The following is a 144,179-nucleotide window of genomic DNA, read 5'->3' on the forward strand; positions in this document are numbered from 1 at the left end:
TCATAGTCCTCTCTAAAGGTAGTATTAGAAGTCTCAGCTTTGGACATGCACATTGACTTGTTTGAAGAGAAGGCAACTAAGTTCCTCAAAGTTATTAACGTATCGTGTGAGTGACGACTTCATTCTTGTGCCTCCATGGCATGACATCAACAATGTTGCTTTTACATCCTTGTTTGTGTTCATTTTTGTGCATTTAAAACAATTATTTCATTTATTTTCCAAGCCTTAGTATATGGTTTTCTAATATATGAGCAGCATCAAAGGTTGTACCATAATACTAATTGTTTGGGCAAGAGTCTCAGATTAATGAATGCACACTCATCGACTTTTCTGAGCGCCCTTACACACTCCCCCCACCTAATAAGTCTCAGAAAAATGGTAATTTGGGGGAGATATTCTTTGTCCAAATTTGTGGAAGGGGAGTCTCCCCCATCCATCTCCCCACCGCCGCTGTCTCCAGAAAGAGTGTGTAAAGGCCCCGTGAATAACCTCTTCCCACGGCCTAATTGATTGGGCCATGTAGCTTGCAATGGCATTAGATAGATCAACATAAAGTTTAGGCCAAGTTTGAGAAGCAAATTGTAACGTTTGGCACCGTTACAATCAGCCTGGCCAAGTTTCATGGCAGATTTCTAATGGGTTGTGGAAAGGTGTTGTAAGAGTCTTTTCTCACGATGCGATTACCTGTGCCATGAGAAATTCTAGGGTATTTAATGCTCGAAAAAGTTTACGTTCTCATGGTTGAGGTGATGAGGGTGGTTGTGAAGAGTATGGCCAAGTTTCCATAGCATTTGCAAATTGGCACAATTAATTTTCTAGTGTCTAGGGTTCCATAAATCTAGCTACCACTTTATTCTTGTTAGGGCGTGGAACGTTGTTTGGGTATTATATATATAGCGCGCACACCTTTTAAACTTTCAAGGGCGCCAAGATATCACTCTCTACGATATTCCTGAGGTAAGGGACATGGCCATCATGACAAAGGATGTGGCTGCATGCACCACCACCATTTGAAGGCTTCTGTTTCACTGCATTATTGGTGGTGATCATGAGGAACCTACATCTGTGCCTCCATTACACTAAGCTCGACGTGTACTTATTTGTAGATTCTCTACGTGCTGATGATGACATGGGTAGGTGTGCCATATGCATGATGGGAAACTCTTTTATTCTTTGTTACTGATGGAGCCTCTTTATTGCCAGATTGCAGATTCTTTTGCCTTCTGGTATTTTGGAAGAATTTGTCCCGAAAGGTGACACTATTGTTGAATGGAGGAGGAACAGCCGGTTGCTTCATTTGATCCTGTAAGAATGTTTGAGCTGTGGTACCTGTACTGTTTTCTGTTGTGTTTTGCCTTTTGCTTGTGTGTACATCATAAGTAAAGACTTATTTTTTTGCTTGCTACCATATCTCACTTGCCCTGACCCTTGAGCGCTTAGTTGGGGCTGGTTGAGGGCTGTTAACAGAGTCCATGCTGAATTCCACCCTCATATGATGTCCACACTTTGCTCCTTTTAATCTTAGCTCGACATTTTTTTTTCCTGACTGGCCTTAGGCCCAAGATCCTCCCATAGTTACTAATTTTTCACCACCCGTAGGCGCCCGCCTATAGGATCCGCCCGTAGGCGATGCCGCCGAGGAAACACCAACTTAGCTCGACATTTTCATAGTATAGTGAATCCCTTTCTGTCTAGATGCTGTAAATCCAATGCCCTTTCAATCCCCCATTGGTATTGTGTTCGTTTTACAGTGACTAGTCGTAACACCTTCAGGTGGTAGGACCAAGCCGAGTCTAGCCGGCAGGTACCCACTTGCAATAACAGAAGAATCTACTCAAAGGAAAAGAAACTCAATGACCTTGTTCTTATATCAAATATGGCTCACAATGGCTTGTGTCTACCCTATACAGTGCCTCTCAACCATCACACATGCATCTAAGACTGGCTCCAAGGACTTGAACAATGGACTTCGCCTTACTCCCGATCAGAAGGCTTAGGTCGGCAAGACAGGTGGTAAGCTCAGTCCCGAGGAGCATGAACAATATAAGGAGGGTGTTGTTTCTTTTGTCATACAAAAGGACATACTTCTAAGTACGACAATACAAAGGAAGTGGTCATGGAACAGGTTGCTCAGCGAACTAGTTTCGCGGTTGATCTCGGTAGATAAACAAGTGGAGGGATTTAGCACACACATGACAACGAGCATCAAGTTTAAAGCTCGCTGTGACTAAATTAGTCATCCGGGGTATGGAATTTGTACGAGATTTCATGGTTCTCTCTCTCATAGGTGTAGTCATTATCTTAGTGATCCAATGGTTTCACAAGTTTACCCCAGATGTTGATTGGGAGTAGCACACGTTCCGCATTACCCGAAATGTGTCCAAGGCTCCCGTGATCATTCAATGTGAGCAAGGGATATCTAGCTTTTCGGTCATTAGCCACATCCAGGCTAAATGAGAGATTCAAAAAGGTGTGCGGTGATCTATGTTTAGATCACCTAGATGGTTTCTAGTGCTTCTGCGAAGTACAAGGCTCTGCATGACCGGTTCTAGAAGATCTTTCTTTAGGACAACCTTCCTCTTAAGCTCCCTCCATCTAGATTGGAGGACCACAAAATTGAACTCCTGTTCGGTTCTGAACCGTCGCCTTAGCAACGCCATGGAGACAAAGTTGTACCATCAACTCGTAGTCTGGTTTCATACGCTCTAGTGTGTCTCCATTCGTAGTCTTGATCCATTTCGTCGAGGCTGAATGGAGCTGAGATGTTTTTGAATCTCAATAGTGGATACCATTAGGTATGAATTTTGGATCAAGACATCCCCAAAACCGCATTCTAAACTGAATAGGCCTGCTGTGAGTTCGTGGTCATGCTCTTCGATTTGATGAACGCCTTGGGTACATTTACCCGCATGATGATGCGAGTATTCAGGGAAGGCAAGTATGTCTTCATCTTCTTGGATGACATACTAAATTTTTTTAGCTACGGAAAAGCAGCACGACATTGATATAGAAAAATTGATGAAGTTGTTGCAAAGCAATGAGCTGTATGTCAATGAGAAAAAAATAGAGTTTTATCTATACGAGGTTCATTACCTTGGATATATAATCAATGTTGAAGGCATCCGATTGGATTGTGCAAAGATGGTGGAAATTCTAAATTAGGAGATCTCGAAAATAGCTTATGACATTTGATCGTTTGTGGGCATTTGCTCGGCATATTCCACCCACATCGACAAGTTTTCAAACGTCTTGGTAGCTCTCATTGATTTGTTAAAAGGTGTCAAGACTCGAAAGCAACATATTCACATGACGCCTCGTGGATTACAAGCTTTTCAAGGACCTTAAGGTGGCATTATTTGAGGCTCCTTGTTCAGCTTTAGCCTCTTGGGATCACCCATTCCAAATGATCACCGATGCGAGTAACATCGCTATTGGAGCGGACTTGTAACCGAATGGGCATCCAGTCGCTTACATGTCTCGTAAGGTGATTGCTTTGATTGCTATAGAAAAAAACTACTTGTTCTATGATCGGGAACTCCTTGCGGTGATATAGACCTTAAAGCATTGGAAGCATTTTCTTTATGGGTGCGACTTTGTCAGGTTTGCACAGATCACCGGGCCTTGCATTGGCTTCAGACGATGCCAAGTGCGAATTGGAGTAACCGTCAACGTCATTTGGAGCTAGATTTTCGAGAGTTTGGTGGAATGATTGACCACATTCCAAGCAAGGCTAACCTAGTGGGTTGACGCCTTGAGCAGGAAAGGAATTGTGTCCCACATCCAATCCACATAGATGAATCTTACTGGTATAAGACTAGACGAGATGAAGCATAGGTATGCGGATTCCATGGAATTTGATACTCAATGGTTGGCTTTTCTACAAAGGTCGCCTCTATGTATTGAAACAATTTCAAGCGACTCTTCTCCACGATGCCCATGATGCCGGTTCCTTTGTCACCTTACATGATGTTTTATATGTCCCATAGATTTCCAAAAATCTATTTTCAATGTACAAAGCTTCTCAAAAGGGACTAGGTGTGTACTTTGATGATGAGGTCATTGAAGTGATGGACAAAGAAGGCTCTCTGGGTTGTTGCCAATGGAGTCCATGATGGGGGTCTCTACAAGATCACCAACTTTTCTTCCTAGATTTCTCGTGTTGACTCACATATTCATCAGCTTTTCTCCCCCTTGATGGCTTTGGTTTCTGAGGCAGATACTTCTGTATGGCATTCTCGCTTCGGTCATGTACCCATTGTTGCCTTACAGAAGCTCCATTCTCAGCAGGTTGTCAGCGGACTATCTCAGCTTAGGTCTCTTTCACACATCTGCTTATCCTACATGATGGACAAGAATCATTGAGATGCATTTGCAGAGGAGGCCACACATTGAGCAGCCCCAAGATTGGAGCTTATATATGCAGATCTTGTTGGACCTAAGGAGCTTGAGTCTCTTGGAGAGGCTTGATATTTTCTTCTTCTTGTGGATGATTTCACTCGCAAAGTCTGGGTATGTTTTTTGGCTCGCGAGTGGGATGCTTTTGCCAGTTTCAGGACTTGGATCGCGATGGTGGAAAATTAGTCTAGGGATACAGTTTCATTTCTCCGGACTTATAATGGTGGTGAGTTTGTCCCGTTTGATTTCCTTGTGTTGACGGGCATTCATTGATAGACTATAGTTTCTTACACTCCTCAACAAAATGGAGTTGTGGAACAGAAGAACCGGACCGTAAAAGAGATGGCTCGTTCTTTGTTGCATCATGCAGGTCTTCCTCCTGCTTTTTGGGGTGAAGTTGTGGCTACCTCAGTTTATCTCATTAACCGCTCTCTCACAAAAGCAGTTGAGGGGATGACTCCGGAGGAGACTTTTATAGGACATAAGCCTTTTGTTTCTCATCTACGTGTTTTCAAGTGTGTTGCTTATGTGCATGTCCCAGATAAGAAGAGGATCACACTCGCACCGAAGTCAAAGAGGATGATCTTCACAGGCTACAATCCGAGATCCAAAGGGTACCGCTTTTGGGATCCTAAGGTTGATGACATCATCATTTTCCGTGATGCTCGGTTTAATGAGAGCTTGTTTGGCATTGACTCCTCTCCACCTCACGCATCTATAGATTTTTTGGATGATCCATTCTCGGCAGATGCTAGTGATCTTATACCTCTTCCATGTTTAGCTCCTCCTCCTTCTCCTCCTGCTGTAACTCTGGTGTCAGTTGCTACTTTACAGCCACCAGTTCTTGTTGCACCAACTTCTGCAGCTCCCAGTCCCTCTTCGAGTCCTGCTTTGACTCCGGGATTACTACCACTAGTGCTTACTTCATCACCTCTCCCAGCAACATCGGATGAGTCCTCTACTGTAGCTAGATCTTCTTCTTCTTCACACTTTGAGAGAAAGGCTGGCCTACCTCAGTGGGTTTAGCAGCTCTTTAGAGATTGTGGTCTCAATGATGCACAACTCCATAACCAGATCTCTACCACCACCCTTGGACCTCGCTGTTCATCCTGGGCTTCCACATCTCATCACATAGTGAATTATGCTCTCATGAGTTCTCTCTAGGAGATCGATGAGCCTGAGAGTCCAAAGGAGGCTCTTTCACGGCCGCAGTGGCAGCAAGCCACGGAAGCAGAGATGCCCTCTATCGAGAGGAATCACAATTGGTCTTTGGTGCCACGGCCTTTACATCATCGTGTGATTGGTGTGAAATGGATTTTTAAAGTCAAGTTTCATGCAGATGGTACTTTGGACAAGTACAAAGTCTGCCTTGTTGCTCGAGGATATGCTCAGAAGGTAGGTGAACACTTTGATGAGACATTTGCTCCTATAGCTAGTTATACCACCATCAAGATTGTTTTGGCTTTGACTGCACACTTCAGATGGCCCATGTTCTAGATGGATGTCAAATCTACTTTTCTGAATGGAGACTTAGAGGAGGAAGTTTATGTTGAGTAGGCTCTTGGTTTTGTGTTTTAGGGACATGACACCCATGTGTATCTTCTGAAGAAGGCTCTTTATGTCTCAAACAGGCACCCCGTGCTTGGTATCAGAAGATTAATACCTTCTTGTTATTTCTTGGCTTTGAGAGGGCATATGTTGACAACAATCTCTATGTGCTTCTTTCTAATGAGGATATTTGTGTCATTTTGTATGTTGATGACCTAATCCTTTCTGGCTCAGATACTGAGTTGGTCACACAATTTCAGTCCAAGATTTCAGAGATATTTGAGATGACTGATCTTGGCCTTCTTCATTATTTTCTTGGGCTGGAGTGGGTGTATAAGCATGCACATATATTCATCATTGGGCATCTCCAAAAGTGCCGAAGCCTTACAGAGTGTTTCTCTGGAGATTGGCTGGCCAAGGAGAGTCTACAGTAGTAGTATTGGGCTGAGTATCGTGATCAACATTTTCAGTCATACTTTGCATATTAGTTGTTAACATTTTATACAATATAGTAGTTTAATTTTGCCTTCACTGGCTCAACAGGGCACTACTGGTTTGCCTTCACTATTTTAACACGATGGGGCACTACTAGATTGCCGAGTCCTTGAGAGGAACAAACTCAACCACGAAAGCTCTTAAAGCCTCCCAAGTTCAATGCAGAGATGGACAGAGGAGTCACCAACTCGACCCGTGAGATGGCTGCCACGTTGGCAGCAAGAGGAGGTTTCAATGTTTTTCAGCTCCATTTGGTGTGCATGGCATTGACAAGTGTCGCCCTCTTGTGGTGGGAAGACCACCTTACGCACCACTGTCACTTGTTGGGATGACTGCCGTATGGTGGTCTTGAAGCAATTTGTTCCCATGGATTATCAACGTGATTTGAAGAAACAATGTTTTATGTAGAAACATGGCGAATCGATAACCAACTATTTCATCTATATCTAGAAGCTTCTCCTCATGCTCTTCCGGAGTAGGTTGAGCATTTTGTGGATGGTTTGAAACCATCCTTGCATGCAGATGTTCATGCACATCAGCCCATGATAATGCTAACACCATTTGCATCTATCTCCCCTCCTGCTCCCACTAATATGACACCTGCTCTTCGCTTAACCCAGTCTGGCAGGATCTCAGTGGGCTGGCATGTATGGTGATGCGCCGAGGGTTGATTCATGGAAACCTGGTGTCCATACTCTTTGATGAAGGAGCCTCAGAGGACTTCGTCCAAGACCGTCTGGTTGAGCAATTGAAGCTGCCTACAATGGTGGACAGCAGTGACATAGTTTTAGCCACTGCCATGAGAGGCAAGGGGAAGAAGTCAAACTAGTTTTGGGTTGTAAAGACATTGGAGGATGCTTCACTGGCTTTTGGTATTGCTTGTGTGTTTTATAGCCAATTTTTTTGAGATTTCACCGCAAGAAGGTCCACCGAGCATAAGCATGAGGAAGATCACACTGATGAATGCTGCATGTGCAAGTTCATGACAGTAGAAAGTTGTAAACATGCTTTCCATTATTTATGATCATCAATTGGCCTAGTCTCGTCCCCTTAGCTTTTTGCCACTATTGTTCATGTTATGGGAATGCTGAAAGGGTTGAATTGGTTTTCAGGACACAGTGATGGAAATTTTCAAGCTTGTGTGGCTTCGAACACCAAACGGTGTGTCATTATGAACTTGCACCAGGCCTACTTTTTTCTGTAATTATCTATCTCCTTTGTGCATTTTCTATGGATTTATTGCTACCAATTGATATTTTGAATTTTGCCAGAGCGGGAACAGAAGCAAGACAATGATACTGTGGAGGCAGAAGTATGTATTTTGGTAGTAAAATTGGTTGCCTTTATATTAGAGAGCTGTTATCAAGTGGCCAACTCATTATGATGTACTTGTCTTTCAGGTTGGGTTGCCTTTGACAAAGAAGAAGAGAGTGACTACCGGTAACGCAAGCATGGGTTCTTATGAAGATCACCTTCTTACTGTTGCTTAGTTGGTGGTTCTATGTATGTGAATTACTGGCTACAACCCACATGCATAGAACCAGTCCTTTATGCATGTCTGGTTAGAATCCACATGCATAGAACCTGTCCTCCTTTTTGGCTGGGGGTACGCATGTGTGTTGCAGGCTTTTGCGGTCATGATGCTTGTTTGTAAAGTGAAAGTGTCAACAACTGTGATGCAGCCAATGCAAACTCCTTGAAGTTAAGCTGCGAGCTTCTCAAGCTTTTTGTGACAGGTGTTTTGTCTTTAAATCAGAGTGTTATAGGCAGTGAACGAGTATCCTGTATTTTCTCCATACGACTTGGTGTTTCCTTATTAAAAAGAACCTTATCAATACATATACTTTAGCTCTCTAATGTTTTGATTCTTGCAGAAGCTATACAGCGGGCTGCCCTTATCGCTGAAGCCGAAGGGATGACCGTGATTGAAGCAACCCACTTGGAGAGGATACTCCCACAGCTTCTATTAGATTTTTGAAGAAGCCTTTAAACAAGTGGATGTAATCTATCAGAAGCCTCCTTTACTTTGCTGAGTTACGTTTCCACCAATGCATACTCCTCCACTGTCCAGATGATAAAACATACTCACAGTTGCTATGCCGTGTCCTGTCTTGTTTAAAATGATTAGAGCCTAGCTGAATGGCATTTTGCGTAAAGGAAAGCTTATAGTACATTGCTTTTTGAGGTGTAATGTTGTATTTAGACATTGCCAAAAAAAATTTGGTTGAAGAGATGTGGTGCAACCTTTGATTTCCTTGTAAGAATGCTCATTCTGAGGGTGTATGCCAGAGTGCATGATGAGCTTCTTGACTCAACGTGGAAAAGCAAATAGGCAAGTAGGGGGTTTGACTTGAAAGAAATTATTTCCCATTTTTTGGGCATAATGAGGCTATCATGAGATCGGATAGTCTAAATTGGATTCCGATTGTAAGACCAATGGAACGCACAGTGCATGCAGAACTTGAAATCCATGTGTTTGGGTTTTGGTATTTTAATCATTATCAATGGTGTGTTATGCCCTTTAGAATGAAAATTTCTCCTTTCAAATTCTAGAAAAATATTGACATAAGTTTGGGGAATACTTTTGAGAGGTGCAGATTGGCACAGAGTCCTTCAAAGAGAGCATGACATAAGATTGGCTTGGGTTGTGTCTCTTTTTAGTGAGAGTTCCTCTGACCTTGGGAGAGGGGCCACTCAAGGGCGTAGCTACTGGTTAGTTTACCAGCTAGTGACATCAATGCCAAGTATAAGGATTGAAGGTGCCTTTGGTTTTTAATGGGACATGCGTGCCTTCGGGATGTGGACTAGGCTTGGGTTGCATGGTCTCTAGCAGGGGTGGCTTATCGTTATATCATCTGATTTGTAGCTATATGGTTGGGTGGTGGCTGAGTGCTAGCCGAACCCACCTTTGCCCTAAGGGTATTGTTGATGTGTTTGTCGACTATGGATGACAAGTACTTGGATTGCTTCACGGATGTGCTTGTGTGTAGATCTTGGTTGGACATCAAGTACGTGTGGTTCTTGATTTGAGGTGTTTCATTTAGTATCAAAGCTTTACTTTCTTTTAAGAAATGTTAAGCGTGACTCTTAAGTATTCGATTGTCATGTGTATCCTTAAGGCAGGACACCATGCTTGTTATAACCCCTTGTCCAGAGACAAGTCGCTGGTGTACTGCTAAGGGTGATCAATTGTGTGGTGCAAATCCTGCTTGTTATAAGCCCTTGTCCTGAGATGAGTCGCTGGTGTACTGCTAAGGGTGGTCAATTGTGTGGTGCGTATCCTGCACAGTCTTATTGTAAAACAATGTGGAATTTGTCAAGGTCTGTCATTTGCAAATAGGATAATCAAGCTTGTGATTGGCAGTGTTAGGGAGCTGGAATCTGGATGGTGATACGCACGAGAAGGGGCAGAAGATAACTCCTTTCCTGAGCTCAGACTTCTCTCTCTTTGCTGCTGCCACATTGGAACAGGAGTCCCGCTGTTGGGTTACAAGCATTAGTATGTTATATATGCATCCTTCAATGCCTTGGACGTGTTGCAGCCTTCGTTGAGCCTTGCACTATGTGCTGATGGATGCCTCCCAAAAGACTGCCACTGCAACAAGATACTGGCCCAAGCATGTAGGTCATTGGCAGCATGACGATCTTGTATGTGCTGGTGTGGTACGTAGTAAGAATGTGGTTGAGAGGCACGGGAGGAGAAGATGCAGAGCGAGAAGTCAGCGTCTGATCATGCTGGCCATCTCAAGGAATAGGCTGCCATGTGTGAGTATAAGCACGAGCTGTTGGGTTGTAGTAGCGAGTGTGCCTTAGCTGAGGCACAGTCATAGCCGCTAGTGGTGCGAGGGGAGATCCATTAGCAGGCATGTTTCTTGCAGAATGTTAACGAGATCAAACGTGCAAACAATGTTAGTAATTAGTAATCTAGTTATATAGTTATGACTTATGACTCAATGCTGAAACCTTGAGTGTGTCGTGCATGCATGAGAAGACAGGCAACAGTCATGGCTGTCTCTGTATGTATTAGGAGTCTGTGTGTGTGTTTTCTCCATATGTGCAACGACATGTTGTCCTGTCTCTCTCTGTGGCCCATCTCTATGTGTGCACAAGAGAGCTGCAGGGTCCTCTTTCTCCCCCCCTGTGCTGTGCTCGCAACTCTCTTGCTTGCCAAGCACCAGCTTATGCAGGCAGGGTAGGGGCTCAATATTTTCTCAAAGGTTGGTGTTGTTGCTGCTCTGCTACTGCGGTTGCAGGTTGTAGCGCGTTGGCGAGGCTGGTGACCCAAAGCATTGCGGCGCGGAGAAATGCATTCTTTAGAACAAGAATGAATGATTCAATCCCGTGGTCGAGAGACGGAGCTGTAGGAGGGCTTCCTGTGAATGTCCTCCTGAATACATCAGTCCCCGGTACGACTTTGCAAATGCAGAACTGATTGACAGGAGAGGGGAGCAGCGTGGAGAGCGAGCGATGGGAGCAACGTGAAGAGAGAAAAGAGCACAGCAAAACTCTAAAATGTGCAGCTGGCAGCATGGAAAACCCTAAAACGACCTGCGGCTGTAGGCTTGCTCGTTGCAAATAAGGCAGACAACAGGGTGACGTGCAGAGAGGGAGAAAGCACAACCCTTGGCCTGGAATAGACAGCACATGGGTTTCAATATTCCAGATTGCAGCAGGCAAGGAATGCAAGAAGAGCTCAAACACGGCAGTTCAAGTTGGCCTTTTTTCTGATCAGCCTCTTTACCCACCCAACCACCCCCCCCACCGCACCCCCCCCCCCTGCGGGTGGCTGGGTGAACCATTACTTTCTCAGAAGCTGAGCTTGCGACCCTTTTTGCCGACATTGAAAAAGACACAAAGATGGCTCTCATTGCCAAAGTTTTGGGTCTCATCCCTCCTGTCTCCAGGCCCGTGACTGGGTCCTCACAGCATTGCGCTCCGACCTTACTCTGCACTTCAAGGATGTCAGATTACTTGGGAGAGTCTTCTTCCAAGTCGACTTTGATGATGAGGATTCAGCCTCTTTGGTAGTGGAGGGCAGCCTGTTCTCTCTGGTCCCGAGGAAGATGTTCTTCCAACCTTATTCCAGCTACTTCGATCCCGTGGCAGAAGACCAGAACAATGTCCCCATCACTCTCAGATTCCCAAGTCTTCCTTGTGCATATTGGCCTATGCTGGAGGCCATCGGGTCATCGTTTGGACAGGTCCTTCAGGTGCCGCCCTACCCTACCTTACCGACTTCATCAGTCCAGGTGGTCACTACGTCAGCCGATGCTGTCCCCAGGGTTATGGTGCTTGCTGGTTGTGATGAGCCTCTTGATGATTTTGTGTTGCTTCCAGTACCTAATGGTCTCCTAAAGCAACGTATGGAGGTTACTGGTAAGCCTGACCAGGGCCAGGTTTGTCACCAGCAGGGGCACTTTGCCTGGGATTTCCTTAGAGCTAGGGGCCGTAAGAGGCATCGCAAACACGCCTCCCCCTCGACACAGCCTATGGCTCCAGCCCTTCCAGTGGTCTGTCAGGTGTGGCGGGTCATGGCACGTGCCCATCCTCCATGTGGGGACACAACGACCCCTCCCTCAGGTCACGCACAGCAGGATGGTGATGCTTTGGATCATAGTGGTGAGACCGCTGGATCATCCATGCAGAAGGATGGTGATGCTTTGGATCATAGTGGTGAGACCGCTGGATCATCCATGCAGAAGGATGGTGCCTCAGGCCAGGATGACTTTTTTGAGTCCTTGCTTGGGCAGGGCAGTTTGCAAGATGTACAGGGCTTGAAAGATTATGCAGATAAACAATAGAATGCACAACAAGATGTATCAGGTCACGGTGCCTTGCATGGCAATCATGTATCTCGCACTTCTGCAGACACTGTGAGGAGTCCCGGACATGGGAATGACAGTGGACTTTGTCCCAAAGATTACCCCCTCCTTCAGCATTATGAGAGGAGGGCTCTGACCCCGGCCCAACGTTTGCTTCGGTCACAGGAGGTTTGCTTCAGTCACAGGTCAAAACTCCATCTTGTCCATGAGGATTGTCTCATGGAATGTGCAGGGTCTAGGGGGGCTTCCCACCAGTAGTAGGAAGCGCCTTGTGAAGGACCAGCTCCATCAAGCGGTTGCAGGTGGAAATATGGATGTACTTTTGATGCAGGAGCACAAATTGGATAGGCTCCAATGCTGCAAAACTGGCAAGTTTCTTTCGGGCTTTACTTTTTGGTCGGGGGCAGTTGGAACCAAAGGAGGTGTTTGCATTTCAGTTGTAGCTTCCCTCTTGCCTCATGTTGTTGGATCTGGTGTTATTATACCTGCTAGGGCTCAGTGGATTATGATCATGCATGAGGGTCAGAAGTTAGGCATCCTGAATATCTATGCACCTAACTTGAGAGGTGAATAGGTGACCTTTTGGGACACCATCACAGGGCTCCTCCCCCAAGTTGATGGATAGTCGGAGGAGATTTCAATATGGTTGAGCTGCCTTCGACAAAAGGGTTGGCCGTGAGGGCATAATTCGCTCCTTGGAGCGTGCCTCAAGGGAGAGATTTACACTTTTCTTATATGGCAGGGATTGTTGGACAGAGGATGACTTCCAGAGGAGGCCTAATTCTCTATCTTACTCTTGGCATAATCGCAGGAGGGGGAATGATTGCATTTTTGCACAGCCCGATAGATTCTGTGGATGATTGGGCCCTCGATAGGGGGGGGCACTATCGCTATTATGCCTGGCACCGCCAAATCAGATCACTGCCCAGTTGTTCTTTGTCTCAGGGAGCCTGGGACTCAGAATGCCTCCCCACGTGTTCGCATCCCTGATTCTCTTTATTTGGATGCAGAGACCTCACTTGTGATCAGAGAGATTTGGAGGTCATGTGATGATCCTGACCCTCGCCGCAAGGTTACCATGGCTCTGGAAAGGACCAGCCAGCACTATCAGTCTGTTGCGTTGGCCAAGAAACACGAGATCTTGGAAAAGGAGAGAGCTATCAAACAGAGGATTGCGGGGCTTCAGAGGGAACATGAGAAGCATCCTCATTCTCCTTGGATTTCAGATCTTTTATCTACAGTCAGAACTGAGCTGCAGGTGGACTTGGATAGGCGTTCTGAGTTCTTGTTTCACGTTACTGAGGCATTCTGGGTACAGATGGGTGGCAGATGCAACACAAAATTCTTCTCCTCACATAGACCTACCCATAGAAGCAGGGAATCTGTCAGGTGTTTGCAGGACTCGGTGGGAGTGATTCAGACTGAACCGGATACGGTGAGGAGTATTGCCTCAGATTTTTATCGGATTTTGTTGTCTGCAGACACCCTCTCCGCACAAAGATGTTGCACAACAGAAAGGATGATGTGTGTTCCTCTCTGGATGCTCCTCTTTCGAAGAATGAGTTAAGGCTGGCTTTGCTGGCTCTCCCAAAAGGAAAATGCCTTGAGGATGATGGTCTCTCCCCATCTTTCTTTATTCAATTTTGGGATCACATTGGGGATGAGATCACTCTTGCCTTGCAGGAGATGTGGTGTACAGGTATGATGCCACCCCATCTTACGGAGGGTCTTATCCACCTTATCCCAAAAGGTGGGGATAAGACCAACCTCAGACAATGGAGGCCGATTACATTATTAGGTTCTGCATATAAAATCCTAGCTAAGGTTGCGAGCATGAGGCTGCAACCGGTCCTCCAAATGATCATTCATGACACACATAATGGCTTTCTCCAAGGAAGGAGTATTTTTTATAACATTTTTTCATTTTGGGAACCTGTTGAGTGGGTTAAAGCTAGCCACCAACCCCTTGCCATCCTTTTGCTGGATTTTGAAAAAGTATACGACATAGTGGATTCGGGTTTTTTGGAAGGCACAATGGCACATATGGAATTCTCCCAGGATTGGATTAGAGGGGTCTCTAGGGAGGCCCATAGCACGGTTTTGGCCTATGGGGGATGGGGTGAGCGCTTTCAGATTTCTTGCTCGGTGCACTAGAGTTGTCCCCTTGCTCCCCTACTTTTTCTCATTGTGGTAGAGGCCATGAGCAGATTTCTTCAGGCCACCCCAAGTGTCACGGGTCTTAGATTGCCTTTATGCACAGAGGATGAGCTTGTGGATTCAGAGTTAGCAGATGACACCGTGATGTTTCCGGAGGCTTCACATGCTTTCTCCCCACAGATAGATTAGGGCTTAGATGTGGGAGTTTACTTGGATTGAGAGAGGATGTAGTACCATGTATCTTGGTTGTCAAGTTGGCATTGAAGCACAGCAGTTTGCACATGTATTCATGAGCATGAAGAGCAAACTTCAACATTGGAGCAGCATGAAGCTTGATTTGGCATCCAAAGTGTTGGTGGTTAACCAAGTGCTGCTGGCCACTGCCTAGTTCTTAAAAGTCTATACCTCAAGGAGGCCTATTTCATAAAAATAGGCCTAGGTAGGCCTATGTTATAAAAATGAAATACGTGAGCCTAGTTCATACATAAAAGACATGAACCTACATACGTGAGCCTATAGACATGAGACTTCACACGTAAACTTGCATACATGATCCTAGAGGTGTGAACCTAGACATGTGAGCCTACAGATGTGAACCTAGAGACATGACCCTAGCAAAAAAGACTTATTTTTCATAGCTTGAGCAGAATATACATGTTTGAAATTAGTTTCAAACCTGCTTCAAGAGCATTAAAGACTCGCAATGCAAACCTAGTGTAGACTAATTGTTAGAAACAACAATACTCATGTATAGTGCATCAAACCACTTTTTCAAACCCACCAAGATTTGGTCCCACAGCAAACAACCAGCACCATTTAACTGAGTGCTTTCCTATTAAGAAAGCTAGACTCCTTCAGCAAGCAAGGAGCTTTGGGAAGAAATGAGCCACCAACGAAAGCGTAAGCAAAGGGATAACAGAACACTGAGAAACCAGAGTCACCACGATCCTCCAAGTTTCAAATTCACTATTGGCTCTACAAATAGCATCATAAATCTCATGAAAAGGACATCAAACCATGTGCCATCATGCTTCAAACATTTGATGCCGTTCTCGAGCTAAGTTTATCTCAAGTTGACTATGACCAATAAACAACCCAATAACATTAGACAATAATCGAGACATGTCTCTTTTGTTGTACCATTAGGGACAGTGTTCCTCTCAAAACACACAATAGCAAGCGCACAGTGTGCAAGCAAGAGTCCTATCTTCCACATGAGATCATTTTATAGAAGTGTTTTCAACACCACGGACCCAGCTTCTAGTTCTTCTCCGTTTAGATGAGAAACATGGAACACGGGGAAGGGTAAAGAGCCAATGTCAAGAGCTACCTCAAACCAAAAGATTCATAATGGCATTCATATGACATGTCCTCATCCGCCACGCAAAGCAAGCTTGCGGCCTCAAAGCCAAGTCAGTAGACAAGTGCCATTGGAAACCGCACCCCAACCCCATGGGGCAAAGATCTCATATCGTGAAACTGGGGGTTTATATAATACGCAGAAGATATGCTTAGGATAGCATTTGAAATAGGAAGGGGAGTTGCAATAAAACATAACATCTAGAGTCTCATAGTTGGGCAAAACCAAGCCAATCCACATCTCAAGAGTGATGACCAAATTTGATCAAACTAGAGATCCCATTCAGTATCTAGAGAAGTTTGAGCAAATTTGTGAGGCCATGGGAAGGATTGATGATCTCACCAAGAGCTATTCATTTGGACTTTGATTAGAAGGCAAAGAAAGCCAGTGGTTTAAGTCACTACACCCACTTGAAAAGGCTAGCTACTATCAGGTCATGAGGCACACATTTACTGTGGGATTCTCGCCTAGTGGAGACAAATCGCACAAATCTATAACGTCAAGCAAGAAAATGGAGAAACAATGTGGAATCACATTGCTAGAACCAAGTATCTCTACATGAGATGTAACACCCATAGAAGTCCGAATGATTTATTACTCATTGATCGATTTATGATTGATCTCGAGAGAGAGGTTTCACAACCATCTTTATAGGTCTAAAAACTACATCTTCGATGAGTGTTGTTGTCTACGAGGTAATAGACCTAGTAGATAATCTTGTAAGACAAGGATGTGGAAGTCATCCACGTAAATCAAGACACAAGGGCTTATTTGTTTGAAGCCATGGTGCAACAAAGACTAAGAGACCTTAATAATTTGGTACGTATGCCATTGATACAATGCTTTCGATGCAAAGGCCCACATCGTATTGCAGAGTGCCCTCACAAAGACCTTACACTCGAGTGCTCCAAGCCCTTTGAATCTTGTGCCAAACCCTAATGTAATTCCTTAATTACAGTGGCACATGTTATAAATACGAATTTGACCATGCGTACAAGGATTATCCCAACATAGTGATAATCATCCTTATGGAAGCATCTATTTACCACTTTGACAAGCCTTAACCTGTTGAGCTTGCAAGGACTTATTCTTATAGCCCCCCTTAACACCATCACAAGGATCCAAGTGTAGCAAGCAGCAAAAGAGCTTGAGATGCAAGCCCCTGAAAAGGCTAATGAACGAGAACCAAAAATCCAAAAGAAAAACTCAAAGAGCCTATGTAAACACAATGCATGAATAGTTGTCAAGGAAAACAACGTCGTAAGTATTAAAAGTGGTTCGAATATAAGAGTTCCAAGGCTGCCTCCCTTGCGGAGGTAGCAAGCAATATCCCATAAAAAAGCTGCTCTTCAAGGAAAAGAAACCCATAGATTACAAAAACCTACCAAGGAAACTCAAGGAGTACCCCAACCTATGTTGGAAAAGAAGAGAATGAAACAAGCCTAAGAGCTTATGAGGAAGGTGCAAGTTGAACTAGAGAGTACTAGAGCAATTGGTCGAGTACCAACCACTGACCTTGCTTACTAAGCCTATTCCAAAGCCAATCAGAGACCTAGTGAGGGAGCCTCAAAGTTTTCCCAAGTCCTCAGATGAAGCCATAACCATTCTTAAGAGGTCATAAAAGGAACCAACTTTGGAGCCTTTTCCTTTGGAACCAATTTAACCATGCCTCACATTGCTAGATGTAATGGGGAGGACTCAGTGGGAGGTGAAAGCTTTCCTTCCATGTGGATCATCATAGTTAGCATAAATTTTTTCTCCGAGGTGATTGATAATTTCGTCCCCTTCAGAGGTACTACCTCCTAGGGAAGCATCAATCCACATCCCTTACATATTGGTAGCCCACCTCATAATGTGTATGAACGTAGTGAGGGTGTGTATATCGCCCAAAGGACAGCAAGCCTAATAGTCTTTTTGTCGTCGAAAGTTTAAGTTTCGATAAGTTCTCTTTTGCAAGGAAATTCCCAGTTGTGGAGAGACTTATCCAACTAAATACCTAAGAGCCCCTCTCTTAGCACTCACATACCATGCTCGTTTGCTTCTTCCATCTTGTTTAGGATCAAGATGTTTTCCTTTTCCCTTGAAAGTACCTCTGAAGGAAACACTCAGATAGATTAGTAGAATAAAGAGCTTCGACATGACAGAGAAGCTGGAGGGAAAAATGGAACTAGAGATCTGGTTGGAACTACTCCAAAAATAGGTGTCAACCAAAGGCACTGGGAGGAACCCCCATAGATAAGTTGCTTGTGGACCAGCAGAACCAAATTGAAGCACTCAAAAGCAACCAGAACACGAACAACATAGAGCCAAGCTAGCACTCGCCAAGGGAAAAGAACTGATACAGCCAATCGAAGAACACAACAAAAATCATCTTCGGCAATCGACATGCCATCGACGATCAGATGACACCGAGTTAGCTAAAAGAGCATAAAATCATTGTATAGAAGCAGATCTATGTGCAAAAGGATGAAAACACGGCCAAACAAACTGCCTTGGTTGATCTGGAAGAAGAGTTTAAGAATACAGCCAAGGCACTGGACTAGGCATATGCAAAGATGAACATGCAAAAAGCTAAACTCATTCAGCTTGAAAAGCAGGTGGTGAAGACAAAGGCATCTCCCAAAACAAGGTCCATAAAGAAGACTGACGTAGCGCAGTGTCCCAAGAGACCATCACACGGGCCAAAAAATTACAACAGCGACACAATCTGAAGGAAGAAAACTCCGAGCTGACTTCCCAGCTATACAAAAAACTCAACAGGAGTTGACAACTATCAAGGAAGGAGCCAGCAAACCACAAGAAAAACAAGAGGAGCTAACAGAGGCCATAAAGAAACAACTGGTGCAACTGGACAAAGAAATTCAAATCAAGGACACCAAGTTACAAAAACCTTCCCAAATGGTGCTGAAGCTGCAAAAGCTCCAAACACAACTCATGCAGGAACAAAGCAGACACAGAAAGCTACATGAAGAACTGTTGAGCCAAACAGTAATTGAGAATAGCAACTTTGCCCACAAACAATCAAGTACAGATCCTCCATCAAAATCTTGTTAATCTTCATGAAGCGCATCAGTGAGAGAAGGCACAGGCAGCAGAACAGCTTAAGGCCATAGTACAGAACTTGGAATACGCCACCAACTCGCTTGCAAAATTCAAACAGTAATACGAAGATGAAGACTGGGACTTACCTGTCAACCCCTACAAGCTGAATGAATTCCTCCGCAAGTATAAACCAGAGGAACAAACTGCATCCGAGGCCCAGGTCAAAAGATAAGGCCTTAGTTCCTATAAATACATTGTACATGGTGTGAGAATTATCATTCATAATATAATCATTGTGTTCATGTGCAATCTCTCTCTCTCTCTCTCTCTCTCTCTCTCTCTCTCTCTCTCTCTCTCTCTCTCTCTAGCCTTGGTCACCATCACCATGGCTTGAGATTCCATCTCCATCTCCTCTCTCACCCTGTGATCCTGGCACCATGCTTTTTAACATGGTATCAAAGCCAGGGTGCATGTGAGCTCTATGTCAGCTATGTGTTTTTCTCTTTGTTTGCCAACCTATGTTTTCAAACATGGGACACCTTTCTCCAAATATTTTTCATTCATCGCCTATGTCATGTTTACCTTCCAGCTTGCATTAAGCCCACAAACTAGATCTACATTTTTGTTGTGTTGCACATCATTGCATTAACATCATTGCATTAACATCTATATGCACTATGAGGTTGAAAAGCAACCCCAAAACGTATGTGTATATGTATAATTTGTTAGTGTTAGTGTTGTTAGGAGTGGCGATCGGCTTGCATCCAAGACATGAATTATTTGAATACTCAAGTCGACAGTGAAAGGCCGGCACACCAAAAGTCAGGCATAGACGGCAGCACACACGCGTGCCCATTGTAATCATATGTACTTTGTTGTAACAGTCTAGTCTATTAAACAAAATGAGTCTTGTAATAAAAGGTAACTGCTGGAAGGGTTAAGAAGAAGGACCTTTCAAGATAGTAAAGAAGAAAGTAGTTAGCAGTTAGAAGATAGATATATAGAGAGATAAAAGGGATCAGTAGTAGTAAGCAAAGAGTTAATCTAGAGCACATAACAGTGTACAAGTATGTTAGTAATACAAAGCCTTTGAGCATTATTTCATTGTGTACTATCTGAGTGAGAAGACAGTGAGAGAGTGAGCATTGTGGTTCTATGTGCGCTTTCTGTTTAAGCTTATATAGCTAGTGAGTTTCGAACCCATTGTGCTTAAGCATTGACAAAATTACATGTGACCAATGGTGTTGTCTTGCCCATCGGACTAACTACCGACACTCATCCATATCCAAAAGGGTAGCTATTTCCCAGCCTTATTTGGAATTGTCATGAATAGGATCCAATGGTGGCATTCCCTTTGCGCTTGGGCTTGCACCCCAAGGTTTTCCCTAACCCGCATTTGTGACTTTATTTTGAGGTATTGCACTCTCTCAAAAGTTCTTTATTCCGTTAGTGCCCTTTATGCATAAAGTTCTTGTTTCTTATGATTTAGGGCCTGTGTCTTTGTTATAGCTTCCCTTAGTTTCATGTCTACATCCAACTCCTCTGGAGTGGGAAAGAAGGTTTCCATGTTTCCTCTCTTAGAGGCATCTTCTTCAATGTCTCTCTTAAATCTAGGAGTGTACGTTATTTTCTCGTTTTACCTTGCAAAGGTTTCACTCTACACAAATGCTTGGAAGGGGGTATTGTTTATGTACCCACCCTTCTTGTTGAGGTCTTGTGACCACTCATTACTTGACGTATGTTAGTGGATTAAGTCTCTTGTTCTACACCTAGTGGGTATACGAATAGCCCTTTGGCAATGTTTAGAAAACCATCGGATATTGTGAAAGAAGCTGCAACTCTCTCCTTCCCGTGCTCATTAAATGGATTACAATATAGACGTGATTATCTCAAATTAGTCACACATGTGATTAACTCACCCTGGTCTTTCTTATGTAGAGAACTTAATCTTCAAGTGTAAATTCACTCCTAAGGCTTTCACTTTCTCATTAGCTATCCTCTAATCTCTTCATTGATCTTAATCTTAGTGTTATTTTGGACGTGATTATCTCAAGATAGTCATGCATGACTAATTATGAGTTTTTCATGTGCAAAGTCTTTGTAGATAAGGAGAGAGGAGTCATAAGATGAGCTTTTTTTTAACTTTGGCAAGTTAATTCCTATCATTATGGGGTGATTTTAGGGAGTTTTTCACGACGTGTGACTATATTAGCTGGGGTGGAAAATTAGTGTTTGGTGTGTGATTTGATTTTGGAAGGCAATGGTAATCACAACAAGATTCAAACTATAATGTTTATTTTTATTTTTATGGTTTTATGAGAAAACGTAAAAAAGCTAGCACCTTGGTTTTTCATGTGGAGAAACAATGATGCTAACTTCAAGAAAAATTGAAAGAAAAATGATTATATGCATAAAAGATATTTTTTTATATTAAAAGTGTGATTTTCATCATAAATGATTTTTATGCATAAATGGATGCATAAAAGAAATTCTTTTATATTAAAAGAGTGATTTTCATCATAAATGATTTTTATGATGATAAAAGTGTGACTTTCATCAGAATTAGATTTTATGCATAAATAGATGCATATAGAATTTTTATATTTAAATAAGGGTTCTCTTAATCCTCTATTTAATCTCTGCAAAATTTAGAAAAACGAATAAGTAGATAATCTGTGAGAAGAAATGCTACCGTTTCATATTCATTAAGATGATAATGAGAAAATTCAATTAAACTATCGAAATCGGAGATCGAGATAAAATATTATTTTATTCCTCATAGGAAATTCATGTTTTAGAAATCTGTAAGCAAATATTCGACGGACGAAATTTAGAAAAAAAAAAGAGAAATTGAAATATTACCTTTCGAGAAAGATAATTTAAGAAGAACCTTTCAAGACCTAAACTCTGATTCAGACTATTGACCAAGACCTAATTGCTTCGTCAAGAATGAGTGTATTTATAATAGTAAGTTAGCAATATACATACAATTATAATTGTACCTTGTACATTTATAATAGTACATCTATGCATGCATTTGTAGGAAAAACCAAAAATTTCTGAAGATTAAAAAAGTTATAATCATACGTCATACTTTTGTACTAGTATATCGAACAAGGTCATCTTGTATGCATGTTTTGTAGGAAAAACCAAAAACTTCTAAAGATCAACAAAGTTTTTTTTTCAAAGATTTAATGTACCTTCCAAGGCCTCTAAACCCTCAGTTTTCTGTGGAAGAGGCTCATTATTGAACTCAAATATTTAATACACTTGAATCAAGGATACCACTAGAATATGGTGTTTATCTAGATGAAAATATATCAAACAACCCATCGTAGCAACCAAGATTTAGTTTGTGATACATAGGGGAGTGCTGTTGTTACTCTCAAGAGACACCAAAAGCAATATGACACATCATTCAAGGAGGATTTTATGAAAGAGTGACAATAGTGTAGACTTGCACACTATGGGTATGCAATGATCGAAAGTATTGCTAATCCGATAATTTTATCCACCTCACTAACTAGAATATCAAAAAGATTTGCTAGGGAGATCCCTACGTTATTTTGGGATGAACCTGATTGCAAAGGATCCTTTCCGAGAGGGAAGATTAGATAACAAGTTAAGGGAAGAAGATGCAATTTCAAGGGACCTTGAAATTTCCCCAGAGCCAAACAATATCCTTTAACTTTGAAACAATGTAAAACAAAATACAGTTGCGACCTGATAAGGGAACAACTCAAGAATTTGTTGAAGAAGTCCTACTAAGTCTAAAAGGTTTCTAAAACAAGAAATTGAAGAGCATCAAAAGCTAATGATGTACAAACATCATAAGTAGAAAAAAAGTGAGATTATGTCACAGATGCAACCCATTGTAGTCAAACTGCAGTGTTAAGGAGTTCTTTTGGAAGGGCCTATAAAACAACACCCATGACTCGAGACCCAATTGATGGAGCTCTAAATTACAACCCTATAACGCTGTTAGCTATATACCTCTATGGTCGATTGGGGATGCTTGTGACACCATTATACAATCTGTAGTACGTTGGTGATTTCTAAATATTTCTCATAGGTAGTATATGCATGATTGGTACTAACTTGTTGTATTTCTGTGTCTCGTACATTATTGTTTATTGTGAGCAGGTGTATAAGTAGTGAGTATTCACATGGTTGTAGTGAGTATTCACATGATTGGTACTAACTTGTTGTATTTGCGTGTCTCGTACATTATTGTTTATTGTGAGCAGGTGTATAAGTAGTGAGTATTCACATGGTTGTAGTGCGTCTCCCATCGATGCTAGCGCGTGTTTATAGTGTGTCTCCCATGGATGATGATCTATGTGCAGTCAAGTTAGTCTCTCGACATTTGTTGTACTTGCGTGTGAAATGATGCTATAGGTGCAATTATCATTACCAAAGCACCATTGGGAATAATGGGGAAAACCTCCTTTGAAAGAACAAATGTGATAGTTAAAAAGATTGATTATACATAACCAAACCAATGGCAATACTACATGATCTCAAAATCAAGATTTTCTCCTTTACTTCATATGATATTATAGTAGGCTAATCATTTATGTGAGAATCCAGAGTAGTACATGATTGTTCTCTACAGATTATGTGTACTTAGAAAGGATGGCCAAATATTGAAGGTTTACCTAAACACATGGAAAACACATCCCACACAAAACTGCACTTAGGAAAGGATGGCTAGATATTGAAGGTGGACTTAAACACATAGAAAACACACCCCACACAAAACTACGGATCACATGTACGGCTAGATATTGAAGGTTGACTTAAACATATGGAAAACACATCCACACAAAATTGCAAAGTTTGTGAAAAGAGGAACGCTTCAGGCAATTTTTAAAAGGTAAGGTGTCTTTTATTTGGCGAAATTCGTAGTTTTGTTGGGACGTAACTAATGTAATTCACCAACTAAGTTTGGTTTACTATACCTAATTCCCATGTTTGACATTTTTAAAAAGTGTACTTTGTTAAACTTCACTCATCTTTTGCTTTGTTTTTGGGCATACTTTTTGAGATGGAAAGATTTTTATAAAAGCTTCACATGGACATGTTGATTCTTTGCTTCAATGTTCATAGTTAATGCAAACTCTACATTGTAATTTCAAAAATTAAACACAATTTCTACAAGCTCTAATGAAAGAAAATTTACACCCCCAAATGGTGAATGATCTTTTTATAAGTTCTTCTAGAGAGTACACTAGTTGTGTGGCACTTGACTAATTATTTTTTAAAAGCTTTTAATGATAGGGTTTGTGATACTCAATTCAAGAGATTAATAGCTCATTTTATTTACCATCAAGTAGGGAGTTCATTTTTCCATTTTAATAGCCAAAGGCTTATTGCCACCTCTTCAAGGAAAAATCCAAAAGAAGGAGACATGCAAAGGGTAGAAGCTTTGCAACATGATGTTAAAAAGGGTGTTGAAAATTTGCCACTCATCACTAGTGAACTATCACCTTTTTCTTATCAAAAGTCAAGCCTAGAAACATTTAAATAAGTGATTTTTATTTTGTAGGGGCTAAACATGTGAGATTAGCCCACATACCTTATTTTAGTCAAGAAATGAATAACATGTGGCATTTTCACCAGATGGTTAGCCTCTACCCACCTTTATCGAGCTGAGCCTTACTAGCATGTCAACTTAGTCCCACCTATATTCGCCCCCACATTCTTGTGTGTGTGTGTGTGTGTGTGTGTGTGTGTGTGTGTAGAGAGAGAGAGAGAGAGAGAGAGAGAGAGAGAGAGAGAGAGAGAGAGAGAGAGAGAGTTGGTAAGGTTTCCTAGTAATTCAAATTGATGGGCTCAATATACAAGGAATCCTTTGATCTCTCTTTGTGGACACGAGAGATTTAGTAAGGTTCCTAGTAATTCAAATTCATGGGCCCAATTTACAAGGAATCCTTTAATCTCTCTTTGTGGAATTTGATGAGGCTTCTTAGTATTTTAAATTTATATGTTTTAAATTGACAAGGAATCATTTTCTCTCGTTGGGGGACTCTCTCTCTCTCTCTCTCTCTCTCTCTCTCTCTCTCTCTCTCTCTCTCTCTCTCTCTCTCTCTCTCTCTCTCTCTCTCTCTCTCTCTCTCTCTCTCTCTCTCTCTCTCTCTCTAACACGAAAAGCAGCACCAAGCAACCTCTTGTTTCATGTAACAATTACCAATTGTGTTTTTTGTTTGTCTAACTTGCACACACAAAGAAACAAAACATAGGCATGAAGGGAGTATTTTCAACGAGCATACAATAGGGACACCATGAGGTATAATGGGGTGTGGGTTTTTATTTTTTAGTGGGGCAAGGAGGAGGGGCTATGGGGGGAAGGGGAAGGGTTGTGTGGTAAAGGTTGTTAACACACACTTAGGGCCTGTGTGTGTGTGTGTGTGTGTGTGTGTGTGTGTGTGTGTGCGTGTGTGTGTGTGTGTGTGTGTGTGTGTGTGAGAGAGAGAGAGAGAGAGAGAGAGAGAGAGAGAGAGAGAGAGAGAGAGAGAGAGAGAGAGAGAGAGAGAAGGGTGGCTATATGTAAGTTTAAGGACTAGGTTTGTGGGAGAGGTGGCTTGGCCACTCTCCACATTAATGAGAGGCAACATAGAAGCTTGTCTTGGTAGAGCTTCCACCATTTTGATTTGACTTAGCTAGTGTGAAGTGCCGACTTGCAATGTTAGCTTTTCATTAGAGGATATAAAGATATAAATATGCTCATTTTACACTTTGAAAGTTAAGTATGCAAAATTAAAGGTTATATGGATCATATAAAGAAAATATTTAAAAAATCTAAATGCACCTTAGAAAGATTTCTAATATATATCAAAAGTAGCTTTAAAAATTAGTGATATTTCAAATAGTTAATTTATTTCATGAGAAACCCTATCCAAATTATCTTGTTAATCACATGATTTGATGTGATGATTCAATAAACCAGTCTCATCAACTTGTCATTTAATATTGAGCTTTCTCACATTCCAAATTTGCTTTGTTAAAAATTGGAATCATCATCAAATTATCTTCTTCATCAAAAAGCTTAATCACATTTAATTGTTTTATCCTAGATTCATCATGCCATGCATTATTAGAATTTCCCAAAACTTAGAATATTTGAAAAAGGCCATGCCTTTTGAGAAACATTTAATGTGAATTATAAGATATCTATCTAATAGAAAAGTTTAAAAGCCAAATAAGGTATGGAATTTAGGAGCAATAATGTGGGGATGTTGAAAGATGACCTTTTTTATTGGAGAAGATACAAAAGGTTGTCTTATCCTAAAATTCCATTTACTACTGTGGTGAAGAGGTGGATGTATGTATAAAAATCAAAAGGAAAGGAAAAGCAACTTCCCAACTTTTTTAAAATTAAATGTATCTAACACATAATGATTAATGCATTAGTAGAATACTCATACTTAATGATTAATAAAATTCATCAGTTGCATACTCACACTCAATGATTAATAAAAAACTTCTATAAGACTCGTGCATTGAATGTCTCAACCAAGTAAGACAATCAATCAAGTAAGACGTCTAAAAATCATCTATAAGACTTGTGCATTCACGAGTCTATAAGCCAAGTAAGGAGATAATGGTTTGATGCTATACTAAAAACACTAACACATAAAGATGAATTTTTAAAAGAAGAAATAAAATGGAGGTGCATTTGTGAGTCTCTAATGTTTCATACAAACTCTAACACTAAAAGAAGAAATAAGGTGTTTATTAAAATAACTCCATTGAGGATACAAAAGGGTATTATAGCTAATAGCTAATAGCTAATAGATAATGTTTCATACAAACTCTAACACATGAAGGTGCATTTTTAAAAGAAGAAATAAGCTGTTTATTAAAATAACTCCATTGAAAAGGGTATTATAATTGGAAATAGCTAATTTGGACTTTGAAGGAGGGCATGATTGATGAACATTCATAGAAAGGTGTTTGATTGATGAATTCATTGATTGAGTGTAGGAGGACTCATAATAACAAAGTGAATTGAGAATACTCAAGGTAAGATGGAGAGGAAACACTATATTAAGATATTTTCTATCACTATGTTCATCGCAAGAACTTTTTATTTATGGGCTATTATTATTAATATTTATTTTATAAATTCATCTATTATTATTTATTTATGGGCTATTATTAATAATATTTATTTTACAAATTCATCATGGATGGCTTCTATGTGTGCTAGCACTCCAAATTCATGCATGGTGTAATCAAGTAATTTGGCTCCTCAAGGCTTCATTGTCTTTGGCATAAGGACATTGGCTATTATAGACATCAAAGATTGTGACTATGCTTTGATGCATTGTTATTTTACAAGTGTGAATGGTTTTTACTCCAACTAATCAAGCAATTCATTTGTGAGGCATGTCACATGACTTATAACACATCCTTGACTTTGAAATATTTTGAAGGAAGGTACCCCCTTCTAGTACTTAGGTGTGTGAAAGTGGCTTTCCTTAAAAAGATAAAAACATTTTGAAAGCATATATTTAGAGCTTTCCACCTAATGCTAATACCAACGTATTTGTATGTTTTAGAAGCGAATCTAAGCTTTTTAACCCTATTCTCTTTCCTCAACTACTTGTCATCATCACTTACTAAGTTACATCCTTATGTTTACTCAAAAAGAGGATTAAGACCACAAAGTCATGATAGTGTCCAATACAAGCACTCCCTATTAAATGAAACAATATAAAACTATGGAATACAAATATCTACTTATTGTGACAAAAAAAATGTAAAGGTTTTTTTTTCAATTGATGCAAAATCCAGCATAAGAGGGACAAAGATGTGATAACAATCTTTGGATGTTCATGTTTGAACTTTTTTTTAAAAAGAGTATGGGGCCTCTAAAAATATCTTGTATGTGAAAAGTGTGATTCTTGGTTGGAGAGTAAGAAGAAAATTAAGCCCAAAAGTTTAAAGAAAATCATAGGAAAATAATCTTGGATGTAGAAATGTGGTTTAGAAAAGGCAAGTTGTTTCTCCTTCATAACTTTTTAATTTTGAGTATAAAGGGTTTAAACATGGGGTTGGCTAATCTATTAGCAATCTTAACATGAAAAGTAACAAGGGTTTAAACACGAGGTTGGCTAATCTATTTTAGAGATCTTTTATCAGCAAAGGGTTTGACATTAAGGCCCTCTATTGATAAAGAAACTAGATTTTGACAAGTCAAGTCAAGTGGAGAAAAAATCATCAAGACCTTGAAACTAGACTTTCAGGGGACTTTCAAACTCCTAGCGCCATAATAATAATAGAGGTTGGATTGTAAATCATTACAACTCTCTGTTAATGAAGAAAAAGATAATTACCTATGGTTAATCAATAAAATTTTAATGATAAGTGAAACACAATTAATTTAAAGAGTTCAAGAAGTGAAGGAAAAGATAATAAATTAATTAATTTAATGATAAGTGAAACGCAATTAATTTAAAGAGTTCAAGAAGTGAAGGAAAAGATAATAAACTATGGTTAATCAATAAAATTCTAATGAAGAGTGAAACACTGAAGAGTTCAAAAATTTGGATCATTACGACTCTCTGTTGATGAAGGAAAAGATAATTACATATGGTTAATCAATAAAATTTTAATGAAAAGTGAAACATGATCGATTTGAAGAGTTCGAAAAGGAAAGAGACATATAACTAAGACAAGCTCTAGGGGGTTAAGAGATAAGGAGAGAGATTAAGAGATAAATATCCATATAAAAACTCTATGAGACAAGTAGCTTTTGGGGTTTTGGGGAATTGGTATTGGAGCACACTCTCTTTGTTTGTAACATCTAAAATGAGCCAAATTCATGGTTTGATACATATGTGTAAAGGTATTATGCTATGTACTTATATACTACACTACGAAGTGAGCATAGTAACATAACACAACACATACATATAGTATACTTTATGAATAATAATATGCATATACATATGTATATGTACATGTATGACCATGACAAGCAAGCTTACCTTGATAGGCACCCCAAGTGATCAGAATTGACAAGAGTCTCTAATTACCATGACAAGCAAGCTTACCTTGATAGGCACCCCAAGTGATCAGAATTGACAAGAGTCTCTAATTACCACGTTTTAGGCATTTTCAATGTATTTTTTTGAGAAGCATCGTAAAATCTCTGAAGAATTTTACGATCAAATTACCATAGTATTTTAACACTCAAGCTTCAAGATTTATTAATAAGAGTTTTTTTTAAAACACTTATGTATGTGACATAGATCACATGTAGATTAGATGTAAACAGACATATATGTATGCACATATTCATGTATATAATGCATATATTATCATGAGTAAAATATGAACATACCTAGGTACATAGGCCTATGATACATAGATATAGATGGATGGCATGATGGCTATATAATCATGCATTAATGATATATGTGACACAGATGGCATGAATATGAACATACATAGGTCTGTGATGCCACATATACATAGATATATGTGGCATAGATGACACGATGGCTATATAAATACATGCATAATACAGACATAGAATTAGGGCTACGTCCCATGTTGATTACGCAAATTTCAGTAATGTATCAATTAGCTAGGTATACTGGAGTCCCATGTTGATTACGCAAATTTCAGTAATGTATCAATTAGCTAGGTATACTGGAGTCCCATGCTCTCTTTTTAAAGCTCCTTGGAGAGTAATGGTGGAGACCCCAAAAAAAAAAACATGTTGTTCACATCCCAAAAAAAAAAGCATCTAAATCTCATTTTCAAAGAAAGAGAAAAAAGCATAATCGGTGGTGGTATTGCTCTTCTCCCTGCACATGGATAAGTAATGTGTGGAACATCCCAAACTCATGTTGACTCCCCAAGACTACTAAATCAACGTGGGACGCAACTCTTATATATGGGAAATAGATGGCATGAATATGTACATACATTGGTCCATAGGCCTTTTATATATATATATATATATATATATATATAAGTAGTTTGGCTGGAATTAGATAGAATAACACACACCCTACATGCCACAGCTTGGAGAGGGGGGGGCTTGAACCCATGAACTCGAGACTCTCAAGGACCACCATAACCAGTCCAGAGGCCTATTAAACATAGATATAGAAGACATAGATGGCAATGGGCATGATGGCTATAATTCAAGCATACATAGGCATAGATGGTATGTTGGCATGATGGCTATAATACAATCCATGGATGCATACATGCACATGAAAACTTACTATATATTATTGTATGGGTTGTGAGAATTGAAACCCTCTGCCCAGCAACAAGGGTGGGGAAAAGGGTGTTTTTTTTTAAATACCGAATTTCGAAGGCAGGTGCAGAGCAGAAATCAAGGCCAATTCCGGCCACTTTCCTGTGAGGTCGTGCATGGGCTCTGCACAAATCTAGGCAGGTGTCCGGGTAAGCTGGGTTTGTTTTTTTCTTTTTCTTTTTAAAATTCCACCCTCCTCCCCTTTGGAATCTTTTAGCATTTCCAGAAATCTGCAAATTTGACGGTGCTCTGGCCTGCGATTTTGCAAATCCCGAGAATATCTCCGACCGTCACACGGATCTCCCCCATTTAATTAAGAGGGCATTAACCAGTGATTTAAGAGCGATTAAGATGGGCATTGAACAGTGATTGTGATTGTAATTTACGAGCGCCTTCAAGCAGATTCAAAGTGCTCTAATCGCTGTTTACAGCGAATCATTACTCCTGCTTTGCTTAATTGGGGGATGTTTTAAAAGCAGTTCACAGAAATCATGAGGTTGGTCGCCAATGGGTAGGTGATTAGGGGGCGCCATCAATAATTGAAGAGTGATTATAAGAGAACGCTGGTGGGCTTGATGAAGCACTGTTCTAGGTTTCAACCGGGTAGGCTGAGATGTAATTTTTATATTTTTATTTTATTTTTTGCACTGTCCGATCTGTGCTTTTCTATCGGTTCGGTGGGAAATCACGCGGGACGTTTGGCCATGGCGATAAAGGGTTGTTACGATCAGTAAGAGATTTTCCGAAAGCAGAGTTTTGGCTATGGCGATGAAGGGTTGCCATGATAAATAAGAAATTATCAGCTCGAGCTTTTCACCAATGGAGATGGAGCTTCATCGCTGATAACAAGGGTAAAGCTTGCTAGTTCTATGAAGCTCTCTGCCTATGACGCTGCTGCACAGCTTGAGCTTTACGGCTATGGAGAAGGGTCATTTTGAGTGATGAAAATTTTGGCTATGGTGCCAGTGCAGCACAGATCAAGCTTTGTGGCTATGGAGATAAAGTTTTTTTTTTTTCCTTTCGTTATGGGGATAGCAGTGTGATCACTGAGTTAAGGGTGGGTTTATGAGGCTATGGCTATGGGGATAAGCGCTTTGATCGCTGAATGAAGGGAAAGCTTGTTTTTTTGGCTATGGAGATGCACAGTTTAATGAATAAATTCAAAGCTTGGGTTCCCTCAAGCCTTTTGGACCACTGAATGTGCACAAAAATGTGTGTTTTTCCAGCTATGGAGATGGACCTTTGAAGAAGATGCCTCGTGGCTGTGGCCATTCTTGGATGACTTGCTCCATTTTGTGATCTTATCCCATATAGCAATGGGGATCACTGTGAGCTGTGGGCACGATGCCGAGAGGGAGCTCTTCTCTACCATTCGGGAGGGTGACTTGCAGCATGCCATGGCTATCCTCAACAGCAAACCAAAGCTCATCAATGGTGCCCTCTCTCGCAACCGCCACCTCTCACCTTTGCATTATGCTGCCTCACATGGCCAATCTGAGGTAAGACCTTCCTTTTAATTAACCTATCATTCAATCATCTGTTACTGTATGGACTTTGCTAAGAAAGCTCATTATGCAGGTACTTTTGTTGCTGTTGGAGAAGGGTGCATCGTTGAATGCAATGAATCATCATAGACAGACGCCTCTGATGCTTGCCTGTAAAAATGGAAGGGTATCTTGCATTGAGCGGCTTGTGGACTGGGGAGCTGATGTAAGGGTTTTAACCTACTTTTTGTCATGCTTTTTCATGCTGTGCAAGCATCCTTTTAACTCAATATACTTGCTTTGATGCCATAGATCCTCGTGTTTGATGCTCCCAATGGGAGGACGTGCCTCCATTATGCAGCAAAGAGCGGCCACCTTGATTGTGTCCAACGAGTTTTGGATGCTGCCCAGATGCCCCCAGTGGCACAAACATGGTCAGTGATATCACAAACTTTGCCACTCATTTTGTTAAGCAGTCAGTGGCACAAGGCCATTGCCACCAGTTGTGGCTGGTCATTAATGTTGTTTTGGAGCCATAGCTGAGATTGATATGTGCCTCTTTGCACTTTTATCTGATCTGCAGGGGTTTTGCCCGGTTTGTAAATGTGCGTGATGGCAGTGGAGCTACACCTCTACACTTGGCAGCCCGGTCCAGCCATTCTACAGTAGTCCGCTTGCTTTTAAGCAAGGGGTCTCTCGTGTGTGCAACGACCACAAGATCTGGTGGAAGCGGGTGGGGTTTACTTTATTGTCCACCTGTGTTTTTGATCTTACTGCGCACTGGAAATTGAAATCCCTACTAATATAATGATTTGTGTTTTCAGCTGTGGTTTTGGCAGCACACCATTGCATTTTGCAGCACGTGGAGGATCATCAGAATGTGTTAAAGAGCTTTTGGCATGGGGTGCTGATCGGATGCAGAGAAATTCACAAGGGTAAGCAAATATTTCAATCATCTGAATGGCACAAGTGTATGTGTGCGCTCACGGGGGTGCACTTGTGCCTTTGAATCATCAAACAGCCCTGTGAGAGTTTTAGGAGGCTGGAAGAGTCTTGGGAGGTGTTAGGCTTTGGGGTGTGAATTATGATGTGAGTTCCACATTTCGTCATGCAGACTGTGTCACCATGTAGACTGTGTTTTATAGGCACTCTCCATTCTTCATAGCTATGAAGTACAACAACACAGCTTGTGCATCTCTTCTCAACCCTCTTTCTGCTGAGCCCTTGGTGTGGCCATCTCCATGGAATTTCATGAGCAACCTTGATCCTGGAGCTAAAGTTTTGCTGGAGGCAGCCTTGGCCCAAGCTAATGATGCATGGGAAAGGAGGATATTTTCTTCTCGTAGTGAGACTGCAGCAGCCGACTCATTGAAAGAAATGCAAGGATCAGTTAACGAGCTAGAGGTAAGCATTCTTAAATCCCTACCCTCCCCTTCCCTTTCCTTGTATGTTGGAGTGTGATTGTTGATAAATCCCTACTGTTCACAGATTGATGATGACGAGATTGAGTTGTGCTGCATTTGTTTCGAGCGTGCCTGCACAATTGAAGTGCAAGATTGTGGACATCAAATGTGTGCTGGTTGCACACTTGCCCTCTGCTGCCATAACAAACCCAACCCGGCCATGCCCAACTCCCCAGCTCCTGCTTGCCCCTTTTGCCGCCGTAACATTGGACAGCTCAAATGTGCTCCACCCAAAGAGTTGGAACAATCGTTTGAGGGGGAGAAAGATGAGGATAAGGATGTGGAGCTGGTCACCGCTGCAAACAAATCCAAAAAGTCTGCAGAAGGAAGCAGTAGCAATTTCATGGGTTTGGTCGGTAAGGGATCCTTCCGGCTCTTATCCTCGGCCAGGGGCTCTGGGCGTGTGGTAGATGTGGACTCACTAAAGGAATGCTCCTCTGAACAAGACATGCGTGCACTTTGAATGTCAAGAATGCTCAATCACGGGCAGAGTCTCTTGAGCTCGGAAATCTCTAGTTGAGCAGGTACATGATTTGGCCTAGTTTTCCATTGACCCATACAGAGAAGGATTTGTGTGGTCTATCACACGATGACAAAAAACATTGGTGAGAACCTGACTTGCAGTTTATCCACCTAGTACATGGCAATAGTAAAACAAGAATATTGCACATAGCAATGTACTTGCAATGTACACTAGGCTAGTCTGAAGATTTGTGGGCCCAAAGCTTTATGTGGAAGGGTAATAGAGTGGTATTATTGAGCGGTATTGAGCTATACTAAATGGTACTTAGCGGCCATAGATATCTCGCCCTCTAAAATTCTGGTGATGTGCAGTTGTCGCCTACTTTAGAACCATAAGGGAGAGAGATCAGAGTAGCAAGTTTTGTCAAGTTGTTGCTGTGTTCTGAATCTAGCAGTGAGTTGGAGCTAGGCAGTGGAAGCCCAGTGAGAGGCCTCGTATTTTTGTTCTTTGGGAGGCAAAGTCCATTGCTCTAAAATTCTTGTCAAACAAGGTGTGCTAGTAGGCACTTTATTGTCCACAAAACCCATGAGTTTAAGCTATGTGCCCCCACCCTAATGATGACATGCCTCACTTGCCATCTTGTACTTTACATGCTTTTCTTTGAACTTTGAGCAGTTAACATTGTAATTCCCTGAAGGAATTATTGTAAGGATTTTTTATGGTATGGTATCAGTACTTTTCATTTTTCACAGAGTTTTTTTCAAAACAAAAAATTTCAAGCATTTTGATTATGTGATGACCATAAAATTTTATAAGCAGGGGTGCATGATTGTACAATCTTGTTTTGCTGAGAGAGAGAGAGAGAGAGAGAGAGAGAGAGAGTCTTAATGTCTTACAAAATGCTACCAAGGAAATACATTAACAGTTATTTGTCATGCACATTGGCATGATAAACAATACAAACTAAATGATTCCTTTATGTTATTGATGAAGCTGCATTATGATTAGACTCTTAAAACCTTCGAGATTGTGTTTAGTGTGCACAAACTCGGGCAACATTCACAATTCCCAAGAGGCTTGGAATGAAGGTTGCTGTCTTATTTGTTAAGAGTTTGACAAGAAAAAAAGACCTCATGAAGCTGATATCCTTTTTGATGTGGTGTGAATTTGATATCCTTTTAGATTTGATGTGGTGAAGTTGATGTCCTTTTTTTTTGGGTAGGCCATGCAAAAGGCAACTCTGGCCTTGCTCAGGCTAATTCCATACCACTAGTAATATTCATCTCATGTGTGTGCGTGTGCGTGTGCATGCACGGTGCATGCATGCATGCGCGTGTGTATCACTGATTTTACTTAGACCCATAGAGTCCCAATGGAAGCATGAATGAAGAAGTTGTGCAAATCTTGCTTAAGGCTGCGAAAGTACCAATTCTTTCAACAAAAAATGTGTTCTTAGATAGTTCTATTGGTGGTTAAAGGCAACTTGTGGCATAAGGTATGTGACCAAGTGCTCGAAAAAAAACGAAAAAACGTCATTCTAGTGTTTTTGTACTAGCCAGAATTAAGAAAGATCGGCTGAGATTTTAAGTAGCCCTTATTTTAAGGAATGATTTTTCATATATTTCAGTTATAAAACCGACATTTAAAAAAAAAATTCAGATAGATTTAAGAGTTGTCATTTTGATTGATTGAAATCTAGAAGCTACATGAAGTATGCTAATATGTTAAATTTAGACGTGAACAAAAGCAGCTTTGGCATAAGAAGTTCGTGTAATCTGATTTACATGCAATTGGAAAAAAAAAAAAAAAGTGGGAATGTCCGTCCATATCACCGGACTGCTCCGTCCACGCCGTCCGTTCTTCGTCCATCTCCCGTCTGCTCCGTCCACCCTTCGTCAAGGAACGTGTGCTCCGTCCATCTCCCGTCTGCTGCCAATCAATCAACCAGAAACTCTCTCTCTCTCTCTCTCTCTCTCTCTGTCTGTGTGTTCTGCGACTGGGATGGCGTGCGACGCACAGACTAGACGGGGACGAGCGTCACGTCATGCACAATCCGTCGGACGCATCGGTGTCCGTCGTGTATCGCCCTTCTCAAGCCATTTTGCCCTTCACACACATTAGGGTTCTCAACCACAAAATAAATATAACCTTACCATAAGACATTCACCCATGGAAAGTTAATATCTTTAAAAATTTTAACAGAATTTAAAAAAAAACAAGGACTCATATAAGAAATCAACCTTCCATTTCTAAATTTGACATTTCCAAGACATTGATTAGAAATTGTAGAAAAGCTATAAATCCAAGTTCACTAACTCTTCCACCACTATTAGTCGTCACGGGAGATCAAGAATGTGTGTGTTGCTTACTTTAGACCACTACCATTATAGCTTCACCAGAATGTAAGATTGTCTATTTGAATAAGAAGTCATGTTACAAACTTTAGTCATGTTACAAACTTTAGTATGCCAATGGCATTTGTCAAGCTCAAAATGAACATTAGATAGTTGGACAGTTGTAAACAAGTAGCCAACTTTACCTTTTCTCTTATAAAAGCCTTGTATGGCTAGCATGCAAACTAGATTCTAAAGTTTACTTAAGGGTTTGTAGTTTTCCAAGGTATTTAACTAGACGTGTAAGGGAGTTTTATTTGGAGTGCTAGATGCATGCATGTATTATCCCAAACAACAAGTTAATGTAAGCAGTATTCATCCAAAGATACTTGGCATGAATCATTTGTGTAGTTTAGATAATATATACTAAAATAATAGATTTCTATAAAGACGACATTTAAAATGATAGATTTCTATAAAGGCAACATTTAGAAAAGCAACACCATCTTTACATCAATCAATGCAACTAAAAACCACATTCAGTAGTACCATTTGCAATTTGTACTTTAGCATTTATGCAAGGCAAACTTAACCCACATTGTCCATCTATCCAAATAAGGAAAGAGTGTAGAGTATTTTAACCATACAGGTTCATGTTAGAGTATAAAAGTCAGTTCTTAAAACATTAGTTAAATACTCACCAGGACAAGATCAAGAAACCTACTAATAGCTTAATATAGTGCTCGTAGTTCAACAACAACAAAAAGGGTGATGATGCAGAAAGAAGCAAGATTTTGTACCTAGAAATGTGACACACTATCGACAAAAAAGGCATATATCACACCCAATTGCCCACAGAAGAAGAAGCAACCAATTGCACGAGCCAACAACAACAACAATAACACAAAGGGTGATGATGCAAATAAAAAGCAAGATTCTGTACCTAGAAATGTGACGTGCTACAATTGTTGACAAAAAGGACATATCATACCCAATTGTCCAGTTTAGAAGAAACAACCAATTCAAGGAGCCAAAATGATTGATAGCGAGGAAGATGCAAAGGATGACGACTTTTCTCTTGAGAATAAGAGGGTAATTCTAAACATTAAGATATTTTCAATGATTCAAGTATTCATAAACCTATTGTTAAGGAAGTTTCACCTCATACACTTCTAAAAATGAAAGGAAAAATTAAGGACAAGGAAGTAAATATATTGCATGGTCCGACGAGAGTACGCATGATTTCATTTCCGAAAAGCTTGTGTATGCTTTTAAGTTGAATGCTATTCCTTCAAAGTACCTGATCAAGCTTGCTTTTCAAAGGAACAAAGTATAACTTAATGAACCGTGGGAATAAATAAGTATAAATTTCAGTACTAGTTTTCCTTTGATTACTAGCAAGAATGATATAATTTAGACTATTATAAATAGATTTAGCAAACTGGTTTATTTCATTGCTTATAAAGACATTGATTGCTTATCAACACATGTTTTCGTCAAACAAGTGTTTGTGCATCATGAATTACCAAAGATCATTGTTTACGATAGACAAAAAGTTTTGTAGTGATTTTTGGACTACTTTATTTGATAATCTTAGAATAAAATTTGATTTTTCTACTACTTTTCATCTTGAATCAAATGGGCAAAATTTGATTTTTCTACTACTTTTCATCCTGAATCGAATGGGCAAACTAAAGTAACAAATAGTACAATTCTTGATTTACGTAGATCTTATTTTTTATCTCAACCTAAGCAGTGGGATAAGTATTTACGCATTTTATAATTCACATATAATAATTGTCCTCACACTACTACTAAGAAAGCACCATTTGAGTTAGTCTATGATAAGGCTTTGCGAACTCACGACTCATCTTCCATATTCTATTGAGGCTGCCGATTCTTTTGTTAGGGACTTCGACCAAATTCATGAGTTAGGAAAATTGAACATTCAAAAAGCTCAATAAAAGTGTTTGAAGTATGCAAATCATAAATGTAAACATGTCATCGTCAATGAAGGTGATTATGTACTTCTTCGTGACAAAATGAGACTTAAGTCCGTTAGAGACCAACGCTATCGTAAAGTTAGCTCCTAGATTTTTATGGACCTTTCAAGATTATTGCAAAGATAAATGACAATGCATTTACCATCTAATTGGCATATTCATAATTCTTTTCACGTTAGTCTTTTGACACCTTTTAGTAGAGGACCTCTACCTTGTCACCCTATATTAGAAGAACCTCTTGAGTTAGTAGATGAAGAAGAACATCTTGTGCCTGAGTTTATCACTAACCATGAGGCCACCACTACACGCATAGGCAACACTTATGTTAAGTATCTTGTGACTTTAAAGAATCTTCCTATTGAAGATGGTAAATGGATGCCAAAAAGGTTTTTTCATTCTTACCAAAATCTCATCCACTCATACAATCTATGAAATTGATGTAAATTGCAACCTAAGTAAGAGGGAATGTTAGTCATAACCTCAAGTGGGGACACCTATGTAATCATTACTTACACATGATGTATGTGTTGGGAATATTTTATATGTGGGATATGCCTTTTATTTATATCATTTTCTATGATTAATGTTTAATCAGTTGTCTGCATTGATATGATTTAGTTAGTATTAATGTGTCTAATCAGTTGTGTGCATTGACTAATATTATTTTGATGTAGGCAATGATTGAGTGACGAACTATTCGTTAGTCTTGCGGATGGAACATTTGTTGGACCATAATGAGATATCTTGGAAGACATGTGAATACCTATTATGGTTATATAGTTTGGCATTTATATTTTTGGAAGGCTAAGGCCTCAAACCTTTATACATACCAATTAGTATTTATAATTTTTATAGGCCCAAGACTTGATAATTTTAGCTTGCTATATTTTTGAAACAGATTTTATACTCAAAAACTTAGAAAGCTTGATGAGCGCCACACTCATCCACCACGGGAGATTAAACCCAATCTTGTGTTGAACGATGATCTCTCTCTTATTTTCAAGCTTTCATGTTTATTGATTTTGGCATAAATTTGTTTACGCAACATTCATGCTACTAATTTATTTTAAGTCTATAGTTTGCTCTATATTTTGTGTTTGACAAAAAGAATTCTTCTCCAAGTGTCGTAAAGGTCTTGACATTGGTATCATAGCTGTGGGGACAACTCAAGGAGAAGAATTTTTGGATAAAAATACCAAACAAATTTTTTATGCAAGCTTTTGAAGCAAAGAGGGCTAAGGAAATAATTTTTAGAAATTCTTAAGGCTTCAACAAATCAAGAAATCATTGCATGGGAAGAGCCAAAGACTACAAGGCACTGTTATTAGGTACTTGTGAATTGGTGTTATAGATATATATTTTATAATATTTTTTGATGCATAATGATCTTGATTTTATGTATGTTGAAATCAGCTTAATGGAATGTGCGAATGTGCACAAGGTTATTTTATTAATTATTTAGGTTGGCCATGTGCCAAATGTTTGTAGAAATTATTTATGCACGCTTGTGCATGGCGTTGCTATATTCCAAGCACATAGGCTACAAGAGTTTTGATTATTTACACTTAGTGTATGAACAAGCTTTAGTGCTTGAGCTATTTTTGTTAAAAGTGGAAAAGCAAAGCCCAATTTTGTATGCACTACTATTAATAGCTCCTTGGGATATTTATTGAATACAATTCTCAAAATACTCATGTCGTGGAAGTGGAGCTACACGCATGAGGAGGGAGATTGCACCCAATCTTGTGTTCTTTGATTTTATGCTCTTAAGTTATACTATGGTATCTATGGTTTATTGTTATTATTTATTAATTTGTGGATTAATCAATTCTTCATGTACCTTGGTCCTGTAATAACAATGGTATCAGAGCACGGCAAATTCAGATATTGAATTTGGGTCAAATCAAGAAATTGATTTTTTCTCAAAGGTTATTGGATTGGAGCAAATTTGAAGGATTTTCAACAAATTCAAAATACTTGAACGGTAAGAAAGAATCTGCAAAAAGCTTGCAACAAGGATACAAAGACTTTGGACAAAGACAGAGTTCATTCAAAAATCTAAGAGAGAAAGAAAGAGAAAGTGTGGAATACCTTTAGGCAAAAGAAGACATGGTTATGTGAATTTTGTACACCCTTGGATGTGATTGAAGATCAAGGGCAAGGAAAGAACGTGGAAAACGACAAGTGGATTTGCAAGAAACCACCCTCTTCAAGTAAAAGTGGTTTTCATGGATTCTTAGCCTCTTTGATCCGTTCGTATGGATGAAGTCTACAATTGAAGGAGGATTGTGCTTATGGTATTTAATCTCCCATAAATGGATTTATGGAGAAACCACTTGCAGGTTTCTATTTCTTTTGGAATTAAAAAGAGAAAAAGAAAAGGCTTCAAAGGTATTTCTTTCTTCTACACAGCGACGACGGCAGCGCAAAATACCCAAAGTCATTTTTTCTTCTTCTTCTTCAATCGGCGTCAACAGCAGGAATCACCAAATTTCCTCTTGTTCTCTCCTACGCGACTTGCTGGTGAAGGATAGAAAAAGAGCCATTTTTTTAATTATCTCAAAGCTTTATAAGCTTTATAGTAAGCTTTATAATAAAAAAGCTTATAAAGCTGGTCTTCAAACCATTCCAAAAAATCAAAGAAGAAGAAGGGACTCTGCTCAAGGAAATCCAGAAAAAAAATCAAATTTTACAGGGTACAAAAAGTCTGCAAAAAAATGTCAAAAAGAACTTCGCTTTTTTTAAAAAAAATTAAAAAATTTGGAATCTTTTTGCAATAAAATTTTCAGCATCAAAGGACATCAAAGAAACATCAGCAATACTTGGAGGTGTTAGTTTGGCTCCAATTTTTTTCCACCGAAACTCAAGCTTCTTGACCATGCTCGAATTTTTTTTGAAATTGGAGTCATGATTTTTGAGCTAAGTATTATTTGTTTTTCACTCATATATTGAATATGTTGAACTTGAGGATTTTGATGTGTTAACTGGTTAAATAATCAAATTTCTTTCAAGTTGCTTTTCACTCTATTTTCCTAGAATTGGATCCATGTAATAGAGGAACCTACAAAAGAAAACTTCAGCAAGTGAGTAAAAACTTTGATGGAGGTTCTTCTACAAAATATAACACCCCTTTTCAACATTTCTTCAACACATTATTATTAGCATTATTTCGGCATCAAGAAATTATTATCTTGGTTATCTTCTTCAACATTTTTTGACTCTTTTGAAGACTTCTTCAATGAGTTAATATTTGGATTTATTATCGATTAAGGCGTTATTGGATTATAAATTCTATTGCTCGTTTGCTGGGATGCCATCGACTTTGAGTGCTTCAACAAGGCTTCTTTCAAATATACGGAACTCATATAAGTTTGTTACTTTTTCTATTTTATTTCTGCGCTTTCATATTATTTTGCTTCATCCTTCTACAATGGTAACCTATCCTCTACCCCCAACCATTCAAGAACAACTTCAGTCACTTCAAAATCAGATTCTTGTGTTGAGAAGAAGTTGACGACGATGGATTTAGAAGACAGGTTATCCTGCAAACAAAGGCATAGACATGTTAGTGCTACATCTTCGAATTCCGATGGTGATCAAATTCAGAGAACCGTACAAGCTACTCTCATAGCTCAAGAGTCTACAAAAGAAAAGAAGATTAGCCGCAAAGCTTTTACTTTTCAAATTTTTGATAGCAAGAAGGACGCTCGCACCATACTTGCTTGGCTCAGTCAACTGTGATACTAATCACTTAGTGGATAATGCAGCATTATGGTGGAATGACAAGTAAACACAAACCAAAAACTTGGAAGAGATTTCAAAAACTCATTAAGAAAGCTTTCCTACCTTCACAATATAAAGCTAAAGCTCGACAAAACGATGGTCTATATTCAGAGACAACTTGACAAAGAGAATATATCGGCTTATGTGAATAGGTTTTGGCAAACCTTGTTACAAATACAAGTAATCGAGAAGGTTCGCACCAAGAATCAAAGAAGAAATTTAATAGTAGGTTTTAAACCTACAATTTGATTAGAGGTAAATATGTTTCGATCGCATTCTCTTAGCTCCGCTATTTCATTAACCTTAAATTGAAAAGAAAAATGGTTTTTCTAATAAGAAACCAATGGCACCCCAAACCTCGACATCAACATTTTTAAAGCTTAAACCCTCTCCGAAATCAATTGATATATCTCTTAATGACCATAACACATGTATTGACTCCAACATAGATGTTTCACAACAAAAAGCTAATAAACATGATTCAAAGAAGTGTTATGGGTGTAACGAGATTGGACATATCGCGTCAAATTATCCACGAAAGTCAAAGTTTATTTCACTAAGACTGAATATGATCAATGATGATGAAGAACAAGACTACCACGGCGATTACTCCAACTCTTGAGGTAACATATTTATTTAATCCGATTATTTAACACTTTTTGGTAAATTTCAATAAGATTTTTTATGCATCAAAAGTAGAACTTCTTGAAGGAACTGGCCCCTCCATCTTGAACTATACTTTATGAAATTTTTCACTATGTATTAGTCTTATGGTATGGGACACGAGATTACTCCTGTGTGAAGGATTCTGATGCATACTTATCTTTAGATCTATGTGGGATAATTTATGGTGGTATGGGACACTAGAATTTATTACACATAGAAGTCCTTGATACAATGTCTTTTGTTATAATTAGAGAACATACTTAAATTTGTATAGTATACAACAATTGATATTCTTTGCTCGTAAAAATAATTAGAGAACATACTTAAATTTGTATAGTATACGACAATTGATATCCTTTGCTCGCAAAAAGCAAACACACATTTAAGGTCATTTGCTTATCTAAGCAGGACACATGTTACATAATGTCCACCCTTTAATCATCGTATGGGGATGCCGGACGCTAGTGTGCCATCCTAGTGAATCGGTATCGTGGGTGACTCAACATCAAAATCTAGTGGTATTGGCATAGCTTGAGACCTTGCTTAACGGGTGTATGTTGTTGAGGTGTAACAAGTAGTGCCATGCTTGACAAATGTATTGTGGTCAAAGTGAAACAAGTGGACTATGCTAACAAGTGGTAACTCACACCATGCTAGATGATGTGTATATAATGATACTCTCATCATAGTGAAATAAGTGGTGAATATATGTTGTGTTTGTGCCTATCAACGTTTCATATATTGGGATTAATTGTACAAAAGGTAATTAATTGGGATATGTTTATAAAAATAGGTGATGAGTAGTGCGTGTGTCGCACATAAGGGAGCTTATCTATATTATATTATTCTATATTATTTGTGATTTGATGATGAGTGCAAGGATCACCAATTTAGGTGTTGCACGAGTTTTGTTGTTGTAACATTTTTCTCTACACAACTGAGGACAGTTGCTTCCTCAAACGGGAGGACTGTTACACGTATATATTTTATCATATTTTTGATGCATAATGATCTTAATTTAATGTATGCATAAATCAGCTTAATGGAATGTGCGAATGTGCACAAGGTTATTTTATGAGTTATTTTTATTGGCCATGTGCCAAATGTTTGTACAAATTGTTTATGCACACTTATACATGGCGTTACTATATTCTTAGCACATAGGCTAGAAGAGTTTTGATTATTTACACTTAGTGTATGAACAAGCTTTAGTGCTTTTATAAAAAGTGAAAAAGTAAAGCCCAATTTTGTATGCACTACTATTAATAGCTCCTTGGGTTATTTATTAAATACAATTCTCAAAATACTCATGTCGTGGAAGTGGAGCTACATGCATGAGGGGGGAGATTGCACCCAATCTTGTGTTCTTTGATTTTATGCTCTTGAGTTATGCTATAGTATCTATGGTTTATTCTTATTATTAATTAATTTATGGATTAATCAATTCTCCATGTACCTTGGTTCTGTAACAATTGGAAAGTTGAGTTACATGATTTTGGGAACCTTTGGACAAAGATAAAAGGATTCAGACCATTGGATAAAGCTCTTCTTCATCACCACCTTCATCAAAACCGCTTTCCAAAACCATTTTGGACCATTAGATAAAGCCCTTCTTCACCACCTTCATCAAACCGCTTTCCAAAACCACTCTCAAGCTCAAAACCACTTTTTTGTTTCCTTTATCTCTCCAATATCAAAAGCTATGGGTGCAAAAAGCAAGAATTAAACATCACTTTTCTTTTATTAGAATTGCAGAAGCTTCAAAATTGGGATTTTAGCAAAATCAATAGTGATGGGCGCTTTTTCCTTAATCAATTTTCTTCAAAAAAATGCATGGACTATTTATGCTGTTGCCGGCAATTTCCTTTTGCCTTAGTTGTTTAGCACTAAGAGGCCAGCCTGCCGACTCTCCTTTTCATGGACTGTTTGTGTTGCCGCGCCACCGACCGACTCCCCTTTTGCCTTAGTTCTTTAGCTAGCCTATAAGCTAGGTTTCAAAGGTTTTAAACTTTCATAAGGCTTATACTAAGGCCTTAAGTCAAGCTCTCAAAAGCCTATAAGCGTTAATACTCAAGCTTACAAAAAGGCCACATTTAAAGCTTGCAAGGCCTCAAGTACAAATTTATATGACAAATCCCATCCCTCTTGTGACACAAGAAAAACACACCCAAAAAAAAAAGAAGGAAAATTCAAGGACTCTTCAAGGATTATTATTTGGGGATTTGACAAAGTGTTTCAAGAGCAATTCACCATCAAAGCTCTCCACATTTTGGGCCTCTTCGACATCTTTTTCTCAAGTTCTCCCAAGCTCACAAATGCGCGCTTTTTGGCACTTGAAGTTGTTGGTTCTTACTCCACAAAATTTGGCAAATTTTAAAGCAAGGCTATAAGTATTGCTCCACGTGTTATTTTCTTGCTTATCTTAATCACTACCAATTTTTTACTCATCATGACAAACCCACAACCACCTTCTATGTTGAAGCCACTCCTATCTATTTAAGCTCAATTAAATGAGAAACGAGCTAAGAGAATAGAGATGGAAGAACTAATCTCTAGTAGAAAACGAGCTCAAAGTGTTGAACCTGAACTTGACATTTGACGTACCATCAAGAAGACTTTCTGTGAGCAAGAATAACAAAAAGGAAAGAAAATCAGCCGAAGCTTTCACATTCCAAAATTTTGATGGTAAGAAAGATGCAGGGATGGTGTTGTCATGGATTAGCCAGCTTGATGATTATTTTTCTGAGGATAGATTTTTCGAGAAGGATAAGGTTAAGTGTGGTGCAAATTTATTTGGTCAAAAGTACATCATTATGGAGAAATGCAAATCAAGCAAGGACGAGAAAGGCCAAAAACTTGGAAGAAGTTCCAAAATCTTATCAAAATCAATTTCTTGCCACCTGAGTACAAAGCTAGAGTGTGTAAACAATGGGACATGCTTTGTCAACTTGACAAAGAGACTATACAAGTATACGTGGATAAGTTTTGGCAAATTCTTATCCAACTACAAGCCATTAAAAGAGTGAGATCAAAGGATCAAAAGCAAAATTTATTGCCAGATTAAAGCCTATTCTTAGGGCGGAGATCAATATGTTTCAACCTCGTTCTCTATGCACGGCAATCTCTTTAGCTTACAATTGTGAGTGAAAGAATGGAGTTCCAAGGGAGAACAAACCACCTTAAGATTCTCATGCTAACAAATTTAAAAAGTTTGTTCCTTTTCGTAAGTTTGACATGCACAAGCACACCAATGACACTAAAGGTGTTGTTTCTAACAACGATAATTGTCGTGCTAACAACAACAATAATAAAAACGGTGATGATGCAAAGAAGAAGCAAGATTATGTACCTAGAAATGTGACATGCTATAACTATCAGTAAAAAGAACATATATCACACCCAATTGCCCATAGAAGAAGAAGCAACCAACTATACAAGCCAACAACAACAACAACAAAAAGGGTGATGACACAAAGAAGAAACAAGGTTTATAACTAGAAATGTAACGTTCTACAATTGTCGCGACAAAAAGAACATATGGCACCTAATTGCCCAACGAAGAAGAAGCAACCAACTGCATAATTGATGGCAAGGAAGATGCGAAGGATGACAACTTTTCTCTCGAGAGCAAGAGGGTAATTCTAAACATAAAGATATTTTCAATGATCCAGGTATACCTAAACCTATTGTAAAGGAAGTTTCATCTCATACGCTTCTAAAAATGAAAGGAAAAATTAACGCGACGACAAGGAAGTAAATATATTGCATGACACTAGAAGTACGCATGATTTCATTTCCGAAAAGCTTATGCTGCATGCTCTTAGGTTGAATACTATTCCTTCAAAGTATAAGATTAAGTCTGCTTTTCAAGGAACAAAGTATAAATCAATAAACCATGGGAACAAATAAGTATGGATTTCATTACTGGTTTTCGATTTATTGCTAGCAAGAATGATATGATTTGGACTATTATAGATAGATTTAGCAAATAGGTTTATTTTATTGCTTGTAAAAAGACATTGACTGCTTACCAAGCTACACATGTTTTCATATAAAACAAGAGTTTATGTATCATGGATTGAAAAAGATCATTGTTTCTGATAGAGATATAAAGTTTTGTTGTTAGTTTTGGGCTACCTTTTTTTATAAGCTTAGAACAAAACTTAAATTTTCTACTGTTTTTCATCATGAATCAAATGGGTAAATTGAAGTATCCAATAGTAAAATTCTTGATTTACTTGGATCTTATGTTTCATCTAAGCAATGGGATAAGTATTTACACATTTTGTAATTTACATATAATAACTATTCTCCCTCTGCTACTAAAAAGTACCATTTGAGATAGTCTATGGTAAGGCTTTGCTAACTCCTATGACTCGTCTTCCATGTTATATTGATGCTACATATTCTTTTGTTAGGGACTTCGACAAAATTCATGAGTTAGTGAAATTGAAAATTCAAATAGCTCAAGAGAAGTATACAAAGTATGCAAATCATAAACATAAACATGTCATCTTCAGTCAAGTACATGAAGTATGCAAATCGTAAATGTAAACATGTCATCTTCAATGAAGGCGACTATGCACTTCTTCGCATTGAGAAAAGAAGACTTAAATTTGTATAGTAGAGAACAACCCTATGATGGTAAAGTTAGCCCCTAGATTTTATGGACCTTTCAAGGTTATTTCAAAGATAAATGACAATGCATTTAAGTTTATATTACCATCCAATTGGCATATTTGTAATTCCACGTTAGTCTTATGAGATCTTTTAGAGGACCTCTACTTTATCATCCGATATTAGAAGAACATCTTAAGTTAGTAAATGAAGAAGAACATCTTGTGCCTAAGTTTATCATTAATCATGAGATCACCATTACATGCACATGCAACACTTAAGTATCTTGTGATTTTCATTCAAGAATCATAGTATTGAAGATGTTAAATGGATGCGAGAAAGGTTTTTCCATTCTTACCAAAAATCTCATTCACTCATACTATCCATGCAATTGAGGTAAATTACAACTCGAGTAAGAGGGAATGTTATTCATAACCTTTATGGTCAAGTGGGAATGCCTATGTGATTATTACTTATACATGGTGTATGTGTAGAGGATATTTGATGTGTGGGATGCGCCTTTTATTTATATCATTTTCTAGGATTAATGTGTTTAATCAGTTGTGTGTGTTGGTATGATGTAGTTAGGATTAATTTGTCTCATCATTTGTGTGTGCTGGACTAATATTATTTTAATGTAAGCGATGATTCATTGGGAACCGCTTGTTAGTTTGCAGGTGAAAAATTTGTTGAACCACAATTAGATATCTTGGAAGACATTATGGTTATATATTTTGGCATTTTTATTTTTGGAAGGCTAAGGCCTCAAACCTTTATATATACTAATCACTATTTTTGGCATTTATGTTTTTGAAAGGCTAAGGCCTTAAACCTTTGTACATACCAATTAATATTTTTGGCATTTATATTTCTGGAAGGCTAAGCCCTCAAACCTTTATACATACTAATTAGTATTTATACTTTTGGTAGGCCCAAGACTTGATAATTTTAGCTTGCTTTTTTTTAAAGAGATTTTACACTCAAAAACATTTTTGAAGTCGTCTTTTTGAAAAGCAATCTTTAATACATAAAAATATGGATAAGTGGTACGACACGCCACACTCATCTAGGGAAGATTGAACCTAATCTTGTGTCGACAATGATCTCTATCTTATTTTCAAGCTTTTAAGTTTATTTATTTTGGTATAAATTTGTTTATGTAAGGTTCAAGCTACTAATTTGTTTCAAGTCTATGGTTTCTTCTCGAAGTGTCATAAAGATCCTGACAATGTTGCTTCATTTAACTCTCTAAGAGCACCACCTTCATCAAATAAGAAAAACTATCAACTCATTATATTCCATCTCAAGAGACATCCTTAGTACTAGTAGGATCTCATCGTACTTTGAAATTCCTTCTATGTTGGTGAATAACATAGCTTTCATATCATCTTCATCAACTTGTGCTTTGGTGATAGTTAAATGATGAAGCCTAAGTTGCTCAATTGTTCACCCAAAGTTTGATTCTCATTCATCCTTAAATCAAAACAATTTTGCTTAAGGAATACCTTTGAGTTATTGATTTTTTGCTCAATTGTTCACCCAAAGTTTGATTTTCATTCATCCTTCAATTAAACACTTCTACTCAAGGAATAACTTTTAGTTGTTGATTTTTTATCGCCGAATAGATTCTCCAATTTCTCCTACACCTCTTGGGTTGTTTCTCAAAGTCCACATGATGGATGAGATTGTTAGTAAGTCCCAATCATTGCCATTTCTTTGTCATTCTTGTCCTCCCACATTAGGGTTTTCTGGGCATCTTCTTGAGGCTTCTTCTCCGTTCCTTTGACGACTCCTTCTTGCATTAAGAGAAATTAGATCTTAGTCTGCCATGCTAGGAAGTTTTCCCCAATAAACTTCTCAATGGACATGTTTCTCATGTGTGCCTCCATTCTATAGGAAGCTATCAAGTGACATGGCTGATTTAGGAAGAAACACACATGCTAGTGAGCTACCTTTGATGAAGAGATATTCCTATTAGGGTGGCATTTATACGCTAAAAACACATGCCAAGATAGTAGGGGAGAGCTATTGTAAATATTGCTTTCTTAACCTAGTGGAGGACAACATTAATCTTCATAGGATTTTAGCCTAACGTACATTATTTAAGGTGTAGATAAGAAGAGGAGGTGGCATGGCCACATGGGTGATACTAGGTGGCATTCTAGATATAGGAGGGGCATATGTGGGTGAGGCCTTGGAGCACATGTAGGTGACTCCTAAGGTACCTTATTTGGGGTGTAGATACGAAGAGGATGTGGCATGGCCACATGGGTGATACTAGGTGGCATTCTACATATAGGAGGGGCACATGTGGGTGAGGCTTTCGAGATACAAGGGCACATGTGGGTGAGGCTTTCGAGATATAGGGGCACATGTGGGGGAGGACTTGGAGCATTTATGATAGCCCATGAGGTGGACATAAGCTTCAGTAGGAGCCTCTTCTTGTCCATGTATCTATATAGGAAGTCTCTTCTTGTGCATGTATCTATATAGGAAGTCTCTCTCTCTCTCTTTGTTATTCATACACTTGAGGCTTGTATGGTGATAGATGTCACTTTAATAAAACAATAAGCTTAGTGCTTGGCTCTTTGTTATCGCACTTGGTCTCTTGTGTTTAGTGATTCTCATTCTCTAGTCATGTTTAGTCTTGCTTGTTAAGCACTAGCTCTAACCAACACTTGGTATTATAGCTCTTGTTGGTATTAGTGATTAAGCTAAGAGGTCTAGATGTTGAGGGTTGTATGATTCTTTCGTGAGCTTATTAAAAGGCTAATTAGAGTTTAGAAGGAGGGAAATCTATGCTTTTGATGTTATCATTATGCTTAAGAGTGAATTTGTGAGGCATACATTGGGATAGAGAGGTGACGTTTAAAAGCTATTCGTCTTAGAGGCCCAATGCAGTGAAGATACTCAAGTTGAAGAGGCGTGTTCTTGGAATCTCAAAATGCTAAACTTGAAGTAGTGAGCAACTACAAAGGCTTGACATCAACACTCTCTAGTGCAAGCAATGAAGGGCATATATTTTGGAATGGTGGTTACAAGAGGTAAAATCTTGCAAAACTAATGATTGATGTGATAAATTAGTGGCTTGAAAGACTTAGAAGTGTCTCTAATTTAAGAAAAAGAAGTTTAACAAATACTTATGCTCATATCAAAACTTAATGGTGATTGATTATCCATGGCAATAGTAGAAGAGCTTGAACTCGAAGCTGTTAGTAAGGTGTTTGGGTTTGTTCAAAATCCTACAAAGAATGCATTGAATCACAAACGTAGCTTATAAGCATTGGACTTTATTAATGTCACTAATGAAGGCACTAATCCAAAATTAACACTAAGCAAAATCCTACAAAGAATGCATTGAATCACAAGCTTAGCTCATGAGCACTGGACTTCATTAAAGCACTAATCTAAAATTAACGCTAAGCAAAATCCACCCCATCATGATAATTGTATGATTTCTATATGTTTAAGTTGAATTAATCAACTATATGATTTCTATATGTTTAAGTTGAATTAATCAAATTAAGCATCGCCTATAGAAACAGGCTTAAGTCGAATTAATCACAGATTAAGCACAGATTAAGCATCACCTATAAACAACAAAAACAACACCTTGGAGCTTTGGTAAGTGCAAAGTGCACAAGATATTGAGTATTGATGAACATTGAAGCTATGCTGTGGGGAGTATGGCATGTGCCTGTAACATGAAAAATGCGATGAAAATTGCTACTTTCTGTTGATTTTGGGCACAGTTTGTTGGGTTGAGAAAACATAATTTTGACCACTCAAATATAAGATTTTTTAATCTTTCAAGGCTTTTATTATTTTTAAATCTTTGAAGGAATTTTATCTTTAAAGGCTTTTTTTTTGGTGTTGAAAATACAACCCCTCTTAGGTGTAGGATTTTTACCTTTGAAGGCTTTTATTTATTTTTGGGTGTTGGAGTGAAAATGCAACTAAGAGGGGTTGTTCTTCAGCTTGAAAACCATCATTTAACCTTGGCTTTGTGGGTTTAGATTATATATCCTTTATGGGCATTGAATCATTATGGTGAAGGTCAATGCCCATATATCCTTTATGGGCATTAAATCATTATGGTGAAGGTCAACAGGGCATGGTTTGAATCTAAATATAATAACACTCAAAATTTCTCTAATGTAAGACAAATCCAAGAAAAAGAGCCCTAAACCTCACTCCTATCACTCTAGGGAAATGTTTTTTCCTGAGTTCCTATCATGTAATACGCATCTCTATGGTGATGCTACTTAGTGATTCCATCTTGTGAGTAAGCTCTTTGTAAATTCCTTGCTCATAAAGGATTTCCTACACATACTTTTAACTTCTTTTCATTATGGTCATTGGGAGGGTTCTTACTTTGGTAAACAAGAAAAGTTTGATGGATCAATTTATCACAAATGGTCCATAAAAATGTAAATGGCACTCATCATTGATCGTGATATGTGAGGCATTGTCAATGGCACGACTAAAAAGTATAGTGTTAGAGATAATCAAACGAGAAAATACAGACTCTAGGGCTTTGTATTATATTATACATGGTTTTGACACTCAAATACATTAGGTGGCTAAGTGAAAGTTTTGACACTCAAATACATTAGGTGGCTAACTGAAAGTTTTTAAATGAAGCTTGGGCTAGACTTAAAGGTACATTTGGTCAAGTTAATGTAGCAACTCATTTGTTTCTTAGAAGGAAACTCATTGAATGGAGATGGGCAAGGATGACATTCGTGGCTAGCTATGTGAATAATATTAAATGTGTAGCCAACCAATTAAGTGGTGTAGACGTGGTCATAGAAGAGGAGGAGGTTATATTCATCTCTCTCCAAGGGTCTACTTCATAGGCTTTCTCAAAGGTATAGCGAAAATGTAGTCCTAGTACGAAGGTCTTAACCTTCTTAGCATGACATCCAAAGTATAGTGGAAAATTAGTCCTAGTAAGAAGGTCTTAACCTTCACATCTTATAGGTTTACCTAAGGGTTTGGTTGTGTTCTTGTGAATAAGCTTTATTACTACGAGGCTTATGCCTGGTAGTGGTGGACTTCCCCAAGCCTCTTGATAATCCTTAGTGATTATGATGACACTAGCACCACCATCCAAGATTGTAAAGATTGTCATTTCTTTGTACATAAAAATACGGCATTCATTTCATCGCTTTGCAAACTAGGGTCCCAGCTTGTTCATGGGAACTTTCACTTTTCCTTTCATCTCGGGTATGGAAGGAGAGAGCTCAATGTGGCACGGTTCGTCCTCTTCCTCTTTAGGTTTTGGTGTGTGGGCTCTTAGGTTCCCAGTCATCCAATCGGATAAATCTCTCGAAAGCTAAGAATTCCCTTATAAAAGAGAATTTACTTGGACCTTTGAGGACAAGAAGGCTATGATGTGTGCTATGTCCCACAGGCGATATTCACACTCACTTGGTTTATGCTCACTCTGAGAGGTGGGGTTGGAGACCTGCTAATGTGGATGTGCATTGAATTTACCATAGGAGGAGGCAGTGCCTTTGATGGGGTTCAAATAGGAGAAAATATTTTGACGACTATGATAAAGCCAACTTTCACCTCCCACTCCTTCCCTACATCTAGTAATGCAGTGCCTAGGTGAATTGGTTCTAGAGGTAGAGGCTCTGGAACTGGCACTTTACGCGGCCTCTTAAGAATGGCTACAGGTTCAGTCAAGGCCTTTGGTAGGCTTTGAGGTTCTCTCAATGATTCTATAATTGGCTCTAGAATAGGATCAGGCATATACTCAATGGGGTCAATGGTTTGTGTTTAGCCACTTGCTTAAGGACAATATGCACCTTCCTCACAAGCTCTTGGGCTTGTTTTGTTTGTTCCTTCTCCAACATAGGGTTGGCGTATTCCTTAAGTCTCTTTGGAAGGTTTGCGTAGTCAGTGGGATTCTTCTCTTTGGGAAGCGCTAGCTTGAGTAGGAGATCACTCATTGCATTGAGCCACACCTCATAAAAAACCATGAACACTCAATAGAATACACCCCTCTTAAGAAGACTAGACTCCTTCAAATCCACCTCAAGTGAGGAGCTTTGGGACAAGATGAATCAGTTAAACACGGATATAAGTGGAGGAACAACAAAACGCCTTGAAACGTGAGGAGCTACATCCTCCGAGCCCCAGATTCATCGACTGGCTCTGTAAACAACATCATCAACTTCATGAAAAGAGCATTAAATCACTTTATCTTTAGGCAAAGCTCTAGGGAGAAGAACCAAGAACCTCAAGGTTCCCCCCCTTAGGTAGTGCTTAAACCATGTCGGCATTGTACTGATATTTTAAACATTTGGTGTCAATCCTAAGCTGGGTATGTCCCAAGCTAGCCATGGCCAAGACCAACAACCACTATTTTACGACAATGGGACATGTCTCTCTTGCTATACCATTAGGGACATGTCTCTCTTGCTATACCATTAGGGACATGTCTCTCTTGCTATACCATTAGGGACAATCATTCCACAAAGCACACACATTACAAGTAGACGTCCCACATTCTACACAAGATCATTATAGAAGCTTCTTCACCCCATGGAACTAAGTTCCAGTCTTGCTCCTTTCAGATGAGGACATGGAACTTGGGGAAGGGTGAAGAGCCAATGAAGTTCCAGTCTTGCTCCTTTCAGATGAGGACATGGAACTTGGGGAAGGGTGAAGAGCCAATGAAGGGACTACCTCAAACCTGAGGGATCCAAAAGAGTAATCACAATCAAAATACGTGTCCTAGCCTTGTAGGCCTAGTGCCATTAGAAACCACATAACCTAACCTGATGAGGATTTTGTGCAACCATTTCCTTACGTTCCACCACCATGTGAATATGTAGAAGACATACTTAGGATGGCGTTTGGAATGGGGAGAGGGGTTGCGATACACGTATTACCTAGAGGCTCTAAAATGGGCAAAAATAAGCCAATCCATATCTCAAGGATTATAACTAAATTTGATGGAGCTAGAGATATCATTTGGCAAAGTTTAATCAAGTTTGCAAATCCATGGGTAGGATTAATGATCCCAGCAAGATCTATTCATTTAGACATTACCTAGAAGGCAAAGCAGGCCAGTGTGTTATTAGGTCTTTAAACCCACTTGAAAAGGCCAACTACGAGGTCTTGAGATACATCTTCATCGTGGGATTCTTGCCCAGTGGAGCTAGGTAAAGCCCCATCGCACAAATTACGAGACTACATTGCTAGAACCCAAGTATCTCCATATGGAATACAGTTCCTATAAAAGACTAGATGATTCATCACACCAACGATTGATTTATGATCGAACTAAAAAGCAAGAGGTTTCTTGCCTATCTCTATAGGTCTAGACACTTTAATGAGTGTTATAGTGAGGCAGTAGACAGTATGCAACACTCGTCTTTGATGAGTGAGACAATAGACGGTCAGCAAGATAGGGATGTAGAAGATGTCCACCTTGAATCAAGAGATAGGGGACACATCATCCAAAGCCTCTGTGTGGCTAAGGCAGTTAGCATCAGCTAGAGTCTTAGTTAAGGAAATGAGGATGGATAAGTTGGCTGAAATTTGCTCAACCAAATTGGCCAACAGTGGTAGGGCAAGCCCCAAGAGCAACCTTAAGGTCAGGGCCCCAACCAGTTCCTCAATCTAGACACACAGTTGTTGGCTGTGCAAAGACACGATTTGGTGTACAATTTTCCGTCAAACCCATACAAGCTAAGTGTCCAAGATTACAATGTTTTTGTGCTCTTTTGGTAACGCCCACGAAAACCACAACGCAGCTCATTGTTGGTACTAGGGAAACCCAACAGGGTGGTCTCTGGCCACACAACCAATGCTCTTAGCACCAAAGCAACCAATAGCTCTACCATCTATTCTAAATATGCCTCAACTCGCACCTAGTCCATTGCTCATTTACCACACCTCCTTATATTGAGAGGTATGACTGCCACCAATGCCATACCCACACCTACAATATCACCACCCCAATCGATTCCTTCTAGAAATGCACAAGTATAACAATACTCGGTGACTTTTCCAAGCAAACTCTGGGAGTCAGAACATGAGAGCTATGAGTCATATGAGAAATATGATTCATATGGATATTCAGAATAGCCTCTAGCAATTTGCTATGCCTCGTTACTCAAAGCCATGGATAACAAAAGGCGAGAGACTTTAATAACATGTCATGCATGCCACTCTTCAATGTTTTCATTGTAAGGGCCTGAACGGTGTTGTCGGGTGTCCTCATAGAGCTGCACACCAAGTGCCCCAACTCCATCCCCAAATCCGTTGCCCCTGCCGCAATGTCATTTCTTATGGAGGCACGTGTTATAAGTGTGGATTTAAACATTTTTTTTAAAGGATTGTCCCAATAGAGTGACAATCACCCTAGTGGCAAGAGCATCAACCACTTCAACGAGCCTTAACTTGTTAAGCGTACAAGGAGGAATTATTCATATAGTCTTGCTTAATGCCATCACAAGACTCCAAACCAAAAGGGAAGTAGTTAAGCAAACATCCAAGGCAGCAACAAAGAAGCAAAAGCTCAAGCTTCAACTTCAAAGCCATCAACCAAAGTGCCTAAGGCACAAGTCCCAAAGGCCACATTAGCCCTTAAAAAGGCTAAAGGACTAGAACCAAAGCTCTGACTCTCTCTCCTGCCCCTAGAAGTTAACAACCCCAACGGGTTCTAAAGACCTGTTCGATAACCTCTCAAATGCACCCTTAACAGGGAGTGAAGACTTGTCGACAACGAAAACGCGTCCTAAAGATCTGTCCAATACACCTTTAACTGGGACTAAATACCCGTCGAAACGGATACGGGTCCTAAAGACCTGTGAAAACTGAGCCCAAAGACTAGCCTAAACATCTGTTCGATGATATTAGGAAATTTAATTGCCGTTACTCAAATAAGCATGAAACGTATGCTAGCATATTCTTCTATAAGCCAAATTGGATATATTATGATTGGAAGAGCATGAAAACATATCTAGGCGGGGTATGTGAGAGAAACTAATGTGATACTCATATTTTTCTTTGTCTAGAACCTCGAAATGCTCCATGACTATGAGGGAGAATGCCCTTCACAGTGGTCCACTCTCATAAAAGATGGAATATGAGGAAGCCAGTATAATAAATGCATAGGGCCATGGGCATGGACTCTTGGATACACATAGAGTTATGATGGAAACCACACTTCGGTCACCGGTGCTGCTTGAACATAGGGGCTACTGTCTGTCATTTTTGGCCATAAAAAACCACCACTTTTTTTTGAGTGACCGACAAAAACCAAGGTGAAGTGTGAAGAAACGTTATTTGAGCCCATCAAAAACCATCCTTGTATCATATACAATGAGAGGGAAGTCTGAAGGAGGCCAAGGACAACAATAGGATTACCCAAAACCGGGGGAAAAAATTGCAGGGAATAATATAACATATGTCCCAAAGCTTATGTGCCGTAGGGTTTTCCCCCCTTCATCTGCAGCAGTAACCCTAACTCCTGCAATTTTCCGCTTCTCCCACCATGACGGATAAGGGCAAGAAGGCCAAGCTCGACGAGGCAGAAGGCTCCGAACAGCTCGACTCAGAACTCGTCCTCGCCATTCAGAAGCTGCAGGAGGTCCAGGACGAGCTTGAAAAGGTAGGCTTTGCCTGGCTCTGTCTCTCCTCTTCCTGATCTTTATTCTCGATATCTGTTGGAATGATTTTGTGGAAGCCTGTCCTGGCCATGGTTTTGAACACAGCCTTTGGCCACGGCTCGTCTTGCGTAGCCCCGGTTGAACTGTTGGATTTTTAGGGTTTCCTATAGCTGTAACGGCTTGCCTTTTCATCCTCTGTACGAGAAAAGCCCCTGTGTCGTGTATAGCTGAACTTGTGAATTTTAGGGCTTCCTATGGCTATGGCAGCTTGCTTATTCATTCTGTGTACGAATATTTTTGAAATGATTTATTTTCAAGGCCAATAGTGTCGTGATCTCGTACACCTGAGCCAGGGTCTCGTACACCTGAGCCATCCAAATTTTGACTTCCGCAAATGTGTACTGAAACCCTGTCGTGAATGCGAGCCATGATTTTGAAAGAAGCGCACGGTCGTGATCTCGTACACCTGAGCCAGGGTCTCGTACACCTGAGCCATCCAAATTTTGACTTCCGCAAATGTGTACTGAAACCCTGTCGTGAATGCGAGCCATGATTTTGAAAGAAGTGCACGGCTTTCCCTTTTCATCCAAGCTTCAGGGAACTGCTGGATTTTTAGGGTTTTTTACTTGGTTTTGTACAGTTGAAACTAGAGTGTCTAGTGTCTTTTGAGAACTAGAGTGTCGTACTCAGTTTTTTTTTTGGGGGTTTCCTTAGAGATGCGTGAGTCTTTTTAGGGTTTCCTCTGTGCAATAAGAACTTGGTGTTGTGTGCTTAGGTGTATACCTGCACTCTTGGACTTTCAGGTTACCTTTTGGATCCTCTGATGTAATTTGTCTCTCAGCTGATCCATTCAACCCCTTGCTATATTCTCATACAAGAGCTTCCCTGGGTGTTCCATCACATGAAGCTTTTACTGCCTATATGCGTTGAATTTGAGTGGGATATGTGGGCTATTCATGATTATAAGATTTTCAAGACGGCTAAATATTGGACTGATGAAGCAGTGGTTGCAGTGACTCCCGGTGAACAAGTCTTTATAAAGATGCTCAGTTAGTGTCCCAATGTAGGTGGACATCTGTCTTGGGTTGACACACGCATGCATGTTTACTGCTTCTGCGGGCTTGATACAGGCCTCGCTTGCAATCATTACTTTTGGTTTGAATTGCTCCTATGTGATGTTCTGCGCTATGATGTCTGACTGAAATTTCACTTGAATAGAAATCCTAGGTTGTTTTTTGTTTCTATCCAGTAAAGTCTTATGTTTGCAATGTGGCAGCTTTTCTTTTACTACTTGATGATGTTAATGATAGGGTTGAAACTGAAAGGAGGCACCCACCGTAGTTTTCGCATTTTTTTAACAATTTCTTCTAATTGTAGTTCTGATTAAGACTGAGTAAGAATGCAAGGATTTTGTTGGAGATTTGTGATGGATGCCTTTAAGTAGGCTCTAATGTGTGCTTATTTTCAACATCATGCAGGTGAATGAAGAAGCTAGTGACAAGGTGCTTGAGGTTGAGCAGAAATACAATGAAATCAGGCGGCCAGTGTACCAAAGGAGAAATGAAGTTATACAGGGGATTTCTGATTTTTGGCTGACTGCCGTATGTACCGAAAGCCTTGTCTATGTGATTTTAAATCTACTTTCGCAGCTTTAGCTGCCCTTGCATCATCCCCTGGGCATATGGTTGTGTGCAGGTTTGTTTGGTAGTTGAATGAAGAGGTTTGCGCTTGGTACTCTTAACATAGCATGATCTCTTGAACCAAGGTTGAGCACGAGCAGCTGCTTGTTAACCTGTCCAGTTTTTGGTTTTTTAAGGGCATTTAGTTGTGAATGCTGCTCTTTTTTTATGGACTAAGTAGATTTGAGAGTGATGTTGTTTTCCAAGGGCACATAGTGGTCAGTGCTGCTCTATTTATCAGGACTTAAATTTTTTAAAGGGGTTTTTCAATGGTTGATTTGTGCGAATGGAGTGGCTTTGTTGTCCATGAATGAATTGATTGAAGTGCTGCTTGTTTCCATGAATGAACTGATTGCAGTGCTTCAAAAATTAATTTGCATGAATGCTTGATGAGACTCTTAATCGAGTTTCTGAATTATGGTCTCTGCTTGCAGTTTCTTAGCCATCCTGCATTGAGTGAGATTTTGACCGAAGAGGATCAGCAGGCAAGCTTTTCTTTCCCATATATTTATGGTCTCTATGCAGTCCTTTACATGAAGGGGAAAATCTTATTTCTCAGTTTACGACTTGGTCCTATTGTTAATACAAATAGGTTTTCAAGTTTTTGCAATCCTTGGATGTGGAGGATTTCAAAGATGTAAAGTCTGGCTACAGTATCTCTTTTGTAAGGACCTTCTGTGCTACGTTGAGTTCATCAATTATGATCTGTATGGAGTCCTTTATGGGCTACTGCAAAGTGAAGTCTAAATTTTGCAGTAGGCAAGTTCTACTAGCAGTCAAAAAGTAGATAAGTGTGGCTAGTGTCTGAAAGGGCTGATATTGCAGACTTTTCGACCCAATCCCTTTTTTGAGGACAGCAAACTGGTCAAGGTCTTCCGCTTCTCTGACGAGGGCTCTACTTCAATATCTGGCACCCAACCTCGTTGGAAAGATGGCATGGTAAGCTGACGTTTGCTGTAGTACTGTGGATGCATAATACAGTTGCTTGGCATTATCTTTGATTGTTCAGTAGAGTGAACACCCATGTGTTGTGAATTGTCAATATCATGTGTTTGTATTGATTACATGCAGGATTTTACCAATGGAGTAACACACCAATTGGGTTTGAAGCGGCCTTTCCCAGAGGAGAGGTTTGCAGTGATCTATTTGATAACAGCAAAATATACTTGATAAGTTGTATTGTGACTGGTGCATTGCAGGCATGACATACTTGCATTGGTAGTAGACATGCTGCCTATATGTTCTCATATTGTATTTGTATCTGAACTTGGAATTCTGGTTTTCATGTCCATGGTACACTGCCTCAAGGCTATTTCGGAGAAGTTTATTTTTCTGTACATCTGCTTGTGTAGAAGCTAGAAATTAAAGAAACACAAAAATTTCATTCAAGAGACTTGGGGTACCTTGGTACAACCCCTTGGAAGCCCAATCACAAGAATCCCAATTAGCAGGCTTGAAGCATCCTGGTATAGTCCTTTGGAATTGTGGAAAAGTGTTTGAAGACCTGAAGTGGGATGCGTGGGAATGTGTAATTGATGAAGGGAAAGTGTGGTTTTGTAACACGCGGAAGCTCTGGGAGTCTTCTTTCAGCCCTAAACACCACTGAGAACATGTTGATGCAAAAACGCAGACAGAAGGGAGAGTAGAGAGAGAGAGAGATATGCTGGAAATTCAGTATATTTATATGGTACAAAAAGGTACCCTAATCTACAGCCATAGGCTGCCTTACATAAAAGGTGGTAAACACCAAAATCTGTCCTAAACTAGGACCCAACTCATAAGGAGTTGAATGAACTACTCAATGAGCTCATGTGCCTATTTATAGGCCTCTGGACAAAGGAAGTGCGGTCGGCCAGCCGACTGGCCATAAAATCCATCATTGATGCGTTTTTCAGCCGCCTTGCCCTAGTGCAGTCGACCTTCTTCTGGTTCAGCTGACAGACCTCTTCAAGCAGCCGACAGCATCCTTTTCATGTTCTTCTCCTAGTCCACCTTGCCACTTCTGCACAACATGCTCCAACTTCTGGTTCTAATGCTCTTTTTCTGGCTGCCCCTTCTGGATTATCTTTTGAGAATGTCCATGGCAATTCTTGCACATGACAGGTTTGGTATTCAAGACAAGAAAAGGAGGCAGATTAGGCAAAAAGAAACTAGAAAGCCAAAGAAAACTAACAGACTTGTAGATTGTGTCATGTGAAGAAAAGTGTAGAATTTTATCAACAAGCTTGGAGCGCCTTGTAACTACTTGTGAAGTCCAAACCCAAACAGGCCAAGGAAGAATTAAGAGAAGCATTATTTTACCATTATCGTGTCATGTGGTGTTATGTGCTTGGAGCTAATCCTTGGATTAGGAAGTCTAATCCAATAGGGTTAGTGGGCCATGGGATTAGGAGATAGTATAGTGGCCTAAGGTTCACAATTAATAAACTAGGCTCTTGGCTATCTATAGCAAGTTAGCTATTTATAGCGGCACTTATCAATATATAAGTGATGCCTTGGATTATTGTTTGTGAGTCAGTTGTGCAGCGCACTTTTGATGGATCTATGCATGGACTATAGTTTCTACCCTTGCCGTGGTGTTATGTACCGAACACTAATCTTCAAGATTAGGTCCTAATCTTAGCAAGGTTGGGGAGCGTTGAGATTAGGGAAAAGGCTCTAGGCAGGTTATAGGTGGCTAGGGTTCATTATTTATTGATAATCCATGGTCACTACCTATTTATGATTGGATGGTTATTTATAGCGGCAGTAGTCACTATATAAGCGACGTATGGGTTTTTGTGTTCTTAAGTTGGTATGTGTTGGGACCATAGTAGTCTTACTCTTGCCATGGATATGGCGGTCTTGCCAAGGGTCCCTTAGGATATGCTTTGGTGGTATGGGATGCTAGGGCTGATTGGCTTGGCCTGTGGGGAGTGGAACCTTAGCCCTTGTCTCGGGGAGATTCTTGATGGAATCTACGGTTGGAGGTAAGTTTGGTTGCACCCTTCTATGTTTTCTAACCTTGTGTGTTTAGCTTGTGTATCAGGTTGTTCTATGGGAGCTTTACAGTTGGCATCAGAGCCCACGTGATCACAGAAGCAGGGAACTTTGTAAGGTTTGCGTGTCTAGCATGTGCTGTTACTAGTCACCTTGTCTAGGTATCTCTCGATCACCATGTTCTCGTTTGATTTGTAAATCTGGTAAGTGTTTTTTTGTCAGGGTTTCACGTAGGAACTTGTGGATATTGTGGAGAGTGTGAATTATAAAAAGTTGAATAAAGTTATGATTAAGAATGGGTTCTCATTGACCGAAGGTTGGATATGTCTTTGCTTGGTCCATCTTTTTGTGCTATTTTTAGGATCTTTGGATGAGGCGGCCCTTGGCGGGCCGCTTTGTTTGTGTCATCTATAACAAAATCGGACGGATGGCTGATTAGTCTTCTTAAATGACTAACGAGGAAAACTTTTTGGATAAAAATCACCACAATGCGATAGGTAGACATCCAACGTATTCTACTAAATCACAATCAAGAAAACTCCACACGAGGTAATCAAATTTCTTGGGATGGTATGAGCATTGATCTTGAGTGGATGTAGAAGATGTTGGATTGGTGGGTTTCTTAAACAGTGAGGGAGCATTGGGCATTCTTGGGATTCACCGTCTTTTTTGTGAAAATCAGTGAAAAATTATGATTGTTCCCTTCACAGTCCTTCTCAAGGGGTTGTCTTATTCGAGGGGGGCTAGTTGTGGCATTTAAAAGTAAGAAGCTTGACGATACGCAGGATAGGCGGGCATACTCAAGAGAGAATTGTATGCGGTTATACTCATTGAAAATTTGGAGGCTTTATTTGTATGGATCCAAATTTGTTTTCTTGATTGACCATGAATTTGCAGCAAGGGGAAGAATTTGCACCTCTCTTCTTGTACACAGAGCTTAGGAAGGCTTGGGTAAGCGGTTCACGTGATAGTGTCATATTTTACCTACAGTTTTGCAGCTTTTTTCCCTGGCTTTTTTGAAAATTCAGAATTGACACTAGTCAATCTTCATGTCTTTTTGTAGTAACAGAGATACACCCTTGCTTCTTTCTCTCTTCCATCTCTCATATCCGTGGTGATACTTGAGCCCCTCTCCTTTATTGGTGATTTATTCGATCATGAGTGAGAATGGGAAGATATAAGGACAAATGTTGGGGATCTTGGCCATGATAACAAGCTTGGTCACCATACCATCATGGTGGAAGAGGAGGAGATGATTGTGGTGGAGAACTTTTTTTGATAGCGAGATGCAGAAACTCCGAGCAGAGAACGGACGTAGTGTGATGGCTCATGCAATACAGTAATCTTCGAAAAGAAGATTACTGTATTACATCACCAGATCACTATTGTGCAGAAGATGATGGCGAGTACTTCCGCACTTGCAGGGCATATTTCAGCCTTCGCTCTTCACTGAGAGCTCTTTTCAGGAGAGGAGGAGAAAACGTAGGAGATGGTTGATGCATGGCTAAATCGGTAGAATGTGGGGAAGGCGCGGGCTGAAAGGGGTGGGGCGGCATATGGGGTAGCACATAGGAGGAGGGGGGTTGGGGTGCAGAGGGAGGGAGGCGAAATGAGATGAGACGGCGATGGCGGGGGAGAGGTGGTGCTGAGGGGCGAGCGTAGAGAGGGAGGCGGGCTACAGAGGGTGACGAGAGGGAGGGTAAGCGGCCTAGAGGGGAAGGCGCAGGCTCAAGGGGGTGGGGTGGTGTACAGGAGGAGGGGGCTGGGGGGGCGTAGAGGGAGGGAGGCAAAGGGAGAGGAGACAGTGATGACGAGGGAGAAGGTGGGGCAGAGGAAACAGCGAGGGAGGTGGGGGAAGGAGGGACGAAATCAAAGCCAGGAGTTTGACTGAAAATGGCTGAGTGGGAGGAGATACCCATTGTAACTCTTCTTTCTAATGAAGACGAAATCTCTCTCTCTCTCTCTCTCTCTCTCTCTCTCTCTCTGGATGCAGAAACTCTTTCTTTCTCTAACAAGCAAGGAAAATTTCACTTGTCATACCTGATATCAAGTGCCAATTCAAGAGATAGGAAGGATTAAAGGGAGAAGGTGGGGCAGAGGAAACAGTGAGGGAGGTGGGGGAAGGAGGGACGAAATCAAAGCCAGGAGTTTGACTGAAAATGGCGGAATGGGAGGAGATACCCATTGTAACTCATTCTTTCTAATGAAGACGAAATCTCTCTCTCTCTCTCTCTCTCTCTCTCTCTCTCTCTCTGGATGCAGAAGCTCTTTCTTTCTCTAACAAGCAAGGAAAATTTCACTTGTCATACCTGATATCAAGTGCCAATTCAAGAGATAGGGAGGATTAAAGCACACGATCAAAAACCATAATAGACGATTGAAGGTAATTAGCACTTAATTGCAAGAGTCTAAAGATAAATTCATTTCATTGATAGTTACACACATGAGTACATCAATATGTACAGCTCAATGAGCATCTCCACACATGAGTACATCAATATGTATTGCTGAATGAGCATCTCCATGTAAAACCACACAGTATCACCTGCCCACCCAGATGGCATCTCAAAAGTGTCCACATCTACTCATCTGTATCCACACCTTTTTGATTTCTATACTCTTCTTCAACCCTTTTACAATCATCATACAAATAAACCTTTTATCTTACAAATGTAGAGGATTCTTATCTTCCCTTGATAACATACTTAGGAGAACCACTGTCTTCTTGTTGAGTTCTAATTGGAGAATTACCAAGCCTCCCCTCAAATACACAATTTTTAGAGAACTTCTTACCTGCCCCCAAAGTAGTAGTTTGTTGAGTAATGATTTCTTACTGCTTTTTGTTTGCTCTTAGATGCCTGAGCTCACTTGTTCTTCCTTGAAATATGCAAGCTTTCCTAATGGTACTTGCTGTCTTTTTATTTTTGCAGTTTTTTCAAATGGTTCAGTGATACTCAGACGAAAGATTCTGCGAATGGTATCCATGACGAGGTAATTGACTGTTTAAATTTTTATTCACATGCATGCATAGGAGTTCAGTTTACTACGACTCTTCGTTTGCAGCTCCCCTTTTTTCTTTACCTTACTATGAAGGTGGGTTTGTATGCAACTGATGTTACTGGGTCAATACAATCTAAGAAGGGTGGTTCATTTTTATATGTACATTTGTGGAGAGTTGGACATTTTATTTACATATTTGTTTTGCTACCCTGTCATGTAATCATGGGAATTTGTATTTGGCCTCTTTGATGCAGGTAGCAGAGATAATAAGAGAGGATTTGTGGCCAAATCCATTGAAGTATTTTAATAATGTGAGTTAGTCGGAAGTTGAAAAGATGGTTTGGTAACATCTCAGATTGATGTATTGCTGGTCATAGACTAACTGTTTGCACTAATCTTACTAACAGGATCAAGATGATGACGATGACGACGATGATGATGAGGAATTTGATGATGAGGAAGGGGAGGATGATGATGAGGATCAGGTAAGAAATCTCCATGGATTTTTTTTTGGCTTAACGGCTTTCTGAAGAGAAACATCTTTCAACAGTTTTTTGTTATTTGAAGTGCTAGTTTGTGAAGGCAGGCTGATAGGATATCTGGTCTTATACAGGGTAATGGTGCTGAGGATGAGGATGAAGAGGCTAATGATGAGGATGAGGATGACGATGAGTAGATGATCTTGTGTTGGGGAACCTAACTGTCATAAGTCACTTTAAGTTCAGACTTTGAGAGTTACCTTGTCTCTACCTATGATTGAGTTTTATTGGTTGGCTGGTGGGATAACTTCAAAGAGAACAGATTTATGATAACTCTATAGTCATGGCATCTAACTCCCTTGCATAGCCATCGAATAGAAACAAATCATGGAATGGCTGTCTAAAGGGTCTGTTGATTAGACTGTATATTGAAGCACACAAGGTTATAGGTCTTGGGAGGGCAGTCCCCTTGTCTTGATTTCTCCATTTACATGTTACCTCCTTGTAATACTATCCTCATGAGTAGCAGTGGTCCAGTTTTTGTAGTACACTTGCTTAGGAGCGTGTTGGGGGGTTCACATATGTGTTTCCTTTTGGTGCCTGTGTCAGAACTGTAAATTAGGACTTACTGATTTATGCATGATGTGTTTTAATTTAATTTCTTGGTGTAATTTGTTGGATCATTTGGAACTTCCAGGGTGTGCCATCCTCGGGAGGGCTAATTTTGTCTCAATATTTTTATCTTTCATGTAGGATCACCTCTTACAGCCCAAGCTCAATACCATCGTTCTCTAATGTTCTGTTTCGTTGATAAATGCTCCTTCCTGTATGCTTTAAGGTAAATTTTGGCAAGTGGTTTCCCTCTTTTATCTCAGGCAATAGGTAAAGGCTAGTGTTGGGCAATCTTGTAATCACCATGAGAAAAGTACGTAACCATTGGGGAATCTACGAATTTAGGGTAAATTTAGTTAATTTTTTTGGTGAGGAATCACCAACGCATCATATTTTTACGTGATGTGCAATTGAATTCTCTCATCCGAGTAGCGTGGCTTTTGTTCATAGGGCAGGGGTGATAGTGCATGTCAATTCTCTCCAGAAACCTCCAAATCCAAGAACATTTAAACATGCGAGTATGGGTAAGTTGACATTTTTCATTGAAGACCTGTCATGTGTTGGTAACCAAACCATTGGGTGAGAGTTCATTCTATTATTCTGTAATAACCTCAAAAATCCTTGGACAACTCGTGTCTAAACATGTATGGGTAATTCTCTGCGCTTACTCGTAAGAGTTGTGAAAGCTTAGAACAAGCCCATTATTATTGCTGTCGTGCACGTGAGTAAAAAAGAAGAGAGACAAATAAGTGTGTTATAGTTAGTGCTGTGCTTATAAAGATCTTGAAAATTTTAGTATAATCTGTGTTGCATGCATGTGTTGTGTTGAAATCATGTATCTTTGATTGTAAAGAAATAAAATAACTAGTGATTATAGGCAAAAGTTGGCGAGTTGCCCATTTTGATCTTACCTTAACCTTGTGAGAGCATGTGTTGTTGTGTTTTGCCTTGGAGTTGTAATCTACAACTTCCCGGTGAAGGGAGAGAGTAGATGGAGGCAAGAGGAGATGGTCCTTTGTGAAGCTTCTCGCACATAAGCAAGGGAATAAGTCTCTAATTGAAGAGGAATGCTTACAATCATACCTATTCAAGCATGTACCCATCTAGCAAGGGTGAATTCAAAAGCATTCAAGGAAAAGGAATTTAAGAAAATGTTTTAAAGAAATGATTATGTATTGCTGCTTGTAAAAACGGGCTTACAATTCATATTAGGCGACCAAACTTGAAAATGTTATGTTCTCTATTACTAGTCTTGATCAACTATGTATACTCAACTATGTATACTGAGTTGATAGAGTTTCTCTATTTGAAAGTAAGTGCACGGAATCATTGCTTTATTCCTTATAACATATGAGTGTTAGTGAGTGTGGGTAAGATGGCAGACTGCCTTATGGTAGGTTGGGTAGACGAACCTATGTTGACCAATCGAGTGGTTAAGATACCCCCTTTCCTAATGGTGATTGCATGCTTGTGTCACATAAGTCGGTGGTGAAGTTGATGTTGGGGAGGAGGGGGTGGTGGAGGTTAAGTGGTTAGTTTTGGACCGTTTTGCAGTCACATGCAAGGCAAAGTGATGGGTAGCTTTGGGCAACCTTGACGGTAGGCAATTTTTTGAGGTGGCATGAAAAGTTATAGGCTTTTATGCTAGGCCTTCGTTGGTTGTGGAACTAGTGAGAACCCTTCAATAGGAGGTTCTTGGTAGAAGTAGTCCACACTCAATGATTCGCGAAATGAAAGCCATGATCCCATGGAATGATTAGCATGGGTGATGGACTTTCAGGACATCATGGCGTATTAGGGTATTATGCTCGGAACTCATAACATAATGCTTAGTGATTGGGATTTTATGTGATGAATATAGCACACGATTAGGGTGAGGTTTTGTTGGTGTTGAATTGGAGATGAAGCACAATTTACATGTGTGAGGGCTCGTTGGAGGTACTTGCGTGGTCGGGGGTGTTCTAGGTGATGGGTCGTACCATGGGTCATGCATGCATTCGTTACAGTCCTTCCCATCCAGTGATGTACTTGGAGGGTTGGCATTGTCAAGGTTAGTTTCAAGTGCATGTGTGTGCGTGTTGTGAGATGGGAGATGCTCATAGTGAAATCTACATGTGACATGCATGGCAATGGTGGGTGGAAGGTGTATCCGTGTGTGTACTTTTTAAAAGTTTTTTTTTGGGAATTCAATTGTTTTCTTCGGCATTTACTTGACACCCCTTTTCTAGGGAAGTTAATACTTTGTTTGATGCATAGGAGCTGACTATGTGTTAGGTTAAGGTTGTGTCCATAACCACAATAAAGTTGGACGATCTCTATAGCTCGAGGGATTTGGCATTGGTGAGCACGTGTTCGTAGTCGAAGCCATGAAAAGTGCCTACTGATTGTAGGTAGAAAGGTCCAGGTGATAGGTCATACCATGGGCCAAGCTTGCATCCTCCATGGTTTCCCCTTTCAAAAATATACCTAGACAGATGTCATAAACACAGGTTCGAGAAAGAACAATGCCTATGTGTCTACTACATATATATAGAGCCTGTGGATATATTATCGTGGATATATTGTAGGTGGTGTGCATGAAAGGTGGGTCCGTGTTGAAGCTTCTATCAGTGAAATTCCAACACTGCTTTCTTTAACTCTTACGCATGATTTGAGATAGGGAATTAGTCGGTGATATGTAACGAGGCTAGCCGATAAGACGGGTGCCACTGAGGTTGGGTTGTCCATGAGAATGGAAGAATTTAGGACACCCAAGCTAGCGAGTACAATGATAAACCGCACACTATGTGGAGCGTACTGGAGGGAGATGTTGGTTTTACCCATTGTGAATCAGCCTCACGTCTCTAATGTAAGGCCTTCCGAGTATCATGGTGTATGATCCTCTCCTTTGAAAATCTATCACAACGAATATGTGGTGGAAGCTTAGCCCGAAGGTCTTAATCTTTGTATCCTATAGGGTGCCCAAGGGTTTAGATGTGTCCCTATGAGCAAGCTTGACCATGAGGCTTGTGCCTATGGTGGGCTTGCCCAGGCCTCCCAACAATTCTTATGATTATGCTGACACTAGCACCACCATCCAAGATTGCAGAGAGTCGCGTTATAAACGACAGGTAACACGATGTTCATTTCCTCACTCTTGTCCCAACTTGTTCATGGACACCTTTGGCTGTCTCTTTATCTTGGATAAGGAAGAAGTGTGCTCCCTTTGGCACGACTCATTCTCCTCCTCTTCAATTTTAGGTTCAGATGTGTGGGCTCTTAAATTCGCATTCATATAGTCGGATAAGTCTCTCCAAAGTTGAGAATTTTGTTTGTAAAAGAGAGCTTATTAGGACTTAAACTTCTGAGGACAAGAAGCCTATGAGGTTTGCTATGTCTCTCGTGCAATATTTGGGTTTACTTAACTCGTATTCACTCTCGGAGCTGGGCTTGGACCTTTTAATGTGTAGGAGACGTACACTGATCCTTCGCTAGGAGATGGTGCCTCTGATGGGGTCAAAATGAAATCTTTACCTACCACATCGGAGAAACTATTATGGTGACTATGATTTCGGTGAAGACCTTTGGTAAGCACCGAGGTTCCCTCATTGGTTCTATGATTGGATCAAGAATGGGGTTAAGGATTGGCTCAAGCACGGTCAATGGTTCATACTTAACCACTTGCTCAAGTATTTACTCAAGTTCAACATGTACTCTCAAGTTCTTTGCCTTGTTTCATTCGTGCTTTCTCTTACATGGGGTTGGGGTACTCCTTGAGTTTCTTTGGAAGGTTTGCATAGTCAATGGGCTTCTTTTCTTTTGGGAAGAGCCCGTTTGAACGAGAGATTGCTCTGTCTCACGGGCGAGCCAACTTTGGAGCTATCATCCAAACCACTTTAAATGGTCACAATGTCATTGCCCTTGATAATTAATCATGCACAACAAATCTTTTTGTGTGCTCTTTGAGGTCTTCTTGTTGCAAACCTCTGTTTTGGTTCATTAGCCTTTTAAGGGGGGGGCAGTTTGCAGCCTTTGGAGCTTGTGCCTCTAGCTCCTGGTGAGCTACTAGCTTCGAGGTTAAAGCTTGAGCTTTTTGCTTCTTTGTTGCGCCTTGGATGTTTCCTCGGCGATTTCCTTGTACTTCGTTTGGAGCCTTGTGATGGCATTAAGGGGGACTACATAAATAAGACCACCTTGTACACTTAACAAGTTAAGGCTCGTCGAAGTAGCATGCTTTATCCTGAGCACTCCTGATAAATTCCCGTGGACTGACTAGTATCTCGTGTATATCTACTAAGAAATCTCTAGCTGCATCAATCTTTATACCCTTAAGTCTTGATATAGTTACCACAGATCCAGGTTGTTAACCGTACCATTAGCATAAAGGAATTGTAACTGGTAGCCAAATGCTTAGCACTATTGTAGGCAAACTCGACCATTGGCATGTATCGCTCCTAAAATGAGATGGCCATGTGGAAACATATGCATGAGAAGCATATCCTCTAGAACATGATTCACCCTCTCCATCTACCCATTGGAGTGAGGATGATTAGAGGAACTCATACTCAGCATAGTCTCCAATTTTTGCACAACTAGTTGCCAAAAGTGTCCAAAATACTTTGAGTCCGTGTCACTCACTATGTCACAAGGCAACCCATATAATCTAAATAACTGATCAATAAACTGTTGAGCCAAATCAATTGCTCTCATGGTTGACCTTGTAGATAAAAGCCTTGCCATCTTTGTGAGCGTGTTGACCACCACCCAGATAGAATATTTCCCTCTGCTGGTGCATGGTAACCTTACAATAAAATCCATAGACATACTTTCCCACCTTCCAAAGGGATCTCTAGAGGATGTAACAACCCTCCAACTCTAAGATGCTCGGCCTTATTTGCTTGACATTAATGACACTTCATCACATAGTCCTGGACTTCTGTCTTCATTTTAGGCCAATAAAACATCCATTTTACTAAATCATAAGTCCATTGTACCCCCCATGACTTGCTGTAGGAGAGTCATGAAATTCGTGAAGAATTTTCCTCCTAATCTCAACACAATCCGATACTACAATGACTCTTATCATCTTGGAACAATAATCTGTTCTAGAGATCAAGTGCTGTCTACTAGCCACTCTATAAAACAGATGGTACGACCACATAGTCCTGGTCTAAAACTGGGAAGCTCCTTTCCTAAAACTGTTGCCAATACTGATTGAAATGCCTATCAGTCCAACATAGCCCTCTTAGGGAATCATACAAGTCAATACTAATCTCAATGAAACTCAAAAGGTTCACCTCTCCAATCCAACTCAAAGCATTGCAACCAACTTCAAACTATCGTTCGTATACTGAATTTGCATATCAAAGTCCTGCATAAGATCTACCTCCATCGTGCCTTCCTCCCTCTTCACTCAGGTCTATCACAAATGTGTTTGATCAACTCATGGTCAATCAAAACAACAAAATGAATCACAATAACCCTTAAGTCACTTATATAATGAATCACAATAACCCTTAAGTCACTGAATGAATCACAATAACCCTTAAGTCACTTATATAATGACCACTACCTCTATAAATAACATTCTAGCAATAAATAGCCAGTAGCCATGGATTATTAACAGCCACCTGTAACCTGCATATGTGACCTTCCCCTAATTCTAGGGTTTTCCAACCCTGACTAGATTAGCATTTAAAAAAACAATTTAAAGCTCATGCGTTGAGGGCTTGGTTCACATCTCTAGACTCAAGTCTTTAGGCTCATGTCTACATGTTTGTGTTTGGGTTCATGTCTCTTGGCTCATGTGTCTAGGTTCATACCTCTAGACTCACATACCTCTAGGTTCATACCTCTAGACTCACATCTACATGCTTAAGTCTACAAATTCACGTGTCTGGGCCCACATCTCTTAGCTCACATTCCAGGTTCACGTATGTAGGCTCACACCTTTTTTTTGTATAAACTCGGCTCATGTACTTCCCTTATATGAAAGGAGCCCATGGAAGCAGAATTGTCATGATGGGGAGGGTGCTAGGTACCCAAGTAGAGGTGAAAAGAAAACAAAAGATAAAAAAGATAAGGGGAATGCAATGATGAAGGCAGGTGGTAGGAGCGGAGAAGCACAGGGTGGTGGGGGGAATAGGCCATAAGGCTGAGCATAGAGTGATAAGTGTAGGCAAGATGTTAATCCCATTTTGGATTAACAAAGATGATCCTCCATTTGAGGACATTAATAAGTGTTATGTAAAGGCACTATAAAGGTTGTACATTATGAGATATTGGCCAGCCAAGGCTTTAGTAAGTTTTGGGCGCCCAAGTATGAATAAGGACCAGTTGTATAAAAGGCATTTTCTCATAATGGAAACACACAATCCCCCTTTGTGTTAGAGAGCTCGTGCTCTATCCTGTGTGAGAGAGAGAGAGTGTGTACTCTAGTGTATGTTCCTGTTTTATGCATGTGTGTGGGAGAGCGAGAGGAAGATTGCCTTACATTGTGGTGTGAGCGACTCCGTGGTGACAGCGTGGAGGTGGAGATTGGAGGAGTGGAGCTTCCAAAAGCAAGCTTGGAGAGCCTCAAGGGACGTGAGCTCAAAGCATTGGTAAGTATCCAATGATAGTTGTTGTCTATTGCTTCTTCCACTTGTGGATGTGTGGAGTTTCCTCTTGGAGGTGCGGTAGCCCATAACATTTTTGGCGCTGCTGTTGGGAAAACAACCATTGTTTCTTCTATCCTCTTAGAGCTCCAACTCCCATTATGCAAGATTCACTATTGCCTTTGCATTTTGAAGATGCATTGTAAAAAATTGTGTAGATAAGGTTTGAGTGTTTCTTGCACTTTCAAGTTTTTAACAGTCGGTTTGTGTAGATAAGGTTTTTTGTCGAGCTGACTCTCCTCCTCCTCGTGAATTAGCAGATCTCCATGAAATAGCAGACAACAGTTCACGTTGTGAACTGTGTTTCACATCGTAAATTGTTTTTGTTTCACGTTTCAAAATTTTAGTTTAGAATTGCATTAATCTGAGTCGTAAAGACTCCTATAGTGCAATTATGTTCATGTCTTCACTCTGGTTTGGAAATCCTAATCCGTGAACTAGCAGGTGTTCATGAACAAGTAGACTACAGTTCACGTCATGAACTAGCAGTTTGTGTTTCATGTCGTGAACTAGAATATGGTTCACACTGTGAACTATTCCCTTGCTCTTTCATGAGATAAGATTTTCCATTTCTTGTGTTAGATGTGTCAGGATGAGGTGCCCCAATTTCGAGATTACCTTACTAAAATTGGGGCACCTCATCCTGACACATCTAACACAAGAAATGGAAAATCTTATCTCATGAAAGAGCAAGGGAATAGTTCACAGTGTGAACCATATTCTAGTTCATTTCTTGTGTTAGATGTGTCAGGATGAGGTGCCCCAATTTCGAGATTACCTTACTAAAATTGGGGCACCTCATCCTGACACATCTAACACAAGAAATGGAAAATCTTATCTCATGAAAGAGCAAGGGAATAGTTCACAGTGTGAACCATATTCTAGTTCACGACATGAAACACAAACTGCTAGTTCACGACGTGAACTGCAGTCTACTTGTTCATGAACACCTGCTAGTTCACGGATTAGGATTTCCAAACCAGAGTGAAGACATGAACATAATTGCACTATAGGAGTCTTTACGACTCAGATTAATGCAATTCTAAACTAAAATTTTGAAACGTGAAACAAAAACAATTTACGATGTGAAACACAATTCACAACGTGAACTGTTGTTTGCTATTTCATGGAGATCTGCTAATTCACGAGGAGGAGGAGAGTCAGCTCGACAAAAAACCAAGCATAATAGTTGGAGTAGTGATTTAGCTTGGTAAAACACATTCTCATGCACATGAGGCTAGGGAAACTAATTGGAGACGACCTTGCCCCTAACGACAGTGCATCAAATCACCCAAGTTCTTCCTACCAAAGAAGTGTTGGTTCAGGCCACTCGATGAAAACTCAATTGAGTGTGGTAGCTTGGAGAAATCTGACCACCATAGAAACTACTAGAGTGAAGAATCCATGGAAAAAGTGATAAGATTCTTTGGCTTTGGGGAGAAGAAAAACCAACTTCTCCTACAAAGTCCAGCGGAATCTTTGATATGGCCAGGGGATTTTTTTAGTCTCCAACATGGCAGAGAAGTTGAAGCGCAGTTTGCGGGTACGGGCCCGTCAAACAAGCGCAGGGCACGGTCTAAGACTGGATTTACCAACCCAAACTTATGGCCCCGGGAATTCTAACATAGTAAGGATTAGTGGAATGACTCCTCGAGTTAGGAGGGACAAGGAAAATGCTTCCCAGATGAGCCGAATCTTCTTTCCCACATCGGAGGAAGTGGACATTGACATGAAGTTGGTTGAAGCTGAGTGCCAATCGACTATTGGGCTTAAAAAGGCAATATGCAAAGAATGATGGAGGAATAGAGGGAAATTGATAATTTGAATCTATTCCGACCACGTGGCAAAGAACCAGAAACATTTGGAAATGCCATCGATAACATGTGGATGGGAATGACAAAAGGAGGAATACTAACCCTAGAACCCATAAACGAGGAACCCAAGGCTGAGGAAGTCCTCGAAACACAAGAAGAAGTGGACAACATATCTAAGGCATTTGCAGGAGGATGGGATCGGAGAGGATATACATGAAATGATCAATGACCCCACATTCTTGCAGAGCATGGATTATCTATTTCAACAAAGGCGAGCTGAAGCCACTAATGACAAGTCAGGTGATGAGGATGTGCTCAGACCAACCATAGACCTGAATTGAATAGAAGAACCTATCCAGGAAGAGGACGAGGTCTAGCTAGGGGGGCTAGCTCCTCAAAGTCCAATTGTGGATCCCAACACAGATCTAAATGTGGTCACAAGGGCGGATTTGTTGAATATGGTTGCAGAAATGGGCATAGACATGGTTGGGAAACTAGGCACTACCCTTGAATCCAGACCATCTCAAACGAAGCCACATATCATTTCGAAGCTTGTGCAAAATTTCTCAGGAGATGGGGACCGGATCCAGCACAAAGATTTTTGAGTCAACCTGCAAAACATGTGGGCCGTAACCATGATACATGATTTTTCTATGACCCTAGAAGGGAAGACCCACCAATGGTATCGAACCCTAAAGTCTGAGGATAAAATCAAATTCACTCGGCTTAAGAATGTGTTCATACCTCAAAGTGGTGATAGATTGATTCCGGTGGCACAGCTCCACAACATCAAGTAAAACGAAAATGAGTCCATGCGGGATTATGTTTCTCGGCTCAAACACTTGAATTCACGATGCAAATTGAGGGAAAGCCTTACTAATGATCAGTTATTATTGCCTTGCTTCTGGACAGATGTCCGAGATCATAAGATGCATGACTATTTGGTGTTAGCCCAACCGACTACTCTAGATATGTGCTGTAAGTTGGCAATTGAATATGAGGATAACATGCTTGATTTGATGCAACCGGAAGACGCCAAGGAAGCTTTGGTGGTAGAAGCATTACGAGCCTCTAGTTATCAGGACGACTTGGGATCCAAGAGCAAGCAAATTGGTAACATGACAGCTAAGGAACTCAGTATTGCCATTTTGGAAAATTTGAAAGTCAGGGATGGGAGGGAAGCATCAAGAAATGCCCATCTCTACCCCCGGAGAGAACTGATTTGGTGCTCAATCTGTAGACAAAATCATACGCACACCAAATGCCCCCACCTAAGGCCAAGGCAGTTACTCTATTGTGCCCGTTGTTAGAGACTAGGGAACCATGACACTGCCATCATGTGTAGATATTTGAGGATCCAGCCTTTAGCACAATTGTCAGCACACCCAGAGTGCCTCTAGCCTTACCAGACCACCGATGTAAACCAATGTGGCTGCAGGGCAACCGAATATGTCCTACTTACCAAGAGGAATGTTTCAAATGCAAGACATGTCGCCTGGTAAGGCTAGAGTGCCTCTAGCCTTACCAGACCACCGATGTAAACCAATGTGGCTGCAGGGCAACTGAATATGTCCTACTTACCAAGAGGAATGTTTCAAATGCAAGACATGTCGCCATTGTTGTCGCTGCCTATTTTACCACCACAACCACCACAGGTCAAGGTCAACCAAGTGTTGATTGAGGAACCCTTGGAAGAGGAAGAAGTCATGCACGAAGTTAATAACGACTACTATGGGGAACCGATGGAGATCACACCAGAGTATTGTCTTACAAAACAGCATGCCAGAACTAGTGTTTCAAACCATGGTACAGTGGAAGGGAAAAGACATAAACACGACTATGAGAAGGGGAACCATACAATGTTTTCATTGTAATGGACCTCATCGAGTAGCAGAGTGTCCTCTAAAAATGTGACTAATGCTGGCCAAACTCAGTCGATAGCAGTGCATACCAATGCCATGCCAACTATTTCATGTGTTAAATGTGGTGTTGATTATCTGATCAAGGACTGCCCACATCGTGCTAATGGCTCTGCTTCTACTTCTAACCATGCCACCATCACGACTATAAGTGTACAACCTAGAAATACTGCGCCACTGAATCTCCTGACACACGCTCGAGTGAAACAAGTGGACAAAGGGAAGAATCCTAGAGCTAGTATAACCTCTAAGACCGGGAGAAGGAGAAGAGTGAAAAAGGTGGGCAAGGGTGATACCATGGTCATAATTCAGGATGGATCCGAGGTTGGGAAGGAGGCGACCAAGTGCCGAAACTGGATGAGCAAGCAAAAGAGAGACCAGCAACCCCCAAGGGTGTTGGGGAATATCCAAATGTTGAATAAGGAATCTCGAGGAAGCTAAGGCCCTTGTTGAGGAGTGTTAACACAATCATGAAGCCAAATTGAGGGATAACAAGGCCAGGGATACAATATACCCATGAAATGAGCTGTTAAAGAAAGAAAAGAAGTTGGATGTGCCCACTCTAATTTCAGAGGGGTCCGAAGAAGGAACCCATAGTAACCTGATGGTAAGAATGTTTGAGGAGGCAGATCAAGAATTATCGATCCATTCATTCCCTAGGATTGAATATGAGACAAACACGTGGAAGGAGCCCTCACTTGCCACATAGGTAGTTTCTCAATAATACTATCTACAACCATCAAAATATCACGGGACCATCACTACGCAACACGCTGACATTCACCTCTGGCAAGAAAACCCAAGGGGAACACCTAGATTCATCAAAATACCTATCAACCAATTGGGGAGGTATTATGAGAGTGATGATACAAATGCTACAATTCCAATCCACCACAATGGGTACCAAGCACTTGCTATCTTGGATGGAGCGACAGGTGTGAGCATTATCACCAAGCGATGCTGGGAGAACTGGGGAAAGCCTGAGATAGAAAGAGCGGACCTAATCGTCAAGATGGCAGATGGAACATCCTCAAGACCAATGTGGCTATTGAGAGCTAGATTCACCAGACATTATCTTGGGTAGACCTTTCATGAGGGAAACCAAGGTGATGCATGATTGGGCATTAGGCCAAGTGCATATTTGAAAGGATTCACAAATTCACAAATTCGATCTCCATACATGGAAGGCACATCCCATGGAAAGGCAGTTGTTTGGGAATGCCTCGATCACCCCCACTGAACGAACCACATCCTTACAAGTCTGCCAATCAGTTAACGAACACTCGTGGAAAGAGGAAGAGAAGGAGATGTACACATCACTTCCACCCCCAAATTTTAGTGAAAGCTGGATGCATGTACTTGCCACCATAGATGTGTTGCCGCCTAGAGGAACAAAGTATGTTGAATCGGAATGATTCCCACAACCTCTGTACACATGGCACCCAACGCCTCGGGAAATGATGGAAACAAAAGAGGTATATCGTTTAATGTAATGCCTTGTTGCAAAGTAAACCCATGGATGCCTAGTGGTGGCTAAGATATCTTGAGGTCACTAAGGTGCACGATGAGTTTTTTAAGAACCGGGGTGATGAGTTGAGAAAGATAACCTTGAAAGGAAAATAGGAGGAGAAAACTACAATTCAAGAGCTTGATACGCCTAAACTCACAAAGGCAAGATGAAGGAAACGAAACAAGGCTCTGCCTCCTGAAGCTGAACGAGGCAAGAAAGGCAATGGCTCGGACAGAAGATGATGAGGACATAAACCAGACGTACTTTCAGTGTTGGACCATTTTAGAACCTACACCATTAATGAACGAAAGGTGGTCCAATTAATAGCCAAAAGAGTAAAGGAAAATGGCCAATTCACATTAAGGAGATAGACATTGCAAAGCCAGTGGAGGATCCCAAACCTGTCTAGATTGCTAACGACTTAACGGAAGCTGAAGAAGAAGAAATCATTGCCCTTTTAAAAGAGTTCAAGGATTGTTTTACTTTGAAATATACGAAAATGAAGGGTGTACCACCCGAGGTGGTTCAACAAACTACCCCGATCATGGAAGAATCGAGACCATCCGGTAGAAACCATACCAGATGAATCCTAAATATACAGCTATGGTAAAGGAGGAAATTGATAAGCTCATCGCTCTGTGGATTTCATTTGTGAGATTGAGCACACAGATTGGCTTTTGCCAATAGTGATCGTGCCAAAGAAGAATGGAAAGCTAAGGTTCTGTGTTGATCTCAAAAAGGTTAATGCAGCGACCAGGAAGGACCACTACCCTTTACCATATACAAAGTATGTATTAGAACAGCTAGTAGGGGATGAAGCCTACATTTTTCCTAGATGGGTTTTCAGGCTACAATCAGGTGTCCATTGCACCAAAAGACCAACATAAGACAACCTTCAACACAATGTGGGAGACCTATGCTTATAAGGTTATGCCTTTTAGACTCATTAATACCCCAACAACTTTCCAAGATTAATGTGCACGGCCTTCAAGGACTACTTGCAAAAGTGGCTTGCGGTATGCATTGACAATCTGTGTGCACACTCATGATGGGTGAACACCTAGATTTCTTAAGGAAGGTGTTTAAGAGATGCAAATTACATCGCATATCCTTAAACCCTTTAGAGTGCGAATTTCGGGTCAAACACGGTGTAGTCTTAGGTCACATTGTGTCTAAGAATGGTATTTCCACTGATGAGAGCAAAGTGAAGTTGATCTTGGAATTAACCCCACCAAGGGTGTGCAATGGTTTATGGGACACGTTGGGTATTATCGGCGATTCATTATATTCTATGCTGAAATTGCCAGGCCATTGTATAGACTACTTATCGTATTTGAGTGGATTGAAGAATGCCAAGAAGCATATGATAAATTGAAGAAAGCACTGGCTAGTGCACCGATTTTGCGACCATCCAACTAAGAACTCATATTCCATGTACACATTGATACATCAAATTTTTCTATAGGATACATATTGGCACAACCTAGGGAATTCATATTGAATTACCCAGTTTGCTTTGCTAGTCGCGACAACTCAATGATGCAGAAATAAACTACACCACAACTGAGCGTGAAGGGTTGGCCATGGTTTATGCTACTAAGAAATATAGACATTACTTGTTGGCCAACAAGTTTGTATTTTTTGTTGATCACACCAGGCCTTATTATATCTAGTGAATAAGCCATGCACCACGGGAAGAATCACACAATGGTTGCTTCTACTCTTGGAATTTGACTTTACAGTCACAATGAGAAAAGAAACACAATATGTTTTAGCAGACCATATGTCTAGAATCCCAAACGGAGAATGGGTAACCGGCATTGATGATGACCTCCCATATGCATGTCTATTCAAAATTGATATGGTGCCTGAGTGGAGCGAGAGTACCTAGCTCATGGTTTTCCACAAGGTCGGCCCTTGAACAACCCTTGAACAAAGATAAGATGCGTTAGCTTATTAAGCTGGTTGCACCATATCAATTGATTGTGGGAGAACTATACATGTTGGGAAAAGATGATATTCTCAGGAGATGTGTGCAAGAGAAGATGAATTCGTCATGATATTAGAAGAAGCACAGTCAAGAATAGCTGTAGGACATTTTGTTGGAGAAGTTACCACTTGCAAAGTACTCCAAGCATTATTCAGGGACGCAATAGAATTTGTGAAAAGATGCAAAGAATGTCAACGATTTGCTATTTTGCAATAGAAGGACAAAATGCCACTTACCCCTGTAATTGTGAGACAACCCTTTGAGAAGTGCGGTATTGATTTTGTTGGATCCATTAGTCCAACAGTGCATCCGTCTCCCAAGCTCATTATGTGATGGTAGCCGTGGATTATTTCACCAAGTGGGTAGGGGCGAGAGCCTCTAAAAAAGTTGACGCTCGAACTACAGGCAAGTTCTTGTATATGAATAGATTATTTCCAAATTTAAATGCCCACTAGAATTAGTTAGCGAGGTTCACAATGAGGTGATTGAACATACGTCTAGCTTATGGCATTAATGCCTATGGAATTCTTAGTTTTGAGCTTGCGTATTGCGGTACAAGAAAGACCTATGGAAAATGCGTTAGCTGAGAGGATGATTGACTTAGAAAAACTCGATGAAACCCGGCTAATTGCATCGCATCGGCTTATGGTCGAGGTCGAGAAATTGTGGAGACAACATTAGCTTGACCATAACCTAAAACACAAAGAACTAGAAAAGGGAAACCTTGTCCTCATGTATGGTGTTGGAAGAACCAAGAAAAAGAAATTGAAATACAGACGGTTTGGACCTTTTAGAGTGTTCGAAATCACACCTCAAGGCTCAGTCTAAATTGAAACCATCGATGGGGTAGAAATGGAGGGATACTTCAACGGAAGTAAACTCAAAAAATACTATGGACCCTTGAACCAAGAAATGCTTGAACAAGAGCATATTCTAAAACACAAGAAAGAGCTAGCCAAGGAAAAAATCAGACAAGCGCAAGAGGAAGCCAAGGCAAGGGAAGCCAAAGAAAAACAGAGACTCCAAGGGAGAACGTTACATGTAAACATGGCCTCACTCACCTTGCTTGAAGAGGATGACCTGGATATTGAGCCAGCAAGCCTTAAATGTCACCTACTACAAAGGGTAATCACACAAAGAGCATTGCATTGATTGATACGGGATCAAGTCATAACTTGATTTCCTATTAAACATTGGTAGCTCTAAACAAACCCCACCTAGAAGCAACTAGTCCATAGGTTCACAGTGTGCATTTATCAGTTACGTAAATAATGGGATTTTTGAATGTTAACATCTCCATCAGAGATAATCCCTTGGTTGGAAAAGTATTTTTTATGCCTGCAGGAACCATGGTAGAGGAGATGATTCTCGGATGATACTGGATTTGCACCAGTAATAACTATCACATCTAATGGGAAAAATGGGCAGTACAACTCACCGATGGCGATGACACCATCACCATCCCATTATGGAGTCCCTTGAATAAGGGGAAGCAAGAAATTACATACGACATGAAGCCGCCCATGCCAGGCAGCAAAACAAAAGAATCAACAGATCAAGCCTCCACCTCAACCCAACATCGCCTTTCAAAAGGACCACAGAAAAGGCAGCGAATGTATCTAGTTAGACAATAGTGGGTTCCTAAATCCCAACTTCAAGCCCAAGGATACTATGATAGTGACAAACATCGTGGGAATCACAACAACGACACAAAGCCAAATGCAAAAACTAAAGGGATCAGACTAGGGAGAGGAAGACACAACCCAAGCACGCCCAAACACCAATTGGGTGGGTAAGAAAAGACTTATTAACAACACATGGCTACTATCAAGGAAATGCAAAGTATGGGTACCAAAAACCAATACAAGATCCAATGCGGCATTTACCTCCACGGTTACAGAGGAGAGCCATCAACACAAGAAGAATCAAGGCCTAGATAAGTCAAGTGTCACGGCAGCACCAAAATGGGTATGGAAGAAGACAACCGATCAACCAAGTACATAAAAAAGATATCAAACTGATCCAAGTTGTGGACCAGGGTAATGCAGATGTGCACCCACATGTACATGAAACAAAACAGGTTCACCAGGATTAAATAAATGTACTCCTCCACTGGATGGAAGGAAAAATCAGAAGTTCTCACTCAAAACTACATCGGCTACAACAACACATACATACTAGCGCCCAAGTACAAACTTGGTTCCCATGGCAATAAAAGGAAGGAGGGTGACAAAAGTACCTAGCTCCGATTGGGTATAAGGTAAAGGAGTATGCACTTCATGTCGTAAAACATGTTTATACATTTCATGTGTACAATTCACTCTTCTAATTGCATATCGTGTGGCCTTGGAATGTTTGAGCATATAGGACCCATAAGGTATCAACATTTGCACACATTAGGGAACGTGACTGTTTCACATCCTGTACCGCTATGGGTTGTTTCACGCCATGAAACTTTTGGCCTATTTCACGTTGTGAATCGCCTCACGAAAGTGCATGCCGTGAAACGGTAAAAAACCATCCCCACCACGAACCGTCTGCTGTGCAGACACGTTGCATGCCCAATAAAGATGGCCGTTGGTGCCAACGGCTAGAACGTAAATTCCACATCGCCTTCTTTGCCATAGCCCGATTCGCAATGATCATGTGCTCTCCAACCTCAAAATTTTTGCATACTACTCACCACCACAGTTGTCTCAGATAGGAGCTTGATGCCTTGAGCTTGCTTCATTCATTGTTGATTTGAGTTTTTGCATGCAATTCTTGATCATGTAAATGCATCCACTTCATTTTAATCCCCTCCAAGGATGTCCATTTTCTGAGCAAAAACCTCCAAGCATTTGAGTGTGGGGAAAAAAAACAAAGTCATGCAAAAACTGCATAGGAAAAAACGATAGTCCAAATTACTATAGTGTCCTGGAGAAACACCCTCACAAGAAATCTTAAGCAAAAAACCCAAGGCATGGTTATGCCTTATTCATGCACAATGGTGCAATCAAGTGAAACATGCAATTAAGAAAAAAGAGACAAGATTGCAGCACAACATAAGTTTGAGCACACCCATTGTGCATAACCAAGCATATTTTCATTCACATCTGTGCACAAAAAATGCATACTTTGTAAGCAAAAACTTGTATCTTTGTAGTGTAATCTTTACGAACCCCATTGTTTCAGCTACAAAACCATGAACCCAAAAAAGACATGCAAAAACCACCCCAAAAGATTTCCATTGACCTTCAATCTCTCCCGTTAACAAATTTTTTGAGCGCCTTCCCCAACTCCCTCTTTGTTAAAGCTGCCTAGTGAACAAACATCTGCGTAGCCACTTGAAGTCCCAGTTCATTTGTGTATATGTAGTACACATATTTGCAAGGCACATACTTTTTGCCCTTATCCATCCTAAACTCAAAATCTTCACAATTGCCCGATGGGAATGCACAAATTTTCACCTTGTATGTCTTCCCACGAGCCTCACTTCCCGGGGTTGATACTAGAAATTCCACGTCCTTGTTGGCTTGAATGACATTCCTTTCAATAACTTGACATTGAATGCTGGTAGCTAGGATCATCTTTGCATCCATATCTTTTGTTACAACCCTTGAAACAACAACCTTTTTACCTCCACGGTGTGTTGGCCTGGCATCCATACCATGCAAGTCTCTCGCTTCCCCCTCCATTGTGCCATGGGTAGTTCCAGTAGCCCTTCCCCTTGAAGGACCTATATTCAATAAATCAAACCCTTCATCCCACAAACCTTCAATCTTTGCCCTCGTAATATTTGTGCCTTGTCCCACTAGCCACTTTATTGGTCTAGAAGTAGGTTTCTTAATGACTATATCACAAGGTTCTCTTGTGTGATGCACATCGTCACCACAAAACCACATAATCTTCTTTCGAACACCACCTAGAAATTGAATGATTCCTTCAAAGCATGGTGTCGGGACACCCACCTTTCCCATCAATATCCTTGTCACATTTCCTACCCTCTCCTAGTAGATAGCCTAGACATCTTGCTCCCAACCCTGGCTTAGTCTATCAAATGGCCCACTTGGTTGGGTGAACAATCATCTCACGGTGATGGCTTCTGTTAGTGGTTGCCTGAGCGGCCTGGCTATGAGTAATTTTATGGACCGATCGAGAAACATACTCATACTCAGGCCGATGAGAGTCTGTTTTCTTGATGGGTTGTCCAATGCCTCCTGATCACTTTCTACGTATTGTTCTAGCATCACCATCCATAGAAGCTCTCCCAGTTGCTGCATTGAGCTCCACGACTGCTTTATTCGTGAGGTCAATTCTTGTCCGAGGCACAATTGAGGTAGACCCTGTAGAAGCTCTCCTTATTTTAAGCTTCTCAACACTAGGCCCTGTACCCTGGTATATCCACCTCTCAAATAAGCATCATATCTTGCACTCTCTAATAGGCAAGTAGTGAGGTCATTCTCACAGGCATCAAATAGGGCAATGTATTTCACACCATCATTTGCTACTAGCCAGCTTCCATGAATAGACTCTACTAGATTAGCCCAAGGCACCAAAAGCTTGTCATTGTATTTCATAGCCTACAAATAAATAAAAAACTCATCAAGTACAAATGCATATTTCTCAATTGAAAGCCCTGGCAAGAAGCATTCACACTGCAAGAATCCACCACATTTTCTTATTCTCACTTTGCCTTGAAAACTTGACACATTGGAGGTGACCTCATCAACCCAACATGCCCATCAAACTTGGTCTCCATTCCTACTATGTTACGCCCTTCTTTGATCGGAGGAAGCTTAAACATCACATTCCCATCATACCTAGATGGAAGCTCCTGAACTTGCTCTATCTTGCTTACCACCTGGAAGCTCAAAAGAAGGCTATTTTTCTTGGGTAAGTTTCTAATTAAACTCACGACACTCAAGTACGACCTCTCAGAACCTCCGCCTTCACTGCTCACTCCTTGCCTTTCCAATTACTCTACATACCCTACATTTTCTACCATGCATGTTTCCTATGCTTTGAAACTCTCTTTGGTCTCAGGGTTTCAAACGCAATCAACTTTGCTGCTTTCTCCAATCTCAACCTTGAACGCTACCTCATCCTTAATAATTTCCATTGCTTCCACCTTGTAACCATCACTTCCAAGAAACTTTGTCTTGGACACAATGAAGCACCTACCAAACTAGATGTCTAAGTGGAAAGTAGCACCAGAGCTCCTATTGCTTCTTGGAAGTTCATAGGACAATCCATCTTGTTCCCTCCTAACCAACTGATGAATAGAAACTGTTTGAAAATAAAGTTGCCAAGTCTTTAGCAGACCAAACGCAATAAATAACACCCAACGGTATAGTAGTTCACAATCTATAATTTGATTAAGTCCAACTTTATCTAAGAGATCAAGGTCTAGTTAGTTTTGCATATGAGACTAAGGTCCAAAGTGAGAAGCTATGTTAAAAAGTGGCTTGTAGAGATGAAGCGTGGAGGAAGAAGGGGTTCTACATCATCTGCAAAGGTATGTTTACATGACCCTCTCCTCTCCTCTGTGGTAATTTGAGACCGTTTGATTTCACACACACTTGGTATAGCTGAAGAGAAATCAGTTTCAAGGTATAGATTTTCTACCTTACAAGCTTGTAAACTCTACCATATTTCAGATGGGTTTGGGGGTAGTTCGTTGGTGAAATACCCCTTATGGAGTCTTCAATTAAGCTTCCAAGAAGGAGTTTTATTTTGTTTTATATTTGTTTTTTTATGGTCCAATGATATTGTTGCAGTTCACTAGTTGGGAACATGTGTTTTTATCAAAAGGCTTCTAATAGTTTTGCGTCCATGGGCAGCAGTACGGTGGCAATATAGTGGTTTTACCTTTGTATGGATGCTAGATTTTAGAATACTATGCATGATAGAACTATCATTCACAATACTGTGCATTATAATACTATGCAAACATTAGACATATAGTACATAGAAAAACTATCATACTACATATTGATGCCCTATGCAATGGCAAAAGCACGGCGTGTGTTCTTTGACCATGTGCATTTTTGCTTGTGTGTTCTTTACAAGTTGAGATGCCAAAGAAGAGAAAAGTAACAACATCAAGGCCTGGTCCTAAAAAGAAGAAAGGGTCTAACATTGGGTCATCATCTGAGACATGTCAAGATAAAACTATGAGCACTAAGGGAAGTGAGAATGTTGAAAATACCCTTGCATTGATACCAGTAAATCCTCTTGATGCATTGCCAATCAATGAAGTAGAAGAGGAAATGGATGTGATTCCTCAAGTGGTTGTGAAGCAACAAACAAATGATTTTTTGCAGAGTGCCACTATCAACATAGGTGTTATTGTCCCTTTGGTGCCATTATGTAGATGTATTATAAATCCACGTGTAAGGGATCTTGTGATTTGTCCAAATTGAAAAGAGTGTTTGCACATGAGGGTTACAAGCCATACAAAGGGGATTCATTCTTTCTCTCGTATCACCTAATGGTAGTCAAAGGATGTCACATATGATATTGTGAAGTGATGGGACAAGCATTGGCAAGACATCAATGTAGAATTTGAGGAGGAGTTGAAAATGAATCCAGAGTAGTTTATGCTTCGAGGTAAAATGTTCTACGTGTGAGAAGGTAATCATAGAACTGCTTCATGGATGGAGTGTATAGAAGAAGAGTTCAAGAATAATAGAGCCAAACATCCTCATGTTTGAGCGGATTTTATAGTGCCTAGTAAAGAGGAAGAGTTGGTTTTGATGGCATCTCTTCAATGCTTGAACATGTAAGTTTTTGGTCTCATGCAAATGTTTTGAGTTTGTGAAGTCCTTTTTGTGGTATCTTTCTAATAATTGTCCTTCTTATGTGGGCTTTGTCTTGCGGTTTTGGTTTTTGCAGCATGAATGAAGAGGCCATTGTGACCACAAACTCAAAGGATTACCTATATCACACTAAGACTGTTTGCTCATTTGATGAGGGGCCCCTCATGTGGCTAACTTTAGTGAACAAGAAAAGAAGCAGGTTGAGACACAAAGAGAGAATGAGGCAAAACTTGGAAAGAAAGTTTGGTATCCATTGACACAAGCTATTCTTGGAAAGTTAATCTTTGTGGTAAGTTGGTTTAAGTAGGTTGATATTTCTTCTCACATAAATGATGAATTGGATTCTCATTGGCATATTGGGTATGTGCATAGGGGGTAAATGGGATGCAGATCTTGATGCTCTTGTATCAAGAAAATACCTCAAGGACTTCCAAAGGAAGAGTATGCTGGACAAGTTGTTAAGGCAATGATAAGGGTATGTGGATTTAGTTTCCTATTGAGATCTTGTTGTGGTTCAGTAAGTCAAAATCAAACGGTGCATATGCTTAAGGTAATCAAGCTGAAGGTGCATATTCTTAAGGTAATCAAGCTTATATTTTGAATGGTGATTCAAATGATAATATTGGGCATATTTTGAATGTGGCTCTTATCTGTTGTGAATCCTTCAAATGAGGATAACTGGTTTGAGGTGCTTTGGGGTCTACCATTTGAAAGCATAGAATTTAGGATTACCATAGAGAAACTATACCCCATTTCATCAGCGACATCATCAAAAGGGTTGAAAAAACTATACCCCATTTCATCAGCGACATCATCAAAAGGGTTGAAAATGCGGTTGCTTACTCTCCTTGGGATGGATGAGAATATGAGATAGTCTTTTGGCATGCCAATGGGTGATCATGTGTTCATTCCTTACATTGCAAAAGAGGTTTGGATGGATCAATTACTGGAGGAGCCAAATTGTTTTCTCTCATAGGTTACTAACTCAAAGGTGTCTGACATTGTTATTGTGCTGCTAGAAGAGCCCTCACGTGACATAGTAGCGCGGTATAGAGGGGTCTTATTTCATGCATTTGAGACAGAAATGAATGTGGCCACTTCCGTGGCTAATCATGTGGACATGAAAATTTCAGCTAGATGCTTGGTGTATAGATACGTTTCTAACATGACTTTCCTATTAATGGAGAATATGTTTTTTTCAATACTCTATTATATTGTGTGTTGACAACATTTATCTTTGCTATAATTTCAATAAGAGTTTAGATTCATCTTGGTGTGCAGATTCTTAATGCATCTTATTGACAATAAGCATAATATAAAAATGCCTAAGGTTTGTAAGGCATGGACAAACCACGAGCCTCCCCAATTATGTATGTACACTTCGCCTATTTTTAGAGAGGGTGGTCAACCGGATGGGCCTTTTTTGTAGACTGATTATGAAAGGAGAAAATGCTCATGGTGGGTGGTTAGACATGAAAAAAGGATCATGTGTTGAGGAGGAGAAGGTGGCATATTGGAAACATTTGAAGGGGGAGTATATGTTAGATTCCGGTTCATCAAGGATTTCGGTTCATCAAGGGAGTTGGATTCCGGTTCATCAAGGGAGTTGGATGCCGAAAGGAAAAAGAAAATTGAGGAGGAGCTTCAAGCAATGAAAGAGAAGGAAGAGAGGGAGCACAAAGAAATGGCCAACAAGGGAGGTCGGCCTTCCAAGCATTCTGCAGGTATGATTGAACATCTTATGAAAAGCCACAACTTAATTGTATGTATGGTTGGGTCTTTGTGGCATATTGATGCTCCTTGTTCAGTTCAATCAATAGTGCATCTTTTGTTGTTGCTACTTTATGGATAGGCAACTATGAGGAAACACCTATTGTTCTAAAGAAGGGGTCTACCACATTCCAACCTCTTTCTACATTCACAAGCATAAAAAAAGTTGGATCTCCAAAGAGTATAAAAGTTTGGCCATATGACTATATTGCTCTTGGTAGGCAACTCTTGCACTACAATTATAAGGATGGTTTTAAAATTATGCGTTGCTTCTACTTAGATCAAGGGATTAGATCTAAGCGAAGGGCTTCAAATCAAAGTTCCTGGAGTGTGGATCTAACTATAATTGATCTTCCTATAGGTTGTTTGATAGATTTTATGATGCATATTTGAGAAACAAATAAGTCTTTAAAAACATGCTTAGCATTGCTTGTTGTTTTGTAGGAACTTCTATTGTTGGGTTTGAGGACATTCCACAATGGAATGTCCTTAATTGAGGATCATGTTAAGTTTTCCTTGGTGGGAGCGTCATCTATCATGGATGACATGGGGTGGGTGCTTGTGTTGGTTTCTCTATCTAAAGTGATTATTATAAAGCGCCACACATCGCATGGGATTGGAGTGGGATTGGAGGTGGGATTCAAATGGAATCTAGAGGGCTCAGAGCCATATTTGAAAGAGAAGAAATATGGTGTGGAATATAAGGTAATAATGTATTCCATCATATGTTCATTGGTTTTATTCTTGGTACAAGTGCTCGTTTTGAATCGTTCTTATTTGAATGTTTGAAGATGTGCACGATCACAATGTTTTCTTTTCATAAGCGTGAAAAGAGCCCTCAGGTTTACATGCAACAAATGGAAAAGGTAATCTTATACCTTTGTCTTTGGGATACATTTTTGAAAGCTTGTCTTTTTCTTAAAAGAACACGTGCATTTAAGAACATTTTTGAAAGCTTGTCTATTTCTTAAAAGAACATGTGTGTTTAAGTAATGACTAGTGTTCTTTTTATATGACTTGGTTAACAAGATTGCAAAAGTACTGCTCCAAGACATATCCACGGATGTGATGACACACTACATGCCAGCTAAGAGGGCAAGCAAGAGCGACAGGTGGTGGGGGCCACTCGAGAAAAGCGCTCCCCATATGATGCTATTGGAGGCATTGTGTCCACAAAAGGGTTCGGTTCTTGAGCTTTGGGGGGGGTGGCCCTTTAATGAAAGCATGCATGCACATAGGGAGACCTTGCCTTGTCATGGAGGAGGACTTGGACATATGTACGGAGTACTTAATGCCTCAGGTGGATGGTTTTTTAGGCTCCGAGAAATGTATTACATTGGACGTGGACAAGTTAGATGATGAGGAGGAGCACATTGATATTCCAAATGTTCCAATCGACTAGTGAGTATTATATGTTGTTAATGGCATTTGTCATCAAACTATTTATTGCACTTTCGTTTGGTGAGAATGTATTGACTATGAAGTGTTTTGCCTTGTTATGCTGAGTAGATTGCTCGCACGATGGCACGAGACCCTCACTATGATCGGCGACGGGTGGTGGTGGATAGTTGCAGATTTTCACATAATCCTTTTGTGGATGATAGTGCTATAGAGGTTTAGTGGGACCATGACTTCACTTTTTTGGCCTTTTGGTATTTTGCACATGGGGATTTTTTACCTGCGCAGAGCATTTATGAGACTTTTTTGTCCTCATATTCTATGCCTATGTGCCTTATACTACCTATCCATGGCGAGTTCTTCTATGGATTTGTTACAATTAAGTTGTGTTTTATGGTTGTGATTTGGACACCTTGAGGGTGCTTCGTTGATAATGAAAACCAATTTGTTGTGTTTAAAATTGGACTAAACTTGTTTTGAAGATTTGATAATATTTTCTTTCATTTCATGAACTCCTAGTGTTTATGCCATATACTACCTATCCGAGCACATTTCTTTATGGCTTCCTTGCAAGTGGACATGCTTTAATTGTTGTGATTTGGACGTCTTTATGATGCATCATGGCTTTTGAAATCCAATTTGTGGTTGTTTCGTTAGTTGAGTTGCTAGTGTTTGTGCCATATGCTACGTATCTATGGATTGTTCCTCTATGGATTTGTTATAAGAGAACATGCTTTTGTGGTTGTGATTTGGGTACCTTTTTGATGCTCCATGGCACAAAAAACCAATTTGTAGTATCAAAAATTGGTTTCAACTTGTTTTGAAAATTCAATATTGTGGACTCCTTCATTAGTGACCTAAATTGGGTATTGTCTTCTCCATAGCAAAATGCTTATTTTCACAAAGAATCAAGCCTAGGATTACGAGTTTATTGGAATGCAAATTGGGTATTGTCTTCTCCATAGCAAAATGCTTATTTTCACAAAGAATCAAGCCTAGGATTACGAGTTTATTGGAATGCAGATTTCACAAAGCGTCAAGCCTACAATAATTAGTTAATTGAAAAATTGGATTGGAAATACTGCTCATGGAAGTTTCCTGGAGAACTAAGTAAAAGTTTGGATTTAAAATTTTGTTGCTCGTAATATATTACTCATATGTTTTTTCTTAGAATATTAATGCACTCGTCCCCACCCATGTGCTATTCTCTCCCCATGAGATTAATTTTACCACTTCACTCACAACAAAGTCGCAATTTCAACACGTGAAATAGCATTTTGCTATTTCACAGTATCCAAACATCATCTGCACTTTCATGTATATCAAACTGATGATGCTGCATCTTCCTCCTAATACGTAGCTCATGTAATAGTATCCAAACATCATCTGCACTTTCATGTATATCAAACTGATGATGCTGCATCTTCCTCCTAATTCATGTAATAGAGCACATTACTAACACACATTACAAGTTTTAAATCGTGAACTACAACCTGCTCCTTCACGAATCTGCTAGTTCACGGTTTAACATCTCACACCCTAACACTTCACACTTTAGGCTTTCACGCTTTAAGCCCTCACGACTTAACCCTTCACGAGTTTGCTAATTCACGCTTTAACCTTTCACGTGTTAAGATTTGACGTTGTGACCTACAATTTGTTGCTTTACGGCATAACCTATTTCACCACACTACTCATGTGTTGTTATTGCTCACTACACTACATTTCCTCAGCATTCAACCAAGGATTTGCATCCAAGGGCAAGATAGAGTGGAGAAAATTAGAAGATTATTGGATAGAAAAATACCTCTACTTATCCAAGACTAGTTTGATCCTCAATAGCGGCTCATGCAAGAGCCTTATTGCTTTCTAGTAAGGAATCATAGTGCTAGTGGTTATACCACTTGTCTTGGAACATGGAAATCCCTTTGGAGATACTAAAGAAGCCAAGAGGTGTGTCAATCATCCCTCTTGTTTAATCCCTTCCTCTAAGCTAAGTTATCCTTCCTAAAGGCAATGGTCAAGCTAAGAAGCTTGAACTGCCCTCTTTTATAATCATGGTCAATCACTCTCACTCAAGCAAGCAAGCAAGCAAGCAAGCACACTCCATACACACCATCAACACACACAAGCATTCACACTACGATCAAACAAGCATGAAGGCAAGAGCTCAAGAGAAGAAGAAAGCTTTGCACTTGAGAAATAATAGAATTCTGCATTCACATTATTAAAAGTTGTATGTATACAAGAGGGCTTTGCCCGGCCACCCAACTTAAGAGGGTGCCCAATTCTTTTCTCTACCCATATATACATGGTTTGTGGCTATGGTGGCTTCAATACAACAGTGGCTCACAACCTGAACATAATGTGAATAAAATTGAGGCTAGAAGTGGGGATTTTAAGTGTACAAAAAAGAGCTAATATGAATCTTAATGCACGAACACTTCTTAATTCGTAGGTGTTCTTCGAGATGTATTTAGAATCATCTTCTTATTAGTATGAGAGGATCGATTGAGCGTTATGGAAGATTATTGATAGCCCAAAATTGGAGATTTTGTGCCTTTATCCTTATAGGTGAGCTCTTTTTTTTTGGGGGGGGGGAGTATGCTACATCCTTAGCTATGGGAAATAATTATTACTAAATAGTCTATGTAAGGTGTGGCACTTTAGGGAGTTAGTTATTCATTACAAAAACCGCTTTCCATGTCTATTTATGTATATGCATGAAGTGTTGATTTGGTGCTCTAGGTGTAGGTTAGACTATGAAGTGGTATCAATATGTACTAAACTTCATAACACGAGATGATAAATAACATTTTTGGCATTTTTTGTATGGGTGGAAGGAAGGGATGAAGTGAAATAGACAATCAAAATCATAGAGAGGTTTTTTTCATGGGGGTGGGGGAGTGTATGGGAAGAAAAAAGAGAGACAACACTAGTATAAATTCTAGAATGAATTGTTTTAAAGAATGGTGGCATTATTTCCGTGGTAAACTTGAAATGAAACCCTCTTGTAAGGGCTCTTGTAAGAGCGGTAAACAAGGGTTCATCTGATTGTGTAATTTGTTTACCACTCTCATAAAAGTGGCAAACAAGAGTTCATCTGATTGTTTTTATTTTCAATACTAACTTCCTTTGTGCAAGCCTTGGTTTCCTTAGCTCCATCAAAACATTTAAGGGAGGTTTTGTCCTCTTATTGAAGTAGATTCTTCCAAGAAGTAAATTTTGGCATGCAATAATGTACGTAATTTACTTGATTTAGCAAAGGAAATTAGGACCCCGTGCATATTTAGAGATATTTTGTCCTTTTGAACATTTAAAATTATAAAAAATTATCAAGGATTTGGGCATTATTTTTGACTAGACCTATAACTAAGCCTTATAAGTTTTAAAGAAATGAAAGGTAAATAAACTTAAATTCCTACGAGACTACTTGAGAATGCTTAGCATGCATGATAAAAGCTATTAAAAAACATGTACCTAGTAAATTTCTGATTTTAAAAATGACTAAAAATAGCATAACTACATGTACTATGTTTTAAGAATGGCAGCCCATGTTGTAAATGGTTTTACAACAGTGTGTTTTTTAAAGAGAATGCGGGGGGGAGGGAGAGCTTGAGTTCTGCAAGCAAACACACACAAGAGAGAAATGAAAGGTAAATAAACTTAAATTCCTACGAGACTACTTGAGAATGCTTAGCATGCATGATAAAAGCTATTAAAAAACATGTACCTAGTAAATTTCTGATTTTAAAAATGACTAAAAATAGCATAACTAGAATTGACACATGTACTATGTTTTAAGAATGGCAGCCCATGTTGTAAACCGTTTACAACAGTGTGTTTTTTAAAGAGAATGCAGGGGAGAGGGAGAGCTTGAGTTCCTTGCAAGCAAACACACACAAGAGAGCTTGAGTTCCTTGTAAGCAAACACACACAAGAGAGAGAGAGAGATGGATGGCTGAATTTTTTTCTATCTTTTTCTCTTCTTTACAACCATATAACTAAAAGATAAGAGTACATACATAAAGGGAAAGTACTCGCCTGCAATAACATACAATGGGGTAAATCCATAGTGTGAACCCGACTATATGAGTTGGCACTATAACTATGCCATAACTCTAGTACTCCAAAATGGTTGTCACACAGCTGTCATCCACTGGCGGCATATCAACCATAATCTCACCAACCATGCAAGTGGCATAAGTGCGAAAGTTATCACCTAGGCGGGTCATCAATGACTGCCCTGTAGCACTAGTTGAGCTTGATATCTAAACACTCCCTCTCGAGCTCAACTCCACACACTGCACTCTAAGTAAACTCCTAAACCTGTAGAGTAGCATACAGTTGGCTAGTGCCCCAGTATACCATGCTAGAATGAAGCACATTGAGGTACACTATCACTTTGTGAGGGAGAAGGTTTCAGCAACAAGTGATGTAGATCTAGTATATGTCAGCATGGAGGATCAGGTGGTTGACATCTTCATGAAGGCATTGGGATTGTGGCCAAATGTGGGAAACAACAAGGCACACTTTCTTTGCATATTTCTGCACCCAAGGGGACACCTAACCATACCTGAAGGGTTGCCATTAGGCCTGGTAGAAGGTTTCAGCAACAAGTGATGTAGATCTAGTATATGTCAACATGGAGGATCAGGTGGTTGACATCTTCATGAAGGCATTGGGATTGTGGCCAAATGTGGGAAACAACAAGGCACACTTTCTTTGCATATTTCTGCACCCAAGGGGACACCTAACCATACCTGAAGGGTTGCCATTAGGCCTGGTAGGGGTCATGAAGGTATTGAGTATGGTATTTCATAACATAATGCATGCTATATTTCTTAGAAATAATTCAAAGAGTCAATAAATTTCAATGAAACCATGTCAAGAATGTATCTTACAAAGGAAAAATTGTCACCTTCATTGGCTTATAGTCATAAGCTCTGATTGTATGTAGGTGATGGAGATTTTAGTAAAAAAATGCTCACATGAAAAGAAGATGTGCAATAGAAAAATTGTCAACTCATATAAACTATTATTAACACCACACAAAAAAGTAATGTGCACTTTAACTTTTGTGTGTGGAAAAAAGTTATGTGCACTCTTCCCATTGTGTGTGGAAAAAAGTTATATGCACATGTTTCAAGATGCATGATAATAGATCTTATGAGAGAGAGAGAGAGAGAGAGATGATGGTGATGATGTTATATGGGAGGCCAATAATGGTCTATGGGAACATACAATGTAATACATGAGTCTCCTTTGCTCATCAGTTAAGGATTGAGAGCTACGAGTATGGCCATCCCATATTGAGTAAGAGGAGTTGTTGGTGCTTAAAGAGTGCTCTGACATAGGTTCCAAGAGCTCTTGGGTGTATTTGGAGAAACTAACGTGGGTTGCCATAATCCTGCAGGATGTAGGCTAAACGTGGATGAATGTCCTTATAGGTAGGACATATGATTGTGAAGTGTTGCTCATCCGAGAGAGAGAGAGAGAGAGAGAGAGAGAGAGAGAGAGAGAGAGAGAGAGTATAATTACTAAAAGAGTTAAAAATTATATTTAATTAAGTAAATATGGCACAAAGTGGACTTTTGTGCAACAAAGGTAGGTTACACATAGAAGTGCCATTGATAAGCAAGAGCCATGCCCTTGATTGCATTGATGGGATTGCAAGCCATAGCTGATAGTTTTCACACAATGTTTAATTCTTTTTTTCCAAAATGCACAAACTTTTGGTAGTATGACAACACAAGAAGCATAATGGCTTAATTGGCTTAGTTGCACTTGGCCAAGGTGTATTTAGCCTTCTTTACATATCCTTCTACAAGTGTGATTTGCAAGAGCTTTCTTTGGTAGGCAAATTGGCGAGTTGCATTTGGCCAAGGTGTAGTTAGCTTACTTTACCTATCCTTCTACAACCAAAGACCGAGTGTGATTTGTAAGAGCTTGTGTTGGTGGGCAAATTGGTGTGCATTTTGCATAAAGACCATTTCTTAGACACATTAATTCCTCTCTTTTCTCCAACACAAAACCTGGGATTGTGTGAAGTGTTTAGATTAGCCCTTGCCTAAATCGAGAGCCCATGATGCTGCTTCCCATCAAAGATATACAAACAATCTTACCCATCCAACTCCCTGGTTTCACCCCACTTGTATAGTGCAGGGAATGGACGTGGGGATGCCCTTTCCAGCACAGGTGGCCAATTGGTGGTAGCAGGGATGGCCATCATGCGAGAATGGGCAGACCAATGCCCATTCATGTTGGGAGGAGAATATGTTAGTATTCTAAGGAATGTTCGATAACAAACATTCTGCGTCGTGTGACACATCGGCAACCATAGGAACACATGGCAAGTTTTTCGGTTGTTTTTTTAACTTACAAGTGCGAAATTTGGATGAACTGACATTCATGAGGGGGGTGGGCAATGTTGTGTGACTTGGTGCTTAGGAAATGAGTCAATATGGGTCCCAAACGTTTTTTTACATTAATTTACTAGTGGGGGTATAGGCATTTAGGAAGTGACCTTAGGGAATATTAAAAAAGAAAATCGTTCAAAACCTTAGACATGGACGCCGCGTGGAGGCGTCTCGAAAGATTTAGAGATTTTAACATTCTGGAGGGTTTGAAGAGAGGCTTTAAAAAGCCTTTGCGTACCATTTTCCACTTGGGCAATGGCAGAGAGAGAGAGAGCGAGAGAGAGAGAGAGTTAACGTTTTTGTGTCCAACGTTGCGTTAACGCTGAGAGAGAAGAACGTTTGATATGCTTAAGGTTTTAAACCCATTGATTAATTAGTGCTCGCTTGAAGGCACTAATTAATTAATGCCTCTCGAGTGAATATATATATATATATATGTCTAGTCTAGTGAAAAAAAAAAAAAAACCTTGAACTAGAGACCAAAACATTTAGGATTCAGCTAAATCCCCCACGCAAAACCTTTTAACTTAGTCCCAAACCCTCCTAGAACCTAGAACCCCCCACTACGCAAGGGTGGTGAAGCCATAGCCATGGTTCCCCTTCTTCGAAAATTGCACGCAAGGGGGCTTCCTGAACAATCAGCTCTAGTCAGCCTTCGATCCTGCACCTCCCATTCCTTACCTTCCTGGTATGCTCTTCTTTTTTTAACAGTGATGAGAAGCCATAGAATCAAGGCACCCAACATTGAACTCAATCTTAGCTTTTGAGGATGTGGGCTGTATGCCAAAGCACAGTTTTTTGCTCATGCAGCCAAGAAGCATTGTATCTGAGCTCATATATATATATATATATATATATATATATCTGTATATTTTTTTGTGACATGGGTTTATATTCTAACTCTAGAGTTTAAAACCCTGTATAGCTCTCCTGATGGGCTACAGGAGGACTGTTTGCATCAGGTGCCCAATTGGAGAGGGGGAAACAGACAATGGCACTGTGGTAGTTCTCGCAGAAGCTCTTCCCATCTTTTTTCAAGCTGGGTTGATCATGTTTATGGAAAGCTAGGGTCTTCTTCTTCATCCATGCCCTTGCAGAGGGGGAGCACCTGCCTGTTCACTCGGTCGATGGCTATGAAAACCAAGGTGGATCGGAAAAAGAGAGATTTGGCCAGGAGAGAGTTCCAACTGCTAAGAAGGAAGACAAAATTAATGAAGGCCACAATGTCTCCTGAAGAAAGGCTTCTCTGGAGGCTTAGGAAGGTGCATATCTTTTTCCCTACAAGAAACTGTACAGGCATGTATACGTACACACACACACACACACACACACACACACACACACACACACACACAGACACAGGCGCAGGCGCAGAGACAAAGATGCGCACGCGCAGACACATACACATACACATACACATACATACGTGCGTACCTACATACATACTACATGCATACAGACATGATGTATTTCCATATAAAAGTCTTGTTTTATGTTGTTGAAGTTATATCAGGTGTTGATAGTTTCATCTCTGCTAAAGTTTTCTTTTTGGTTTTTAAATACAAGTACCACACACCACCCTAAAAATTACTTGTCTTCTTTTGGGTTTTCTGAGTTGTCTTACTGACACACCTGAGTTCACCACTACCGTTTCTGCCAATTGTTCATTCTGATCCCCTAGCCACACTCACTTGAAGGGTATGCTTCATGGCTAATGGTGGGTGGTCATTCCAACCCTAATACCAGTCACTTGAACCGCTTTCTCCATGGCTTATGCCAGGTGTTCACTTTAACACCCGCAAGTGACGGAGGACGCCCTGTATAAGCTACAGGGGAAGCCTCGCCAGTGATCCACTTGAACTATGGAGTGAACACCCAGCATAATTTAGAGGACGCTGCTTTAGGGTCCAGCATCTGCTCCAGGAGTCGAGCAGATGCCCTGTACAGTTGCCCAAGGAGCTATGCATATGCATTAGGAGCTGGGTTGCACAGTTGGTTTTTTTATGTTTTCATTAAAGAGCAACACAAAATGTTGCTATGCAGGCTAGGTGACACTTCTCACATCTCGCTCTCTCTCTCTCTCCCCCCGCAACCCTCCTCTCATTCCACAATGGAATCCTACAATAGCTCTCTGCGGCTCCTCACAAACAATCAGCTTGCCGCTGTGGTTGCAAGCACCACTTAGGCCACACATTCCAAGCAACGATGTGGCCACCAAAAGGACCATAAGCTGCTTTTCCAAAGCCAAAATCCGTCCCAGAGACTTAATCTTGTAAAGATCTATAAGGTCCTTCCAAACTTCATGCGTCACATTTGGTGCTTGAGTCACACCAACTGTAGAGAGGGCAGGGAGGTAGCATTGGTAGCTGTGACTAGCCAGTCCTAGAGATCCACTCGACGCAAGGTTGTCTTCACCTTCACCTTCCATGAGGTATAGTTGGAACCATCCAACTTGGTAGACTCAGAAAACATATGAAGCACAGTCGAAGCAGCCATCATTGTACTTAGGCTCAATCCTTAAAAAAAAAAAAAAGCGCACAACTCAGAAGAAAAAAGTGTCCACCATAGGTACCAAGATGCCTCAAAGCAACTGGCCTCACCAAACCCCCTCTGCAAGTGATATGTGTCCACTGGAGAAGAAAACACAGCCAACGAAGGGGTTGCTGGCCTGTTGCCTGCAACGATGAAGTGCAAGGAAGAGGAAACAGTGAAAAAAACGCAGAAAGGAGAGGCTGAAAACAGGGCTGGAGATGAGGTAAAAAAACGCAGAAGCCCAGAGCAATGATACCATGATAGAGTGTGCACAAAGTGGAAGCAAAGGAAGCATTAGAACGTGCTGAACTGAGAGTGCAAGAGAGAAAGAAAGATATATTAAGCGTCTACTAAAGACCCAATAGGCCTATGAGACCAAAGTGATACAATAATGTCCATGGTATATCTCATCATGGAATAGAAAAAAAACAGAAACAAAACATAGCTATCTCACTGGGGTGATACAAAACTGTCCATGGAAACTCATCATGGAATACTAGGAACATGGAACATGAGAGGAGCGTCAGCCCCAATAGATGGTATACCACTCTCCAAAATATCAAGCATGGGACTAATGAGTATGGCCGAGAGGTCTTCCTCAGCTACGTCACGTGGAAAGGTAGCTCGATGGCAGTGGAGCATGTCCTGGATCTGGAGTTGATGAAACCAAAAGGCTGAATATACTACAATGAATACAGAGGAGCAGTATGGTAATGAAGAGTTGGAAGACGGATCGCAAGATTACATTCAAAAATGGACAGGAGGTGACGTGAAACTCATGAGACACTTGGAGGATAAGCAGCTAGTGTACAGGAATGCTAGCCACGCATTTGGTAGACAGATTGTTGTCATGCGAGAGACATAGCTTCAGCCAGTCTCATGGTGGGAGAAGTATGGGATCAGTACCCCTCACTTGGTGAGTACAACTCTAAGAGTCAAGACTGTTATTTCAACTTATAAGTTATAACATGTACATAATACATTGATCAATGATGATTATACTTACAAAGTTTCTGTCTTTTAATGGCAGAAATACCTCACCATTCGAGTTCTCTCACAAGATTGTAGTTCGGATCCTTGTGAGAGGAACTGGAGCACTTGGGCCCTCTTCCATACAAAGAAGAGGAACAGGTTGTCTACCGCACAGTTGGAGCGGTTGGTGTATTGCCATTGCAATCTTCACCTAATTGAGCAGTTGAGCAATCCGATAGAGCCTGGCTAGGTCAATGTCGATAAAATCGACATTGAGAAGGTGAAAGACGTCCCAAAGATTCCTTAGGAGCGCCATGTTGTATGAGGAGTTGATGGCACTTGCTCGTGCCACACGAGCATCAACACAAGCATTATTGGCAGGTGCTAGTACCAGTGCAGTAGTTGAGACGAGTGCAGTAGTTGAGGGGGCATTGTCCTCTTCCGAGAGTGATGTTGACTCTTCCAAGAGTGATGTTGAGTCAATTGAGGAGGCTACTGAGTCAACCGAGGAGGCTACTGATGAGGATGTTGAGGATTGAGTGCCTAGATTGCAAATTGAGGACTCTAGTCTTTGGGGTTATCAGGCTTCTCTAGTTTGTCATGCATCTATCATCATGCTTTACTTTGTGTATTTCAAACTTCAGTTTTCTTTTTTTGTATTAGCTCAGGATTCAGACTTTTTGTGATTACTTTGAGTGCTCAGTGGGCTATGTCACTCTTGCCTACTTTATATATTGTTTCTTGAGTTTTGAGTAGTTGCCATTATTGATGATGGAATCTGGATCTTGATTCTTGATGTTGCCAATTTATTTATGCCAATTGGTCGGTTGGGTGCCCACTGTAATTGGCTCACCCTGAATCTTTAGTTTTAACTTGTAAACATGTTTTAATGTGTAAATGATGCATGTTTAATATTGTTTTGTAGGCAAGGCAACATATTTTTTATATATTATAAACTTAAATATAAATTTTGGCTCCCCCTGCCTGGCTTGTATGAAACGTTTTTGAAATGTGCCAGATTTGACAGAAACATTTATGAAACACATTTCAAAAAAACCCCTGGTAGTGTTGTACCCAACACTTAGGCTACCTAGGGCAGCCCGTGGGCCATGGCTTTGGCCCATAAAGCCCATAGCTTTGACCTAGTTCTCAGAGGTCTTCCTTTGGCCTGCCCTTATAGGGAAGAAGGCCTAGTTTAGGGCATGGATTGGCTGTCGGTAGAACTTAGAAGGCCTGGACAGCCAGTCGGCCAGCCCTTGAGGCTTCACAGCCAGGCGGCCAGGCCATGGAGGGCTAGTCCAGCAGGCGGCCAGCACACAAGGGCAGCCTGGATAGCAGATTCAATGTGGTGGCCAACAGCATGTGAAAGGCGCCTAAGTAAAAGGGCTGGAAAACAGGTCATGGGAGATAAATAAACAGGCCGACTGCTGTTGAAACCCACCGACCAACATCTAGGAAAACTATAAAAGCATGGGTTAGCTAAAGGCTTAATTCATCTCATTATTCACAAAGGGCTGAAGGGATTCAAGGGTCAGGATAGCCAAGGGAATTCCCATGCATAGGTGAACTTGAAGGTCAGAACCAGGTCATCTTCAGGCTGCAGGTTTACAGCCAAGGAAGATCTCCGTGAAGTAAGTCTTTTTCATCATTCAATAAAGAAAATACACCAGTCCTTGGTGGGGGACCTTCAGAGGGTATTTGGGACCCAATCGGATGTACCTTGTCTTTATTGTTCTTCTCTCTCTCTCTCTCTCTCTCTCTCTCTCTCTCTCTCTCTCGCGTGAACCTGGCATGAACCTGTGCGTCTCTCTGGTGTGAACCTGTGCACCTTGCCCTGCTCGCGCTTCGCGCTGCTGGCGTAGCGTAGCTGGGTACGTGCGACACCAACAGCAGCGCAATGGGCAGGCACAAGTGGCAGCAAGGGACGTGCTCAGCGATGGGCAACAAGTGCTAGGTGTTCGCCCTTTGCCTCGCTGCTTTTTCGCCATATGTGCGGTCCAGGCTGGTAGATATTCTTGTAGATGTGAGTGAAGGCGCAAGAAGCAAGCGCACAGAAGCAGACACGGCGCTGCACAGTGAGCAGACGCGGTGATGCACAGTGGCGGCGATAGCGCTCACTCAAACACCAACAACAGAGACACACACACCTTTTGCGCAGGTGCTTACCAAGTTTGGGCTGCAGGCAAATAGGACTGCAGGAGGCGCCTGGGTTTGCAGGTAGTTGCAGAAAGCGCAGAAGGGACGGCTGGAGGCCTATTGGCAGGCTGCGCAGGTGCAAACAGTAAGGTGCAGGAGGTATAGTAAGGTGCCTCTGCCCCCCAAACAGTAAGGTGCAGGAGGTACAGTCGGGCAGAAGGTACAGTAAGGTGCATTTGCCCCCCAAACAGTAAGGTGTAGGAGGTACAGTCGGGCAGAAGGTACAGTAAGGTGCATCTGCCTCCCTTTTGCCACCCACCCTTGCTCAGGCCCCCAAGGCAGCAACTAGTAGGGGAAAACATGTCTCAACCCCTGGATGGTGAGACAACCTTTCACACCCCCACGAAGGCACCAAATGCCTATACTGCAGAAGACTGAGGGAAGGAATCATGTCCCCTGGCTCATGAAGGATTACGAAGATGGCCCGACGAGATGAGGCCCTTTATGAGGAGCTACAGCTTCACATAAGGACAGAGATGAACACCATGCGACAGGAGCTTGAAAAGGAATGGACTGAGCAGATGCATGTCCAAAGGAAAGTGATATACGAAACGAAGGAAGAGATATATGTCCAATTGAAGGGAGAAATGCAAGCCCAAGTACGGGTTGAGATGGAATTAGCCCAAGCCTTGATGCACACGGAAATGAAAAAAGAGATGCAAAAATGGAAGGATGACATGCTCCGAGAGATTGGCACAACAGTTGCATCGTATGAAGGCACTTTGAAGACATGTATGGTTGACCGCGACAAAGACATCACAGAAATGCAAAACACTTTGGAATCATGTAAGGCAAAAGTGGCTGCAGGTGAGAAGGAAATGCATTCATGGGCTGAAATTGCCAGTGCCACAAAGAAACAAATTGAGGAAGTCAACCCTTGGATTGAAGTAGTAAAAAAACAGAAGGATACACCAGTCAATAAAGTAGAGGTGATGAATGCTACATTGGAAGAGGAAGCCAAGAGACGGGCACGTGCCTTACATGTGTGTGCAGTTGGGTGGAAGATAAGGGAAATCCCCAAGAGGATGCAAAAGCTATTGCAACAAAAATCGGAGCCATTGATGTACCCATTACCGGAGCATGGCAAGTAGGCAGAGATGAAATTAGGGCGAAGATATTGATCATCAGGTTTGGTGACTTGGAGAAGAAGAAGGCCTTCCTCTCCAAAAGGATGGCCCTTAAGGGGGAAAAGATTTATTTGGATGAGGACCTTACACCGGCACAGATAGCACACCGGAAGGAACACATGCCGCGTGTGCTTGAGGCAAGGAAAGAGGGGAAACGGGCGATACACAGAGATGGCCGAGTCATCATTACGGAGAGGAGGCCCGCTTGACGGTGTGTGGCCTATGAGACCTTGCGATTCACGGTGTGGAATTGCAACGGAGCCCTTAGAACGGATGCAGGATACTTTGAGGATACTTTCAGACACAGTGATATTGCTATGTATACGGAGACCCATCAGTGCACAAACAAGAGGCTTCCTGACGTCTGGGGTTATAGATGGGAATCAGTTTTCCACCCTCAGCCACGCACAGTGGGAGGTACCAGAGGATTTGGAGGAGTGGCAATACTTTACAGAGAGGAGCTTCGTGACAAAATACATGTGGTACATGAAGATGCAGATGCGAGGTACATGTGGGTTTGAATATGCAGAGGGGGGCTCCGCGAGCTATATGTGGCGGTATGCTACTTTCCCCCAGCCCACTCCAGGTTTGCACCATTAGGAGAGTCGCCCTATATACCACTATATGATGATATCATGAGGTTTGCCAGCATGGGAGACATATTACTATTGGGAGACTCTAATGCACGTACAGGCACAGAGCAGACAGAGTTGTATGATACTCAAGAGGCTATGTACCAGGAGATCACGGCAGAGGATGTAGGGTTGCAGAGATCAGCATAGGATGAGGGGGAGATTACAGATTATGGCAGGCATTTTCTCACACTCGGGAGTGCACATGGGTTGGTCATATACAATGGCTTATCGAGATGGCAAGGATCAGATGCTCTCACACACTGGAACTCTAAAGGGGGAGCGAGCATAGTGGACTACTTGATGGGATCTCCTTCATTGATACCTGATGTGCGGGGTTTCACGATTTCTAGTAGGCCCATTGGCATAGCAGCCGATCATGCATACCTGAGTTTCACACTAGTAGGTAGATCCCCGAGAGATGGGCCAGCCACTCATCTACCTAGGTACCCGAGATATCAGTTTACACGTGAGACAGTTGGGGTTTATCGGGATGCAGTATCTGATGGCTTGTTCGCTTTAGACCCGCATAGCCCTCTGGACGAGATCACGAGAGGATTGGTAGGTGTTCTACATGCATCCGCCTCATGCGTTTCCCTGCACTATGAATCCTTCCACCCACCCCCGCAGCACTGCCCCACAAAACAGTTGGTATGATGATGAGTGTTGTGAGACACGAGCACAGCTACAATGTGAGATTGCCATTGGGTCTCACATGCATAGACAAGCCAGGATTATCTTTCAGCGCCTTGTGCAGAGGAAGAAACGAGCCTATCTGGCTAAGCTAGAGGAGGAGATCTACCAACTCTTCCTAGGGAAGGACAGCAAGAGAGCATGGAAGATGTTTCAGGAGAGACAGCCTGGTACTCCGATTACTGCACCTGAGGCATGGCATACTTATGCTAGAGAGCTATATGATGCACCAGGACAGCCCCCCACCCCCCCTCCATTGGGAGCTAGACCGCCTAGCAGCACCTTTTTTACTATGCGGATGGTGCTAGGTGCGATAGACAGGTTACAGAATGGAAAGGCACAGGATCATGATGGGTTAGTTGGAGAGCACTTCTCATATGCACGAGACACTTTGGCTCCGCTCATTGTACATGTGTTTAATCGTGCCATTTGTGAGGGTTTCCCGACAAGCTGGACAGAGCATATCATTGTACCACTCTTTAAGAGTGGGGACCCCATGGTACCAGGCAACTACAGGAGGACGATCATGATTGGTCATTACTTGGCCAAATTATATGGCTCTATATTGGAGTCGGAGCTGAGCCGATGGGCAGAGAGACATGGTCATCGAGCACATGGACAGGCTGGTTTCAGGGGAGGATTTACTACCTTGGATCACATACTGACACTTCGGGCACTTATTGAAGAGAGTAGGGCACAGAAGAGAAGGATATACTGCTGCTTTGTAGACTTCCGCAAAGCCTTCGATATCGTACCACGTGCCAGGCTTATGCACAGATTGCATGACATTGAGGTACCCGAGGATATGCAGTGGGGGATATATGCTTTGTATGAGTTTGTGACAGGCAGAGTCCGAGCTCCAGGCGGACTATCTGATAGGGTGACCAGCACGATAGGGGTGAAGGAGGGATGTCCGCTATCGCCCACCCTCTTTGGACTGTACATTGATGCGGTCTCTGATTATGTAGACAGATTGGGAGGCCCAAGGGCATGCTTGGCAGGGGTGTTGATACCCATCTTGTTATATGCTGATGATATTGTTCTAATCTCAGACTCTCCGGAAGGATTACAGAGACACCTGGATTCATTACAGGCTTTCTGTGCGGATAGAGATAGTCAACCTTGGGAAAACCAAGGTTATGGTGTTTAACACCACGCAGGCATGGGTGACGAGATCAGAGCCTCAGTTCAGTTTCCAAGGGGAGCCGGTAGAGTACGTCAGGTCATTAGTCTACTTGGGAGTTACTTTCACAGGACCGCGTTTCTCCTTGAAGGAGGCAGCAACAGCTAGATTAGCTTGAGGGCATGCAGCCTTGGGGGCACTTGAGAGGCAGTGTGCACACATACAGTTTTAGGAGCCACGCACCGAATTGTGGCTATTTGATACGCTTGTCACAGCGACCCTCGTGTACGGAGCTCCAATTTGGGGGCCCCTTGGCCCAGTATACATCATAGATCTCAGAGAGGGACAGATGAGGGATGGAGGCAAATGGAGAGCCACTGCTTATGATGATTGCTCGCATGATTCGGAGCAAATCATCAGTACCACACGAGATTGTTCGGTCTGAGTTGGGTGCCCCACCAATAGTAACCGAGGCCCTATTCCAGGCAGTTACCTTTTTACAGCGGCTATGGGAGCTCTCTCAGCAGAGGTACTCCCGATTGGCATTGACCTCATCCATACAGTTGGCAGAGGATGGAGATACTCATTGTTGGTACGCTCAGATGAGATCATGGTTTGACCTACATGGTTTGCGGATAGAGGCACTACCACCCTTTCAGTACAGTCTGGATTGTCCATTTCTGGATCTCACCCGCTCAGATCAAAATCGCGTGATCAGGATGGATATCATCAGAGTGGACACAGAGAGAACATGGACTAGCCCCCTTGAGCCCTTGGGCACGAAAATGGCTCATTACAAGAGCCATTTTCCACACCTCTTACCGGATGATTTTATCACCTGCCCGGCGTACATGGATGTACACCTATCACATGGGATACGCTGTGCCATTGGACAGATCCGGACCTCATCACACCAGCTGCGGATTGAGACAGGGCGATATGTGCATCAGATCGTGGATGACCGCATCTGTCTGCTATGCTACCAGGAGGTAGAGACAGAGGAACACTACATTTGCCGATGTACAGTCTATTATGACATCCGAGGGAGATATCACTGCCTCTTCCGAGAGGGTTTTGGGCTGTTACGCAGGGTCATGGAGTTTGAGGATCAGAGATGCCTTGGATTGTTTCTACTTGAGCTCAGGAGACACAGAGAGACCCTCTTGGTAGACAAGAGGCCGAGCCATGATGTACCTAGACAGAGGACCCTGACAGATTTCTTCAGCACCAGCACCAGCAACCCAGCCCACACACCTCCTGATACCTCCTCCATTGAGCCATTAGGGCACCGACCACGCTCCCAGGGAGTCACCACTGATAGAGCAGTTATCTTATGTCGTGCTCGTCGGCCACGCCCACCAGTATCCTGACCACGGCATCCTCACCATCGCCAGATCAGCGCCATTATTGCTCGGCATCGGAGGCGCCTACCTCGCTTCTACGACCTCTCCATTCTAGACAGCCCCATGGCGGAGATACTTGATCTAAGGAGAGGGCAACACTTCAATTGATCAGCATACATGGATCTACCTGATATACATTTTTTAGTATTTTCCAGTATTTTCTACTCAGTATCATCTCGGAGTCTTCTTATAACTGTAGGACAATCAGTTTATTGTACTTTTTAGTCTCATTTAGTTGTTCTCTTTGATGAGACACCAACTTCAGATGTACACTCAGTTTTGGTCTCATAGGCCACTATGGCCTCTTAGAGACGTTAATATATCATTTCATTTCATTTCTCTCACTCTTATCTCCGCTACATTGTGTAATCGTCAGGAAGAACCAAGGTGCTGAATATTCGTTCGAAGTATTCTCTTGTCTGTAAGCTTCTGCATGTTATATCTATGGTATATTGTGCTAGATTCTTTTATGTGTTGCAGCGACTTTAAGTGAACAGTTCAATTTTGTGAGGGACAGCCTTTATTATGCTATTTTCAATGCTTTCATTTTTCTCAAGAAAAGCAGCTTGCATAGCTTGCTTGTCACATTCAGAACGACAGTGTTCTTTCAAATTACTTAATTTAATATTGACTGAACCATCCTTTGAATATGCACTGTGATGATGCAATACTTACAATATAAATTTTTTATTTCTAATAAAGGATCAGTCTTTTATGCATATTACCTTGCAAAGCAGTATTATGAGTTGAAGGAGGTAATGCCATTTCATAATTGCTGGTGAAAACTACTAGTAGGTGTTGGCTGACCAACTTAGAGGAGCAATGAATGTAAAGCAGTATTATGAGTTGAAGGAGGTCATGTCATTTCATGGTTGCTGGTGAAAATTACTAGTAGGTGTTGGCTGACCAACTTAGAGGAGCAATGAATGTGATGCAGCTGATCAGCGTCACATAGGGAAACCCACATGATGCCTTACATGACATGCCTATTACATACATCATGTGGTGTAACATGCAGAAGCTTACAGACAAGGATTATACCTTGATTAACGGAATTAAGCACCTTCAATCTTGACGATGAATAGCACAATATGGAGAGGATAGCGTGCAGAGAGAGCGAGGAAGAGAAAACACAGTATTGGGTCCCAAATACCCTGTGAAGGGCCCCCACCATGAATGGTGTATTTTTTTTATTGCTGAATGTGTAGAGGACTGACTGTCTGGCTGTAAATAGCCTGTAGATGATGACTTGGAGACTTTCTCCTTGCTGCGGTTCTGGAAACGCTGCTGGCCGCCTTGGATCAAGACCTCTACCTTGCGTTTGGCTATGCACAAGCCTCACCAAGTTGTAGAAATCTCAGATGAATGATCCAAGGGCTAGAGCGATCTATATATAGGGGTATGGGGCTGTCCCAAACAGGCCGACTGGCTGTAGGCCTGGCCGACCATTAAAAAAAGGGACAAAATAATCATTTAATGATGCGTTTCTCATGTGTGGCCCCCCAAATTTGGGTGCCTAAGGCTGGCTGCTCTTGTGGGCCCCAATGGGTCTTGAGCAACCCTCCAAGGCTGCCCAAGGTGCCACACCTTGTCCTCAAGCCATAACTGGTCCACAATCCCCTCATTGGTGTTACTAGTTAGCATATAAATATGGGTTCCCACACATTGTACTCCTGGCTACTGACTCCTAGACCTAGACTGGTGCCCATACACTTGGCTGCAAGCCTAAGGAAGTGCTCGGAACACCTCTACATCATTCCAGAGGGTTACGAAGACGTGTGGGACATGGATTGACATCATGTGCAGGACATGCACAATTGACCATGACCATGACCATGACCATGACCATGACCATGTACGGGACTTGTACACCTGACCATGATGCTCTACAATGGATCCCTAGCTGATTCGTCCCGGCCAAGGGCTCACATGGGACCAGGTAACCACCATAGGCCTTGGACTTGTACTCTCCAGATATGTCCACGTGGCATCCAAGTGCGGGATGCACGTGACATTTGGCCTACATATAGTACCTGGAAAGGGAGTCACCAACATTGAAGTTCAGGTAGTTGGAAATGATGAAGATGTGAACTAAGGTGATGGGAAGCAATTTTGAGTAGTGGGGGCCTTAAGATGATCCCTACTCGGCCCCTACCAGCCCTGCCATTCCCTTTTTTCAGTACACAGCGAGGCTGGGGCGGCGGATTCAGAGACACAGGATAGAGAGCACCCCGGCAGCGGCCGAGCATTGGCGGCGACAGGGGCTCTCCCCTGCCTTTCTTAGGGACTTCTGGCAGCGCCTTTGGGCCAGCTTCCGTCCCCGGAAGGTGACGCTTTTTCTCTGGCTCACAGCGCATAGAGGATTGGCTGTGGGGGCTTGGCTTGCTTTTGGTAGACACCCAGCGTCCTGCCCTCGGTGCGATCATGCACAGGAGTCACAGCGGCACTGCTTATGGGATTGCCCACAGGCACAGCAGGTCTGGCAGCGCGCTCTCAGGATGGTTTTTGCAGGTTCTCCAGGGGAGATGTTGGTGACATGGGGTGCGGTAGCTTGGGCCACGGATAGCGGCCCTGCACTTGGATATGAGGACGCTCCTGGCAGTGTGACCATCCAGGTCTCTGACAGGGCGATGGCGGTGGTTCCGACACCAGACTTCTCCTCGGCAGCCTCTCAGGAGGGGGTCGGGCAGAGATGGGAGTTGATCAGCAGCATGACGGCCTGGCACATATGGAGAGCCCGATGCAGGGAGGCCATTGACCACCAGACGACTCCACCGGCGGAGGTCATACAGGCCCTCTGGGTGGACATCATCCACACCTTGAGAGGACACTGGGGGAAACTCCAGGGAGACTCGGATCGCATGAGAGGGCGCCGCAAGGCTTTCCTCCGCACTTGGCAGCCTGGCCCTTTCCTCACCGCGAGGGACGAGGATGTCATTTGGCACTATCGGCCGCCAGTTTGGCTTTTCTCACCTCCTTCATGTATTACTAGGTAGCCCCCCCCAGAGAGCGGCCAGCCACGGGGGGGAGCTCAGGTGTTCATTGTGTTTTATCCCTCCTTGCGAGGTGAGCTTTGTAGCCATATGGCGTTTTCTCATTAACTAATAGAAGGATCTTTTTTCCGGAAAAAAAAAAAAAAGATGATACATGGTATATTCTTGATTGTAGGATGCAGCTCACTAGCATTGACTGTTCTAGTGTTTAAAGGATAGACATATTTGCATCAACCACCTTAAAGGGTAGTTTCAGATGCATTCGCCAGTCACCCTTTCTTATTTGCCTTGGGTGACTGAGCATGGTCTGTAGAAGAAGGTAAAAGTCAAGTTTTGTTCTTCACACGAGCTGCTTGGCATGGCACTCCTCAACCCCTCGAAGAGGGCATGTGTAGAAGTAAGCTCTCTAGGGTGAGATGTGAGTTAGGATTTTGAAAAAGACTACAGCTGGCAAGCATAAACAAGATCAATGGTATGAATTAGGCAGAATCCTGTATAAATTCCATGTAGTTTGTCATTCATTGCCTCTCACCTTGCCTTTTTTTTTCAGGAATATCTTACTTTTGGTTCCATGTAGTTTGTCATTCATTGCCTCTCACCTTGGCCTTTCTTTTGGATGTAGTCAAACAGGAAAAAAGCTGTCCTGCTGCAACGCCTCAAGAAATATGAGCTTGAGGAGGACCCAGAGCCTGTCCATGATCCTGAATTAATCACTCCAGAACAGCTTCAAGCTTTCAAAAAGATAGGCTACAAGAACAGGAATTATGTGCCTGTGGGACGGCGAGGAGTTTATGGTGGTGTTGTTCAGAACATGCATATGCATTGGAAGTTTCATGAGACTGTGCAAGTCGATTGCCATATCTTCAAACGGGAAGATATCAGAACCATTGCAAGGCAGCTGGCCACACTAAGTGGAGGAATAGTTATCGACATCCATCAATCCACCACCATCATAATGTATCGTGGCAGAAACTACAAACAGCCCAAAACTGAAATGACTCCCCCAAATACTCTTACAAAAAGAAAGGTCAGTTTTTTGCCGGAAGAAGTCTTTCTAGTCCTATACTGTCATCGTTATTTCCTTTAAAAAAGCAATAATTTTGTGCTAAATTCTGATCCTAAGAAGCTGTTGCAATGGGGGTGAGATGTCATCATCTTCAGCTTTTCCAAAGCACTCCTGCATTCTGATTAACTGTTTTTCATAGGTTTGCTTGTTAGATTTACTTATATTATGCATTTTCATAAGGGCTCTACCATATGCATAGAGCTCTCTTTGAGCTCTATGCAAAAGGTAGAGCCTGTTGGGTTAGGCTTAACCCTAACATGCAGGAAATGGGAGCAGAAAACAGGAGAGAGAGAGAGAGAGAGAGAGAGAAATGAAATGAAATGTTATATTAACGTCTGCAAAAGGCCAAAGTGACCTATGAGACCAAAGTTACAACCATATGACATCTGATACACTATCTGGAAAAGAAAAGAAAGGACTGAAGGTAAGTATCTAGCCCTACAATACATCAATAGGGAGCATCCGGAAGCAGCAACTAGGGAGAGTGGGAAGCTAATGCTACTAGTCAAATTGGGGTACATGAGTACATGGATACATGAATACATTAATATGGGGGAGTACAAAAGTGACAGTGAGTACAACAGTATATAGCTGGAGCGGTAATCATCCTAGGAGCTCTAGCATGGGTCTCTGCCGGATGGCCTGGATATCTGCCATAGTGAGATGCTTGGTCGGACGAGCCCGATGCCTCGCAATGATGCTCTGAATCCTCCGGTGTAGGCACCGTCTCTGATGTAAGGATCCGCGAACCCTCGGGCGTCTGGATCTGCCCAACTGGATAGCTCTCTCAACTAGAGTCCCACGGGGTGCCCACTGTTGGGCTGTCGGCTGTGTGTGCTCCCGGGTAGTCCCTCTCTGAGCCTGCGGATCTCCAGGAGATAAAAACCCAAGCATCGCTGATCACAATAGTCCATGACTCTAGCCAGTGGTCCAAATCCCTCTCTGAAAAGGCAATGGTAGTGCCCTCGAATCTCATAATATGCTGTGCAGCGACAGATGTAGTGCTCCTCCGTCTCTGGCTCTATCCAACAAATCTGACATATCCTGTCCCCTAGAGGTATGCCTCTAAATCTGCCTGTCTCTATCTCTAACTGATGTGAAGAGGTGCGGATCTGCCCAATGGCACACCTCAATCCATGGGACAAATGGGTATCCATGTAGCTTGGTCTAAGTATAAAGCCATCCTCAGTGGTGTGGAGAAGATGGTCTCTATAGAAAGCCATCTTCGTCCCTAACTCCTGTGAGGGCTCTAGCCATGTCCTCCTAGTGTCCAACTGAATGAGGTCCTGTCTGATGACTCTACTAATCTCAGAATGTGTCAAGGTGAGAGAGGGTGCCTCTAGAGAGTACTGGAAGGGTGGAAGTCTGTCTAAGCTGAACCCGTGGAGCTCAAACCAGGATGCTATCTGCGCATACCAACATGGAGTGTCTCCCTCCATGGCTAGCTGATGAGAGGACTCTAAAGCAAGTCGTGCATACCGGTGTCGGGGAAGCTCCCAGGTGCTATGAATGAAGGACACTGATCTGGCAAGAGCCTCGACTACGATCGGTGGTGCTCCCATCTCGGCTCGGATAATCTCATGGGGTACTGAGGCCTTAGCCCGAATCATCCTGGAGATCATGGACACAAGTGGTCTCTCCATCGATCTCCATCCATCGTATGTGCGTCGTGATCGACTGTGACGATCTAGGCTAGGCCCCCAGATCTGTACTCCATATAGCATAGCCGATGTGACCAATGTGTCAAATAGCCACAGCTTAGTGCGTGGCTCCTGAAACTGTACCTGTGAGCACATTCACTCTAGACCTCCTAGTGCTGCATATCCTCTAGTCAATCTGGCCTCTGCTGCCCCCCTCATGGAAAATGTGAGCCCAGTGAACACCACTCCAAGATATGTGTATGAGTCAACATACTCCACTGTCTCTTGCCCATATGTGAAAATAGGCGCTGATCTCCAAACCCACTGAGCTGTAGTGTTAAACACCATAACCTTGGTCTTACCAAGGTTAACTGAGAGCCCACTGTCCTGTGCATAAGCATATAAAGTATCCAAGTGCCTCTGCATACCCTCTGGTGAGTCTGCTATAAGCACAATATCATTAGCATATAAGAGCAGAGGTATCCAAGTGCCAGCCAACTGGGCTCCTCTGTCCCCTCGTGTCCCAATATAATCAGAGATCTCATCAATGTATAGTCCAAATAGAGTCGGAGAGAGCGGGCAGCCCTGATTCACCCCTATAGTGGAGTGTACTGGCTGGGAGAGACCCTCTGAAGTCCGCACCTGCCCAACTACTGTCTCATAAAGTGCCATAGTACCCCAAATGAGCTCACATGGAACCCCCAAGTTTTGCAGCTTGCGCATCAGTCTAGCTCTGGGCACTGTGTCAAAGGCCTTGCGGAAATCCACAAAGCCACAGTAGATCCTCCTCCCATGTGCTCTGCCCTCCTCAATGATAGCCCCGAGGGTAAAGATATGATCCAAAGGAGAGAATCTCCTCCTGAAATGGGCCTGTCCCTGAGCTCGGACCCCTTGTCTCTCTGCCCATCTGCTCAACTCATGCTCAAGAGTAGAGGCATATAGCTTGGCCAGCAAGTGACCAATCATAATGGTGCGATAGTTAGTCGGCAGGCTCGGATCTCCAGACTTGAGTACCGGCACAATCGTGGAAGTACTCCAAGTCCCAGGAAACCCCTCACACATGGCTCTATTAAACATGAGAGCTAGCAAGTCTGCAATCATATCTCTAGCATGTATGAAATGCTCGGCTACAATGCCCTCATGATGCTGTGCCCTCCCTGTATGCAATCTGTTGATGGTCCTCCTCACCATCTCTGTTGTGAAGAAGGTAGAAGTGGGTGGACAAGGCTCTGAAGGGTTCGGTAGTGGTGGCTGCTCTGGTACTGTGTAGAGGGAGGCTGCATACTCGCCCCATGTATCTGGAGAGGTAATGGCCGGGGTGCACTCTAAGCAATCTCCAGGCCTCCCCAGAATCCTGACTCAAAAACAACTGATAGATGTCTCTCTCTAGCCGAGCTAAGAATGCTCTCTTCTTCCGCCGAATGAGGGATCGGAAGATGATGTGTGACTGTCTATATGTAGTAACACCTGTGGCCACCTCTCTCTGTAGCCGGGCTCTGAGCTCCCTACAGTCATCATCATACCAACTATTCTGGGGCATGCTCCCAGGACGTGGTCGTACTGTGGGCTGCATGTGTGGGAAGGCCGTCGCTGCAGCTGTATGTAAAGCCTCTGTCAGGATCTGTGTGAGCTCTGCTAATGGCCTCTGTGGATCCTCTGCACTCAACAAGCTGTAGATCTCTGCGGTGTATACTCCATCAATCTCTCTACAGAAGGTATATCTCGGGTGATAGGACTGCCCAACCTGGTGGGTACTGTAGTGGAAATCCACCGTAAAGGAGAGAAGTGCATGATCCACCGTAACTCCGATGGGCCTGGGGCCAATGGCAAAATCCTGGATACTCGGGATGAAGGTTGGCGAGGCTAAAACATAATCCACTGTGCTGGCCCCATGTTTGTGTGGAAAGCAAGTAAAGCCACTGGCAAGTGGATACCTCTCTAGGCCATTTAAAATGGCCAGCCCATGTGCAGTCCCCATCTCCAAGAGGTATCTCCCATACTCAGTACACTCCACCTCATCCTGTGATCTCCGGGTCAAACACATCTCCTCCACATCGATCTCTCTCAACATCTCCTCCGAAGTGTCAAAGAAGGAGGTCTGGTACTAAGCCGTTCGAGCATTAAAGTCCCCAAGTATGATAACATCTCCCTCCCTGGAGAACTTCCATATGTCCTCATCTAGAATCATATATGGAGATTGCCCCTTGGGCGCTGCATAATGAGATGTGCTGGGTGGAAAGTAACATATAGCAATGTATAGGGGTCTACCCTCATCTGCCCTCATTGTGACCCACATGTACCTTGCGCTCTCATCACGGCGCATAACATGGATGACTTAAATATTAGTTCCACCAAAAACTAAGATAGCATCTAATTAAAGGTTCTGACATGGAGGTGTTTCATATTGTACTGGAAACTAAGGAGTTGGAAGTCAACCCTTAACGTCTAATTAAAGGGTTTGACATGGAGGTGTTTCATATTGTACTGGAAACTAAGGAGTTGGAAGTCAACCCTTAACGTCTAATTAAAGGGTTTGACATGGAGGCGTTTCATATTATACTGGTTAAACCGAGGAGTTGGAAGTCAACACTTCTTAGAAGGCAGGGTATAAACATTAATTTTCTTAAAAAAGGACAAAATGAACATGAAATAAACTATGAAAGTACTGAGCTAGTGGGAGGGTGTGATGGATGGAGCACTATTGCTAGAGGCTCAATATGCAACCTATATGCGTAGGGTATACAAGAGTGCAATGTAGATCTGTCTATCTCCAACCAGTACCATGATGGGGGTGTAATATGTGATACATAGGCGATGGCGAGGCAAAAATACCTCGGAGCATGATCTCCGGGTGTGAGTGTAGGTGAGCTAGCCGCTCCTGGATATGGTGATGTCGAGCCCGTATCTCTGTGATCTCCCTCTGATGTAGTCTGGGAGTCTGGTAGCCTGGTGCTCTCGGTCTCCGTTTGGCTCGAAGGTCCGTAGCGCGCTGAAGTGTAACCCCCTCCTGTGTCAGGGTAGGCACTGGGATAGATCTCTTGAAGAAATCAGTGAGCTGGAGCTATCGCCCACCTCTCCTTGTGGTATGAGTCCGTAGCAGTGTCTCTCTGTGGCGCTATGTCTCTAGCAAGAACTGGCCAAATCTGCACTGGTTTGCGGACTCCATGATTTGGTGGAGTGAGGGATGTCCACTGAAGATGGTGGTGTATCTCTCTCTAATGACACTATATGCTCTGCATCTGCATACATAATGTTCCTCACTCTCAACCTCCTCCTGGCATAGTCTGCATATCCTCTTTGCTCTGGGGATCCGTGCTACCCTACCTGCCTCAATCTCAAGCTGGTGTGATGACACTCTGAGCTGGCCAATCGCCACTCAGGCACTGTGAGGCATGTACACATCCATGTATCGAGGTCTGTGTATGAATCCATCCGCTGAGATATGCATAAACTGATCTCTGTAGTATAGCATCTTGATCTCTGTAGTATAGCATCTTCGGCGGTAGAGGCTGATTGGGTGTAATCCAAGTCTCTTAAGTGTATCACTGCCATAAATCCTGTCGAAGGACTCTGTTCCTCTCACTATGAGAGAGCTGGATGTGTGGCGCATGTATATCATACTGGAAAGGTGGCAGGTGATCTATGTCAAGACCATGCTGAGTGAGCCGCTGTATCATCTGTGAATACCATGATCTCCTATCTCCACTCTCTGCGAGCTGCCTGGACGCCTCAAAAGTTCTATGTGAGAGTCGATCTAATGGCATATCTCTGATCCTCTGTATGAAGCAGATTGTCTGGAAGAGGGCCTCTACTAGCATCGGAGGTGCAGAAAACTCCGTCCGGACAATGTCATGTGGGACGGAGGGTTATATAAACGTCTACAAAGGCCAAAATGACGTATGAGACCAAAAGATTATATAAATGTCTACAAAAGGCCAAAATGACCTATGAGACCAAAAGATTACATCATATCCATGGAATATGTCATCATGGGTACTAAAAATAAAAGAAAGGAACAAGAGCTGAAATGCCAAAGCTAATCCCAAATACAAAGAGCGTCAAGCTCTCACATCACCCTAAAATATCTTGCATAGGGCACTGCATCATGGTACCCAATGTAGTAGAAAGAAATAGGGAAAGAAAGAAAGAAAGTTATACTAAACGTCTTCAAAAGAACCTGTGGGTCTATGAGACCAAAAGTGATACAATAGTGTCCATGTAATCTCATCATGGTACAAAAGAAAACAAAGACTAGAGCTATGAGCTCGGAATGTCAAATCCAAGCCATATGATACAAAGTGGGACCATCAACCTATGGGGCTATACCCCCTGTAGGAGGAGGGGGCCATCAAGGTTATCGAGCATGGGGTTAGCCTGTAGAAGGCTCTGTAGATCCGTTGAGCATGGGAAGGTGGCTTTGTGCCTCTCCAAGATCTCCTCAAGCTGGGTCTGATGTCTGTGTTGCTGGCGAGGTCTAGGGAGTCTGGGACATTGGGTTTGCTGTAGTGCTGTGGCCTGGACTAGTCACACTAGAGTGGGATCTGGCAGAGGGTTGGGCACTCAAGAATGTGTGGCTCAATGAGGCTGTGGGTATGTCATCCATGGCTGATGTGGCATCCTCTTGTGGTCGGAAGAATTGAGTGATGGTCGCCTGAGCCGAGGTGGATGTCGCCCACGGGGTCTCGACTCCCTAATCAGTGAGTCTGTGGCAATGAAGCTCTAGTAGGAAGAGGCCTAGGCACCGCTGATCTGGGTAATCCATGATCCTGGATAAGGGTGCAAATCCCTCTCTCAAGAGACATTGGAACCTTCCTTGAATCTCATAATATACGGTGCATGTGCATATGAAGTGCTCCTCTGACTCAACCTCCTATTGCCACATAGTGCATATCCTCTCCTCACGAGGTATTTGCATGGCTCTCCCTGTCTCTATCCTCAGGCGGTGTGATGACATCCGCAACTAGCCCACTGCAAGCATCTTGGTCTCGGATTTGTCGAGTTGCAACCTTGCGTAGGAGACGCCGAGGTGTTGTGTGGCATTCCTCGTCCTACCAATCGTTTTGGGGCATGGTGCTGGTAGGGGGTCTGGCGGTGGATCGGCTAGTGGATAGAAATGTGGCTATGGCAAAGGTGTGTAAGATTGTGGTGAGCTGAGAGGTGAGGTTGGCTAGTGAGAGATTGGGATCTACACATGTTAGATGTCATTAGATGGTCGAAGTAAATCTAGTCCCCATCATGGTGGAAGTGAATCTGGGTGTACTGGGAGACGGGCGGTGATGGTGAGGATGGTCGGGAAAAGCCGAGTTTGAAGTAGAGATAGGCATGGTCAGCTCCAAGGGGGCGGATGGGAATGGTGAAGGTATGTATGGATGTGGCTAAAGCCGGAGATCCCATTAGGTAATCCACTGTACTCAAGCCTCCGCCATGTGGGAAGCATGTGAGAGCTCTGGGATATCCTGTTGAAGACGGGTAAGCCATGTGTGGTCCCAAGCACAAGGAACTCTCTCCTTGATGCTGGAATGTTCCCTTTGTTCTGTGATGCGTGTTGATTGCCAATCTCCTGCGTCGGCTCCTCCTGAGTCTGGTCCTTCTTGTCATATACAAATGCCTGCTTGCTGTGAGTCCTAGCGTTGAAGTTCCCTAAAAGGAGAACTTCGCCCAAACGTGAGAACTCAATGATGTCTGCATGGAGGGGATAAAACTGCTCTCCCTCTTCCAAAATAGCATATGAGGACTTCCTAGGTGGGAAATAACATTCTGCAATGTGTATACATCTCTCCATTGTGACTTGTAATCTCACCCATATAAAGCGTGCCTCTGCGGTGATCATGGGCTGTAGGTGTGTCCTGAATAGTACCGCCACTCCGCCAGACCCACGTACCCCACCGCATATGCGTGTCTCCTCTCGGTAGGTAAATGCCCACTCATTGCCAGAAATGCGTGTAGCCCTCTCTCCGGGCTGTGGTGGGTCTTTGTGAAGAAGATGATGTTCCTTTTTGTAAAAACTTCCCTAAGTCCCCCAATGTCCAACCATAGTGTCCCATTGCAGTTCCAAACTGCCAGCTCCAGGTGTGTGGTTCCATAGACCCCGCATCCCTATTTGGGACGCCCCTCTGTGATGATGAATTGCCCGTCCTTGTATACTGCCCACTGCTTGAGAGAGAGAGAAAGAAAGATATATTACGCGTCTACTAAAGACCCAACGGGCCTATGAGACCAAAGTGATACAGTAATGTCCATGGCATATCTCATCATGGAATGAAAAATAAAACATAAAGAAAACATAAACATAGCTATCTCACTGGGGTGATACAAAACTGTCCATGGAAACTCATCATGGAATACTAGGAACATAGAAACATGAGAGGAGCATTAGCTGCGACTAGATGGTATACCACTCTCCAAAATATCAAGCATGGGGCTAATGAGTATGGCCGAGAGGTCTCCCTCAGCTATGTCATGTGGAAAGGTAGCTCGATGGCGGTGGAGCATGTCCTAGAACTAGAGTTGATGATGAGGTGATCGTGGCTGATGGTCGGGGGGCCGGGGGCGTTGGGCATGCTGGAATGCGGAGGCTCAGTCCGAGGTAACTCCTCTCGGGCAAGGTAGGTCTGGAGCAGCTCGTGGAGGGTCCACAAGATCCACTATATCGGTGTCCTCCGCCTCCTGGGTTCGGAAGAAACTAGTGATGGTTGGCTGGTGAGGGAGGGGGTGGGGTGGCTGGGGCCGAAGCTCTCTCAAGAAGGTGTCCCTGTGTTTGCGGAGCTCTATTAATGTGTGCGTGTTTCTGTATGCGATGCAAAAATTATGGCACTATTCTTGTTAGTTGGTATTTCTGGTATTAATCAAGTTATTGGGGTATTGATTATTTAGGCACTATTTAAGTCAAAATTTCTCCAAGCTCTTGATGGACTGGATACAAACATACGGAACATAGAGGCCGAACTTCAAGTTTTGCGGCGGAAGCAAAAAGAATGCATTTCACAGGCAGGGGAAAACGATTCTAACAAACCACAACTGATTGCTGAAAAAGAGGTTGGAAGCACTGCTGTGGCTGAACTAAGTGAAGTTTCTAGTGAGGATGACGATGATGACATTTTCAGTTGGGAATCAGATAGTTTGGATGAAGACAAACTATCAGGTGCGTAGAGGCGTGTGTAGTGCTTTTTTAAATAGTCAAAACAAATATGCAATTTTTTTTGGTGTCCCCATTTGGGCAGCGTGGTGCAATAGCTACTAGGAAAGGGCCAAATGACAAATCAAAGACGTTACTTCAATTGATAATGTTTTCTCACTAATGGCTACTTCTCTTTCTTTATTATTTGCTGTTTTGATAGTAAAATTAACAATTTTGCTCAGTAAGGTAGGGAGAAGTCCTCTTTTTATGCACTTTTTCTTCAGTTATGCATGATGGAACTGCATACATATATCCATGCATCCAGACACATATATAAATACACACATGCGCTGTTAGCTCTGCTCCCAGTTGCCCAAACACCTTCTATAATGTGGCAGCTGTTTCTTGCATGGGTTTTGAATATTTGAAGTCATGATCTGTACCCAACAACTTCACCAACACCTTTTGGCGATGGCATTCCTTTTGTGTTCAACGTCATCATCCTTGCTCAACCATCTCCATTCATATCAATGACAAAGGCATTAGCAACTGTTTCTGCAGGAGATTTTGGGCAAGAAAAGAGCGGCTCTCTATTGCTTTAGAATTCATTTGCTTTTGGATCATCTAGGGGGCTTTCCATTCTCTCTCTCTTCCGAGAGGGTTTTGGGCCATTACGCAGGGTCATGGAGTTTGAGGATAAGAGATGCCTTGGATTGTTTCTACTTGAGCTCAAGATACACAGAGAGACCCTCTTGGCAGACAAGAGGCCGAGCCATGATGTACCTAGACAGAGGACCCTGACAGATTTCTTCGGCACCAGCACCAGCAACCCAGCCCACACACCTCCTGATACCTCCTCCATTGGGCCTTCAGGGCACCGACCACCAGGGAGTCACCACTGATAGAGTAGTTATCTTATGTCGTGCTCGTCGGCCACGCCCACCAAGATCCTGACCACGGTATCCTCACCATCGCCAGATCAGAGCCATTATTGCTCGGCATCGGAGACGCCCACCTTGCTTCTACGACCTCTCCATTCTAGACAGCCCCATGGCAGAGATACTTGCTCTAAGGAGAGGGCAACACTTCAACTGATCAGCATACATGGATCTACCTTATATACATTTTTTAGTATTTTCCAGTATTTTCTACTCAGTATCATCTCGGAATCTTACAGTTCTGTTCTTATAACTGTAGGACAATCAGTTTATTGTACTTTTTAGTCTCATTTAGTTGTTCTCTTTGATGAGACACCAACTTCAGATGTACTCTCAGTTTTGGTCTCATAGGCCACTATGGCCTCTTAGAGACGTTAATATATCATTTCATTTCATCTCTCTCTCTCTCTCTCTCTCTCCATATTCTATTGGCATTCATTGTTGTTATAATAATAAAAGCTCTTCTCTTTTTAGTATTTAAAAAGCTTTAATTTTGCTTTCCAAAAGCTAATCGCATCATTCCAAGCCTGTAAGGTGGCCCTAACTTGCTATCCTGCCATGTGGCAGTGCCACGTCACCTTTTTTTTTGGAGGGGGGGGGGGGCGGGGTGGTGGTGGTTTGTTTTGCATTGCGTTTTTCCATGTCAGCAACTTGTCTTTTGATGTTTGGTGACATCCCCCAAACTTATTAAACAGTTGTCCTCAAGTGATAGGTCTAGCTTTGTCTTAGGTTTTCCTTGCTTTTCTCTGCTTTTTCTTGTTGTGGGCCTAGCTCTCTGGCTCTTGAGACATGGTTCTTCATGCGGAATGTCATCCTTGGAGTATCTTGTCCTCATGGTTTTCACCCTTCACGTAAAGTGACCTTGGGTTTGACCGCTTTGGTAAATTTTGGTAGATTCTCCCACCCTTGCACCTCTAGAGTCGCCCTTAGGCAGGAGTTTCCCACCATGCTTCCTTTCCTGTCAAGATCAACACGCTGCCATTATATGTTAGAAGACGAAAACACGTGCACACATGCTCGTCCTTGGGTTTAACCGGGTGTTCCCAACCCTTGGCACACACACATATATGCTCACAAGCATAAATCAAATGAACAAATGAATGCACAAATAGTTCCTTGGTTTTGACACCAGTTTCTTGGTTTTTACACTAGTTCGTACTGTAGTCCAACTGCCCATGTCAGTGTCTAACTATGGTAGACTAACAATATTTATATCCATGTACTCGGTTCCGATTTCCTTCATTGATAAATAGTGCATCCATGAGATGGCTAGTCCCATGACTCTCGTACAAAAGATTTAGTGTTGTTCAATCTTAGAGTTTCTCCTTTTGGATTCTTCTTGGACAACAACCCTCGAGCTCTAGAATACTCAATTCTTTGCAATAGAATATAAACCTTCAGCATTCTCCTTTGTTCCTGGTTCCTTAGATGTCAAAATGCAGAGGCCGGTGACATCCCCTTAGTTGTCCTCAACTGAAAAGCTTGGTGATTTGCTTGTAAAACTTGTGGATACTCCCAAAGAAGTTCTCATCCACCCAATTGGTTCTTTCTTTCTTTCTCTCTCTCTCTCTCTCTCTCTCACCTTATTTGGGATGTATGTGGATGAGGTTTCGGACTATGTAGAGCGGGAGGGTGACAGAGGAGCACAGCTAGCAGGGACATGGATTTCGCTGTTATTGTATGCTGATGATATTGTGTTGATCTCAGATTCTCCAGAGGGGATACAGCGTCATTTGGATGCATTGCACACGTTTGCACACGACAGTGGATTGTCTGTTAACCTTGGTAAAACCAAGGTGATGGTGTTTAACACCACAGCACAGTGGGTTAGGAGGTCAGCACCCACCTTTACATATGGTCAGGAGATAGTGGAGTATACAGATGCATATACTTACCTTGGTGTGGTTTTTAGTGGCCCACTATTTTCCTTGAGGAGAGCAGCGGAGACGAGATTGACCGGGAGACTGGAGAGGATGTGTTCGCATGTTCAGTTTCAAGAACCTCGAACAAAGCTTTGGCTCTTTGACACTTTGGTCACTTCAGCCATGCTGTATGGAGTGGAGATATGGGGACCCTCAGTGGATCACCCAAGCCGAGCTGGTAGCACTGATGGATGGAGATGTATGGAGAGGCCCTTGGTTTCTATGATTTGCCAGATGATTAGGGCCAAGGCCTCCATACCACATGATATTATCCGTGCAGAGATGGCTGCCCCCCCATTGGTAGTAGAGGCACTCACTCGATCAGTCTCCTTTATACATAGCACTTGGGCTCTCCCTAGAGACAGATATGCTCGCTTAGCCCTGGAGTCTTCACGACAGTTGGCATCACAGGGAGACGGATCATGTTCGTATGCACAGATGACAGCTTGGTTCCAACTGCATGGCTTTAGTATGGACAGGCTACCTCCATTTCAGTACTCCCTGCACCCTCCCTCTCTCTCACACGGGCAGAGATTACCAGACTTATCAGGGAGGACTTGACTCAGCTGGACACTAGGAGGACATGGATACAGCCGACACACGAGCTTGGTACGAAGATGGCTTTCTATAGAGATCATCTTCTCCAGCTCACAGAGGATGGGTTTGTGATTAGACCCAGCTACATGGATACTCATCTTTCTCATGGGGTACGGTGTGCTATTGGTCAGATGTGCACATCCTCACACCAGCTAGAGATTGAGACTGGCAGATTCAGAGGAGTACGAGCTGAGGCCAAGATTTGTCAGTTGTGCTAGATGGAGCTAGAGATAGAGTTACATTACACATGTCACTGTCCAGTATATTATGAGATATGAGGCCGTTTTCACTGCCTGTTCATAGAGGGTTTTGGACCACTTTCCAGAGTCATGAGATACCAGGATCAGAGATGCCTCGGATTATACTTGCTGGAGCTGCGTAGACATAGAGGGTCTCTTGAGAGGGAGGGGATCAGAGAAGGAGAGACACCTACAGAGGCAGATTACAGACTTCTTTCGACCAGAGATTGAGCAGTCCGGCCAGCAGGCATTGCAGCTAGCCCCAGAGTATAGCCGCACCAGAGGTACACTGATTGATCGGGCTATAGGGCTGGGGCGGTCCAGGCGCCCCAAGATGAGAGGCCCATCTCGACACGAGCGGAGACTACAACAGAGGATTAGGACCATACTAGCACAGCATGGGAGACGTCCAGTCAGAGTACTCACCATGGAGGACATTGAGGATATCCGCCATCGACCGATGAGAGACATCTTTGGATAGTGATGTATATGATGCTTACCTTTGTTGCTGGAGTTTCCTTCCCAGATGTTATCCCTTAGGAGCTCCTAGTGCCTTACTTTTCCTCATAGTTGTTTCAGTTTCAGTTAATAGTTTAGTTGTTTTAGCTTTTCTTACACAGACATTGTATCAAATCCACCAATTGTTGTAACCTTTTTGGTCTCATAGGTCATTTTGGCCTTTTGAAGACGTTAATATATCATTTCATTTCATTTCATTTCATTTCTCTCTTTATGGTTCGATTTTGGAGCGTGAACTTAGTAGATGTTTCGAGGAGCAGAGACTCAGAGCACCGGGGCAGGCAGGCTTTAGGAGAGGGCACTCCACATTAGATAATATCTTTTGCTAGCTCTATCACATAGAGCCCGAGACAGAGGATCATTACATATGCCGATGCCCTATATACTATGAGATTCGGGGGAGGTTCCATTGCCTCTTCCGAGCTGGGTTCGGACCACTTTCCAAGATCATGGACTTCCCATATTAGAGATGCCTGTGACTTTTTCTTCTAGAGCTCTGTAGACACAGGGAGTCCTTAGTGAGATCCAGATCAGCTGTACTTGCTCGAGGACCAACACAGAGAGCTCTCACCGACTTCTTTCATACCAGCACTCTGAGGGCCGATCCACCCATCATACCCGGACCACAGGCTAGTGCTGGAGCTTGGCTGAGAGGTGTGACACTCGAGAGAGCCATTGAGTTATGCAGAGCTCGATGCCCTAGACCCCATGGCCCTCGCCCGTGGCCACGCCACCACAGGAGGGTCCAGGCCATCATCTCCCATCATCGCAAGACCTTCTCGCAATTACTCAGTTTTACCACCTTGAGCACCATGTCACAGCGGACCATGAGGGATGTATTAGGGTGATATGAGAGCTCTCTGCTTATGTACCTAGATCAGATTTTATAGTTCTAGATTTCTGTTATCTTTCTTTATTACTATTTTGTAACTAGGATGATGTACCTCATGGATATGATGTAACCTTTTGGTCTCATAGGTCATTTTGGCCTTTTGAAGACGTTATTACAACTTTCTTTCTTTCTTTCTCTCTCTACACGCCATGGATATTTTCCACCTACCATAGTTTTACCACCTTGAGCACCATGTCACAGCGGCCCATGAGGGATGTATTAGGGTGATATGAGAGCTCTTTGCTCATGTACCTAGATCAGATTTTATAGTTCTAGATTTCTGTTATCTTTCTTTATTACTATTTTGTAACCAGGATGATGTACGTCATGGATATGATGTAACCTTTTGGTCTCATAGGTCATTTTGGCCTTTTGAAGACGTTATTACAACTTTCTTTCTTTCTTTCTTCTTTCTTTCTCTCTCTACACACCATGGATATTTTCCACCTACCATAGTTTGTCTGGGCTGCAAACCCTAACCCTAAACTTCATCAATTGGTATAAGAGCTAGGGTTTCTATAAGTTTAGGGTTTTTGCATCTTTGCTGTGCCTGCCTTCGATGCTGGTCACCTCCCATCACTATCAGAGTCAATTGTACCTACTGTGCCTGATCGTCATTCGGATGTTGTTCACACTTCTGTAGACTTCTCTGTATTGCCAACGCCGCCTGTATTATCTGCCTACATTGACCAACAACACTACCACCACCTACTTGTTGACACAAATCGGTCGACGACAATGAACAGTGAGGAAGAACTGATATATGGCAAGCTAGCATAGACAGACTGACAATAGCTGCAATAGCAACAATGTGGCACAAGGTATGGCACTCTCTTGTGCCATTGGCCACCACAATAGCACACTTGTTGTCACTTCATCAACATCCAACATCGAATATACCTACATGTTACAATTAGTGCATCTCAGTGTATTTATGGGCTTTACCCATTTTGGGTATTTTATTCATTTACGCCTATTTTAGGGAGACGTGGAGCTGTCGGCCAGCTCCCACACTGCACTATAAAAGGAGGCCTCCCATTATTCACTTCATCATCCAATCCCGTGCACATTGTTCAACATCTCTTGCTGGCTATTGCCATTGTAAAGCTGATTGCTGTTATAAAAGGTGATCTTGTCCACAAGCTCTCTCTCTTGTTCAGTTTATGCTTCCGCTTGTGCATTCTCCAACATGGTATCACTCGCTTAGGTTCAAGCTGCTCCATCATTTTTGCAATCTGCTCGCCGATTTCCTTAACTGCGCTGTGCGTTTTGCTTCCATAACTTCTCCTAGCTGCGGATCAGTCTTCTATAGTGCCTTCGTTTCTGTACCTTGCTGCGTTTTCTGGTCCAGCCACCATATTCTTGCTGTCAGCCAGCCCTCAAGGCTGCGTTTTGCTCTACAGAGGCAGGTTGTGAAGTTTTTTGGCTGCATTTTTTGCGTCAGTATTAGTTGGTGGTAAGCTTCTTGCATGTGGTGTTGCCAAACAAGTGGCTCTACATCTTCTTCTTCCTCCACAAGTCCCTGCCCTTCCAATAGGAGGTTCCCGGTGGTTCTAGGACTGTTTTGTTGCTGTCTAGCCTCTTTCTCTCTCAGATTTGAGAGGGGGCTGATCGTTGGAAAGCACTTGAGAGGAGTTTTGGAGTGCTGAGATTTGTGTACGAACAAGGATGACAAGTTGAACGGACCCAACTATGCTCATTGGAAGCTGTAAATGCAGATCTAGTTAATCCACACAGGTTTTTGGGATAATGTTCAGGGCAATGAGAAGAAGTCCGAGCATCCTCAGAACTCTAGGAGGTGGACTCAAGATCAAGAGGATGAATTCCTTGCGGAATTACAAGACTGGGAGAATGGCGATTCGACCATCACAGAGGAGGTCTCACCGGCCGTGCAAACTGTCACCAGTGCTCATCAGGTATGGTCTAAATTGGAGGATCTCTTTGCTTGAGATTCGTCAATGAGGGCAGTTACCTTGCAAGGGCAACTCTATGGTTTTTTATTTCCTGCAGGCAGTTGCATGCAGTCGTTCCTCATGAAGGCCAAGGTTATCCATGGCCAGTTACTAGCAATGGGTGCTGCTTTGTCCTTTGCCCAGTTGGTTGCACTTATCCTCACCAAGCTTCCCCCAGACTATGATGTGATTTCTCGATCTTTGAGGTGCCAGGTCACATCCACTCAGTTGGATTTTGATGATCTTATTTCTCTACTCTTGGAGGAAGAGTCCGTCCTCATTTCTTAGGGTAAGATAAATTTGTCTCTTAACTGTTACGATCAGGCACTTACTTCAGTTCAAAAGAAAGGTCGAAGTCGCTGCTTCTCTTGTGGGAAGAGAGGACATCTGTCCAAGGATTGTTTGTCCAAGAAGAAGGACAAGGCCAAGGGCAAGTCTTCATCTCAGAAAAACAGCAAAGACAAGACAAAGGACAGTGATACAGATTCCTCTACTAACACTTCTAGGGCTCCTAGGACGCTTCCAGCTCAGCTCAGGAGGACCCAAATGGTGTACTTCTCTCCCATGTGCTTCCAACCAGAGGAGGCTTGTGGGCGGGAGAGGGGGCTGATTGCAACTCCATTTACTGGTGCATGGGAACTGTGATTCGGAGTTCCAAGCATTAGACATCTGGCTGGACATGGTTATATTTTTTGTAGCAGAGATTACGAACTGGATCTGTTCCGAGTTCATTGTTCGAGGCTTTTGGGACGTGATGTGTTTTCCGTCCACTGTTGAGGATTATGGGTGCAGTGTGTCGAGCAGCTCATCATCTATTCTTGGAGTTCACTGCACACTTGTGTGCGAATTCGTAGCCAAGCAAAGTTCCTTGCTGTTCGTGGTGGCATTTTGTTTCAAGGAAATAGGTTGGTGAGTGCTCTCTCCGAGGTGATTCTAGTATTCGCGGTGCTGGAGGGTCCATGGTCGCATCTTCATCAACTTATCTTCTTCAAACTCTTGCACACTATGAGCTGCAAAGGGGGTGTTAGAATTAGTGCATCTTAGTGTATTTATGGGCTTTACCCCTTTTGGGTATTTTATTCATTTACTCCTTTTTTAGGGAGTCGTGGAGCTATTGGCCAGCTCCCACACTACACTATAAAAGGAGGCTTCCCATTATTCACTTCATCATCCAATCCCGTGCACATTGTTCAACATCTCTTGCTAGCTATTGCCATTGTAAAGCTGATTGCTATTATAAAAGGTGATCTTGTCCACAAGCTCTCTCTACTCTCTCTCTTGTTCAGTTTATGCTTCTGCCTGTGTATTCTCCAACACTACATACATGCAGTGGCACATCAACATTATTCTAGGGTTCTTCATCATTTGGGACATTTTCAAAGTTAGATGAAATCTATCAAATTGATGTTGTTATTTTAACAAAAATCTAGGGGTTTTCAGAAATTGGGCACAAATTGGTCAAATTGAAGCCTTTGTTATCTAAAAATTTGGATTTTTTTTTGGTAAAAAATGAAGAAATTTGTCAAATTTCACATGAATATCTATGATAATCATCTTGTAACTGAGATAGACACTGCCCTTGGGTATTAACCAAGTGGTAAGACCTTCTCATTCATCATGACCTCTCACATGTTCAATGGGCAAGGTTTTCATACTTGGCAAATGAAAAATCAAGTTTCATTTGATGAGAAAATTTATGGGGTTTAGTGAAAAATACTAATGGTACAACCTCTTCTTCTACCACTAATGAAGGAGAAGTAAGAACAAGCCAGGATCTTTTTAGAGAAGAAAGAGCATATGTCATTATTGCTCTTGGCTTGGGTGATGACTATCTACATCATATTTGTGATCTTGAATCACTTGTTGAAGCTTGGGCTAAACTTGATGTACTTTTGGGAGCTAGTGCCAAAAACTCTAAGCTTTCTTTGAAGATTACTTTCTTTGAGGTGCAATTAAAACATGAGAATCTCTTGTTCACATATCAACAAAATGAGCAGTCTTATGACTCAACTTGCTGTAGTTAAATCTCCAGTAACTGATGATGATGCCATGGTAGTGCTTCTCAAAAGCATGCGTGAAGAGAATGACAACCTGGTCACAACCTTGAAGAATGTACGTGATCCAATCTTGGAAGGAATCATTAGTGCTTTGTAGGAAGAAGAAAGAAAGGAGGAGCAAAGGTCTACTGAAGTTGTCACTGAACAAGGCTTTGCCACAAAGTTCAAGGAATACTTGAAAGGGAAAGCCAAAGATTGCCTTTACCACACAATCTTGCAATGGTAAAGGGATTGCCTTTACCATTGCAAGATTGTGTGGTAAAGGCAATCATTTGGAAAAGGATTGTTTTAGCCTCAAACCCTGTGGTATTTGTGGGAAGAACAATCATCTTGAGAAAATTGTTATTCCAAGAAGATCACTGTAAATGTTGCTAAAGAAAAGGATCTTTCCAAAATGGAAGGCAACTTTTGTGAAGATGACTGGGCTTTTTAGTCCAAGTTCTATGTTGCTTGTATAACCTAATCCTTGTTTGTGTCTACTCTTGGGAACCCATATCTTGAATGAAAAACTAGAGCCATTGTGCCTAGATTTATCCTTGACACAATATAAGACAATCCCTTGAGGGGTGTTTGTTTGGATCAAGGTCTTGTCCATGTGTATGTGTGAACACTCTTTTATGAGTGTTTTTGTGTGTGAGAGTGTGTGAACCCACTCTTAGAGTAGTTAGAATAAATATATAGATATATACCTGTTTGACATGAGCAATGATGTCATGCGAATGAGCCTCTAATGCTATAAAAGCATTGTCCTTGGTGAAGGCTATAAAAGCATTGTACTTGGTGAAGCTTTACATAACATCAATCTATCAATCATTGAGTCGTGCAAATCATAGAGCTTTGTTCTCTTTCTATCCATCTTTCTCTCTATCCATAAGGTGGGAGACCCCATGGATCCTAATAAGTACATAGTCATCATGATCGGCCATATCTTGGCCAAGCTCTATGGATCTATACTTGGATCACATATTCATGCTTCAGGCTATCATCGAGCAGGTGAAGGTAGATGGTTGTGCCGACTATACTGCTGCTTTGTGGACTTCTGCAAAGCTTTTGATACCATGCCTCGGGCTTGTCTCCTAGAGCGCTTATAGCATCTTAGGGTTCCATCTGACATGATCAGACTATCATTGTCTTATATGAGTGAGTTATTGATAGGGTGAGATGCTCAGGAGGACTCTTTGAGGTCTCTAGCACCGTCAGAGTGAGACAAGGATGCCACTATCTTCGGCCCTTTTTGGACTCTACATAGATGAGATATCAGACTTCATTGGCAGAGCGGGACGTAGAGGAGCTTCTCTGGGAGGTATTCTAGTTTCCATCTTTTTATGTGCTGATGGTATTGTACTCATTGCAGATTCTGAGGGGCTACCGAAGCATATGGATGCTTTACAAGATTTTTGCACACAGAGGGGGTTCTCAGTCAACCTTGGGAAAACCAAGGTTATGATATTCCACACCTACCCAGTTGTAGGCCGTATAGAGAGATCACTTACATGGGTAGCAGGGTTGAGGTGGTGCACTCATATGTCTATCTCAGAGCTACCTTCACTAGTCCATGCTTCTCTATGAGACAAGCGGCAGAGGATAGACTCACTAGAGGATATGTATCTTTAGCCCTATTGGAGAGGTAAGTGTTTCTGGGCACATTTTCAGGAGCCGAGGACAAAGGGTTGGCCTTTTGACACCCTAGTCACCCCAGCACTTATGTATGCAACTCCCTTTTGGGCACTAGATTTGTCCCCGGAAAATTGACAGCGCATAGAGCGTCCTCAAATCATGATATTATCGCGGATGATATGCAGCAAACCATCTGTCCCCAAGCAGATCATCCAGGCAGAGTTTGCTACGCCTCCTATGTTGATGGAGGCCCTATTTGAGACAGTCACTTATATACAGAGGGTGAGGGAGATGGATCCACTTCGACTTCCTTGACTTGCACACTAGTCATCACAACACATAGCAGCAAGAGGAGAGCATCCATCCTGGTATGGCAAGGTACTCACTTGGTTTCAGGCACATGGACTACAGATGGACCGGCTTCCTCCCATTCAGTAGGATTCAAGTTCCCCATACATTAGGCTTGTACATGAGGACACGAACCGGGTGATCCGATACAATTTATTGGTGCTAAACATACATTACACACACATAACACATGGATCACACCGGTAGGTCCATTGCCTACCAAGATGCAGTACTACAGAGATCATTTCCTGAGATTCACAGCAGATGGTTTCATACAGAGACCCAGTCATCTCAATGTCTTCATGTCCCATGCTATGAGGATAGCCATTGGCCAGCTGAGGGTATCATCCCATAGACTAAGGATAGAGACTGGCAAAGCTGAACGGATACCCAGAGAGGACAAGACATGTAGACTTTGTTAGACGAGGGTTGAGTCGGAGGAGCACTTTGTTTGCCAATGTCGAGTCTACTATGAGATCAAAGGGAGATTTCACTGTATATTCAGAGAGGGCTTTGGAGCTTTATTTCAGATCATGGAATACCTAGATCAGAGGTGCCTTGGACTGTTCCTATTGGATCTCAACTGACACAGAGAGTCACTACTCAGAGATCCTCGCCCGCAACACTCCTCTCAACTTATCATCACTAGTTTTTTTCCAACCTAGAGGGGTGGATAGGGAGGCACCAAAGTCCGCCACAGTGGATATGGGAGCCTATACCACAGTGCCCCCTCACTGCAGCAGGTCCATGGGAGTGGGCACGCACAGTGCGGAGAGCTGGGCGTCCTTGTCTCGTCCGACCTCAGCCACCCCTGGTTCATCAACCCTAGATTCAAGAGATCTTGGCCCCCCATCAAGCGGTCTCATACAGGGTTGATTGACTATTTTATTCAGCTCTCCTATATCCCATCACTCATGTTACCCTATACCTAGCATAGTAGGATCTAGATTTTTCATCTTCTATAATCTGAGAGTCTGAGATCTTAGCTTTCAGTTTTCAGTTCTAGTTTACTGTTGCATTTTCTTTTTTCATCCATGGTGAGATTACTTGGACACTATGTATACCTCATTTTGGTCTCATAGACCCTTTGGGTCTTTTGAAGACATTAATATAACTTTCTTTCTTTCTTTGTTTCTACACACCATGGACACTTTCCACCCACCATAGTTCGTTTGGGCTGTAAACCATAACCCTAAACTTCATCACATTTGGGGGATACAACGGACCTATGATTTGGTAAAACAGATGTTTACTGGCCTAAGATGAAGGTGGAAGTTAGGACTATGTGGTTAAATGTCATCAATGTTAGGTGAATAAGGTTGAACACCTTAGGGCTATAGGGTTATTACGTCCTCTAGAGATTCCTTCTAGGAAATGGGAAAGTATTTCCATTGATTTTATTGTTAGTATGGCCACAGACTGAACAGAGGGCATGATGCCATCTGGGTGGTGAGCAGACAAGCTGACAAAGATGGCATGGAAGTCCCAACAGTCCCTTCCCACTGACTCTCACTGATCTGCAGTGGAAGCTCATCAACATCATAGCAGTCTGGCACATTTGGCAGTCATGCTGCAACAAGGCCATCCCTACGGCAGAGACCATCCGCTTCATTTGGATAGATATCATCCACACCTGTGGGAACACTAGGAACGTCTACAGGGTGACTCAAAGATTATGTAGCAACAATGTGCAGCCTTCCGACACCATTGGAGCCCTGGTCCCTTTCTCACCCAGGTGACAGCGGTACATTTTGGCATTAAAGGGCTGCACTGTGGCATTCCCTCCTCTCTCTCAGAGGTAATCTCCCTTTGAGAGTAGCCAGACATGGAGGGACCCCGCCCCCCCGCGCCCCCGCGCCCCCCCCCACCCCCCACCCCCCTCCGCGCTCTCTCTCAATCCTAGTGTTTATACTTTTCCGGAGGGTTGTAAGTGGATGACCTCTTTTTCTACTGATGGAAGGATCAAAAGCCAAGGAAGAATCTCATCTTTCAAGAGCCTAGAGGGTGAACCCTTAATGTTCCTATAGAACATATCAGAAATGCTCATCTGCACCGGCTGAGTGCGTGGTTGCTGTCTCCTGTGAACTTTTAGTGACCTCATTTGGGTCATAGATGTGGCTCCATGCATCCAGGATCTATGGAAAGCTGCAAGTCTCAAAGACGTCTCAAAACAAGTCCTGTGTGGTCGGGCCTCAATCCAAACTCTGACTGAGGTTCCTGTGGGTTAGTGTAATCTGGCCCTCACCTTACATTAACCAATCCATGTTAAGAAAGGAGTGTTTGAACTTTGCTTGCTGTCTTCCAGCATGCAATTGGGCTTTATATATGGGGAAACGTGCCCATGTGTAGACCTGAACTTCCTGGAGGACATTGGGACAATGGCTAACATGGTTGCCATCTCCTGTGAACTTTTAGTGACCTCACTTGGGTCATAGATGTGGCTCCATGCATCCTGGCTCTACGGAAAGGTGCTAGTCTCAAGGATGTCTCAAGACAAGTCCCCTGTGATTGGGCCTCAATCCAAACTCTGACTGAGGGTCCTGTGGATGTCATCTGGCCCTCACCCTACATTAACCAATCCATGGTAAGAAAGGAGTGTTTGAACTTTGGTTGCTGTCTTCCAGCATGCAACTGTGCTTATATATATATATATATATATATATATATATATATATATATATATATATATATATATATATATATATATATATATATATATATATATATAGATAGATAGATAGAGAGAGAGAGAGAGAGAGAGAGAGAGAGAGTTGTGTTTCAATGCTTGTATGGATTTTTCTTTCATCTCCAGCTTGGTTTTATAATTTTTGGATATTGCTATGCAGCTGATAATTTGTTGGTATCTGATTACACAGATGATGATGAATTTGATTACAAGAAGGCTGAGGACATTCACCTTGAAAAAAAGAAGATGATCAAGCCAATATGTTGGACATCAGAAGAGTTGGCACAGCGTGGTGGTAGGACAGATCGTCGTGTTGCCAAAGAACTAGTAACAGCAGAGCAGCAACTCTTCAAGAACAGCCAAAAGAGACATGCAGTTGATGTGCAGGAAAAGGGCTTGGATTCCTCAGACAGTGATGAGTGGGATGATCATAATGATGCAGAGCTGGATAACCTTGCAGATAATGATGATGATGAAAATGTAGAGTCGGGTTATGATGTTACAGATGATGAGTTTGAAGGGAGGCAATCTTCTCATTTTGGTGGCAAGAAGCATGCTGCCAAAGTAAAGGAGGCGGCAAGCACAGATGATGACCTTGGAGATTATGTAGAGAGAGAATCTTCTCATTGTGATGGTAAGAAGGTTGCCAAAGTAAAGGAGGCGGCAAGCACAGGCAAGAGACACAAACAGTTCAGGAATAAGAAGATTGCGAGATTCGTCAATGACTTCATCAATGAAGAGGATGAAGAGGAGCATGAAGAGTTTGACAGTGATTTTGATGATCTAGATGACATCAATGATAGCAGAAAAAGCTCTGATTCAGGTGGCAAAGGCGCATCGAGAGGCGGGAAATAAAAGATCGCAGAGAAGGGGAGTGTGATGATGACTTTGTTATCGATGGCTGATCGATGATGGGTGAAAAAACAAGTGTGGACGGTGTCAACAATATCCTTGACATTGATATATTGAAGAGGACAAAAGTTTTCGTGGAGGGACGGCTACAGAGGAAGGCACCTTCTCAGGGAAAGCACTAAAGGTGTAAGGAACTGACAGATGGGGTTTGGATTTGCCTCAATATATACACAACAAAAGAGTTCGCTAATTACAGATGCAAGATGGTTGTTACAAACAAATTAGTTTGAAATAGCTACTATGAAAGCTCTTGAACAAAGAGTGGCAAGTATGGCTCTTGGAATCAAGCTGTGGGGTGTGCTTTCTTTTGTATGAACATTTCACCTAGAGTTATGTTGCCGTCTTCACATTGTGATTGTATTGTAACTTGGGATCTGGAAAAGATTTTCACTTTATCTTTGCAAAGATTTAGTGGATGAGTTTTGGGTTTGGCATTTATCATCACACAGTTAGCCTGAGTTTGTGGTTGGACATGTGATTCTTGTAGGTTGGTAGGATAGCTCTTTGTTTGATGGTGGATTGCAGGGCTTTGTAATTTCAAGGAAATGCTAAATTTTCATTTGAGGGATATTCTAACTTTTGGTTTGCAATGATTGTTTAAGAACAACTCATTGCAATCATAGAATAGCTTTAAATATTGATTCCACATAATCAAATAGGGGTCTTGTAAGGTTTTGTTTCTCCTCATTGTGATGCAAGACAATCAAAGTGAGTATGACACTGAAAGAGGTGGGCGAGGTTTTATCGGCAACTTCTTGGCAAGAAATGAAAAATGAAAAGGAAGCCAATCATGGATTCATGCACGATCCTTCCCTCGTTCATTTTTAAAGTTTCTCATGCAGTTTTCTACGAATGGTCTCCACCTCACCTAACAAGTTATGTAAATGATTTCTTTCACTTGGCATGCAATTAGGTGTGGACGATGCTTGCTTGATATATCCAAACCCTAGTAGCTAGGCATCTTGACCCATCTAGATTCAAATGGTGAGGTGCATTTTTGTTATTCATGTGTGTGTGAAGGTTTGATGACTCTTGCCACCACTGACACCAACATAAGAGCATGGACATCTCCTTGTTGGCTGGCCATGTGAGATGCGTTGGCGATGGAGTCAACGTGGTAACCAAGCTCACAAGCTCTCTTGGACTTGAAGGAGGGGAGGCAATGTAACAAGCATCTATCTAATCTTGCACACATCGTCAATTTCTCCCATGACTTTTTGTTCCTTTGAAAACAAGAGAGCTTTAAGTATATGGTGCTAGGGTTTAACCTGGCAAGGTGGCCACTCCAAAAGTCCCTTTGAATAATCTAATTCTATGTAGCTCGTTGACAAGTAGATTCAGCCACATGGCATCGTGTAATTGTTGGGATAAAACCAACCTAAATGCGCACACATATACATGTGTATAAGTACGTAGGTACATTTATATATATACACACGAACAAACTTTTTTTTTGTGTTAAAAGTGATGTTCTATTACTTCATTGTACAAGGAAAGAAACCCTCAAAAGTGACTAAACTTCTTCAAGATTAGAAACAGTAGAAAAACAAGTAACTACAATTGGTCCATCTCTTGTAGTCTATGGCAATCATATAGAGATTGGTATAAAGATTGGCAAAAATATGAGCACTTGTCAATTTGTGTAGGGTGAAAAATTAGATGATTGCGAGCTAATCAAGAGTGTCCAAAATGCCAAAAAGCGTGTCCAAACAAGGAAACTTGCATAATTAACCAATCTTTGGTGATATTTTCCAAAGATCTCAAAATGCTTGGAGACACAACATTCTAGAAATTGAGCAGCCAAAGAAACAGATAATATGAGTAAGAAATATTTGGTATCCAAACAAGACCATAGTAAATGAGACAATCTTATTGCAATTTGAGAATCTAAAACAAGATGCAGAAACTATCCTTCTTTTGGCTCGATTTACACCAATAGGTCCCAAGTATCACCACAAGAAAACTCTCTGCTTTAATGGTAATTTATTAGTCCAAATATTTAGTTTTTTTTTCACCATTTTGTTATCTTATCCATATTCCAAAGCCTATTCCAATGAGAACAATCTACCGCTCAGGAATTATCAATCTGTATAATGTAATGCACACACATATACACGTGTATAAGTACGTAGGTATATTTATCTATATACACAGGAATACACTTTTTTTTTCTGGTTAAAAGTGATGTTCTATCACTTTATTGTACAAGGAAAGAAACCCTCAAAAGTGAGGAAACTTCTTCAAGATCAGAAACAGTAGACAAACAAGTCTAATTGCAAAACTGGTCCATCTCTTGTAGTCTATGGCAATCATATATAGATTGGTGCAAAGATTGGCAAAAATATGAGTACTTGTCAATTTGTGTAGAGTGAAAAATCAGATGATTGTGGCTAATCAAGAGTGTCTAAAGTGCCCAAAAGCGTGTCCCAGCAAGGAAACTTGCATCATCAAACCAATCTTTGGTGATATCGTCCAAAATCTAGAAATTCTTGGAGACACATAATCCTAGAAATGTGGCAACCAAAGAAACAAATAATACGAGCAAGAAATATTTGGTATCCAAACAAACCCATAGAAAATGAGACACAATCTTATTGCAATTTGAGCTTCTAAAACAAGATGAGGAAACTATCCTTTTTTTCGCTGGAGTTACACCAATAGGTGGCACTCCAACCAAGTATCACCAGAAGAAAACTCTCTACTTTAATGGAAATTTATCAATCCAAATATTTGGAGATTTCTTTTCCACCATTTGGTTGTCTTATCGATATTCCAAAGCCAATGCCAATTAGAAACAATCCTCGGCTCAGGAATGATCAATTTGTATAATGTAGTGCGCACACACATATACACGTGTATAAGTACGGACTTGTACATTTATCTATATACACACGAAAATACTTTTTTTTGGGGGTTAAAAGTGATGTTCTATTACTTCATTGTACAAGGAAAGAAACCCTCAAAAGTGAGGAAACTTCTTCAAGATCGGAAACAATAGAAAAACAAGTCTACTGCAAACTGGTCCATCTCTTGTAGTCTATGGTAATCATATAGAGATTGGTGCAAAGATTGGCAAAAATATGATTACTTGTCAATTTGTGTAGAGTGAGAAATTAGATGACTGCAGCTAATCAAGTGTGTCAGAAGTGGTCTACAGAAAAACAAGTCTACTGCAACAATTGGTCCAGCTCTTGTAGTCTATGGCAATCATAAAGAGATTGGTGCAAAGATTGGCAAAAATATGATTACTTGTCAATTTGTGTAGAGTGAGAAATTAGATGATTGCAGCTAATCAAGTGTGTCCAAAGTGCCCAAAAGCGTGTCGAAGCAAGGAAACTTGCATAATCAACCAATCTTTGGTGATATCTTCAAAAGATCTAGAAATGCTTGGAGACACAACATCCTAGAAATTTGGCAACCAAAGAAACAGATAATGTGAACAAGAAATATTCGATATCCAAACAAGCCCATAGTAAATGAGACACAATCTTATTGGCAATTTGAGCATCGAAAACAAGACGTAGAAACTATCCTTCTTTTGGCTCGATTTACACCAATAGGTAGCACTCCAACCAAGTATTGCCACAAGAAAACTCTCTACTTTAAAAGCAATTTATTAGTCCAAATATTTGGAGATTTGTTTTCCAACATTTGATTGTCTTATCCATATTCCAAAGGTTGTCCGAATGAGAAACAATCCATGTCTCAGGACTTGTCAATCTTTATAATGTAATGCGCACAGACATATACACGTGTATAAGTACCTAGGTATGTTTATCTATATACACACGAATACACTCTTTTTTTTTGTTAAAAGTGATGTTCTATTACTTCATTGTACAAGGAAAGAAACCCTAAAAACCGAGGAAACTTCTTCAAGATCAAAAACAGTAGTAAAACAAGTCTAACTGCACTTGGTCCATCTCCTGTAGTTAATGGCAATCATATAGAGATTGGTGCAAAGATTGGCTTAAATATGTGTAGAGTGAAAAATTAGACGATTGCGGCTAATCAAGAGTGTCCAAACTATCCAAAAGTGTGTCCAAGAAAGGAAGCTTGTATAATCTGCCAATCTTTGGTGATATCTTCGAAAGATCTAGAAATGCTGGGAGACACAACATCCTAGAAATTTGGCAACCAAAGAAACAGATAATATGAGCAAGAAATACTCAGTATCCAAACAAGCCCATAGTAAATGAGACACAATCTTATTGCAATTTGAGCATATAAAACAAGACACAGAAATTATCCTTCTTTTGGCTCGAATTACACCAATAGGTAGCACTCCAACCAAGTATCGCCACAAGAAAAATCTCTATTTTAATGGCAATTAATTAGTCCAAATATTTGGAGATTTTTTTTCCACCATTTGGCTATCTTATTCATATTCCAAAGCTTATTCCAATGAGAAACAATCCACGGCTTAGGAATTATCAATCTGTATAATGTAATGCGCACACACATATACACGTGTATAAGTACGTAAGTACTTTTATGTATATACACTCCAACACACTTTTTCTTTTTTGTTAAAAGTGATCTTCTATTGCTTCATTGTACAAGGAAAGAAACCCTAAAAAGTGAGGAAACTTCTTCAAGATAAAAAACAGTAGTAAAACAAGTCTAACCACACCTTGTCCATCTCTTGTAGTCAATGGCAATCATATAGAGATTGGTGCAAAGATTGGCAAAAATATGATTACTGTCAATTTGTGTAGAGTGAAAAATTAGAGATTTGCAGCTAATCAAGAGTGTCCAAAGTGCCCAAAAGGGTGTCCAAGCAAGGAAACCTGCATAATCAGCCAATCTTTGGTGTTGGCAAAAATATGATTACTTGGTCAATTTGTGTAGAGTGAGAAATTAGATGACTGCAACTTATCAAGTGTGTCCAAAGCGCCCAAAACGGTGTGCAAGCAACAAGGAAACTTGCATAATGAGTCAATCTTTGGTGATATATTCCAAAGATCTAGAAATGCTTGGAGACACAACATCATAGAAATTTGGCAACCAAAGAAAAAGATAATATGAGCAAGAAATATTTGGTATCCAAAAAAGCCCATAGTAAATGAGACACAATCTTATTGCAATTTGAGAATTTAAAACAAGACGTAGAAACTATCCTTATTTTGGCTCTATTTACACCAATAGGTCGCACTCCAACCAAGTATCTCCAACAACAAAACTCTCTACTTTAATGGCAATTTATTAGTCCCAATATTTGGAAAAAAAAAATTCCCACCATTTGGCTGTCTTATCCATATTCCAAATCCTATTCCAATCAGAAACAATCCACGGCTAAGGAATTATCAATCTGTATAATGTAATCCGCACACACATATACACATGTATAAGGATGTAGGTACATTTTTCTATATACACATGAACAAACTTGTGATGTTCTATTACTTCAATGTACAAGGAAAGAAACCCCCAAAAGTGAGGAAACTTCTTCAAGATCAGAAACAATAGAAAACCAGTCTACTAGAACTGGTCCATCTCTTGTAGTCTATGGCAATCATATAGAGATTGGTGCAAAGATTGGCAAAAATATGATACTTGTCAATTTGTGTAGAGTGAGAAATTAGATGATTGCAGCTTATCAAGTATGTCCAAAACGCCCAAAAGCGTGTCCAAGCAAGGAAACTTGCAGAATCAGTCAATCTTTGGTGATATCTTCCAAATATCTAGAAATGCTTGGAGACACAACATCCTAGAAATTTGGCAACCAAAGAAATAGATAATATGAGCAAGAAATATTTGGTATCCAAACAAGCCCATAGTAAATGAGACACAATCTTATTGCAATTTGAGCATCTAAAACAAGAAAAAGAAACTATCCTTCTTTTGGCTCAAGTTACACCAATAGGTAGCACTCCAACCAAGTATCGGCACAAGAAAACTCTCTACTTTAATGGCAATTTAATAGTCCAAATATTTGGAGATTTTTTCTCCACCATTTGGCCGTCTTATTCATATTCCAAAGCTTATTCCAATGAGAAACAATCCACGGCTCAGGAGTTGTCAATCTGTAGAATGTAATATGCACATACATATACAGGTGTATAAGGACGTAGGTACATTTACCTATATACACACAAACACACTCTTTTTTTTTTTGTTAAAAGTGATGTTTTATTACTTCATTGTACAAGGAAAGAAACCCTAAAAAGAAAGGAAACTTCTTCAAGATCAGAAACAGTAGTAAAACAAGTCTAACCGCACTTGGTCCATCTCTTGTAGTCTATGGCAATCATATAGAGATTGGTGCAAAGATGGCAAAAATATGATTACTGTCAATTTATGTAGAGTGAGAAATCAGATGACTGCAGATAATCAAGTGTGTCCAAAGTGCCCAAAAGTGTGTTCAAGCAAGGAAACTTGCGTAATCAGCCAATCTTTGGTGATATCTTCCAAAGATCTAGAAATGCTTGGAGACACAACATCCTAGAAATTTGGCAACCAAAGAAACAGGTAATATGAGCAAGAAATATTTGGTATCCAAACAAGCCCATACTAAACGAGACAGAATCTTATAGCAATTTGAGCATCTAAAACAAGAAAAAGAAACTATCCTTCTTTTGGCTTGAGTTACATCAATAGGCAGCACTCCAACCAAGTATCGCCACAAGAAAACTCTCTACTTTAATGGCAATTTATTAGTCCAAATATTTGGAGATTTTTTTGCCACCGTTTGATTGTCTTATCCATATTCCAAAGCCTATCCAAATGAGAAACAATCCATGGCTCAAGAGTTGTCAATCTCTAGAATGTAATGCGCACAGACATATACACGTGTATAAGGACATAGGTACATTTATCTATATACACACGAACACACTCTTTTTTTTAAATTAAAAGTGATGTTTTATTACTTCATTGTACAAGGAAAGAAACCCTAAAAAGCAAGGAAACTTCTTCAAGATAAAAGACAGTAGTAAAACAAGTCTAACTGCACTTGGTCCATCTCTTGTAGTCTATGGCAATCATATAGAGATTGGTGCAAAGATTGGCAAAAATATGATTACTATCAATTTGTGTAGAGTGAGACACTAGATGACTGCAGATAATCAAGTGTGTCCAAAGCGCCCAAAAGTGTGTCCAAGCAAGCAAACTTGCATAATCAGCCAATCTTTCGTGATATCTTCCAAAGATCTAGAAATGCTTGGAGACACAACATCCTAGAAATTTGGCAACCAAAGAAACAGATAATATGAGCAAGAAATATTTGGTATCCAAACAAGCAGATAGTAAATGAGACACAATCTTATTGCAATTTGAGCATCTAAAACAAGAAAAAGAAACTATCCTTCTTTTGGCTCGAGTTACACCAATAGGCAGCACTCCATTCAAGTATCACCACAAGAAAACTCTCTACTTTAATGGCAATTTATTAGTCCAAATATTTGAAAATTTGTTTCCCACCTAGTGGCTGTCTTATTCATATTCCAAAGCTTATTCGAATGAGAAACAATCCACGGCTCAGGAATTATCAATTTTTATAATGTAATGCGCACACACATATACACGTGTATAATTACGTAGGTACTTTTATATATATACACTCGAACACACTTTTTATTTTTTGTTAAAAGTGATCTTCTATTACTTTATTGTACAAGGAAAGAAACCCTAAATAGTGAGGAAACTTCTTCAAGATCAAAAATAGTAATAAAACAAGTTAAACCCCACTTGGTCCAAAGAGATTGGTGCAAAGATTGGCAAAAATATGAGTACTTGTCAATTCGTGTAGAGTGAAAAATTAGATGATTGCGGCTAATCAAGAGTGTCCAAAGTGCACAAAAGCATGTCCAAGCAAGGAAACTTGCATAATCAGCCAATCGTTGGTGATATCTTCCAAAGATCTAGAAATGCTTGGAGATATAACATCCTAGAAATATGGCAACCAAAGAAATAGATAATATGAGCAAGAAATATTCGGTATCCAAACAAGCCCATAGTAAATGAGACACAATCCTATTGCAATTTGAGCATCTAAAACAAGACGCAGAAACTATCCTTCTTTTGGCTCAATTTACACCAATAGGTGGCACTCCAACCAAGTATCGCCACCACACCATTTAGCTGTCTTATCCATATTCCAAAGACTATCCAAATGGGAAACAATCCACGGCTCACGAATTGTCAATCTGTATAATGTAATGCGCACAGACATATACACATATATACGTAGGTACATTTATCTATATACACACGAACACACTCTTTTTATTATTAAAAGTGATGTTCTATTACTTCATTGTACAAGGAAAGAAACCCTCAAAAGTGAGGAAACTTCTTTAAGATAAAAAACAGTAGAAAAACAAGTCTAACGGCAACTGCTCCATCTCTTGTAGTCTATGGCAATCATATAGACACTCGTGCAAAGGTTGGCAAAAATACGAGTACTTGTTAATTTGCATAGAGTGAAAAATTAGATGATTGTGGCTAATCAAGTGTGTCTAAAGTGCCCAAAAGTGTGTCCAAGCAAGGAAACTTGCATAATCAGCCAATCTTTAGTGATACCTTCCAAAGATCTTTAAATTTGGCAACCAACGGAACACATAATATGAGCAAAAAGAATTTGGTATCCAAACAAGCCCATAGTAAATGAGACACAATCTAAAACAAGATGCAAAAACTATCCTTCTTTTGGCTCGAGTTACACCAATAGATAGCACTGCAACCAAGTATCGGCACAAGAAAACTCTCTACTTTAATGGTGATTTATTAGTCCAAATATTTGGAGATTTTTTTTCCACCATTTGGTTGACTTATTCATATTCCAAAGCTTATTCCAATTAGAAACAATCCATGGATCAGGATTATCAATCTGTATAATGTAATGCGCACACACATATACATGTGTATAAGTACGTTGGTTCTTTTATGTATATACACTCGAACACACTTTTTTTGGTTAAAAGTGATCTTCTATTACTTCACTGTACACGGAAAGAAACCCTAAAAAGCGAGGAAACGTCTTCAAATCAAAAATAGTAGTAAAACAAGTCTAACCGCACTTGGTCCATCTCTTGTAGGTCAATGGCAATCATATAGAGATTGGTGCAAAGATTGGCAAAAATATGAGTACTTGTCAATTTGTGTAGAGTGAAAAATTAGATGATTGCGGCTAATCAAGAGTGTCGAAAGTGCCAAAAAGCATGTCCAAGCAAGGAAACTTGCATAATCAGCCAATCTTTGGTGATATCTTCCAAAGATCTAGAAATGCTTGGAGACACAACATCCTATTACTTCATTGTACACAAAAATGAACCCTAAAAAGCGAGGAAACTTCTTCAAGATCAGAAACAGTAGAAAAACAAGTCTAACTGCAACTAGTCCATCTCTTGTAGTCCATAGCAATCATATAGAGACTAGTGCAAAGGTTGGCAAAAATATGAGTACTTTTGTGTAGAGTGAAAAATTAGTTGATTGCGGCTAATCAAGAGTGTCCAAAGTGCCCAGAAGCGTGTCCAAGCAAGGAAACTTGCATATTCAACCAATCTTGGTGATATCTTCCAAAGATCTAGAAATGCTTGGAGACACAACATCCTAGAAATTTGGCAACCAAAGAAACAGATAATGCGAGCAAGAAATATTCGATATCCAAACAAGCGCATAGTAAATGAGACACAATCTTATTGCAATTTGAGCATCTAAAACAAGACGCAGAAACTATCCTTCTTTTGGCTCAATTTACACCAATAGGTCGCACTCCAACCAAGTATCGCCACAACAAAACTCTGTACTTTAATGGCAATTTATTAGTCCAAATATTTGGAAAACAATTTCCCACCATTTGGCTGTCTTATCCATATTCCAAAGCCTATTCCAATGAGAAACAATCCACGGCTCAGGAATTATCAATCTGTATAATGTAATGCGCACACACATATACACATGTATAAGTATGTAGGAACATTTATCTATATACACACGAATACACTTTTTTTTTTGTTAGAAGTGATGTTCTATTACTTCATTGTACAAGGAAAGAAACCCTCAAAAGTGAGGAAACTTCTTCACGATCAGAAACAGTAGAGAAACAAGTCTACTGCAACAACTGGTCCATCTCTTGTAGTCTTTGGCAATCATATAGAGATTGGTGCAAAGAATGGCAAAAATATGATTAACTGTCAATTTGTGTGGAGTAAGAAATTAGATGACTACAGCTAATCAAGTGTGTCCAAAGTGACCAAAAGCGTGTCCAAGCAAGGAAACTTGCATAATCAGCCAATCTTTGGTGATATCTATCGAAGATCTAGAATTGCTTGGAGACACAACATCCTAGAAATTTGGCAGCCAAACAGATAATATGAGCAAGAAATATTTGGTATCCAAACTAGACCATAGTAAATGAGAGACAATCTTATTGCTATTTGAAAATCTAAAACAAGACGCAGAAACTATCCTTCTTTCTCGATTTTCACCAATAGGATGCACTCCAACCATGTATTG

General features: G+C 41.4%; 4 protein-coding genes across 13 annotated transcripts; all 4 read left to right on the top strand.

The window, feature by feature from the left end:
• Window positions 1-814: 814 nt before the first annotated feature.
• Window positions 815-8,672, top strand: LOC147619983 (centromere protein X). 6 transcript variants are annotated; one of them, XM_086772094.1, is made up of 7 exons: window positions 815-957; window positions 1,204-1,305; window positions 7,551-7,599; window positions 7,710-7,750; window positions 7,839-7,878; window positions 8,121-8,174; window positions 8,313-8,672. In XM_086772094.1, exons 2-7 carry the CDS (start codon window positions 1,270-1,272, stop codon window positions 8,414-8,416), a joined length of 324 nt encoding a protein of 107 aa, XP_086628220.1. In that variant the 5' UTR covers window positions 815-957; window positions 1,204-1,269; the 3' UTR covers window positions 8,417-8,672. The 6 variants fall into 6 exon arrangements, with proteins under 6 accessions (XP_086628220.1, XP_086628226.1, XP_086628225.1 ...); XM_086772099.1 differs by having other exon boundaries at window positions 915-957; window positions 1,211-1,305; XM_086772098.1 differs by having other exon boundaries at window positions 948-1,082; window positions 1,209-1,305.
• A 21,418-nt stretch (window positions 8,673-30,090) lies between these two features.
• LOC147619984 (putative E3 ubiquitin-protein ligase XBAT31) lies at window positions 30,091-34,289 on the top strand. Of its 3 annotated transcripts, none has more exons than XM_086772101.1 (8): window positions 30,091-30,249; window positions 31,327-31,599; window positions 31,679-31,810; window positions 31,897-32,018; window positions 32,168-32,317; window positions 32,409-32,519; window positions 32,730-32,988; window positions 33,073-34,289. In XM_086772101.1, the coding sequence occupies exons 2-8, from the start codon at window positions 31,417-31,419 to the stop codon at window positions 33,508-33,510; spliced, it is 1,395 nt and encodes a 464-aa protein (XP_086628227.1). In that variant the 5' UTR covers window positions 30,091-30,249; window positions 31,327-31,416; the 3' UTR covers window positions 33,511-34,289. The 3 variants fall into 3 exon arrangements, with proteins under 3 accessions (XP_086628227.1, XP_086628229.1, XP_086628228.1); XM_086772103.1 differs by lacking the exon at window positions 30,091-30,249 and adding an exon at window positions 30,565-30,703; XM_086772102.1 differs by lacking the exon at window positions 30,091-30,249 and adding an exon at window positions 30,804-30,951.
• Window positions 34,290-56,247: 21,958 nt separating this feature from the next.
• On the top strand, window positions 56,248-65,339 carry LOC147619985 (NAP1-related protein 2-like). 3 transcript variants are annotated; one of them, XM_086772104.1, is made up of 11 exons: window positions 56,251-56,546; window positions 58,023-58,145; window positions 58,658-58,708; window positions 58,816-58,887; window positions 59,049-59,162; window positions 59,295-59,353; window positions 62,100-62,153; window positions 64,133-64,193; window positions 64,457-64,513; window positions 64,610-64,687; window positions 64,816-65,339. In XM_086772104.1, the coding sequence occupies exons 1-11, from the start codon at window positions 56,430-56,432 to the stop codon at window positions 64,876-64,878; spliced, it is 849 nt and encodes a 282-aa protein (XP_086628230.1). In that variant the 5' UTR covers window positions 56,251-56,429; the 3' UTR covers window positions 64,879-65,339. The 3 variants fall into 3 exon arrangements, with proteins under 3 accessions (XP_086628232.1, XP_086628230.1, XP_086628231.1); XM_086772106.1 differs by lacking the exon at window positions 58,816-58,887 and having other exon boundaries at window positions 56,248-56,546; XM_086772105.1 differs by lacking the exon at window positions 62,100-62,153.
• Window positions 65,340-95,692: 30,353 nt separating this feature from the next.
• On the top strand, window positions 95,693-134,179 carry LOC147619986 (uncharacterized). Its single transcript, XM_086772107.1, has 5 exons — window positions 95,693-96,236; window positions 96,474-96,810; window positions 109,842-110,246; window positions 118,799-119,066; window positions 133,000-134,179. The coding sequence occupies exons 1-5, from the start codon at window positions 96,139-96,141 to the stop codon at window positions 133,662-133,664; spliced, it is 1,773 nt and encodes a 590-aa protein (XP_086628233.1). The 5' UTR covers window positions 95,693-96,138; the 3' UTR covers window positions 133,665-134,179.
• Window positions 134,180-144,179: the final 10,000 nt, after the last annotated feature.

Source organism: Cibotium barometz, chromosome 32 (assembly GCF_041138505.1).
Source record: "Cibotium barometz isolate CiBa-2024 chromosome 32, ASM4113850v1, whole genome shotgun sequence".
In the NCBI taxonomy this organism is placed as follows: Eukaryota; Viridiplantae; Streptophyta; class Polypodiopsida; order Cyatheales; family Cibotiaceae; genus Cibotium; species Cibotium barometz.

Coding starts and splice junctions, on each gene's coding strand:
- LOC147619983 (XM_086772094.1), top strand. CDS start 1,270: ATGGAGGAGGAACAGCCGGTTGCTTCATTTGATCCT. Junction 1,306..7,550: donor CGGTTGCTTCATTTGATCCT/GTAAGAATGTTT, acceptor ATTGGTTTTCAG/GACACAGTGATGGAAATTTT. Junction 7,751..7,838: donor ATGATACTGTGGAGGCAGAA/GTATGTATTTTG, acceptor CTTGTCTTTCAG/GTTGGGTTGCCTTTGACAAA.
- LOC147619984 (XM_086772101.1), top strand. CDS start 31,417: ATGGGGATCACTGTGAGCTGTGGGCACGATGCCGAGAGGGAGCTCTTC. Junction 31,600..31,678: donor CCTCACATGGCCAATCTGAG/GTAAGACCTTCC, acceptor CTCATTATGCAG/GTACTTTTGTTGCTGTTGGA. Junction 31,811..31,896: donor TTGTGGACTGGGGAGCTGAT/GTAAGGGTTTTA, acceptor TTGATGCCATAG/ATCCTCGTGTTTGATGCTCC.
- LOC147619985 (XM_086772104.1), top strand. CDS start 56,430: ATGACGGATAAGGGCAAGAAGGCCAAGCTCGACGAGGCAGAAGGCTCC. Junction 58,888..59,048: donor CTGGCTACAGTATCTCTTTT/GTAAGGACCTTC, acceptor CTGATATTGCAG/ACTTTTCGACCCAATCCCTT. Junction 64,194..64,456: donor CGAATGGTATCCATGACGAG/GTAATTGACTGT, acceptor TCTTTGATGCAG/GTAGCAGAGATAATAAGAGA.
- LOC147619986 (XM_086772107.1), top strand. CDS start 96,139: ATGGTTCCCCTTCTTCGAAAATTGCACGCAAGGGGGCTTCCTGAACAA. Junction 96,237..96,473: donor TCCCATTCCTTACCTTCCTG/GTATGCTCTTCT, acceptor AACCCTGTATAG/CTCTCCTGATGGGCTACAGG. Junction 119,067..132,999: donor GGATGAAGACAAACTATCAG/GTGCGTAGAGGC, acceptor CTGATTACACAG/ATGATGATGAATTTGATTAC.